The sequence below is a fragment of the Vicugna pacos genome, chromosome 3 (assembly GCF_048564905.1).
Source record: "Vicugna pacos chromosome 3, VicPac4, whole genome shotgun sequence".
Classification (NCBI taxonomy): Eukaryota; Metazoa; Chordata; class Mammalia; order Artiodactyla; family Camelidae; genus Vicugna; species Vicugna pacos.
In genome coordinates this window covers 4,578,069-4,689,042 of record NC_132989.1, presented here as the reverse complement: position 1 = coordinate 4,689,042, position 110,974 = coordinate 4,578,069, and the positions used below count along the sequence as shown (strand labels likewise).

The 110,974-nt window shown below is 51.8% G+C and overlaps 6 protein-coding genes and 1 long non-coding RNA gene across 7 annotated transcripts; 3 read left to right on the top strand and 4 right to left on the bottom strand.

Annotated features, from left to right (window-relative positions):
• Positions 1-10,982: 10,982 nt before the first annotated feature.
• LOC140690851 (2-oxoglutarate and iron-dependent oxygenase JMJD4-like) lies at positions 10,983-16,403 on the bottom strand. The gene is made up of 6 exons (XM_072952934.1): positions 15,851-16,403; positions 15,397-15,562; positions 13,205-13,330; positions 12,594-12,861; positions 11,879-12,025; positions 10,983-11,443 (listed from the first exon to the last, which is right to left on the bottom strand). Exons 1-6 carry the CDS (start codon positions 16,113-16,115, stop codon positions 11,141-11,143), a joined length of 1,275 nt encoding a protein of 424 aa, XP_072809035.1. The 5' UTR covers positions 16,116-16,403; the 3' UTR covers positions 10,983-11,140.
• A 188-nt stretch (positions 16,404-16,591) lies between these two features.
• Positions 16,592-55,160, top strand: LOC140690855 (synaptosomal-associated protein 47-like). Its single transcript, XM_072952955.1, has 4 exons — positions 16,592-16,741; positions 27,779-28,323; positions 45,474-45,964; positions 54,933-55,160. Exons 2-4 carry the CDS (start codon positions 27,824-27,826, stop codon positions 55,001-55,003), a joined length of 1,062 nt encoding a protein of 353 aa, XP_072809056.1. The 5' UTR covers positions 16,592-16,741; positions 27,779-27,823; the 3' UTR covers positions 55,004-55,160.
• LOC140690846 (uncharacterized) lies at positions 48,908-53,145 on the bottom strand. The gene is made up of 3 exons (XM_072952919.1): positions 51,332-53,145; positions 50,646-50,931; positions 48,908-50,340 (listed from the first exon to the last, which is right to left on the bottom strand). The coding sequence occupies exons 1-3, from the start codon at positions 51,464-51,466 to the stop codon at positions 48,935-48,937; spliced, it is 1,827 nt and encodes a 608-aa protein (XP_072809020.1). The 5' UTR covers positions 51,467-53,145; the 3' UTR covers positions 48,908-48,934.
• Positions 55,161-63,248: 8,088 nt separating the features above from the next.
• On the top strand, positions 63,249-76,169 carry LOC140690875 (adenylate cyclase type 1-like). Its single transcript, XM_072953022.1, has 5 exons — positions 63,249-63,354; positions 67,140-67,318; positions 74,375-74,490; positions 75,447-75,593; positions 75,853-76,169. The coding sequence occupies exons 2-5, from the start codon at positions 67,312-67,314 to the stop codon at positions 76,000-76,002; spliced, it is 420 nt and encodes a 139-aa protein (XP_072809123.1). The 5' UTR covers positions 63,249-63,354; positions 67,140-67,311; the 3' UTR covers positions 76,003-76,169.
• Positions 76,170-76,240: 71 nt separating this feature from the next.
• LOC140690880 (uncharacterized) lies at positions 76,241-80,804 on the bottom strand. The gene is made up of 3 exons (XR_012066224.1): positions 80,593-80,804; positions 80,047-80,352; positions 76,241-76,395 (listed from the first exon to the last, which is right to left on the bottom strand). It is a non-coding gene; the product is annotated as an uncharacterized lncRNA (long non-coding RNA).
• Positions 80,805-81,239: 435 nt separating this feature from the next.
• LOC116279810 (L-amino-acid oxidase-like) lies at positions 81,240-88,070 on the bottom strand. The gene is made up of 6 exons (XM_072952925.1): positions 87,826-88,070; positions 87,477-87,589; positions 85,623-85,824; positions 85,149-85,217; positions 83,526-83,659; positions 81,240-82,315 (listed from the first exon to the last, which is right to left on the bottom strand). Exons 1-6 carry the CDS (start codon positions 88,051-88,053, stop codon positions 81,484-81,486), a joined length of 1,578 nt encoding a protein of 525 aa, XP_072809026.1. The 5' UTR covers positions 88,054-88,070; the 3' UTR covers positions 81,240-81,483.
• Positions 88,071-89,707: 1,637 nt separating this feature from the next.
• LOC116279809 (adenylate cyclase type 1-like) lies at positions 89,708-107,214 on the top strand. The gene is made up of 7 exons (XM_072952963.1): positions 89,708-90,161; positions 91,144-91,226; positions 91,859-91,977; positions 94,271-94,397; positions 105,420-105,535; positions 106,492-106,638; positions 106,898-107,214. Exons 4-7 carry the CDS (start codon positions 94,328-94,330, stop codon positions 107,045-107,047), a joined length of 483 nt encoding a protein of 160 aa, XP_072809064.1. The 5' UTR covers positions 89,708-90,161; positions 91,144-91,226; positions 91,859-91,977; positions 94,271-94,327; the 3' UTR covers positions 107,048-107,214.
• Positions 107,215-110,974: the final 3,760 nt, after the last annotated feature.

The following is a 110,974-nucleotide window of genomic DNA, read 5'->3' as shown; positions in this document are numbered from 1 at the left end:
TTGGCATCAGGCCTCAGGCTGCTGGGTTGACCTGCAATTCATCTTGGGTGTCCTGTGTGTCTTGGACTTGGCCTTGGCACTGAGCTACCAGGTCGACAAGTTGTCACCAGCATCTCAGGCTTCCTGAACTTGGTCTTGGACACTATACTGCTGGATCAACCAGCTGTCCATCCCAAGTGTCCTGGACTTGGCCTCTAGTACCAGACTGCACTTGACCAGCTGTATGTCGTGGGCCTCCCAGATTTAATCTAGAGTACTGGGGTGCTGGGTTATCCAGTTCTTTGTGCCAGGTGTTCTAGACTTGGCCTTGGGTGCTAAATTGCTGGGTCTACTAGCTGTTTTCCCCAGGCCTGCTAGACTTGGACTTGGGCACTTGTATTATGGCTAGAAGAACTATTCGTCCTGAGCATCCTAGACTTGGCCTTGGTCACCAGATTGCTGGGCTGACCAGCCGTCTCTCCAGGATAGTCCAGACTTGGCCTTTTGTGCCAGGCTGCCATGTCAACTAGCTGTCCCAGGCATCCTGGACTTGACCTCTAGAGCCAATGTGCCACGAGACAGACCTTCCCAGAAATCCTGGACTTGGCCTCAGGAATTAGGCTGCCAGGTTGACTTGCTTTCTGATGTGATCACCCTAGATTTGGCCTGTAGCCAAATCTAGCCAAATCTGGATTGGCTGCCAGGTCAGTCACCTATCTTTCTAAGGTGTCCCAGCCTTGGCCTTGGCCCTGGGCTGCCTGGTCAACCAGCTGTCTGTCTCAGGCTTGGCTTCTGAATTGAGCTGCCTTGTAGACCAGTGGTTTGTCCTGGGCTTGCCATATTTGGCATCATTCAAATATGACAAGCATCCTTTAGGCCAAACCAGCTGCCATCCCACGTGTCCTGAACTTGCCTCAGGTACCAGGCTGCTGAATAAAACAACTGTTCATCCCAGGCAATCTGGATATCTTGGACTTGGCCCTGGGCATGGGGCTGCCAATCAACCAGATGTGTGTCCTGCACATTCAAAACTCTCCTTGGGCACCTGGCTGTTAAGTAGACCATTTTTCTGTCCCAGGTGTCATGAATTGGTATCAGGCATTAGGATGACAGGTGGATCAACTATTCATTCAGGGAATTTAGGACTTGGACTCAGGCACTGGGCTACTAGGTTTGCCAGTCATCTGTTCTGAGGGTCCCTGCTTTGGCATTGGCACCAGGCTGCTGAGTCAATAAGCTGTTTTCCCCAGGTGTCTCATGGATCCCAAACTTGACCAGGATGCCAGGCTGCCATGTTGACCAGCCATTTGTTCTAGGTGTTTCAGACTTCGTCTTGGGCCCCAGGCTGCTAGTTCAGCTAGCTGTCCGTATGGGGAATCCAAATTTGCCTTTGGGTACCAAGAGGCTAGCTCAACCAGCTGTTTGTCTGGGCATCTCAACTCAGCCTCAGGTGCCAGGCTGCTGGGATGACCAGTTACCTGTTCTGGGAGTCCCTGGTGTGCCAGATTTTGTCTTGGGTGCTGAGCTGTTAGGTAGAATTGGTCTCCCACACGAGGTTGCTGGTTCAACCAACTGCTCATCTCAGGCATTGTAAACTTGACCTCGGGTGTTGGGTTGCCAGGGTGAATACGTGTCCATTTGGGCATCCAGGAATTGGCCTTGGGCACTAGGATACTGGGCTGTCTAGCTGTCTGTCATGGGCATCTCAAACTTGGCCTCTGGATTCAGGCTGTCATGTCAACCAGTATTTTATTTCAGGTGTGCCACACTTGGTCTGGAGCTCTGAACTACCAAGTCAACCAGTTGTCCATCCTGGGCCTTCTGAACTTTACCTCAGGTGCAGGCCACAGGGCCTACCAGCTGTTTATTCTGTGTAACCCTGACTTGGCCACAGTTCCCAGGCTGCCAAATAGACTGGCTGTTCATCCTGAGCTTCCTGGGCGTCCCAGACTTGTCCTTGGACTTCAGACAATTATGTCAACCAGCTGTCCACCCAGAGGATCGCAGTCTCATCCTAGGGTTGCACGCTGCTCGGTCAATCGTTGTTTGTACGTTTTCCCGGACTTGGCCTTGAGTACTATGCTGCTGGGTTGACTAATTATCCATCCTGGGCATCCCAAGCACCCAGGACTTGGCCTTGGGTTATAGGTTTCCTGGTGACCAGCAGTCTGATTTGGGCTCCTGAGCATCCAAGATTTGGCCTCAGGCACTGGGCTGCCAAGTCAGTCAGTTGTTTGTTTGGGGTTTCTTGGGCATTCTGGACTTGGCCTTGGGTGCTGGAGTCTACTGGGTCAACCAGCTGTTCATCAGAATGTTCTAGTCTTGGCCTCAGCACTGGGCTACCAGATTGACCAGCTGTCTGTCCCAGGCATCCCAAACATCCTGAACATATCATTGATCACTGGGCTGTCCAGTCATTTGTGGGGGGGCATCCCAGGTTTGTTTTGACGGCCAGACTGCTGCACAGACCAGCTGTTCATCCCAGGTATCCCATGCATCAAAAGTTGGTCTTTGGCACCAGGCTGCAAGGTTCATAAGATGTCCATCCCAGGAATCACAAACTTGGCCTCGGGTGCTGGGCTACTGGGTTCATTAGCTAGCTGTCCATCCAGGGCATCCCAGATTGGCCTCAGGCACTGGGTTGCTGAGAGACCAACTGTTCATCCCAGCTGTCCTGGACATAGCCCTTGGTGATGGGCTGTCAGGTCAAGCAGTCGTCTGTCTCAGGCATTCCCAGTGTCAGCCTTAGTTCCAAGCTCCTGGATGATCAGGTTTTTATCTTGGGCACCCTGGACATTCCACACTTGGCCTCAGGTGACAGGCTGCTGGGTTGACCAGCTGTTTGTCTCAGGGATCTCGGACTTGGCCTCAGGGCCTGTACTGCCTGGTGACAGCTGTCAATCCTGGGTGTTTTGTGCATCAGGCCCTCAATGGCTGGGTTAACTAACTGTGCATCCTGGGCATTCTGAATGTCCTGGTGTTGGCCTTGAGTGTCAGGCTGCTGGGTCAACCACCAATCTGTCTTGAGTATCCCTTGCATCTCCAAAGTGTCCTCAAGCACTGGGCAGCCAGGTTGACTAGCTGTCCATCCTAGGCACCCAGGTTTGCCTTGGGCATCAGGCTTCTGTCCCAGAAGCAATTGTTGGACCAGCAGTTCTAACTAGTTGACTCAGATTTATTTCAGCACTGGGCTGCCAGTGCGACCAGTTGTCTGCTCAGGGCGTCCCAGACTTGGTCTCTGGCCCCAGATTACTGAATCAAAGAGCTCTCTGTCTGGGGCATTCCAAATGTGGTTTTGGGCACCAGGCTGCTGGGTCAAATAGCTGTCTGTCCCACATGTCCCAGTTTTGGCCTCAGTGCAAGGCTGTTGGGAAAAGCTGTTCATTCCTGCCATCCCATGTGTCCTGAACTTTCCCTCAGGCACCAGGCTGCCGGGCCAGCCACCTGTCTGTCCTGGGCATCCTGGGTATCCCGGGCTTGACATTGGGTGCTGTGCTGTCAAGCTGACTAGCTCTTCATATAAGGGGTCTTGTGCATCCCAAATTTTGCCTCACATGACAAGCTGCTGGTCAACTAGCTGTCCATCCTGTGTTCTGAACTTGGCCTTGAGAGCCTAGCTGCCAGGCCAACCATTTGTCAATCCCAGGCATCCTGAACTTCGCCTAGGATGCGTACCTGCTGGGTTGACTGGCTGGCTGTCCAAGGCAGCAGTTACATTCCCTTAGGCTCTGGGCTGCCATTTCTATTAAAGAAATGTGTGGACAGAGAGGGATGGAGGGAAGAGAAACAGAGACAGAGATAGATTGAGAGACAGAGAAATTGAGACATTAAGAGACGGGGGGTTGGGTACACAGGAGCGAGTGAACGAGATGGAAACCACAGACTTCTTATAACTGCATCTGGGAAGTGATATCCATCACTTTTGCAGTACTTGCTGTTAGAAGCAAGTTGTTAAGTCTAGTGCCACTCAGGTGGGCCATATCTGTCTGGGGAGAGGGGTGAAGGGGTCAGAGAAGGCTTCCCCAAGGAGGGGTCATGTGACCTGAAAGCCAGGAGTGGAGGTCTGTGATGGTGCCAGTGCTGCTGGGCAGCGGTTCTCGCTGACTGCTCGCTCAGGCCCCATGTCACAGCTGCTCACGGGGCAGTGGCTGGGCCTAGCACAGCGAGTTTGGTGGCCTGAAAGGCTGGGGCTGCGGGAGTGGGGGCAGAGTCCGTGCGTTGCCTGGAAGGGGGTGCTTGGGTGATTCTCCTCTCAACATCCATGCTTCCTCTTGTCCGTGCTGAAAGCTGGCAGGGTCTGTTGGGACCCAGGGGATCCCAAACCCCTGAATGGAACAGGGGACAGAAGTGGGCTCTGGGAAAGGGCAGACCCTTCCAGCTGAGCTGGTGGCCTTTGCAGAGGCGAGCTGGGAGTCAGGCCCTGATCCTGAAGGTAGACAGTAGCCCTCCAGGTCCCATCTTGGCTCTCCTCAAGAGTAACTTGCTAGGCTAGGGAGGGGTGTGTGAGGCAGGGAAGGAAAGTGGGCATCTGTTTCCGTTTCCTGCCTCAGGAGGAGGGCTCTCCCTCCTCAATGGAAGGGCTGGACCTCCCAGCGTGGACTGTTTGGGGTAAGGGGTTTGTGTGGGTGCTGCTTCGGAGACCTCTGCCTGGGGGTTCCTCTAACTCTGCTGCCCTCCTGCCTTCCCCCAGTGCCTTATCATCAATCCTGGGCCCCAGTCTGGACTAGTCACCAGAGGGTTTCTGTCAGCTCCCATACTTCTCTTCCCAAGAGGCTGATGGACTACGCACAGTTCAACACGCCTCACTTGGATCTGGAGCACCACGCAGTTGGAGCTCTGGAGCCCAGAGTCCAAGCCAGAGGGTCAGGAGGGCTGGGAGGGGCTGCTGTCAAGAGGGATGCTGCTGGGCCACAGAGACGAGCAGAGAGCAGTCCCAGCTCACTCCTCCGGTGCACTTCAGCTTGTAAACCCTTCCTGGGATGTGGACCTTGGCCTTGAGCTTCCCTTAACAGCAATTGGGGTCTTTTACATTTTTGCAGTGGCACTGATAGGTAGCCGTGTTGTTAGACAGCTCCAGGGGCAGTTGCAATGCCCGCTCTAGGGCAGGTCAGCTGCACGGCCAGTGCTCGCACCCACTCCAGCACCAGTGCCCAAGCCGAAGCCACTTCTGGTTCTGCTTCCAGTGCAACTTCCAGATTTGGGGGCAGTACCTGCCCCAGAGTTCCAGTCAGCTCTAGCTCAGCTCTGTGCTCACATCACATCAGCTCCAGCACCAGCTCCAGAGCTAGAACCAGCTCAAGGGCCATCTGGCTCCAGAGCTACAGCCACATCCCAAGCCAGCACCAGCTCCCAGCACAGAGCAAGCTCCAGGGCCAACTCCAGAGCTGGCCCAGCTCCAGTACAAATCCTAAAACTAAATGCTAGCTCCACACCACCTCCAGTGTTACAGCCGGCCTCATTGCCAGGTCCAGAAAAGAGCCAAGGGCAGCTCCGGTAACAATTTCCCTTCAGAGTCACATCTGAGGCCAGCCAGCTCCAGGACCAGCTCTAGAACTCCCTCTGGAGCTAGTGCCGTCTCTAGCATCTTTGCCAGAGCTGGAGGGAGCACCACCTGCAGGGCTGGATCCAGGGCCAGATCCAGAACTAGAAGCAACTTCAGCACCCGCTCTCGTACCAGCCCCCCCGAGTTAGAGCTAGCACTGGTAACACCGCCAGGGCTGCTTCCGGAGTCGGGGCCACCACCGCCCCTGAGCTCTAGATGGCTCCACCACCAGCTCTGGCACCAGCTCCAGGACAGGGACTGCTGTATTATCAACTCCTGTGTCTGCTGCGGCAACTGCTCTAGCATCAGCTGCAGATCTAGAACCATCTCCCAAGGTAATTACAGGCGTAGGATCCACACTAAGTTCTGAGCCATAGCAGCTCCAGCTCTAGCGCTAAGTCATGAGCCAGAGTGCACACCAGCGTCAACTTCTGCCCCAGCTCAGAACCGGAGCCAGCTCCGGCATGAGCTGGAGTTACGGCCAGTGTCAGTTCCAGAACTGGAACCAGCTGAAGCGCCGACTCCAGCCCCAGCACCAGCCCCAGAGCTAGAGCTACTGCACGCTTTACACCCGGAACCGATTCGGAGAGCAGAGACACAGCCATCCCAGAGCTAGAGACCTCTTGGAGCCCTGCGCCAGGTCCGTGACCAGCGACAGCAGCAGCTCCACCATCAGATCCAGCTGCACCTCGAGCTCAAGCTGCTTCAGTGCCAGCCGCAGCTGGAGCCCCCCAGCACCTGCTTCTGAGCCAGAGCCGACTTCAGCACCGGTCCTCACATCATGTCCAGATCCAGACCCAGCTCCAGTTCCAGGGTCAGAGCCAGCGCGTCATGTGAGGTAGAGCCAGCTCTGGTATCTCTGTTATGTTCTTCTCTAACGTTTATTTTTTAGGTTTACTTTGCTCTTTTTCACAAAGGGTACCTTCTAACTAACTCCTAGCAATAGCCAGCCTCAGGAGCCCCCTCTCCGTGGTGAGTGGCCCGGGCTCGCCAGGCACCTCGCTCCCAACCTGCCAGCCCAGACCACCTCCGGGCTTGGCTCACTGACCCTCCCTTCTGGCCGGGCACGATTCCTGACAGTGGACAGGCTGCCCCGGACTCCTGTGGACCACTTTGCTGCCTTAGATGCCTTCTGCTCTCTGGGACCCAGAAGACTAGCTAACCTTAGCTCAGGAGCACTGCCAGTGGTCGTACTGCCCTGCCTGCTGCCAGGTGCTGCCCCCGTACACTTCCTTCATTCCTTCACAGGTGCTGGTCGTCGCCATCTGGGCCCACAGGCAGCCTAGGGCACCCACTCAGCCACTGGGTCTGACAGCGGCAGCTCCCTTATGTCGTAACAGCACCTGCCCGTGACCCTCCTAGGGGTCCTGGCCCTGTCTCCTACCGCTCCAGCCTTTCTCAGGCTAGATGGGATCTCAGAGACGCCATGCTCAAGGCCAGCTGCGAGTCAGAGTCTTACCTACCTCCCACCCTGCACTGCCCCCCCCGTAAAGGCGAGGCCCCCCCACATACCTTGCTCTTCACCAGGTGAGGAGGGGCAGCCGGGTCCCACTGAGGTTACCTGGTGGCACCGTAAGTGCCAGGCATCAAGGACTTCGTGAGACCACAGGAGGTGGGGCCAGTGGGAAGGGGAGATTTCAGAGGAGGTGAGAGGGTGATCGATTTTTTGGATACAAGGTTAAAAAAAAGTTTACTATTATTGTAAACAGCAAAACTTGCACTTGAATGTTATATCAAAATCCCACTTTCGCTACAGCCTGGGAGATGCGGTTTTGTGTTCTTTCATTTCTTGTGTTTAAAATGAGATGGACACGCTCAGTCCTCATTCAGTGTCTTGCAGGGTCATTAGTTTATTGTGTGCAGAAGTGAGAAAGGCCAGCCTTCTCTGAAGGACGTGCCCACGTCCACCTTCCACAGAAACTTTTATTTCAGTGTCATTAAGCTGGACGAGGAGCTGAGGCAGCCCCTCAGAACCCAGGGGATTCGGAGGTTGAAGGCACTTGCACAGGCACAGCAACAGCTGCTGAAATTTGAGCATCTTTAAAAGTGACCCTTGCCCGGGCTGTTTCCCGCCCCCAGACAATGGCTGCCTTTCTACACTTCAGAGGAAGAGCAGCTTTCTACTTCTCCTGCTGAGGTGTCCTTTGACCACCAGTTGGGAAAACTGCAGCTCAAACTCTGCAATTCCACAAGCCCAAGTCGGGGAAATGCATACAAGACAAAAACACACAACGCGGAAAGGAACAAGCCAGAGTAAGGTTACTGGCAACCAGGCTGAGGGCAGACAGGGCTTTCCATCATCGTCCCCCTTCTCCCAAGGTCAGCACTTAGCCTGAACTTGAATACTCCTCTGACCTCAGAATTCCTTTTCCTGTTTGTTTTTTTTTTTTAAATCGAGGGGAAAGATCTGTGATGCAGAGTTTAGGGCTACAGCCAGGTGTCATTCTGTAAGTGTCCCTGCTGCCTGTGTACAGGGATTTCCCGAATCCCTGCCATGCCCTGTGCAATCATTTTAACCCAGACATGCCCTAGATGCCGCCTGTCCCCCGTCGGGTACACCCTGGCCACCCCCCTCTGGCTGGGTGGGGCCCGGTGAACGTCCTTTGGTTACGTCACAGGGATGTAAATCCTTCCCGCAGGGAGGGGAAAGATGCAGCCTGATGGACGGGGAGGGGGTGTACTGCCAGGACCAGCGATACGTGGGCAGCACAGACACGTCTCTCCCCATCAGACACCCAGGTGGGAAACACACACTGCCCTGAGCTCACCCAAGCGCCCTCCTGGGGCTTCTCCCAGGACTGAAAGCTAAAGGGTTAACACCAGGCACAGCAGGAGGTCCCAGGACCTTACACAGCCTTCAGTCTGCACCCTGTCAGAATACACAGCCTGTAAGAGCAAGAGATAGACAAATGGTGGGGCAACTCTGAGTTACCCTTTCCTCCTCAATGGCTATAGGTGTCACTCAGACACACAGCAAGGCTCACCTCTGCCAGGCCCCAAGTGATTGTGCAAGGATGTTGTTGAATGCAAGTGGGTGTGCAAGAAGCAGACACAGAAAAGAGCAAAATGGAGCAAATGATTGTTGAACCACACAGAGAGATTGTAATGGAGTTGATTATTTTTTTTTCTATTTGCTTTAGTTTTATTTATTTTTTTATCATAACATTTTGTGTATATTTCCCTGTGCTATACATTGTAATCTTGTTTATCTATTCTACAATTTTGAAATCCCAGTCTATCCCTTCCCACCCTCTACCCCCCGTAACCACAAGTCTGTATTCTCTGTCCATGAGTCTATTTCTGTCCTGTATTTATGCTTTGTTTTTGTTTGTTTGTTTGTTTTTGTTTTTTAGATTCCACATATGAGCGATCTCATATGGTATTTTTCTTTCTCTTTCTGGCTTACTTCACTTAGAATGACATTCTCTAGGAGCATCCATGTTGGGTTATTGATGGCTTAGTGGAATTTGGATTCTGCAGAATTAATGTGCAAGGAAAGATTGATAAATCAGCACAAACGGGCAAAGAGTGGTTGTTTTGCAGCAAGTGTGCAAGCATTGACTCTCAAATGGTACACAGTGGGATGCAGGAGAAGCCAGAAGGAGCAGAATAGTGAAGAATGGTTGATAACCTGGCCTCAGTGAGTGTTCAAAGTGCCTCTTGCAGTGAGTGTGCAACAAGACATTGCTGAATAGCACACAGTGGGTTGTGAGAATAGAAAGCCTGATGGCGAGCATGGGAGAAGCAATTGTTAAATGCTGCAGGAGTGTGCTGGAGCGAAATCAGGGTGCACACGCATTAGACTTGTTGTTGAACTGCACATGGAGTGTGTAAACAGTGACTCTGAATGGCAAATAGGTGTGCAAAGTGTGAGGTCAACTGGAAATGCCAGACACTGGCTTTTGAACTACACAGCGCGTGTGCAGGCAGACGTCGCTGAACGTCAGAGCGGGCCTGTGGGAAGTGGGCACTGGCTGAAGCAGACGGACCACTGACTCTGCAGGGGGCAACCGCAATGTTCCATCTGATGTGCCTGTGTGGCCAGGCCATGGTGCCAGGTTGTTTGGCTAAATGCCAGTCTGGACGTTGCTGTGAAGGCATCTTTTATATGTGACTGATATTTAATTCAGCACAGTGTGGGTGGGCCTCATCCAGTAAGTTGAAGGTCTTAAGAGCAAGGGACCTAGGTTCCCCAAAGAAGTGATTCTGCCTTCAGGCTGCAACCCAGAAACCCCACCTGAGTGTCCAGCCTTCAGCCTCAAGACTGCAATGTCTGCTCTGCCCTGGGTCTCCAGCCTGCCCTGCAGACTTCACACTCGTCATCCCCCGACACCTCTCTCCCTCTCTCTCTACATACACATATTCTATTGGTTCCATTTCTCTGGAGAACCCTGAAACTGTGATGACTGAGTAGCACATAGGTGTGCAAGACCTATGTGGAAACTGGATGGCCCACACAAGTGTGCAGAGTTTAAAAGCTAGAAGTCTGCAGTGATTGAGTTTTGTTTGGCACAGGGGTGAGAAGCAAGGTTTGGAAGTTGGATGGGGCAGAGTAAGTGCACAAATGACTCCTTGTTAAATGGTGAATAAGGGGTGTGCAAGGAGTAGATGCTGGATGGCGCAGAACAGGTGTACGAGGTGTGGAAGAGGCCCAGGTTCCAGCCGGCCTTTCGGGTCCCACCTGGCCTGCGGGACGGGACCAAGACCCTCTCCCTCACTGCGCACGCAGCTTCAAGGGCGGGCTTGGGTCTCCAGAGGGGGAAGGTGGTGCTGCAGAGAGCGCGAGGGCGATGAGCTCACTGGTGCTTTGTCTTGCTTACTTGCTGCCAACAAGGCCCAGATGGCAGTGTGAATGTGTGAATGATGTACCTGTGACACCTGGGGGGCCTGCACGCTGGACAGCGCGTGAGATCTGCCTAGAGCCCTGGCCAAGAGACATCTCTGGCTCAGGATCCTGTCGGGGAGGAGGGAGGCACTGGCCAGTGGAGGGAGGGCGGGCTCTATGTAAATACTGTCTAGTGTTGGATAGAGACACAGGCCTTGGGTCCTGGGGCTGCCCTGGGCCCGAGTGTCTCCCCCCACCCTGGGGGGCTTGCTCTAGTGGGACTTAGGCAGGGATGCGGTAATAGGGCATCCCTGTAATGGGGGCCCTGCGAGACAAGCCAGCTGCCCTGCAGTGCTAAGGATGGGAGGCCTATCAGCTTGGGGGTGGGGAACCAAGAAAACCCAGCCACATGCCACCCCCGCTTTGAAATCCCCAGCACATTCCCAGCCTCCTCGCTGTGGGTCCAAGTGACCAACGCTTCCTCACCCACCCTCTCAATGGATCCAGAGTGCCCAGTCCTGGCTGGGCCTCACAAGGAACCTGGACCCTCTGGACCCTCTGGACAAGCATCAAGGTCCCAGGAATACCGACAAACAGGACATATTAGACCCCTAAAAGCAGACACTGTGCCTGAGACACTGAGGTGACAAGTTTTAGTGGAGAGGTGACATGTCCTGGGCCACACAGGACAGAGCTTTATTGCTAGAAGGGACTCTGGAGCAGGGTGAATGCCTTCCACACTGGTGCCTCCAGCATCCCTCATGACATGTTGCAGTCAGTTCTCACGACGGGCACTAAAGGGACACGGTGGCGGCCACGACTTCCTCCAGCTGCTGCAGGAGCTCCTCTGGCTGTGGTGAGAACGCGCTGGTATCCACTCTCTGGAAGTCAGGGTGGGCCACCACGCACTCCAGCACCTCAGCTATGCGGCCGATGTCAAAAGCGGCCTGCTGGGGGCCCAGCCCACAGCCCTTGCTACCCTCCACCTGGCCAGGGTCCACGCCCTCAGCCAGGAAGCGCAGCCTCCTTTCAGCGATGACCTTCAGGAAGTGATAAAAGTCCTCGAAATTGATGCCGGAGCACGACTTCATCATGACCTGGGTCAGAAAGAGCAGCCAGTGAGCCGCCACTCACGCAAGGCTCTGGGCAAGCTCTTGCCCACCTTGTACAGAATTTAGGCTATGAAGGGCCCTGGGCACGGCCTAGCCCTCAGGATGGAGGCAGACACCCAGGGGCCAGCCAGCCATCAAGCGCGTCTGAGTCCTAGAGTCTGGAAGGCCCAGTGACCTGCCTCGGTCCCAGACTCTCGCTCATAGAGGTAGGTCCGGTGGCCACCCCCCACCCTCCCAAAGACTGCAGCTCTGGCCCTAGGAGACCACACCCTCCCGTGGGACCGCAGGCTGTCCTGGGGGCTCCTCCTCACCCTCCCCCCGCTGAGGCCTTGGCCCTGGTGAGGCCCATACCCGTCCTCCCACTGTAGCCCCGGTGAGCCTCCCCGTGCGCCCTGCTCCTGCTCAGACCAGCCGTCCCACCTGGCAGTGGTGGTGCCAGTCGGGCATGGTGTCCCTCCACTCGATGATCTCCCGCTGCACCGCCCAGAGCTCCTGCTGCAGGAAGTGCCACATGTTGGCCAGGTTACAGCCGTTGACCCAGTTGTGGTTGATGGAGATGGTGTCCTCCTGGAAAGGGCAGGTGCAGGCTGTCCCCACAAGCCCACAGGGGGCACTGTCCCCTCCCTGTGTCCTGAGGTCCTCTCAGCCTTCCTTAGCTGGAAAGGGCTGTTGCCATCTCCCGATGGGTGCCAGAAGGGAAGAGGGAGCCGGGGCTGTGATCATCTGAATCCACAGTTAACCCAGAGTGGGGCTCCCCAGGGGCTGGGACAACCCCATGGCTTGCAGACCCCTTGCCCATTGCTGCCCAGGAAAGCAACACGGGAGGGAGGGAAAGAGGCTGGGGGCCCTCAGCAGTGCTGCGTCCAGGAGCCAGCGTGGCCACAGGCAGGACCAGCCTTGCCCGTGGTCTGCCGTGTCCCATATCTGGGCTCTCCCAGAGGAACAGCCTGCCCACTCTGGGGGACCAGGAGGGGTGGGCCCACCCTGCTCTCTGCAGGGAGGCATCTAGGAAGGCACTGAGGATGAGCAGGGCCACCTGGCAGGCCACGGGGCACAGCTGAGTGGGGAAGCCCTGTGGCCTGTCTCCCTGACCCCTCTGGACCACAGCATGTGGGGCAGGGAGGGCCCACCCTACCAGGTTGTGGACTTGGTGGTGCCACCCGCTGGGTACAAACACCATCTCGCCGGCCTCCTGTGTGACCTCCAGTGGTGGGTTACAGTGACCGAGCCTGGCGTGTAGGTGGCCATCTAGGAGTGTGGGGGAGGTCACATCGTAGGGCAGGCCACCGCGGCTATCCCGCAGGAATTCTTCTTGCCCCGGTGGGAAGAAGAACCACTTTTTCCTCCCGCAGATGTTGACAGACCAGCTGAAGGAGCGGAAAATGTCGGCGTGGAACAGCGACCTGCACAAGAGCTCCTGTTGGTGTCTCGTGGCTCAAATGTGGGCTGTGCGCCTTCTGAATTAGACAGGCCATGCTCCGAGGCCTCAGTGGTCCCCAGTTCTCAGACCCGGCCTGTGGGCCAGGTGGGAGGGCCAGACCTCCCCCACCCCAGAGCAGGTGCCTGGGCTCCTGCCACGGAGCAAAGAGGGTAAGTGGGCTTAGAAACGCCAGACCTGGCAGCCACCTCCATGACCTGGCTGACGGGAATCTGAGAGGCTCTGGCCGAGAACCGACACAGCAGCAGGAACAGGGGGGTGACGGGGGTCAGGGTGCAGGACGGCGGGGGGAGCAGACAGGCGGTTACCAGGTGCCGCCGGGCCCCATGTAGACGAAGCGGTAGTCATCCACGCCCAGGACGTCCCAGTACTCGTTGAGCCAGTCGGACGAGAAGTACACGGGCAGGGTGAACACGTCCTCCGCTGAGGAGTCCCTTCAGAAAGAGGCGTGAGGCTGCAGCCGAAGGCGCTGCCAGCCCACCTCCCAGCACCCAGGTCCTGAGGCCATGAGAGACCCTGAGAGGTTTGAAGTTATGTGAATGATGCTGACCTGCCTCTGGAGCCAGCGCCAACTGCCAGGCTGAGTGGGGGCCCCTCGGGCCATCCAGCCACAGTCTGGCCACCAGAGACCACAGTCCTAAGTGACCCCAGCCGAGCCGGGCCCAAAAGACTGAACCAGAGCTGTACACAGATGGCGCGGTTTTGGGGGTGCTGTGACACAGCCTAGCCAACACGCACAGGCAGTGACCCAGCCGTTCTGGGCCCCTCCCGGACGCGCTCCAGGCCTTCAGCCTCTGGTTCTAAATGCATCGTCTGCGTCATGCTGGTTTCCCGACTTTGGGGGCCTCCTCTACTTTTTCACCCACACCAGGGACCTTGACTCTGCCAAGTGGATTCACAGGCATGTACACCAAGGTCCTTTGTACCTCGTCTCTCAAGCTCTCACTCCCCGGTCCATCCCCACAACCCAACCAGTGGGCTCCCAAACAGAGAAGCATTCTAAGTTAGCTCAAGGAAGGGTACAACTCTGCCAACAGCACGGTCACACGTCACTCGCAGTCAGAGGCCGTGGCGGGGGAGCCTCAGCACCAAGTCACCCGCAGTTCCCTAAGACACCGTGCAGGCCCTCTGTTGCCACGTCTTTGTGCACTGACAGGTGCCTGCTCATCCTTCAAAACAAGGCTCAGATATCACCTCCCCTGTGGCCACCCCTGCCTGCCTGATCCAGACCTTTCTCTGCTCTTTTTATTTTAGGGCTGCCAAGGGAAATGCAGGGCACTCCATCAAGACTGACTTTCAAATAAACAACGAACGCGTTTCCAGGCTAAGCGTGCCCCCTGTGACATCTGGGACACTCCTGCACCTGAAAACCCCTCACGGCTTATCTGAGGCCCGAACTCACCGCACGTGAGCATCTGTGTCTCTGAGCTCATCTGCGTTCCTGGAACAAGCTCCTGAGCTCTAGGACCAGAGTCTGGCTGCATCTCACCCACCGTCTGTTGGACCCGCTCTCTCTGCCAAGCAAGCAGCCATGTGGCAGACAGCACCCAGGGCAAGCTTTGAGCAGGATGCTGGTGCCCCTCATGCACTCTCGGATTCATCTTGGGACTCACTAGGATCTAAGGTTTGTTTTTTCTTTTTTTGAGTCTTAGTTCCTGCTTGAGCAAAACAAGAATTCGACTGTTCACTCATTCATTATTGGAGCACCCACTCTGTGCCAGGTGGTGCCAGTAGGTGGGGGTCCGACCGTGATCCCCTCTCGGCTAGTGAAAAGCACGGCCCTGGCAAGGAAAAGGGATACAAAATTCTGAGGGCCACCTCAGAGTATGAGTGCCAGCAGAAGGCGTGGGGCTGCCCAAGGAAGGGAGAGGTTTCTCAAGCAGCGTCCTTCGAGCGCCCCAGGAGGAAGAAGTTTGTGGTCGACAGGGACAGACCTCAGAAGGCCCCGTTAAAATGTTGGCCTCGTTGCTTGTTAGCAATGGAGACTTTAAACGGGCAGGACACAGTCCTGCTGAAAAGATCTTTGGGGCTTCAGTGAGTCTAGCAGTAGGGTGCGGGACTTGAGCTGGGGCAGCTTGTCTGGAGACTGGCAGCAGCCAAGGTGGATGAGAACAAGCCTGACTTGGAGAAGCAGGTTGGGAGAGGGCAGGCTGATCCCAGGAGCATCTGAGAGGACAGGCAAAAGCTAGATGCTGCCAGTTAGATTTTTTAGATGAAGCTGACAAGGACAGCTATGGGCAAATGTGACCAAAAAAAAAAGGTAGCAAGCACAGCCCACCTGGGCCTCTGCCAGGCCCACACTCCTCACAGCAGCCAGCCCTGTCCAGGCATGGTGAAATGGCCGCTACGGGACAGAATGACACTTCCAACCATGCTGAAAAGAGCGGGTTTTATACGAATTAAATTCTTAGCTGGGGAAAAGACGAGCTCCCCTGTGTGCAGCCAGGACTCACTCAGGGCAGGAAAAGCAGTGCTGGGGCCAGTGCTCCAGGCCCTTTACCTGCATAGATGCCAGTCCTTGAGGTAGAGACAGCCCCGTGGAGAGGAGTAGTTCCCCTGAATGTACTCTTTCCAGTAGCTGATGTAGTCTCTGAGGGGCATGTGTTCTTTGGGGTTGGAGTTGTATTCTTGGACCCCACAGTTTGCAACAGGTACAACCAGGTGTCCTGAAAGGCAAGGGTCAGGCACAGACTTTTCTGAGAGTGCTCCAGCCTGTCCATCCTCCCTGACCCTGTCCGCCCTCCAACTCATTGGTGCACACGTCTCCAGATGAATTCTTCTGGGGACCGACTCATGCCCTGCCTCCCTCAAGCCTTCCGCGGCTTGCCTCATTAGCGCCCTCACAGTCTGACCCAAGGGAATTTAGCAGGGCGAGTGTCAAAGGACACCGGCTCTAGTCCCGTGTTTGCTAGTCCGTGATGTCGCTGCCCAGCCCAGGCACTTGCGCTCCTCACCGTAGTTCTGAAGCAGATAATCGAAGTTGGGCTTTCCGCCGGGCGTCACCCAGAGCCTCCTACTGCCCCAGTCCTCGGTGAAAGCGCTGGAGAAAACACAGGGCAAGTTGGGGAGCAGGTAGCCCTTGAAGAAGTCCGCGTAGGAGAAGGCGTCTGGCTTCTCGATGAAGTCCACGCGGTCCAGTTTGGGGCAGACCCTGCCGGGTAGGCGCCCCCGAAGCCCTCGGAAGTGGCTCTCGGCGAACACGCGCGTGTCCCTGTCCATCCCGAGCCAGGCCCCGCGTCTGTGGGGCGCGGATCGCGTAGGGTGGGGGCCTGCCGGGGGGTCGGGAGGGCTACTGGGAATGGGGCAAGGGTCGGGGGCGCTCGGAGGAGCTGCTGCGGACAAGGTGGGGGGCTGCCGGGCGGCCAGAGGAGCCGCCCCGGACCGGAGGGGCCGCCAGGGACGGAGCGGCGGCCACGGCCCGGCGGAGAGCGGGGGCCCATAATCCGGCTTCCGGATTCCCCCTTCTCTGCTCTTTAAACTGGGAGGTGAAAAAGGAAGTGCTTGCTAAAACTACTACCGGCGTAGACGCTCTGGGCATCCGCAGCTCGCCGCCCAGCGCCCGCGATCACGAAGAAGGCGAAGTACAGGCACCGGTAGTGCGCAGTCGTCCCGGCGCAGTCGGGGGGAACCAAGATTCCGCGGGCGCAGTTCCCGCCGGAGCCTAAACGCGGCGCGCCGGGCGCCGGCCGCCGGGCGCATGCTCACACAGGCAGCGGCCCTCAGCTGGCGCAGGCACTGAGGGGCTGCGGTGCCCTGGGCCCCACGCCGGGTCCGCCCCGCTCCAGAGGTTTTTGAACGGTGCGGGCCCCGAGTCTCGCTGTCTTCGCGCCTCCCCAGTGACTCAGGTAAGCGGTGTTCCTAGTCTGCAGCTGGGCCTGTGTCCCAAGCCCCTCCGCTGGTCCCTCAGCACAATTTCTCCCGCCGCTAATGCCTGCGTGAGAACCCCTCCTCTTTCCGGAGCTACAAGGACGCAGAAGGTGGTGGCATGTGGGCTGGGCTAACAAAGAGGCACAAGGGCCAAAGGAGCGGTCCTGGGAGGTGCCGGGGGTCTAAGGGGATGCTGAGGGCCTGGAGGGGATGCTGGGGGCTAAGGGGGATGCTGGGGGCCAGGAGAGGTTGGTGGGACCTGGAGGACATTCTGGGGGACTAGGGATGATTTGAAGTGCAGGTGTAGGGGACAGGGCTGGGGACATGAGGCTGTGCACACCAGCAGACCTGAAATGGGGCATCAGAGGGGGACTTGGGTGGGGGTGACATGCCAGGGTTTCAGCATGTTTGAGAAATAGATGTCCTTCCAACACAAACCTCCCCACATCAATATGGAAGGAAGAAAATAAGTCTGTTATTGTATGGGCAGATTACATGCATGTAAGGCATCTGCAGGAGAGTACGGAGGTGGGCAGAACTTCAGACATTTCACACACAGGAAGCAGAAGAAAGAAAAGGTATGACCCCCACCCCCCACCCCTGTCTCCTGTCTCCTTGAGGGTAAAAGAAATGCAGGAGCGACCCCTGCCTCAGTTCTGGAGGTGTGTGTTTGCATCTCTGAGTCAGCAGGTGGTGACTGTGCCTTGTAAAATCTGAACACTGAGTTTGTTCCATTCCTGACCAAAGGAGACACCCAAAGGGAAGGGGAGGGGCAACTCCCTCCTCTTTATTAAGCAGTGAAGATGTAATCTTGTTTATTTACCCTTATAGGTGTCATAAGGGAGATTCTGAGGAAATTGAGGCCCTGAGCTTTGGAGAGGAGCTTGGGAAGGGTATTTCCCAGGGGTGTGAAGCTTATGCAGCAGGACAACAGCGAGGACCAGAAGTGGGGAAAGGCAGAGGAGGGGAAGACTAGGAAGACAGTGAGTTTGGGAGAGTTTGGAGTCCAGGTAGAGGAGGGGGCTAAAAGTGAAAGCTGAGAACATGGGCTAGATAGGACAGGCGGTCGAGAGTTTGTGGCGAGCAGACCAGTGTGAGGGGTTGTGTGACTCTGTGCAGTATGCTCCCTTCCCAGTCTGGCTCCTTGTGCCTCATGTGGTCAGGCTGTGGAATTCTTCATTGGGCCAGTGTGGGGCAGAAAGTGAGAATGCTCTGGGAAGCTACAATAGAGAAAAAGAGTCACCTTTAATCCCATCAAGAGATGAGCACCTTTTCATTTCTTGATAGTTATCCTTCCAGGCACTTACTTGTTTTTCTATTTTTTAATTTAAAAAATTTAATTGAAGTGTAATCAGTTTACAATGTTGTGTCAATTTCTGGTGTACAGCACAATGCTTCAGTCATACAGGAACATACATATATATTCGTTTGCATATTCTTTTTCACCAGTCATTTATTTTTTTCTCTCTCTCTCCCTCTCTGCACCCACATAGACACAGGGTCTCTATGTTTTACATATATGCAAGTTTATGTATGTAAGCTTTTTCTGCTTTTAGCTTTTTAAAGAGGATTAACAATATATGGTCAGCTTCTTGCTGCTTGTTGACCAGGTAGGTGCTCCTTAACTATTTGGTTTAAGTTGTAAGTTGAGATCATGGAAGGCAAATAGGAAGAGTGTGGGAAGCAGAGTTTTCACAGTTGCCTAAGATTTGGGAACTATGGCTCAAAGTTTGCCTCATAGGGGAGATAGGAAAGTCAGGTAGTCATTGCCTCAGAGGAACCCCAGGATTTCAGCTCTTGAAACTGTGTGGTTGAGACTAAGTTTCATAAGGAAGGAGAGGCTTTAGGCCAGCAGGTCCACGCGCTCCCCAGGATTGTTGGGACAACTGACCCAGTAACTCCGAGTAGGAGAGGAAGTCTCCTTTCTTGAGCATTTGCCCTGGGCCAGGTATTTTGTATGGTGTTTGTCCTCGTTCACACAGTGGCCCTCTGATGTTGGCAGTGTTACCTCCACTGTGCACATGAGGCTTCAGCTTAAGTAGCATGATCAGAGTTGGGACTGGAACTCAGATCTGTATCCCTCCAAGGCCCCTAGACAGCAGCCCTGGCGTCACCTGGGAACTGTTGAGCAATGCACACTCCTGGGTCCCACCCAGACCTGAATCAGAACCTGGGGTGGGACATACCCCACAGAGGGCCAGAAAAGGGAAATGGTAGGAGAGGGGATTACAAGTCAGCACTTCGTTGGAAATGCAGTGGGAATAACAAAATTCTAGCTCTCTGCTCTGAAAGGTTAGAAAGACAGTGTGTACCATGTGAATAGGCCATGTGATTGCAACGGAACACCCCCAAACAGCACGTTTCAACCTCCCAGGTTGAGAGTGGGAGCCTCTGAGGAGCAGGAGGTGAAGGTAATGGAAAAGACTGGCCACTGGTGCCTGGAGACACTGCTCCCACTGTTCTGACTCTAAGCCTTCTTGTGGTCAGGAGTTACTGGAAGGTGTGTAAAATGTCGCTTGGTCTGTTTCTTTGGAAATTGACTTAAAATAGGGTGTTTATCTGATACTGCGTCTACTCCAGGGCACAGGTCTGATGGAAGTGCTAAGAGAGACCCATTATACTAACTGCCGTGTGTTAGGAGTTCAGTCCCTGGGACCACTTGTTTCTTTCCCGGGAGCGTCACTGTGTGGACCAGCCTCAGACACTCCTGGGGTGCCTTACCGTTACCTCCTCTCCCTAGCCGAGCTCTACCCACAGGGGCAGCACAAGTCTACGGGTCTTTTCACTGGGAGATGCGGGTTCCAGGTTACAGCACGTGGAGACCGAATAAGGCCTCCAGGAACTTAGCTTAGAACAGAGACCGAGGTCAGCACGTAGAAGGAAGAAAACTGTTCAGAGGGGACACGGTTGATGTTTTCATGTTATATGCGGTTCACTCAGCACATACTTACTGGGTTCCTGTGATGTGCTGGCATTGTGCACAAGGCACCCTCCTTGTGATGCTTGCCTTCTCCAGTGTGTCGCCGAGTTGGCACCATGTAAGCACAGTCACAGGCTCTGTGGAGTTAAGGGGAGTGCTGTGGTCGGAGAAGGGTCTGTTATGGGGGAGAGGATGCCACTGGAGCAGCGACCTGGGGAGCAAGATGGAGGTGGCCATTTAGTGTCCCAGGAGCAGCAGGGTGGGGAGCCTTGAGGCAGGAACAGAGGAGAGAGGAGGGGCTGGGTGGTGAGGCTGTAGTTGGTAAAGCCTGCATGGCTGGGGTGGGGACTTTGGATTTTACTCGAGGCACAAAGGGGAAGAAGAGTGGCATTTTCTAATTTTGCTTTATAACTGTCACATTGGCTGCTGGATGGACAGTGTGTGGTGGGGGCAGAATGAAACAAGCAGGCCAGTTGGGAGGCTGTCCAGGAGAGTAGTGACCCCTTTGCATAGTATTGTGGCTGCAGGGATGGGGAAGCAGAGGGCAGACGGGAGGTACAACTGCCAGGACTGGATGATGGCTCGTTGGGAGGGGTGAGGAAGGGGGATCCAGAAGTCACCTGGCAGTGCCTTCACTGAGCTGCAGGAGCAGACGGAGTGGCTTGCTAAGTTGGAAGTGCCCGTTGGATGGTCAGGCAGAGAGGCCCTGTCAGTACTCAAGTCCCAGAGAGTCTGGGCTGGAGGGGAAGGTTTGGGAGGCATCGGCCTGGAGGTGATACCAACGCCGTGAAACTGTGTTGACTCACTTGGGAGAAGAGTAGTCATTAAGACCAACGCCATTCTAGCAGTTAGCAGTCAGGTGGACGAGGAAGCACCAGCACAGGAGGCTGAAAACAGGCCCTTGTGGAGTGGGAGGCCAGGGGAGCATGGTATCCAGGAAGCCAGGATGTGACGTCTCTCAGGAGTGGGGCAGCTGTGCTGAAAGGAGGTTAGGGTAAACGTGGGCGTGGGATCTGGCTCCCTGGGGGCCGGGGCAGAGCAGTGTCAGTGCGCGGTGGGGACAGGAGTCTGTCTGGAGGGGGCAGTTCCTGGGTGGTGGTGGTGGGGCAGTCACAGGGGAGAGTTTAGAGCCTCTTGGAGGAGCAGTAAGTAGAGAGGACTGTGGGGATGTGGGGAGGGGCTTGTCCCTTTTAAGGTGGTCTTAGAGCACATGTGCAAACTGATGAGCTGATCCAGGACAGGGGCTGGTAAACCGTGGCCCACAGGCCAAGGCTGGCTGCCCCCTGCTTTATAAATGAAGTTTTAATGGAACAGCCACACCCCTTTATTTCCGTATTGTCTCTGGCTCCTTCTGCTCTGCCAAAGCAGCGGAGCAGTGTAACAGAGCCCACGTGGTCACAAAGCCTAAAATATTTACTACCTGGCCATTGTCAGAAAAAGCGTGCCCTCCCCTGGTGGCAGAAGGATGGACAGGTGGACGTTGCCGGAGAGGGAGGAGGTTGAGATCCAGGGTGCATGAGTCTGGCCTTTGAGGGAGCAGGGACACTGCTTCCTGCACACTGTACACGGGGACCAGAGGAAAGGCAAGCCCCCGGGGACAGGACAGGTGCAGTGTCTGAGTCCTCGGCTGAGGGACAGGCTGTGTGTGGGTGGGGTCCCTGCAGTGCACACGGCAGTGCTGTTCTCGCTCTGGCCTGCCCATGGAATCCTCGTTTATTCTGGTCTGTTGGGAGAGCTGCATGGAAATCCGTGGTAGGAACAGTTGTGGCCACAGGTGACCTGGGGTCATCGTGCCTTTTCCCTGGTGACTGTCACACCTGAGCGCTCTTCTCCTGTCTCTTGTCTGCGGCACTGGAATGAGAGGTGTTTTGTGCTTCTCTTAAATCTTTCCTCTTACTTTTCTCTCTTTTTGAATTTTTAGAATATTTCAGAGCTGATTTTGTCCTTAGATCTTTTAGTTAATTTATTGGTTAAACAGAGGCCCAGAAGATGGAGTAACTTTTCCACAGTCGCAAAGCATGTGGCACAGCTGGAGTTGGACTTCAGCGTGCTTCCTTGGATGCTGCAGTGCCGGACTCGGTGATTCTTTGAGGAGTGTGTGCGTAGTCTCACGCAGCGCTCAGGGAGCACCTCCCAGAATACAAACTCGGGAATGACTGCTCGGGCCAGGCAATTGTTAATATAAATTCAATTTCCAGGCTAAATCAGACTTTCGAAGTGTGGGGAGCAGAGGTAAATAAGATATGACCCCTCTTCGGTACTTCTGGGGTATTGGGGATGGTTTATGGCAAACGGGGAGCGGCCAAGTGGCGGGAGGAGGACCAGGGCCCAGCTGGTTTCAAGTGCCGACCGGGCCTGCGAGCACACTGTAGCGGCGGGGCCCGACGTACCTGCCTCCGACGTTTGTCTTGGACGTGGACACACTGGAACCCGTGGTTAAATTGATGGAGTGAGTTGGCCCCTAATGCTGAGAGTGGCGACTTTCTCTGTTACGTCTGAACGACTGCCGAGCGGCCTGACGGCCGAGCAGTGCTGGCGGGCTGGGCGAGCGGCTCACCCGGGGCCTCGCGGCTCGTGGGGGGCCGGCAGGCGCGTCGGTCGTAGCCCGCCGAGGGTGTGCCCGTCACTGCCCCGTCCTGTGAGCGGGCCGGGCAGCCACACGCTAGTCTGTCTGCCGTTGTGTTCAGTGTCCGGCTGAGTGTTCCCTGACTAGGGAGAAGGGTCCGATGAAGGCACCTCGGCCTTGCAGTTCCCTTTGTCTGGCGTGGGCTGTGGTTCCGGAGGAAGGCGCGCTCCCAGCTGCTCTGCCGCACGCGGTGAGCTTCCCCACGCTCCGGGGTGTGCCGGGGGGTGTGCGCAGAGATCTCACGGGCAGAGCCCCTCGAAAGGATGACGCCAGTCTTCTGTGCAGAGGTCAGGGGTTTTCAGCAGTGAGGAGATCTTCGTCAGCTTCCCAGTGACAAGGAGCGTGGGTCTCCTGGCTCCTTCACAGAGGCTGCTGAGCTGAGGGCACGAGGTTGTTTGTTTGCTCAGTGTGTTTTCAGTGTTGAGTTTCCCTTGGCCTGGCGTTCATCATGCTGGCTAAGAAGGCGGGTTCTTGAGTTCCTGTCTTCTTGGGCAGGTTTCGACCCCATAAGCCTCAGGCTCCTCTGTGACGCAGGGTGGTCATGTGAACCGATGCTTGAGAAGGTGGCCCCGGGCCTGAGAGGGGAAAGTCTCTGCTTCTTCCTGCCCCAGGCCTGTTACATCCTCCATGGAGGGGGCTTGCCTTCCGTGTCGTCTTCATCTGGAGCAGTCCTTTTTCCACCTTCTGTTTGTCCTTTTCAGTGTAAGAATATGCAATCTTGTTGCTTATCTTTAAGTGTGTGTGTTCTGTCTCCTTACCTCCATGCCCCTCTGGTGCCTGCATGATTTTGTAACTCCTTAAATATGTAGGTCCTAAGGCCATTACTTTGTCAGAATTGAAACTAATGCAAAACACTTGAAGATGCTAATACCCCTGTGAGAGTGTTGGCCAGGCTGTCGGTGGTCTTCTGCCACTGCTGCCGTGGCCGGGCTGTGTTCGCTCGCCTGTAAGTGTGGCGAGTTGGGTAGATGACCTCTGTGAGCCCTCCAGCCCTGACGTCTTTGTATTTATTACTTCCAAGTTCCATGTTTTGTTTTGCAATGATGACAAACTTCTCAGGCTTACTATGGCAGCTCTCTTTTAGGCTTGCCCAAATTTCAGGTGTTAGTAGCGAGCAGAGCTGGTACGCGGGGCTGGTTTGTAGCATGAGTGACAGGAGCTGCTTGGCGGGATGCGCACCTGGAAAGCTCAGGCCTGCCCTCACTTTTGTGATTAAGAGAAGTTCTAGGATGGACTTGAGGAATACTTCAGTCTTATTGCTGTAGGGGTTAAATTTATTTCTTTTGTTTTAGAATCAAGTTGGCTTTGCTTTTTTTTTTTTTTTAAGTTTTTCAGACTTCTTTAATTTTTAAATAAAAATGTACAGGTCAGATGTTTATCATATGAACCAATTATTTCAAACTGCAAAAATGCAGTCTTTGATATTTTCATTTCACCATTTTCATCTCCCCAACTCTTCATAAATTTCTTTGTGTGTTTTTATATGTCTATAGCTTATTAAATTAGGAAAATAGTAAGGCAGAAAAATTCTAAGATTTGGGAAAATGTAAACAGCTTGTTTCTTCCATGACACATGTGTTCCCCACAAGGGAACTTTGTAGTGCCGACATGCAAAAGATTCCATAACCAATCTGTCTGGGTCTGTCTGTCCTAGTCTTATTTTTAAAGATGAATGTTTTCTGTAGTCTGCCAAACAGCACAAAGACTGGATTCATTCAAGGACAAATTATTTAAAAGCATACTTTACATACTTCCTTTCAGGGGTAAGACTTTTGTTTGTTTGTTTTTTTCTGTTTTCTTTTTTGGTTGTTGTGTTGTATTCTATAGTGATTTCTGGGATAAAAACTACAAAAACAAATATGAATAGCATTTTTGTTTGTGTTTTTTTGTTTGTTTTGTTTTGGGTGTGGGTTTTTTTTTGTTAGGGGGAGAAGGTAATTAGATTTATTTAGTTTTTTTTTTTTTACATTTTTGATTCATAATCATTTTACAGTGTTGTGTAAGTTGGCTTTGCTTTAACCTTAATTTTGTTTACATTGGGCATGTTCTTCCTTGTCTTCTCTTTTTTCACTGTCATGTTTGTTTGTGTTTGTGGCCAGGTCCTTTCAACTCTGGTCAGACGGTGAATGAGATTAGATGGCAGGTTCTGGGCATGGCAATGCTCTAGGGGTCGTTAAAGGAACAGGATTGAGGAGACTGTAAGCTCCTCACATCCTGCTAGACCAGCTGGGTCGGTTCTGTGCAGGCTGTGTGCTGTTCGTGGTGCCTGCAGTAACACATGCAGCTTCTGGTAGGTGCCGGACACTCTCCTGAGCTCCTTTCAAATACCAGTTCAGTTAAGCTTCACACCCGCAGTGTGGGGTAGCAGGTACCATTGTCACCCTCACTTGCAGATCGGGAAGCGGAGGCAGAGGGGCAGGCAGCCGGGCTGTCACAGGTGAGCGGCAGCACCTGCCGCATCCCCACAAGAGGCGCACGTGCAGCCTTCCAGCGGCGCTGCTGCCCGAGGCGGTGATCGCAGGCGTTTCTGAAATTGTGCTCACTGCTCAGCTGAGATGCAGGTTTGGTATGTATCTCATGTGTAAGTTTATTATTAATTTTTAATACAATTTTATATTGTTAATAAATACTCAGTAAGTCTTTCATTGAAGTATTAATGCGAAAAATGAACAAATCATTAGAACAGAAAATGCACAAATCTTGAATTAACACAAAATGGGCACACCCAGAGCAAGAAATGGAACATTCCAGTTCCCCCGCAGGGCCTCCCTTCTCCCCAGTTAGAACCGCCATTCTGACTTCTTGTTCCTGAAATTTTCTTATACTTATTTTTAAAGTAAATTAAAGTTTGGGGAAAGTTTTCATAATTCCCTTAAGTCAAGTAGAAACATCCCCGGTGTTGTTCATTGATAGAGTGGGTTCTTGGAGTTTGCTTCCTAAACATTTAGTTTTAATAGGAATATTCTGGTATGAAGAATCCATGCCCAAGAGCAGGACGGTCTTTGTGGCGCATGTCACTGTCAGGAACCGTGGAGGGTCTGGGACTTATTGCAGCTGAAGAGTGAACCTGGCACAGCTTGGTAGCCGTGGCAGGAGACAGGAGCCCTTCGGTCAGAGAGAAAGGGCCTGTTACCATGGCCCCGCAGTGTCGTGTGTGCACCTGCTCCCCTTGCCCATCCCCGGTGGGTGCCGCACATAACTTGGGTTTGTATCACAGCTTGTGGGGGACTGCTAGCAGACCTGCCAGCCTCTTGCCTCCAAGGGGACCCCACCCTGTTATCCTGGTCAGGAAACATCTTTCAACCAAGAGGGGGACGCTGTCCACAGTTCCATGAAAGATAGTCTGGGACATAAGTTATGGAGAAACACCATGGAGAACTGCCTCCCAGTAATGTCTACACCTTGTTTCTGTATCATCTTGGCTTCGATGAATTTCCCCCAATCCATCAACTGCTCTGATTGATCTGGCCTGGACCAGGTCGGTGCGGTTTGTCTCCAACAGTGTTTAGTTAAGGCCACCACTGGTAGGACTCTAAGCGGCGGGCTGAGGCCAGCCTGCAGCATTGGCTTCAGCTGTGCTGAGGGTCTCAGCTGGGCAAACACCATAAACCGTGAGCGTCTGTTCTGTTCCTTTCAGTCACGAAGCGTTTCCTGAGTTAGGATTATGAGTAAAACCTGGTCATTGCCCTTTGCGAGCTTGCAGTCAAATAACAAGTGGTCATCCTGCCGCTGAGCAGGCACAGTTAGGAGACGCAAGGCCTACACAGCCCCAAGGCGGGGGGAGGCAGGGGGCCGCTGGGGGCCCTCGAACTCTGGAAGGAAGACCGTGGTGGCAGTGGGGGTGCTTTGGCGTCCCAGAGGCAGGGGACCAATTCGACTGCTGCTGTAGGCCAGCGAAGACTGCCTTACGCTTCCTGACCACGCCTCCAGCCCTGAGAGCTTCGGGGTTGTGTTTGCGTTCACTCCATAGTTGACGGGTGCTTCACCTAATCTCAGATCACTTTGTTTCTGTCTAGTTAGGGGTCTCAGTTCAGTGCAAGTTTTCAGGGGCGGGTGCTGCCTTTTTCTGCTGTCTGGCCTTGTGTTGCCTGAGGCAGTGCCCAGTACGGTAATGACACTGAGGACTCCGAGTCTTCAGAACACAGCTCAGTGAGGAAGTTTGTAGAATTCCGATGGACTCTGAGCTCCCTGAGGCAAGGACTGTGTCATTGTTGTTTCTTTTCTACCTGCAGCCCAGCCTGGCACGTGGGGGAGCGTGAAACCTGCTGGACAAACGCAGCCAATCCTTGTGCCCATTCTGTGAAAGCCCACACATGTCAATGTCTTTAGAGATAATATTTCTTCTATTTTTGTGAGTGAGGTCATGTCATAATTAACGTTTGTGAGAGAGAAGAGGGAGAGAGAAGGAGGGAGGGAGAGAAAGAAGGAAGGAAAAGAAAGGAAGGAATGCCTCATTGCGGGGGGCCCTCTGCTGGGACGGGCGCTGAACTTCAGGCGTCTCCAGGCCTAGTTCTGGCCACGCTGATGTCATGAGCTTCTGGACTGGCTCTGTGCAAGGCCCTCGCCCTTTCTTGGTCTTATATTTACTTGAACTAAGCGTTCTACAGGGTTGTTTCAAGCCTGTCAATCACGACTTTTTTGTTGTTGTTGTTCTAAACATTTTTTATTGAGTTGCAATCATTTTATAATGCTGTGTCAAATTCCAGTGTAGAGCACAATTTTTCAGTCATACATGAACATACATATATTCATTGTTACATCTTCTTCGCTGTGAGCGACCATAAGATCTTGTATGTATTTCCCTGTGCCAGGCAGTATAATCCTGTCCATCTATTCTACATTTTGAATCATTGCTTTTAAAAATGCGTTGATAAATGCAAACTGTAGATATAAATAGTACATCTCAATACATATAACTTTGTAAAAGTGTCTATAAAAATATGTACACATAATTATATAACTAGGCAGACTGTAAGATTAGTTGGGCTCACAAAAAGGGGGAAAAGTTTGTCTGTAGGATTATTTTCTCTATAACATACATAAATTTATAAAAATTTCAAGAGGAAAATGTTTAGAAACTTGCGTGTAGTGTGTAGTTGATGGGGGTCATCCCAGCCAGAATGGCTTTCCTGTGAAGAATTCTAGGGTGATGGGTTCCAGTGAATTCCTTCCTTCAGTCACGTCCGTCTTTGGACCCTGGTCCCAATGGGGGTGCTCTGGTGGGTGTGGGCCCCTGGGGACAAGCACAGATCTGGTCCTGGCCCTCGCCTCTGCTTGGTAAGGCAAGGTCTTCATCCCACCTGTCACAGGTGGTGTCGAGCCTTTGCCGGGCAGACCTGGCCACGTGCTGCAGTCTCTGGTGCTCAGAATCCCAGTCACACCCCTGCTGTCGGTGTCCAGGTTTCTCTAGTCCAGGTGTGATGACACGTTTAGCCTCGCTCACCCACTGATTTGTCCCCTCTCCTTCAGAGGCAGAGTGGCCTTGGCCAACGTGCGAACCAGCCCAGGAACCAGATGAGCAGAGACATCTGTGTCCACACCTGGCCATGCTCCTATTATTTAGAACTTGAGAAGCGATGGATCCCTGGAAAACTTTCATTAACTCCTCTCTCACTAAAATTTATGACTGATAAAACTGGAGAGATTCTTGTCAACTTTCCGCTTTCTAGTATAATTGAGATCAAGAAAGAGGCTTCTCATTTTATCTTCAGTTCTGTCACCATCCTGGAGAAGGACCACGTCAAGCACTGGTTCAGTTCCTTGCAGCCTAGTCGAAATGTTGTTTTCAGCATCATCGAGCATTTCTGGAGAGAGCTGCTGCTGTCCCAGCCGGGAGCTGCTGTCGAGGGGTCCTCCTCCCCCGCCACCAAGGGGAAGGAGCTGACTTGTCTGATGGCCTGTTCCCAGAAGCGTCTGGAAGACACAACCAGAGTCCTGCACCATCAGGGCGAGCAGCTCGACAGCGTAGCCAGAGGCCTGGACAAGATGGAGTCTGACCTGGGCGTGGCTGACAGGTAAGCCCTGTAACCCTGGCCCGACCCTTGGATGGCTGTGGTGTGATCTCTTCTCCGTCATCCCACGTTTACTGTGCGTTCAGCATTCTGACAATGCAGATTAGGCCCCTGTGGGGGACGCTGGCTTCGGGCAGGCTGCTCTGGGCGTACAGATAATGAGGGCCAGCGTTTACTGAGGGTACGGTGTGTGCTGAGCGCAGTTGTCAGTGTTAGTGAGGATTGCCTCATTTAGTCACCAGGCGAGCCAAGAAGAATGTGCTGTTCTTCACATCCTTTTACCCACGGGTACAGTGAGGCTGCGAGGTCAGGTAAGTTGTCCAAGGTCACGCACACTACGTTCGCTAGCATAGCTTACCTATTTCTTTTACACAGCTGTGGACGAGCAGGGTTTGAGCGGAAGCATTTTAGCCTCAGAAGTTGCTGTCTTCGGTGCTGCCCCAGCCACTCCCAAACCTTTAGTCTCGGGGACTGCCCCTCCCCGCTTGTAAAAGTTGACCCGGAGAGCTTTTGTTTACATGGGTTATATACACCAGTGTGTACCATACTGTTGTTAGCTGAAGTATGTTTGATTTACAGTCTTACGTTAGCTTCGGGTGTGCAGCAGAGTGATTCAGTTATACGTGCACATGTGTTCTCTCTCAGATTCTTTTCCATTACATTTTATTACAAGATACTGAATGTAGTTCCCTGTGCTGTACAGTAGCTCCTTGTACTTCATCTGTCTTATACATATTAGTGTGTATCTGTTAATTCCAGACTCCTGATTTGTCCCCCTTTGTTCCCCCTTGGTAACCATCAGTTTCTTCTCTATGTCAGTGAGTCTACTTCTATTTTGTAAGTAAGTTCATTTGTTTCATTTTTTTAGATTCCACATACAAGTTATATCATATGATATTTGTCTTTCTCTGACTGACTGACTTCACTTAGTATGACCATCTCTAGGTCTATCCATGTTGCTACATTTTTTAAAAATTGGAGTAGAGTCAGTTTACAATGTGTCAGTTTCTGGTGTACCACATAATGTTTTAGTCATACATATACAGACGTATATTCCTTTTCATATTCTTTTTTATTATAGGTTACTACAAGATGCTGAATATAGTCCCATGTGCTATGAAGTGTAAATTTGTTGTTTATCTATTTTATATATAGTAGTCAGTATCTGCAAATCTCAAACTCCCAATTTATCCCTTCCCACTCCCTTCCACCCCTGGTAACCATAAGTTTGTTTTCTATGTCTGTGAGTCTGTTTCTGTTTGTAAATAAGTTCATTTTTGTCTTTTTTTTTTTTTTTTTAGATTCCACGTGTAAGTAATGTCTTATGGTATTTTTCTTTCTCTTTCTGGCTTCACTTAGAATGACAATCTCCAGGTCCATCCATGTTACTGTAAATGGCATTATTTTATTCTTTCTTATGGCTGAGTAATATATACAATATTCCATTGTATGTATATATATAAACCACAACTTCTTTATCCAGTCTTCTGTCAGTGGACATTTAGGCTGTTTCCATGTCTTGGCTATTGTAAATAGTGCAGCTGTGAACATTGGGGTGCAGGTATCTTTTTGAATTAGAGTTCCCTTCTGATATATGCCCAGGAGTGGGATTGCTGGATCATATGGTAAATCATCTGCTGGATCACATGGTATTTTTAGTTTTTTGAGGAATCTCCATACTGTTTTCCATACTGGCTGCACCAAACTGCGTTCCCACCGACACTGTAGGAGAGTTCCCTTTTTCTCCATACCTTCTCCAGCATTTATTTGTAGACTCTCTGATAATGGCCATTCTGACCATTGTGAGATGACACATCAGTCAGGTTTTGATTTGCATTTCTCTAATTAGAACATCACTAAATGAGCATCTTTTCATGTGCCTGTTGTCCAGTTGGATGTCTTCTTTGGGGAAATGTCTGTTTAGGTCTAATGTCCATTTTTCGATTGGGTTGTTTTATTGATACTGAGCTGATTGAGCTGTTTGTATATTTTGGATATTAATGCCTTGTCAGTTGCATCATCTGCATGTATTTTCTACCATTCTGTAGGTAATCTTTTAATTTTGCTGTGGTTTCCATTGCTGTGCAAAAGATTTTAAATTTAATTAAATCCTTTTTGTTTGTTTGTTTGGTTTTTTTTTTTTTTGCTTTTGTTTTCATTACTCTAGGAGATGGGTCCAAAAAATATTGTTGCAATTTATGTCAAAGATTGTTCTGCCTATTTTTCTCCTCTAGGAGTTCTATAGTATCCAGTCTTACATTTAGGTCTTTAATCCAGTTTGAGTTTATTTTTGAATATGGTGTGAGGAAATGTTCTAATTTCACTTTTTTACATGTAGCTGCCCAGTTTTCCCAGCACCACTTATTGAAGAGATGGTTTTCTCCATTGTATATTCTTGCGCCCTTTGTCATAGACTGATTGACCAGAAGTACATGGGTTTATTTTGGGGCTTTCTGTCCTGTTCCATTGATCTGTGTGTTTGTTTTTGTAACAGTTCCATACTGTTTTGATTACTGTAGCTTGGTTGTATAGTCTGAAGTCAGGGAGTATGATTCCTCCAGCTCCGTTCTTTCCCAAGATTGTTGTGGGTACTCAATATCCAAATAAATATTTGGATATAAATATATATCCAAATAAATTCTGGATTTAAAATATTTTGTTCTAGTTCTGTGAACAATGCCATTGGTAATTTGATAGGAATTGTATTGAATTTGTAGAATGCCTTGAATTTTATGGTCATTTTTAACAATATTAATTCTTTCAATCCAAGGACATGGTGTATCTTCCTACCTGTGTCATCTTCAGTTTCTTTCATCACATCTTACAGGCTTTGGAGTGCAGGTCTTTTACCTCCCAAGGCAGGCTTATTCCTAGGTGTTTTATTCTTTTTGATGTGATGGTAAATGGGATTGTTTCCTCAATTTCTTTTTCTGATATTTGTTGTTAGTGCGTAGAAATGCAGCAGATTGCTGTATGTTGATTTTGTATCCTCCAACTTTACAGAACTCACTGGTGAGCTCTAGTGTTTTTTGTTGGCATCTTTAGGATTTTCTATGTGTAGTATTGTCATCTGCAAACAGGCAGTTTTAATTCTTTCTTCCCTATTTGGATTCTTTTCATTTGTTTCTATTCTCTGATTGCTGTGGCTAGGACGTCCAAAACTGCTTTAAAGAAGAGGAGTGAGAGTGGGCCTCCCTGTCTTGTTCCTGATCTTAGTAGCTTTTTGCTACTAAGTATGATATTAGCTGAGGGTTTGTCACATACGGCCTTTGTTATGTGGAGTTATGTTCCCTCTGTGCCCACTTTCTGCTGAGTTTTTATCATAAATGGATGTTGAATTTTATCAAAAGCTTTTTCTGCATCTATTGAGATGATAATATGGCTTTTAGTCTTCAATTTGTGAATTCACATGGAGTGATTTGTGGATATTGAAAAATCCTTGCATCCCTGGGGTAAATCGTGTATGACCCTTTTAATGTATTGTTGGAGTTGGTTTGCTAGTATCTTGTTGAGGATTTTTGCATCTACGTTCAGTGATATTGGCCTGTAGTTTGTGTGTGTGTGTGTGTGTGTGATGTCCCTGCCTGGTTTTGGTATCAGGTGATGGTGGCTCATAGAATGAGTTCAGAAGTGTTCCTTCCTCTGCATTTTTGGAAATAGTTTCAGAAGAATAGGTGTTAACTCTTCCCCACATGTTTGGTAGAGTTCCCTTGGGAAGCCGCCTGGTCCTGGACTTCTGTTTGTTGGGAGGTTTTAAATTACTGATTCAGTTTCGGTGCTGGTGATTGGTCTATTCATATTTTCTATTTCTTCCCGGTTCAGTCTTGGGAGATTGTAGCTTTCAGAGAATTTTTTCTATTTTTCTATTGGATTTTTAGTTCCATTTCATTTATTCTGATCTTTATGATTTCTTTCTTTTGCTGACTTGGAGTTTTGTTTCTTCTTTTTGCTTTAGGTGTAAGGTTAGGTGGTTTACTTGAGATTCTATTTGTTTGTTTACTGAGGTAAGCTTGTATCAGTACAAACTTCCCTCTTGGAACTGCTTTTCCTGCACCTCACAGGTCTGGATCACCATGCTTTCATTTTTATTTGTCTCTAGGTGTTTTTTGATTTCCTCTTTGATTTCTTCAGTGATCCATTGGTTGTTAAGTAGCACATTGTGTAACCTCCATGTTTTTGTGTTTTCTGCCCTTTTTTTCTTGTAATTGATTTCTAGTCTCATAGCGCTGTGGTCCAAAAAGATGTCTGATATGATTTCAATTTTCTTAAATTTACAGAGCCTCTACTAGTATGTGGTATGTCCTGGAGAATGTTGCACGTGCACTTGAGAAGAGTAGGTATTCTGCTGCTCTCTGATGGAATGCTCTGTAAATATCAATTAAGTGTACTTGGTCTAATGTGTTATTTAAGGGCTGTGTTTCCTTGTTGATTTTCTATCTGGATGATCTGCCCATTGATGTAACTGGGCTGTTAAAGCTGCTGTTTTACTGTCAATTTCCCCTTTTGTGTTTGTTAATATTTGTCTTATATATTGAGGTGTCCTGTGTTAGGTGCATATTTATTTACAATTGTTCTATCTTCTTGGATTGATCCCTTGATCATTATGTAGTGTCCTTTGTCTTTTGGAACAGCATTTTAAAGTCTCTTTTGTCTGATGTAGGTATTGCTACTCCAGCTTTCTTTTGATTTCCATTTGCGTGGAATATACCTTTTTCCATCACCTCTTTCAGTTTGTGCGTGTCTCTAGACGTGAAGTGAGTCTCCTGCAGGCAGTGTATGTACAGGTCTTAGTTTTGTATCCAGTCAGCTGGTCTGTGTTCTTTGGATGGTGATGTAGCTTGTTTACATTTAAGGTGATTATTGATGTGTCTGTTCTTACTGCCATTTTGTGAATTGTTTTGGATATTTTTGTAGGTCTTTTTCCCCTCCTTTATTCTTTTGTCGTCTTGTGATTTGATAACTATCTTTAGTGTAATTTTGGATTTGTGTGTGTGTGTATATCTATTGCAGATTTGTGGTTCGCAGTTACCGTAAGGCTTTGCTTAGCAGTCTCTCCATGTACGTGATTGTTTTAAGTTGCTGATCTCTTAATTTCAAATGTATTTTAAGTACCCTGCATGTGTACTCTCCTCCCCTGATGATTACTGCCTTTATATTTTATTTGAAGCCATATCGTGGTGGGCTGACAAGGGGCACAGGTGGGGAGCAGGAGGAGGAGTGTGAGCAGCAGGAGGAGGAGTGTGAGCAGCAGGAGGAGGAGTGTGAGCAGCAGAAGATCCAGCTGAGAAGGAGCCAGCCGTGGTTATTGTTTTACATCTAATTGTTCTGTGTATCCCTTAACTGCTTATTGTGGATACAGGTGATGTTACTACTCCTGTGTTTTAACCGCCCTGCGTCTTTTTGTGGATGTTTACCTGCCTTTACTGTGTGCCTGCCTTTACCGGTGAGCTGTTTCATTTCGTAATTTTCTTGTTTATAGTTGTGGCCTTTTCTCTTTTGCCTACAGAAGTTCCTTTAACATTGTTGTAAAGCTGGCTTCATGGTGCTGGATTCTTTTCGCTTTTGCTTGTGATGAAGCTTATGATTTTCCATGAAATCTGAATGAGCGCGGTGCTGTGGGAGTGTTCTCGGGTACAGGTTTTACCCCTTTGTCACTTTCAGTCTGTTGCGCCACTCCCTTCGGCCTGCAGAGTTTCTGCTGAGAAGTCAGCTGATAGCCTTGCGGGAGTCCCTTGCATGTTACTGGTTGCTTTCCCCTTGCTGCTTTTAGTATTCTGTCTTTATTTCTAATTTTTGCGGTTTCGATTACGTGTCTTGGTGTGTTCTCCTTTGGGTTAATCCTGTGAGGACTCTTTGCGCTTCCTGGACTTGGGTACCTGTTTCCTTTCCCAGGTTTAGGGAAGTTTTCAGCTATTATCTCTTTGAATGTTTTTTCAGGCCCTTTCCTGTCTGTCGTCTACTTCTGGGACCCCTATAATGCAAGTATTAGTGTGATGCCATCCCAGAGGTCTCTTAAACTGTCCTCATCTCTTTTTATTCTTTGTTCTGAGGTAGTGATTTCCACTACTCTGTCTTCCAGCTCCCTGATCCATTCTTTTGTGTTATTTAGTCCACTACGGATTCCTTCTAGTGTAGTTTTCATTGGCATTATTCTTCGTCTCTGTTTGGTTGTGTTTATATTTTCTGACTCTTTGTTAAAGATGTAAAACTTCTCGCTCTGTGCATCCATTCTTTTCCTGAGTTCTTTGATCATCTTTGCAATCGTTACTCTGAACTTCTCAGATAGATTGCCTATCTCTGCTTCACTCAGTTTTTCTTCTTGGGTTTTATCCTGTTCCTTTGTCTGGAACATAGTCCCCTGCTGCCTCATTTTGTCTGTGTTACTATTTGTATTTTTGTGCATGTGGCAGGTTAGTTACACTTCTCGATCTTGGAGACGTGGCCCTCTGTAAGAGACGTCCTGTGCATCCAGCAGTGCACTCCCCTCTCACCACCCAAGATACATGCTCTAGGGCTTCCCCTAAGGGGGCTGCATGTGTCCTTCTGTTGCGGCAGGCTGACGCTACAGGTTGTCTGGTAGGCCTGGTTGGCCCTCGTCTGGTTGGTTGCGGGCCCCGCCTTTGTGCGGATGGTGCTGGCTGCTGTTCAGCAGGGCCCGTGCGCGTGGTGGCTGGCTGCAGAACCCTGGGGGTCCTGGGGCTAGTGATGGCGCACTGGTGGGCAGAGTCAGGGTCCTGAGGAATCTGAGGCTGTTGCCCGCCCACTGGCAGCTGAAGCCACATCCTGGGCTTAGTGTTGCACTACTGGCAGGCAGAGCTGGTTGCTGGATTCCGGCTGCAGGGCCCAGGGATCCTGGAACTCATTTCCCATTGTTGGCAGGGGGAGGGGGTCTGGTTCCTGACACAGTTTGTTTGGGGTCCGGGGTGTCTTGAAGATTGCATTGTTTTGCTAGTAGGCAGGGCCAGAGCCCAGCTGGCCCCAGGGCAGGGTCTGGCCTGTGTTTGTGGGCTCCTTCCATAGGCTTTGGGATTGTTGTTTTCCTATTTCACACTGCTGGGTGAAGCCTGGTCCTGGACCTCTGGTGGGTAGGGCCCTATCTAGAGGATCAGGAAGTCTGCTGATGGGTGGGGCTGTGTTCCCACCCACTGTGTTGTTTGGCCCAAGGCTTCACTACAGGCTGCTGGGTGGGGCGAGGTCTTGGTGCTAATGATCCAGTGAAGATAGGAAAGCTCATGTAGGTGAACACTCCTGGAATGTCTACCACCACCTTTTATGTCCCCTGGGTGAGCTGCAACCATTCTCTACATCTCCAGGAGACCCTCCAAAACCAGGAGGCAGGCCTGGACCAGGTTCCTATGAAATCAGTGCCTCTGCCCTTGGAACTGGCACGTGTGAAATTCTGTGTACACTTCCCAAGGGAATGAAATCTCTATTTTCCCCCAGTCCCGTGGAGCTCCTGGAGTTAAGCCCCACTGGCTTTCAAAAACAGATGTCCTGGGTCTCCTCCTCCTCCTAATGCCAGAAGCCTGGGCTGGGGAGCCTGACGTGGGGCTTAGAACTCTCAATTCTATGGGAAGGCCTCTGCGATGTAATTATCTTTCAGCTTGTGGGCTGCCCACCCGGTGGGGTATGGGGCCCAATTATATCACCAGCACCCACCTCCTACCATCCCACTGTGGCTCCCTCTGTGTTTCCAGTTGAAGAAGATCTTTTTTGCTAGGTTCCAGTCTTTTTTTTTTTTTTTAATTGTTGTTCAGTGGTGGTTTTGTTGTAGTCACGAGGAGAGGCAAGCAGGGGGTCCTGCTACTCTGCCATCTTGACGGGAAAGCTCAGTGTCTCACTGAACTTTAAAACTGTCCCATCTTTGAGCATGTTGTGACATTTTTAATCCAATAATATATAGCAAGGAGCAATGTCTAAGATTGTAAACCTTAAATTACACAATATCATGAGTTCCTTGACAGCTTATGTGACTCTTAGTTACATCTTTAAATATAACCATGTTGGGGGAATGTTCTGCAGACAGATTCCAGGTGGAGCCCACGTTACAGAGCAGCAGAAAGGGAAGGCAGAGAAAGAGCAAGTCTCGTCAACAAGGTCAGCCTCCAGGGAATGTGTGTACAGCAGCCTCTTGGGAGGAAGTTCCCAGCCCTGGTTGCCCACAGCTCATTCAACAGCCGTGCGATTCTCCAGTCAGACCTTTACCACTTCACATTCTGTGGTAAAATAAGGACTACACAGTGAATTTTTAGAAAACAGAATTTATTTACATAATAATAAAATTCTGAGTTATACACGTCCTACTTTTTGGTATTATGTACGTCAACCAAGAAAGGGGGCGTAGCTAAAATAAGCAAAAGAATTTATTTGGTGTCTTGGAATTGCAACTCAGGGAGCACAGATTCAGGTAGCAACCTAAACTTTGTCCCACTGAGGGGTTAAAGTCAGAGGTTTTCATTAGCAAGAAGAGGAGAGTTTAGAATCATCACCTCAGTTTTTTGTCTAAAATTATGGTTAGAAGATACAGTCACAGTTTACAGTTCATTGGGTGTCTGAGCGCTTTGCATAGGTTACCAGGAAATCTATTGTTAGGGTGTCCAGATTTTATCTTAAAAATGTGAACGCAGCAATCGTGTGTCTTGCCATCTGCCTTAGCCCAGTTCAAGAGTTAAGTTTAGTTCCTGCTTTATCAGCACAAGATGGAGTTTGAATCCAAAAATGGAACCTGTTCAGTTAAGTACACAGGTCACACATGGCTCTTTTTAAATGAAATGAAGACAAGCTGGTGACCCAGGTTTGATCACTGGAGTTTGCTGGGGAAATAATTGATTTGACTGTGTTTTCATTGGGATCTACGAGTAAGTAGTATTGTCTCAATCTTTATATGTTGGAAAATACCTTTATTTTACACTCTGAATGATAATGTCACTCTTCACAATTGAACCAAATTTAGCTCAGCATTTTGAAGATGTTTTTCTGTTGTCCTTTTTTTCACTCCAATGTGTCTGTGTAGATTTTTTAGAACAGCTTTCTAGTTTACGTACCAAAAAATTCACTTGTTTTATGTGCACAGTTGCTGATTTTTAGTAAATTTACAGTTGGACAAACATCATAATCAATTTTAGGACCTTTTCATCACCCCCTAAGGTTGCTTCAAGCCCGTCTGCCGTCACTCTCTGTTCTCACCCTAGCCCAGGTCACCACCCATCTCCTCTCTTTCTGTATTGTTTAGGTTTGTCTTTTCTGGAGAATTAATGTGTGCCTGGCTTCTTTCACCTAGCGTTGTTGTTTTTGAGGTTCATCCCTGTTGGAGGATCAAGTACATTCCTGTATATTTCTGAACAAGAACTCTGCTGTATGGGTCTGTCACATTCTGTTCACCCACTGACCGGTTTTGATGGACACATTGTTTTTACTTTGCGGTTACCATGAGGAGTGCTCCTGTGGACGCTCATGTACAGGTGTCTGTGTGGACATATATTTTCATTTTCCTTGAGAGGGAGATTGCTGGGTCTCTGTTTAACATGCTGAGAAACTGAGATTGTTTTCTGAAGTAGCTGCACCACTTTGCACTCCTGCCGTGATGGGTGAGGGCTCCGCTTTCTCCGCGTGCTCACCAGTGCTTGTTACAGCCCGTCTTTCTCACTGGAACCATCCTAGTGGGTGTGAAGTGGCATCTCACTGTGGCAGTCATTTTCACTTCCTGATGATAATGAGCACCTTCTCCTGTGTTTTTTGTTCATACGTATTTTTATTTCCAAATCCTTTGACCATTTTTTATGGTTAAAGGTTAAATTGTTATTACGGAGTTTTAAGAGTTCGTCATGTATTCTGGATACAAGTCTCTTTATCATATACCTGATTTGCAAATATTTTCTCCCGTTCTGTGGATTGTCATTTCACTTTCTTGCTTGTGTTCTTTGAAGTATGAAAATTTTGAATTTTGATGAAGTCTAATGTATCTTTTGTTATTGCTTCTCTTTTGGTGTTACATCTAAGAATCCATTGCCTAGTCCAAGGTTACAAAGGTTTACTCTTGTGCTTTTTTCTAAGAATTCTATTGTTTTGGCTATTATATTTAGGCCTGTGGTTCCTTTTGTGTTCGCTTCTGTGAATGATATGTGAAATGGGTCCAAATTCTTTTTTGGGATGCGGATATCCAGTTCCATCAGCAACATTTGTTGGAAAGACTTGTTTCCCCATTGAATTGTCTTGTCACCCTTGTTGAAAACCAGTTGCCTGTAAATGTCAAGGCTTGTTTCTGAACTCTGAATTCTATTTCAGTGATCCATATGTGTCACCTTATGCCAGTACCACACCATCTTTATTTCTATAGCTTTGTAGTACATTTTGCAATCAAGTAGTAGAAATCCACAGACTTTGTTCTTTCTCAAGATTGTTTTGGCTCTTCTGGGTTCCTTGCATTTTCATATGAATTTTAGTATCAACTAGCCAATTTCTGCACAGTGGCCAGCTGGGATTTTGATAGAAATTGGATTGAAGCTGTAGATCATTTTGGGAGAGTTTTGCCTTCTTAACCATGCAGCAACATGGATGGACCTAGAGATTGTCATTCTAAGTGAAGTAAGCCACAAAGAGAAAGAAAAATACCATATGATACCACTCATATGGCTAATCTTAAAAAAAAAAAGACACTATAAACTCATCTACAAAACAGAAACAGACTCGCAGACATAGTAAACAATCTTATGGTTATGGGGAAAAAGGAGTGGGAAAGGGTAAATTTGGGAGGTTGAGATTTGCAAATGTTAGCCACTATATATAAAAATAGATTTTAAAAAGTTTCTTCTGTGTAGCACAGGGAACTATGTTCAATATATTGTAATAACCTTTAATGAGAAAGAATATGAAAACTGATGTATGTGCATGACTAGGACACTGTGCTGTGCACCAGAAAATGACACATTGTAACTGACTACTTCAATAAAAAATTTTAAAAATACATGGTTTCTTCATTGGTCACTTTAGGTATTACATTATATAAACATAATTTGTCACTTTTTACTGTTGTTAACGTTTTACCAGTTTGAGTTGAGTATAAAAGCTCTACCTATCTTTGTGTCTCTTCACCTGATTTATATAAATTATATTAAGATAACACAGTCATCTTAACTTCATACATTCTTTGAGAACACATCAAGGTTGTACTTTTTTATTTCAAGCATCATACATATTTTAGCAAGTCCAAGAAAAGAGGGCAAGTCTATTTTATTTCCCTGTATTTACTTTTCCGTTTTTCTACTCTCCTTCCTGATATTCTGGGATTCCTGTCCTCATCAGTCCCTTTTTTGAGGCATTTTTTAAAGGCAGACCTGCTGGCAGCAAATTCTCTGTAGTTTCCTTTCCTCTGAGGATAGCTTGATTTCCTCTTCATTCCTGGAGGATAGTTTTACTGGATAAAGCATTTTGAATGGACAGCTCTTTTCTTGCAGCACTGGAAAAACATTATATACCTTCCTTCTGCCTGCATGGTTTCTGATGAAATATCCACTGTCATTTGAATTATTTTTCTTACGTAAATAAGGTTTCCTGTCTCTCTTGCTGCTGTCAGGGTTTTTCCTTTGTCTAATGTATCTTTACGTTAATTTCTTTGGTTTTATCCTGTGTGGGTCTATTCTTTTTTTTTTTTTTTAATCTAAGGGTTTATGCATTTTTGCCTGATTTGGGAAATCACCAGCCATTATTTCTTTGAACACTTTTTCAGTTCCATATTCTTTTCATCTCCTCCTGGAATGCTGATGATATAAATGTTAGATCTTTCATTTTAATCACTCAGACACTAAACTCTTTTTTTTTAAATTTTCTCTCTGTTGTTCAATTTGGATAATTTCTATCCTTTGATCTTTAATTTCACTGATTCTTTTATCTGTCAAGCTATGCTGCATGCAGTTTATCTTGTCCAGACTTTTTCTTTTTTTAATATTACTGTATTTCTCAGTGCTTTAAGTCCCGTGTGGTACTACTTTTGTGTCTTCTGTTTCTTTCCTGTGACTTCCTGTCTTTCCATTTGTTTCCAGCATGTTCATAATTGTCGAGGTATCTTTATGATGGCCCCTTTAGAATCCTCGTCAAGGTATTCTATCAATTTCTTCCTGGTTTTGGCATCTGTTGCTTGTCTTTTTTTACTCATGTTCAAATTTTTCTGGTTCTTGGTCTGGTGGTGAATTTTCATTGTATCCTGGACATTTGGGGTATTATCTTAAAGGAAACTCTGGACATTATCTTTTATTTTAGCAGGTCTTCCCCTGACATAGTGCTCTTGGGAATTAGAAGCTAATTGTTTTTCCTGTCACGTGGGAATGAGAATCCAGATTGTCCACCTGGCCCTCATTTATGCCTTGAGTTGGGAAAGATATTTGCTACTACTGACTAGGGGTGGAATTTCAGGCTTCCCCATCTGCCTCTGCCAACACTGCCCTAACTGGGAGGATGAGAACTGTCTTGTCACCATCCCCTCTTGGCCTCTACTGTCTTGTAAGATTTCCCTTATACTGCTGGCCCCTCGCATGGCCTCCTCTGACACCACGCTAGTTGAGAGACGTTCCCCTCAGCACAGCTAGATGTGGGTGGGCATCTAGGCCATTCACATGGCCTTCTCTGACTCTGCCCCAGTTAGGGGGAAGGACATAGCCTGAGAGCAGCTTGGTGAGTGTCCATGTTGAGGCTCCTCTGTGGTGTTTGCTGATGAAGGCAGTAGTGAGTTGCACTTCTCTGGGGGGAGTTTGGCTGGAGTAGAGCTGTTATTGACTGAAAGTTCTCTCTCAGCAGGTTTCCCCTTGTCTATAGGGTAGAGAGAGCAGGCTTTCTTTTATGTATTTATTTTTGTCTGCTTATCTGGGATTCTGGCTTCTTCAGGACTCAATCCCAGATATGATAAACAGAAAAAGAATGCACTTCTTCAAAGAAGAGAAGTAAGAGCAGGCATCCTTGTCTTGTTCCCGATCCTAGAGGAGATGCACTCAGCTTTTCACTGCCGAGTGCGATGTTGGCTGTAGGTTTGTCTTACGTGGTCTTTATTACGTTAAGGTATGTTCCCTCGATACCCACTTTGTTGAGTGTTTTTATCGTAAATAGATGATGGATTTTGTCAAAAGCTTTTTCTGCATCTGTTGAGATGCTCGTACAAGTTTTGGTCTTTGATTTGTTAATGTGGTGCAGCACAGTGACTGGTTTGTGGATATCAAGCCATCTTGCATCCCTGGGTAAATCCCAGCTGATTACAGAGTTTGGTCCTTTCAGTGTGTTGTTAAGTTTGCTCTGAATGTATCTTGTGGAGGATTTTTACATCTCTGTTCCTCAGTGATACTGGCCTGTAGTTTTCTTGTTTTGAAGCATCTGTTTGGTTTGTATCAAGTGATGCTGGGCTTGTAGAATGAGGTGGGAAGCATTCTTTCCTTTTTAACGTTTTGAATACTTTGAGAAGGATGGGCCTTAACTCTTCTTTAAATGTTCTGTAGAATTTACCTCTGAAGCCGTCTGGTCCTGGACTTTTGTTTGTTGGGAGTTTTTTTTGGTTTTTGTTTGTTTATTTTTAATGATTCAGTTTCATTAGTGGTAATTGATCTGGTTATATTTTGTATTTCTTCCTGACTCAGTCTTGGAAGAGTGTATGTTTCTAGGAATTTATCCATTTCTTCTGGATTGTCCATCTTATTGGCATATGATTTTTTGTAGTAATCTCCCATGATTCTGTGCATTTCTGTGGTCTCAATTGTAACCTCCCCTTTTTCATTTCTGTTTTTATCTATTTGGGTCCTCTCCTTTTTTTCTTGATGAGTCTGGCTAAAGGTTTATCAATTTTATCTTTTCAAAGAACCAGCTCTTAGTTTCATTGACCTTTTCTATTGTGTGTTTTTTTGTTGTTGTCTCTGTTTCATTAATTTCCACTCTGATCTTTATGACTTCTTTCCTTCTAACTTTGGGTTTTGTTTGTTCTTCATTTTCTCCTTCCTTCAAGTGTAAAGTTAGGTTATTCTCTTGAGCTTTTTCTTGTTTCCTGAAGTGGCCTGTATCTCTATAAATTTCCCTCCTAGCACTGCTTTTGCTGCATCCTATAGATTTTGGGTTGTTGTGTTTTTGTTTCCTTTTGTCTCCAAGCATTTTTTAATTTCTTCTTTAATTTCTCCTGTAACCCATTGGTTTTCAGTAGCGTTCTGTTTGGTCTCTATGTGCTTGTGTTTTTTGCAGTTTTTTTTTTCTTATACTTGATTTCTAGTCTCACAGTGTTGTGGTATAAGACTAGAGGTATCTTAAACTGCCCTTGCTTTTTTAAAATTTCTTTTTTTTTCTGTTCAGCTTGGGTGACTTCAGCTACTCTGTCTTCCAGATCTCTGATCTGTTCCTCTGTATCATCTGTTCTACTGTTGGTTCCTCCTAGTATATTTTCAAATTTCACTTACTGAATTCTTCATCTCTGTTTGGTTCTTCTTTATATTTTCTAAATCTTTTTAAACTCCTTGCTATGATCATTCATTCTTTCCCTGAGTTTGCTGAACTTCTTTGTGATCATTACCTTGAACTCTTTAGGAGATTGCTTATGTCCACTTCACTGAGTTCTTTTCCTGGAATTTTATCTTTCCCTTCGTTTGGAATATATTCCTCTCTTGCCTCCTTTTGCCTAATTCTCTGTGTTTATTTCTATGAATTAAGTAGATCGGTTATGTTTTCTGATCTTGTAGAACTAGGTTTGTGTGGGAGACATTGGGGCCCAGCAGCACACCCCGCTCTGGTCACCTGAGTTACATAATCTAGGGGTGCCCCCCTCATCATGTGAGCGGGTTCTTGTGTCATGGCCGGGCCAGCTGCTGTGGGTGTGCAGGCAGGAAGGGCTGGTCTTTGTCCAGTTAGCTGCTGCCAAGCCTTTCCTTATGCAGAGCCTGCTGGCCACTCATGGGCAAGTCTGGGTCCTAGAGCTGCTGACTGAGTGGCCCCAGGGGTTCCTAGGGCTTGTCTCAGCCTGCTGGTGGGTAACCCACTCACTGTGCAGTTGGCTTTGGGCCTGGGGGGTCCTGGGACTGTTGGCTGTAGGTGCCGGCAAGTCCCAGGGCTGGTGCTGGCTTGCTAGTGTGTGGAGCAAGGGCCTTGGAACTCCTGGGGCTGATGTCGGCCTGCCTGTGGGCAGGGCCAGTCCCAGTGTGGCTGGCTGTAGGACCTGGGGTCCCAGGGCTGGCCCCAGTCTATTGGTGAGCAGTGCCAGGTCCTTGTGTGGCTGGCTACAGGGCCATGGGTCTGCGGGTGGCAGGCAGAGTTGTTTCCCCATGGGACTGGCTGCTCCATACAGGGTGCCCAGGGACTTCTGCCAGCCTGCTGGTGGACAGGGCCTGGTCCCGGTGCAGATAGTCTTGACTCCAGAACGGCCCTTGCCAGCACCAGTGCCCTCCAGGGTGGGAGAACAGGCTCCCATCAATGGCTTCCACCCGTACCTGTGTCCCCAGGGGGAGTTCTGCTGGCCTCCCACCTCTGTGTCAGGCTTATCCAAGTTCAAAAAGTGGGTCTGACCTAGGCTCCTTTCAAATTACTCCCTCTGTGCTGGGTCTGGGAGCATCTGAGATTTTGCTTGTGTTGTTTAAGGGCAGACTTTCTGCTTGCTACAGCCCTCCAGTTCTCTGTTTCACAAATTCCACTGGCCTTCAATGTCAGACATTATAGGGGCTCACCTTCCAGTGTAGTACCCCTGGGCTTGGGATCCTGGTGTGGGGTCTGGGCCCCTCACTCCTTGGGAAGAACTTTTGCAATTGTGATCATCCTCCCGTTTGTAAGTTGCCTACCTGGAGATTTGGGCCATAAAATATACTGCACCTCTGCTCCTCCTACCCATCTCATTGTAGTTCCTTCTTAATATCTTTAGTTGTGGAAAATCGCCTCTGCTAGTCTTCAGTTCCTTCTCAGCAGGATAGTTGCTCTGTAAATAGTTGTGATTTTGGTGTGCCCGTGGGAGGAGGTGTGCTCAGGGTCTCACTACTCTGCCATCTTGTCCACTCTTTAATACTCTTTGTTGTTATTGTTTGTGTTCTGAATACACTTAAAAAGAGTGTACATTCACCATTTGGATGATGTTTTCTGTAAATATCAGTCAGGTTGAGTTGGTTAAATAGGGTTGTTTAAAATTTCTATATTCGTTGTAATTTTATCTTCTGATGTATGAATCATGGAGAGAAATTTGTTAAAATCTACAATGATGATTATCTGTTTTTTTTAGTTTTGCCGGTTTTTGCTAATGAATTTTGGAGTTCTGTTATTGGATACATACGTATTTACTATCAGTAAATTTTCTTTTAGATTGACCCTGTTATTATTAAGCATTGTCCCTCTTTGTCCCCAGTAACGCCCCATGTCTTAATGTTTACTTTTCACATATCTTTTCTCCAATTCCCTTCCTTTCAGTGTATCTGTGTCTTTGTATTTCACATTGTTTCTTGTAAACAGGATATAGCTGTGTCTTGCTTCTTTACCCAGACTCACAATCTGCCTTTTAATTAGAGAATTTAGACCACTTACATTTAGTTTGACTAATATGGTTGAGACAATTCCACCTTGTTGTTTCTTGTTTTCTGTTTATTCCCTTTGATCTTTACTCCTTTGCTTTTCCTTTCCTGCTTCTACTTTTTCCTCTTTCATTGGCTTTTTAGATAGTATTTCTTGATGCTATTAGGGGTTAGAGTTGTGCTGTCCAATATGGTAGCCACTAGCCACATTAAAATTAAGTTTGAAACTCAGTCCATCATTGCAGCAGCTGCATTTCAGGTGCTCAGCAGCCACATGTCCCCATTACTGTATTAGGCAATACAAATTACTGCAGAAAGTGCTATTAGACAGTTCTGTAGAGACTAAGACCAAGATTTATTTTGGCCAGAGAAAAGAGCAACATTGTAGTCAGAAGCTGTGTGTTTCAGTTGTGTGTCTGCAGTTTGGATTAGCTGTGTATCTACAGGCAAAAGATCCCACTGCTCTTGGCCTTAGTTTTCTTCTCTAAAGCACAGGGATGATAATTTCTGCTCTTTCTGAGGTGGAAAAGAGTGTTTGTGAAAAAGAAAACTAGAAAATGGTAACATTCTTTATAAAAGTCAAAGCAATTTTCAAAAAAATAAATAACAACTGATTGACTAGTTTCTATGTTTCGTTTGCTTTTTTAGGTTGCTGACAGAGCTGGAATCTCCTTCTTGGTGGCCCTTTAGCTCCAGGCTTTGGAAGGTGCCATCAGAAACAAAACCCAGCGCGGGCGCCTCCGTGGCTAGTTCCAAAGCTTTTGGAAAAGAAGGGATAGTGATCAGAATTCCTGCTGTTATTTCCCAAAGAACAGAATCTCGGGTTAAACCAGGAAAGTTCACCGTCCTTGTTTCTGGGTTGGAAATCCACGACTCAGACTCCTTGCTCATGCACAGGTTTGAAAGAGAACATGTAGATGACATCAAGGTTCACACACCTTATGAAGTCAGCATCCGCCAACGGTTCATTGGGAAGCCAGACATAGCTTATCGTCTGATATCTGCCAAGATGCCAGAGGTTATCCCCGTTTTGGAAGTGCAGTTCAGTAAGAAGATCGAGTTGTTAGAGGATGCCTGTATGTTCGGAAGCACTGCAGCCGCTTCCCCAGCAGAGAAGGGCTACTCAGTCTTCCTTGCAGGTGAGTGATCATCAGAGCAGCCTGTGTGCAAGGCCGCTCAGTTCACAGCCACGCTCGGCGGCCCATGATCTGTACCCAGCGTGATGTGTCACGTGGAGCGGCTGCTGGCTTCAGCTCACTAGCACCCGCCCACTTGCTTGTAAAGAGAAATAACTTCAGACTGTTTTCCTTAGTACTTGCCCTGTGAATCTCAAATCACTCAGGCTTATTATACACTTGAGATCTGTGTGCGTTCCCAAATAAGTCAGAAATGGTTTGGGTGACTTTCAGAACAAAGGAAGGCTCCAGGTTAGGTGTTTTTACCCCTTTCCTCTGTTTGATTTGAGCACCAGCACTTTAGGGTCTTAACTTGCATCATCCCTGCCTACTCTGGTGTGTCTCCAATCCCTCCACCCCGACCCCACATCACTCTTGGTTTTCTTGGCATTTAATCGAGGTCTTCCCAGCCCACCATCCAGATGTGCATTTGGGTCCTGAGATTTGTGGAAACTATGCAGCATCGTGTTTGTAGCATCCACAAGATGCCGTGAAACCCTTGCTTTTCCTGGCAAATGTGACTTTCAGGTCCTCTTACAGGTCTCTGTGAGACATGGAGGGTACAGCTGAGTATGGCCCTGGGAGTGAGTGTGGGTGGCAGGGTGTGTGGACACGTCCCCAGGTCTCAGCTTCCTCCTGAGCATGAGGTAAATTGGTGTTATCTGACTTCTTAGGTTTGTCATTCTGGTAGATGTTAAGTGACATCTTGGTGGTATTTTTATTATCAGTTTTGATTGATTGTGAGATGGGGCATCGGATGCCTTTTATCTGCTTTTTGGTCCCAGGCCACAGGTTTTGCTCTGTGGGTTGCCTGTTCTGGTTTTGTTTTGGGGGGTTTTGTTGCTTTGGTTTTTTTACTTGTTTGTTTTTTGTGTTTTATTTGTCCTATTGGGCTGTCTTTTTCTTTTTCCTGATTTGCAGGAGTTCATTATTCGTTCTAGGTATTTATCCCTTTTGACTTGAGAGGCTACCGGTACTTCTCGCAGACTGCCAGCTCCGTTACAGAAATCTCTCATTTTGCTGCAGTCAAGTCCACCGTTCTTCCCCTTAAGTTTACTTTTTGAGCCCTGCTTAGGAAATCCCCAAGTTATAAAGTACCTGCTGTTCCCTAATACTAGCGCCACAGGTGACGTTACTTCTGTGTTACAGTGATGTTTCTAACAAGTGTTAGCCTTTTCTTACTAACTTTGATGCTAGAGTCTGTTTAATGTAAGAAATGTGTTTATTACTATTCTGGTTTCTTTCTTTGTTCCTCTTAAGTGATTGATTTCAATTCCAATATGTAACCTGTTTCTCTAACACATGAATATGTTAATGTTACTGTAGATGGCTTCAAGTTTCAAAAAGAAATATACTTGATAATAGATCTGGTCCCTTAAGTTACAAAATATTGCAAATGTTAATGTACAAATTTATAAACTTACTTTCCTGGCATTTCCACATTTTTCTTTGGCTCGCCATTTAAGGCAGGACTCAGAGGCTGGTGTATAAAAGGGACAAGAAGGGAGGACTGTACCAGCCAACATGAGACCCTGAGCAGAAGGACCCTTCAGGAAAGGCCATCTGCAAGCCTAGCCCGGGCAGCCGCTCTGATACCCCAGGTCTCTGAGTTCCCCTTGTGGCTGATTTTCTCTAAGAGGGGCCTTAGCAGGTCCTGGCTGGTGGTACCAGATGCAGAGCACCATGGGCCATTGCTTTTGCTGTTGCTGTTGGAGAATCCGTCTGTGCCAGGCGTGGCACCAGGTGCCCATAGTCCTGAAAACAAAGCTAAATACAATAAAACCCGCAGCCCTGGGTTGTGGAACTCTGCCACCTCCATGGGTTCTGCATCAGGCATGATGGTTTCAGCGAGAGAACACGGCCCAGAGTGTTACAGGTGAGATGGCAATTCTTCACTTGGTTTAGCAAGGTGTTTTCACATTCTTACTTGAAATGTTAAGACTATATTGACCTCTTTGCAAGTTACCAACTGGATAGAAGAAGGTCAGACACCAGATGGTCCCAAGGTCCCTCTGACTCAGTGACATTGTGAACTGCTATAAGTAACAGCCAGAGACCCTTCAAGCTTCCACTTCAAAAGGATAAGCCTGCACCTTATGTTCAGTCATTGACTCCCGACAGCGTAGGCTGCCTTCTCCCAGCTGACGCCCCCTTTGGTGGATATGTACAAAAATGATGTCAGCCAAACCAGAGCTTGGGCTCCAGTGACATACCTTATATGCATGATATTTACATACTTTACATGCATTTCAGTAAACTCATGAGTGTCCCGTTTCCTAAACTCCAGCTGTTAGAAGTGAAAACTTGCAACATAAAACGTTGGAACTGAAAGTTGACTCACACCTCCTCCTACATAAAACTGTGCTGGTCAGGAGTTGGTGAGGAAAACTATGATGCAGTAAGTGTAGTTCCTTCCCTAAAATCACTTGTGACTTCATCGATGAGGTAATATATAGAGAAGTCAAAAAGCCAGCGTTAACACGTGAGTGCTGTGATCAGCTCTGTGGGGATTGTCTCAGGCTGAGCTCCCCCAGAAGCAGATCCTAAGACAGAGACGCGTGTGCAAGCCTGTTTGGGGTATGTTCTTAGGAAGTTCCTGGGGGGAGGTAAAGTGAAAAGTGGAAAATGCTATTTTAAGTGAAAACAAAAGAATTCACCAGCCCCCACTTAAACCATGTGGGCAGGCACAAAACGCCACCCTTCCTATGGTTTCACTCATGGGGAACACCCATGAGAGGTAAAGACCCCTAGACAGGAAGAGGACTCGGGGTTGTCAGGGGCTGGGGAAGGAAGGGAGTGTGCACTTTGGATCCAGGGTATTATTATGAGGAAAGAAATAGCGTAAAACTACATGGTAGTGATGGTCGCACAGCATGTGAATGCACTTAATTTTCCTGAGTTGCACAATTTAAAAGGGAAAAAATCTGTAATTTATTAAAGGAAATAGGAAGCGGAAAAATAAAGGATGCCAACCATGGGGTGAAACAAACAAAGTAAAGTAAAGAAAAACAAAACAAAAAGAACTTCAGGGGTAGTGAAGTCAACTTCAGGTGGGGGAGGGGATTCATGGTGGTATTTTGGAGAAGGTGTAGGAGGGGGCAGAGGGGGTTCAGCCCTAGGGGGTGATGATGCCAGAACTGCTTCTCCAATGCCCAGCGGTGCAGGTGCAGGTGCAGGTGCAGGTGCAGGAGCGGCAGGCTCTTCAGGAGCGGCAAGATCATCTGGAGTGGCAGGCTCTTCAGGATCAGCTAGATCAGCAGGTGCAGCAGGCTTCTCAGGAGTGGCAAAATCAGCAGGCTCTTCAGGAGCGGCCGGCTCTTCAGGAGCGGCTAGATCAGCGGGAGCGGCAGGCTGTTCAGGAGCAGCAGGCTCATCAGGAGCGGCTAATTCAGCAGGAGTAGCGGGCTGTTCAGGAGCGGCAGGCTCATCAGGAGTGGCAAGATCAGCAGGACCAGCAGGCTCTTCAGGAGCGGCAGGCTGTTCAGGAGTGGCTAGATCAGCAAGAGCGGCAGGCTCTTCAGGATCGGCTAGATCAGGAGGACCAGCAGGCTCTTCAGAAGCGGCTAGATCAGGAGGACCAGCAGGCTCTTCAGGAGTGGCAGGCTGTTCAGGAGCGGCAGGCTCTTCAGGAGCGGCTAGATCAGCAGGACCAGCAGGCTCTTCAGGAGCGGCAGGCACTTCAGGAGCAGCAGGCTCTTCAGGAGCGGCAGGCTCTTCAGGAGTGGCAGGCTCTTCATGAGCAGCAAGCTGTTCAGGAGCGGCAGGATGTTCAGGAGCAGCAGGCTCTTCAAGAGTGGCAAGATCAGCAGGACCAGCAGGCTCTTCAGGAGCGGCTAGATCAGCAGGACCAGCAGGCTCTTCAGGAGCGGCAGGCACTTCAGGAGCAGCAGGCTCTTCAGGAGCGGCAGGCTCTTCAGGAGTGGCAGGCTCTTCATGAGCAGCAAGCTGTTCAGGAGCGGCAGGATGTTCAGGAGCAGCAGGCTCTTCAAGAGTGGCAAGATCAGCAGGACCAGCAGGCTCTTCAGGAGCGGCTAGATCAGCAGGACCAGCAGGCTCTTCAGGAGCGGCAGGCTCTTCAGGAGTGGCAAGATCAGCAGGAGCAGCAGGCTCTTCAGGAGTGGCTACATCAGCAAGAGCAGCAGGCTCTTCAAGAGCGGAAAGATCAGCAGGCTCTTCAGAAGCGGCAAGCCCTTCAGGAGCGACTAGATCAGCAGGAGCTGCAGGATCTTCAGGCTCAGCAGGAGCAGCAGGAGGGAGCTTGTGGTCTCCTGCTGGATCCTGGTGGTCCTGTTTTTGTTCTGTGCTGTCTTCCCCTGCCTCTGCCTGCTCTGGGCCTGTAACTGTTGGACGTGGAGAGAGCTTTAATTCTAGTGGTTGTGCTCAGGTTTGAGAAAGGAAAATGATACCCACATGCCTCCCTTTCTATGTGCCTTTTCAAGGACAGAAACCTTCCCAGAGCTTTGCAGACAGCTCCCACCGAGCAAGTGCCCATAGGATGTGTTCTGTGACTGAATTCTTCCAGACAGGTGGTTTGAGGCCAGTCTTTGCTCTGGTCCCAACAGCAGCCTTTGGGGACGCCTCCCTGTGTGGCCCAGCTCTCCGCCCTCCCTCACCTACACACCCCCACCAGCCCCGCCCTTCTCACCTTTGGGCTCTGCTTCGGGGGGCTCCTGGTCCTCTTCCTGAATCCCTGGGAGGTGGGCATGGTGCTCCAGGTCAGAGCCGGGGGTGCTGAGCTGCCCCTCAGCCCTGGGCAAAATCCTGGGGAGAGACCTGGGTGGTGTCTGGGCAGTAGGCCGTGGTGGTGGGGAGCCCTTCTTACCCAGACTCTTCTGGAGCCTGTGCTGGCTTTCCACAGTGTGGCACACCAGCCCCTCACTTGGGGAGGTGGCATGAGTGTCCTGGTTCCCCGGATCCTGCGGTGTCTGGCTCTGCAATGACAGTGACCGGCAGCCGGCCCAGCCCTGAGGTCTCAGAGCCCTGCCCGGCCAGGACCACTCCTGCTTCTGCCCCACTCGACCCTCTGCTGCCAGATCAGACTGGCACCTTGGTCATCTCAGCCACCCGGGAGGCAAAAGACACACCCAGAGGGCATGGGCGCCACCTCGGGCAGCAGGGCCCTGCCCCGGTTCTCCACATCCCAGCCAGCCTGCTTGGACCGAGGTTGTGAACGTGATCAGCCCCCCAGGCCTCTGACCCTTCCTCAGCCTGCTCTTGCTTGAGGCAGGACCCCCCCCCAACATGACTGCCCCCCCTCCACCAGTCAGGAAGGGGCCGTTTGGTCACCCGGGTGGGATCTGTGCGGGCCTGCCCTGGGCCTCCCTGTGTTACCTTTCGGTCTGTCTGGCCAAAAGGCCAGAGGCGCCTGGGGTGAGACCCGACCCACTGTCGGCACTGTTGGCAAAGGCCGTTGCTGCGGGATTTCCGTGGGCCGCGACCTCGGGATCTTGGGACACAACAAAACATGTCTGAGCTGAGCTGAGTTCACCAGCCAAGTCAGTTGAGAAGGGTTCTTCTCTACAGAGCAGGTGCCTGGTGACCTGGGTTCCAAGTTCTGTTGGGCTCTGTTGCCAGGGAAGTGAGGTCACTTCCTGGTGTCCCCTTCCCCAAGCTTCCTCCTTACACAAAGCTCCCCAAGGGCCTCTCTGGGCTGCCGATGGCTCACTTCCCACCCCATGCCATGTCCACACAGTGACACCAACTCGGCCCCTCCTATAGCCCTGGGGAGGCCTGGATGCAGCCAGGGCCACAGCTCTGAGGACACAGCTGGGTTCAGACCTGGCTCCCCCACCAGCAGTGCTGTCACCCTGGACAAGCCACCTGCCTCTCAGGGTCTCCCCAATCCCCCATCGGCCCAGTGGGGATCATTCTGGACCCTGCTTCCTAGGAAAGCCATCCTGTCTCTAGAACCACTAACACCTACTGCACCTGTCACCTCTGCGGGCTGGCATCACAGGGAGCTCATGCACAGACTTAGCAAAGGAAGGGCCCCACAGAGGGCTGGTGGGGAGCAGGGCATACCCCACACAGGCCGGGGTCTGCCCTGGGCTCTGGGGAGAGTCACCCTCCTTGCCGCCTGCTTCCCAGCTTCCCAGCTCGGCAGGTTGAAATTAAACACAACTCTGACATCGTCCGTTCCGGCATGCGACCTCCAAGGTCATTCTGTCGTGTCAGATTCAGGCCCAGTGCCCCATCTCGGCCTCGGGTGCGCTGCCCCACAGTGGCTCCCTGCTTTTTTGCCCTCTGGTCACACGTCCTTGTGTGATTCCCACACTCTCCCCTGCAGGGTGGATGGACACTGGGACCGGGTTCTGACATGTAGACTGACTTGAGACAATGTGCGTCAGTTCCACTCATTCCCAGCTCCAGTGTTCCTTCTCTCTCTGTCTCTCAGTGCCTCTCTCTTTGTCTCTCTCTCTCCCTCTGCCTCTGTGTTTCAGCCTGTCTCTTTCCTGTATGCGTATGTGCATACGATTATGTGTATATGTATGTATTTTTATGTGTGTATTTTTAGGGCCCAGGGCAGGTACTTCTGAAAATGCCTTGATGACATATTATTTTGAATTCATGTTACTGAAGAAAACACATCTTTGAAAGCTGTGCAAGCACTTTGGTGGGATCAGCTCTAAGGACCAGCACTGCTGGGGAAGGGATGCACCTGTGGCCCTTTGAAGTGTCCTGCTCACTGTTCCCCCAGAGAGGAGTGTATTTTCACTCTTCCCTCCAGGGGATCTGCTGGGGCCTCTGCCTCTTCACGTTGTCACCAGGGCTGGTTGTCACCAGGCTAAAGACCCACAGTGTGTCTGTCTGCCTGTGTCCTCACCCGAGAGGCCAAGCACCTCTAACACACACTGGCCACCTGCACTGCTTCTTGTTGGAACTGCCTGTGTGTGTTCTGTGTCTTTTCAGAACACTGGGTTTCGAGAGGTGTTTAGACCACATGGGTGTGACACCTTTCTCTGACCTTGCGTCAAGAGGAATGCTTTTTCAGGTTGTGGTTTGTCTTTTGAGCTGTCTTTTCTGGTCTTTGTTTTTTGGTTTTGTTTGGTTTTATTTTGCCACAGGAAGAGTTAAGCATCTTCCTTTGGTTCTGGTTTCACACTTAGAACAACAGTGCCTACCCCGAGATTATGCACAGTTACTAAAAGGGCTTCATTTAGTATATCTCATCTTTAATCCATCTGGAGCTTCCTTTCAAAATACAAAATGCTAGTTCACGTAAAAACAAAAAGATTTACCTGTCCTAACTTAAGAGACGTGGGCAGACACAAAAAGCCACCTTTTATATGATGTCATTGATAGGGAACCTCCAGGATAGGTAAAGACAGAGAGAGCAAGGGGATGAGGGCTTGTCACAGGCTAGGGGAGGGAGGATGTGGAGTGTGCTTCGGATACAAGGTTTTACTCTGAGGAAGGAAGGAGTCTGAACCCAGACAGGGGTGCTGATCCCACAGCATTGCGAGTGCACTTAATGCTCCTGAACTGCACAGTTTAAAGTGGGAAAAGGCTAAACTTAATTCTTGCAAACTTAAACCATAAAAATAGATGATACGTAATAGAAAAGAACAAATCTGACTCCATACTAGATCTCTTCCTGTGGCTTTAACCCTGTGCCCTGTTACCTAGGCTTAGTCTTGTCTGTCTCATAAACAGGAGAGCCTGTTCTCAAGGCTCTGATCTTTAAGCACATTAACACTTTTGCACTGATATAAAAACAACAAGTTGCAGAATAGAAAATAACTTGTTTTGTTAGAGGTTGTACAGGGGCACCATGACTTGACCCACGTGGACAGTTATAGACCAAGAACACAGTCGACTAATGTCCTGGAGAACCCTCTTCCCCAAGTCAGACTTCAGGCTCCTTTTCTACTAAAAAGGGGAGGGGCTGTGGTTGGTTGATGCAAACTTCTTGGTGCAGGAATTCTTTGTTTTTGGAATCCTTTGCAGCTGTCCCTGTGGGTCAGGTTATGGTGCCCCTGTAAATCCTCCAACAAAACAAAGGTTATTCCCTATTCTGCAACTTGTTATCTGTATAGGAGTGCAAAAGTGTTCATATCCTTAAAGGTCAGAGCCCTGAGAATAGGCTGTGCTGTATATTTCAGGCTAAAGGCAACATTGTTTTACAAAAGCTGCAGGGCTAGTGAGACTAAGCCTAGAAAACAGGGCACAGGGTAGAAGGAAAAGGAACAGATTTAATAGGGAGTCAGATTTGTTTTTTCCTACTACAGTGCCTTTTGGTGAGAGGTAAGAGGTGGTTTCCAGGTGGGTCCTCCTCTGCCCAGGCTGGGGTTCGGGCAGGAGGCCTGCCAGGTTCACCATGACTGTGGACCTGATCTCCCACAGAGAAAGTAACCATTATCGGTGATTAAAATGACCTGTCAAAGTCCCTTCAATTGCTTGTAAACTATATGTCGGGGGCAGAGGCGGACAGGGGACTTCTCATTGGCCCGTCAACAGTCTCCCCAATGCAAGGGACCAGCGTTGTGGTGGGTTCCAAGGTGGCCTGGCCAGCACAGCTGCCTGCTTGGCTCTCTAGCCTTGGGCTCCTAACAAGGACACTTTCAAACCTCCTGTCCTTTTCCCCACTGCCCCGGCGCGAATGAATGCAGTCCCTGCACCCACCTGGGCTGAGCGCAGGCCAAGCACATAGCCCGACTCACACAGCCCACTGCCTGCTGTCCATCCCCGGGCTCAGCCGCACCCTCACACCCCCACAGGTCCCTGTGTCTCCGCTCTCAGGGTCCGGATCACCATCCGGGCCATCAAACACCCAAGGCCCACAGGCCAGTGGCAGGCAGCCTGGGACCACCCTGACCCCCAGGCTCAGATGAGGCGCAGGGCGTGGAGGTTAGAGTGCCTGAGCTGGAATTGGAACTGCTTCCTGCCTGGCCTGCTGCGCCCTGTAGCCTCAGACTGTGCTGTGCCTCACTAGGTCAGATCCCCGCTGGTGGCAGTCACCATGGTGACCAGAGCCCGGACTTCCTCTCCCCACCCGCGTGGTAAGGGGTGAGGGTGTCAGCTCCAGGTAGGGGTGCCCTCTGAGTGAGGGGGATCCCGCGGTGAAGGAGGACAGGCTGAGGGGTGAAGGGGAACGCATCAGGATGTGGGGGGGGTCCTTCGGTGAGGCATGAGGAGTGTGCTTGGGGTGTGAGGGCCACAGGTGAGTACTAGCAGGGTGGCGTGTGGGGGTGCAGTCTGAGACTGGGGGTGACGGGGCAAGCAAGGGGAGTGGGGCTGGGGTGTGTGGCCTGGCCCAGGGCCGGTGCTGGTTCTGTTTGAGTGCCAGGACCTAGTCGGTGACGGGTGGGGTCGCTGGGGATGGAGACCCGGCGGGGCGGGCAGAGGGGTGGGCGCGCTCTACCGCCCTACCGCCAGGCCCCGCCCGGCCCGGGTGGCAGAGAACCGGACAGCGGGAGCCCCACCCCGAGCTTCCGCGCTGCGGGCGGGAGGAGGCGCGGACGCGCAGATGCCGGACCCCGCCTGGCGCGTGTGGAAGCCGGACGGGAGCTGGGCCCCCCTGGACCTGCTCCCGAGGAGGAACGCGGCTTGGGGTCTGGGCCGCCGCTTGCCATCGCCTCCGCTGCCGTCGCCGGGCAGGTAAGGGGGCGCTGGTGGGGGCGCGCAGGTCGGGGAGCCGGGTGAGGCCTGGGCTGCGCAGCTGGGGAGGCGCACAGGGAGGGGGGCGTGGGGAGAGGTCCTGGCCGCGCGTCCCGTCATGACCCTGAGGCGGGTGCGAGGTCGCCGCCATGGTTCGTGGTGCCTTCCCCCAGTTAGTAGCCCCTGAACCCCGTTTCTTTGCTGCCCCTTGTACCCGGGTTTGGGTAAGCGGGTGCAGCCCCGGGAGGTGGGAGGGCGCCGGACGGCCCTGGAGCACTTCCCACCAGCCCTCAGGTCATGGCCTGCCTGCGGGAGGCGGGTGCGGGGCCGCCAGGGTGCGGGGCCAGCGGTATTCGCGGCAGCAGCAGGGAGAGGGGTCTGCTCCTGGGAGCTGTCGAGTTGCTCCCATCTACCCCACGGCCTGTCCTGGGGGCTGTCTCTAAAGCCCCAGGTTTGCAGGACCCAGGTTACAGGTCAGTCTGCTTTTGGGAGGAGGGCGCGGTGCGGTGAGTGGAGGGACAGCGGTAGCGACAGCGGGAAGCAAATCCCCGCGCTCACACAGGGCAGCCCCAGTCCCGCCATCGCCGCCTCCATCCCCTGCCAGCACAGCTCCCGCCTCCCAGGAGCAGGCTGATCTGTAAACTGAGTCCCACGGACCCGGGGGTAGCAGAGGCCGAGGCCAGGACAGACTGCAGGGGAGTTTGAAGCAAATCCATAGACTCGCATGGGCAGATCCCTAAACCCGCGGTTGCTTCTGCTGCCTGCGACCACACCGGGCCCGCCTCCCGGGAGCGGGCTGACCTGGGGACGTGCCTGGGACAGTAGAGGCTGCCTCCAGGCCATGCCGCGGGGAAGATGGGGACAAATCAACCGGTTCGCCAAGGGCAGCGCCCCTCTCCCCGCCAGTGCCCCAAGTTCATGGGACACTTCCAGGTCAGTTGGCTCTGGAAGGCAGGTGCGGTGCGGTTAGAGGGCGGCAGGGGGCAGGTGGACTTGCTCCCATCTGCCCGGGGCCTGTCGTGGGGGCGGCCTCTGCTGCCCCAGGTTCACAGGAAGCATGTGTTCATGTCAGCCTGCTACTGGGAGGAGGGTGCAGTGTGGTCAGAGGGCAGCGTTAGCAGCAGGAAAGGACTTTAGGAGGACCCGGCTCTAGCCCAGGGTAACTCACTCTCCTTTTTTCTTCTCTTGCTTCCTCAGTTGGTGGCTGTAGCAACTTTTCCAGTATAGGTTAGTAACAGATTTTGAACATAGATTTCTGTGCTATACAGAAGAAACTTAAAAAAAATTATTGTCTATTTAGTGGCTAACATTTGTAAGTCTTAAACTCCCACATTTATCCCTTCCCACTCTCTTTCCCTGGTAACCATAAGATTGTTAACCAAGTCTGCGAACCTGTTTGTTTTGTAGATGAGTTCATAGTGTCATCTTTTTTTTGATTGCACATATGAGTCATATCATTTGGTATTTTTCTCTTTCTGGCTCACTTCACTAAGAATGACGATCTCTAGGTCCATCCTTATTGCTGCAAATAGCATTCTTTTAACCTTTTAAATGGCAGAGTAGTATTCCATTGTATAAATATACTACATCAGCTTCATCCAGCCACCTGTTTCTTCATTTAGGTTGCTTCCACGTTGGTTGCTTTTGGCTATTATATATAGTGGTGCTATGAATAGTGGGGTGCAGGTACCTTTTTGTATTGGGGTTTCCTCTGAATATATACCCAGAAGTGGGATTGCTGGATCATAAGGTAAGTCTGTTGTTAGTTTTTTGAGGAAATTCCATACTGTTTTCCATAATGGCTTCACCAAAGTACATTCCCACCAGCAGTGTAAGAGAGTTCCCTTTTCTCCACACCCTCTCCAGCATTGATCATTCGTGAACTTTGAAGTGACGGCCATTCTGACTGGTGTTTTGTAGTTTTGATTTCCATTTCTCTGATAATTAGTGTCAGTGAGCATTTTCACATGTGCCTATTGGCCATTTGTAGTCTTCACTGTAGAATTGCCTCTTTAGGTCTTCTGCGCATTTTTGGATTGGGTTGTTTTGTTTTCTTAAGTCATATGAGCTGCTTATATATTCTGGAGATCAAGCTTTGGTCGGTTTCATCTTTTGCAAAAATGTCCTCCCATCCCGTAGGTTGTCATTTTGTTTTGCTTATGGTTTCCTTTGCTGTGCAGAAGCTTTTAAGTTTCATTAGGTCCCATTTGTTTATTCTTGCTATTATTTCTATTGCTTGGGTAGACTGGCCTAGGAGATTTTTGAGATGTATGTGAGATAATGCTTTGCCTAGATTTCCTTCTAGGAGGTTTATTGTATCTTGTCTTATGTTTAAGTCTTTGATCCATTTTGAGTTTATTTCGTGTATGGTGTAAGGGAGTGTTCTAGCTTCACTGGTTAATTTTTGTTTAAATGTTTGGTAGAATTCTCTGCTGAAATCATCTCAGCCTGGAGATTACTTTTTCATGAATTTAAAAATTATGAATTAAATTTCATTAGCAATAATAGGGCTATTCTAATGATCTGTCCTGTTGGGTGAGTTGCGGTAGTTTGTGTGTTTCAAGGGGTAGGTCACTGATCTGAGCTGTCAGATTTCCATGTGTGCTGTTGTTCGTGGTGTCTATCATCCTCTTCATGTCTGCAGGATTGGTGGTAAAATCACATTTCTTTCCTGAACTTGTTAGTGTCTTTCTCTCCTTTTCTTTGTCACGCTTGCTAGAGATTTATTGATTTTATGAATATTGTCAAAGAACCAGGTTCATTGCTGTGTGCTGGACACCGTCCACTGCTCACATGTGGGGCCCAGAAACCCTCCACACGGTGCCAGCACTCAGGTGCTGTGACCCCACTTACAGACATGAGGGCCCCAGTACTGACGCTGAGGTAACTCACCTGGGGTCTCACCGCCAGCAGGTGGTAGAGCCACAGTTGCATCTCAGATCCCCACAGCAGGCCCCCCAGACTCTGCAGTGGGCGAGGATCCAGAAGGAGGGACCATAAGAGTTCTTTTCTTTGATAAGTGGAGAGTTTGACAGCATTCCTTCTTTTCTTCCCATGATCAGCAGCGGAAGGTGTTGAGAACAACTTCAGAAAAGCTCAGAAACTGCTCATTTTTCTCTACAAATGTTGTCTACCTCACCCCTGGGACATGCGTCAGCAGGTACAACGGCACCTTCTGGAAGCCCGCCAGATGGAGCTCGAGATGGCCGACCTGCATGTCTCCACCCTGAAGTACAAGCAGGCTGAGTGAGAGAGGTGGGTGCCGGGGTTGGGAGGGGTCAGAGGTGGTGGGAGTCTGAGGCCCTGGGACATCCTGTGAGCGTGGGTGCCGCCATTCTCAGCACTGCAGTGGTTCTGGGCATCCCCGCGCCCTGGGGAAGAGCCTGGTGTGTCTGGGAAGCCAGGGCCCCTGACGGGGTTTGTGTCTTGTACCACCAGCTTCAGGGCGAGCATTTCACCAGCGCCTTCGCTCTGGCCCTGATTCTGGCTGCCTTGTTTGGCCTTGCCCATCTGCTAATAACCTCGCAGTAAGTGTTATTCTGGGTCCGTCCGTCAGAGGTCGCCAAGCGTCCTTCGCTTTTCAGGTTCAGGTTGGACTCCCGCAGTCACAGTCCCGTGGTGCCCCCGCCTCAGGGGGCAGCTTGAGCCGCACACCAGTTCCCCGTTTCCCGGAGGAGCTGGCCATGCGAGCCTGCTGGCCGGGGCGGGGCTGCTCCTTCTGAGCTGTTGATTTTAAATATACTCAGTTCTGCGACCCCTCCATCCTCAGAACACGCACCACGGGCGTCATGACAGCCGCTGCGAGAGGGAACAGACCAAACGGGCACCCTGGTTTCCAGGTGCTTGCTGACAAATGTTCAGAAACGTTAAAATAAGAAAAAGTCAGCTCTGGAAAGGGACACAAATACAATAACTTTAATAACATTTAACCATTATAACCCAAAATTGAGTTTGACATTTTTTGTTCTTTATAAAAAAAACCCCAGAAAAACTCCACATTTCCTCCAGATATACCACTTTCTTCACACTTGATCTCAGCCAAAAGGCCGAGAAATGATTGTACCACTTTCTTAATGAACCTTCCGAGTGGAGTCAATTCAAAACACATGGAAGCCACCCCCACCCCCAGACACTGCACACACTGGCCACCTGGATGGCCCTACCTGGGGATCCAACTTTTTCTAGAAAAGCCCCCTCCAGATGAGGCCCAGGAAGAGGGCAGTGCGCAGCAGCCAGGTCTGTGCAGCCCTCGGCCTTCCTGCATGAGGAGAGTGTCTCTCAGGCACTCCCAGGGCTAGAGGGACCCTGGGGTGGCGGGGAAGTGAGGGCGGACACAGGAGGGGCTCCTCTCCTAGAAGAGGACCAGCACGGGCAGCTCCCCAGACACCCCTGCTGCTTCCCTGGGGCTGGGACCCGGGTGGGGCAGGGGAGGAAGGGCGGGGCCCCTGGCATCCTCTGGGCACACCTCACCTGGCCCAGCCTGCAGGGACTGTGTGTCATCTGTCCTAGGGGTGTGACCATCCTGCTCCTCCTGGAGTTCTACATCTGCTTCCTGGTGTCCTGTGTCTGTACCTGCACGTCAGCTGGTCCAGGTACGTGTGTGTGTGTGTGTGTCCTGTACCTGCTCATCACCTGGTCCAGGTGCATGTGTGTATGTGCCTTGCATCTGCCTATCACCTGGACAGGTAGGTGCGTGGCCTTTGCCTGCCCTCTTGGCAGGACAGGTGGAGGCAGTTTGTCCTCACCTTCCTGGCAGGTGAAAAGAGTCATCCATGGGGCACAAGCTCCTAAGGCCCCATCCTGTGTGGGGTGCTGTTTGGAGTTCTGGGAGCGCGCCCCGACGGGTGGATGTGGATGGTGACTGAATAAATGAGCAGAAGGGGTGATGCCGTTCTCCCCAAAAGGAGGGTCCTGTGCCCTGTTGGGTGTTCATGTCGTAGACGGCGGCCTCCACACTCTCCAGGACTCTTCCGTGGCTTAGGAGCCAGGGTTGAGCTCGTGGCCCCATGCTGCCCAGGCCTGGGAGAGGGCTCTGTCCTTGTCCTGCACACCGTCCACATGTCCTGAACCTTCTTTTTCAAACGTCCCATTTCCCCACTAGACCCCCGTTCGTCACTTCTGACAGACTCAGTGTTATCTTTGTGAAGTTGTTGAAAGCAAGTACTTCTTGGGAAGATTGAATCTAGGTTTATTTATTTAAATTCTTTGTTATTCATAGGTACCCTCTTGATTGAAGTTGAGGAAAAAATGCTGTTTGAATAAACAGCCACAGGACAGCTCTTTGATTTCACAGACGGGGTGGCTTCTGGCTCGGTCAGCTGCAGTTTCCCACTTCAGGTAAGATGGCTCTACTCGCCTACTGCCAGATGAAACCATGGCCAATAGACGCTGGTTCCTAAGTCCTGTCACCCTTGTCCCCAGTGCTGGGAACCCGTGTGCCCGGTGGACAAACGGTTCTCCCGGTGGAGGGGGCCCGGGCTCCGCCAGCCCCTTTCTTTCTGAATGCCCACTCTCCCCTCCTCGCCCTCCCTCGGCCCGAGCGTTTTTCTCAGTGTGGGGTTTTGACCCAGCACTGCAGCGGGTCCCGCTCCCGGCTGCCGGGCAGGAAGCAGCTGGGGCGGAGCGCACGGTCCTGACGGCAGGCGGCGTGTGTTCAGGGGCCGACCCATGTGCTCACACGCTGCCCTCCCCAGGCCCTGGACGTGATAGCTGGGCTTTGAGTTCACCGGGCCTTGTGCAGAAGACTGGGGCCAGGCGACAGGAGGTGACTGTGGGGCCAGGCATGGATGGCAGGATCTGGCTGGGGAGGATGGGGACTGGCAGGTGGGACAGAGCTGCCCAGCAGAGGCCCAGCACATACCGAGGAAGGGAGGGGTGACGGCACGGCTGGGCATGTGGCTGGGTTGGGGTCCATTGCAGCCGTGTATCCCCGAGAAAGCCTGGGAGTCAACAGAGGGCTTTTCTCTGTGACGTGGAAGTGGCCACAGCCAGGGCATCGAGGCCGGTGTGGCAGCTCTGGGACCACCTGGGACCTTCGCCCACCCAGCTGGCTGTCGTCACTAGGGGCTGCCAGCTTCAGGGCCTTCGTGTCTCTGTCTGTGAAAGGGATGGGAATTGGAGCTGATACTCATCACGTACTAGGAGCAGGGCCTGGGACAACATAGGCACAACTAAACATTCTTAGAACAAGAGGAGAAGCTGGTGAAGCAAAGGGGTGGGATCCCTGTCGGTCCTGGAAGCCAGGATGCCGTGACCAGAGGAGGCGCTCTGCAGGGCGGGGGGTGGAAGGCGGGCGAGCAGGCGGCTGGAGCGTCGGTGGTGAGGGCTGGAAAGGGGCAGAGCTGCACCATCCAGGCATGCAGTCGTGAGGACGTGAGGCTGGGCAGCCTGCTGAGGGTGTTACTGCAGCAGTGCTGGCCTTGGGTGGGGATGTGCTGGGACCAGGGCTGAGCCAGTGGGGTAGAGGGAGGAGGAGCGGAGAGGAGGGCGCCAGAGGGGTGCACACTGGACCGGTCAGTAGGCATCTGCAGGTTTGGATGTGCTCTGCTGTGTGGGGCTCCAGGCCTCCCTGGGTCTTGTGGACACGGGTGTGATGTGACTCGGAAGGAGGCCAGGTGTGCAACACCCCCTCATCCTTCCCACCCAGGCCCAGTGCTCATGCTCATGTTGCAGCCTCATTTTTCTGTCCACTGTCCCAGCAACCCCTTGGTGGTATTCTGAGCAAAGGCAGAGGGGATCCTTCAGGAGGGTGAGAGTCCTGACTTGGCCTTCCTTCCCTGTGTTTACAAGTCCACACTCAATTCCCCTAGACGCACGACAGGCCAGGAAATCGGGACACGCAGTGTCGGGTAAAGAACGGTGACTTTATTTAGAAAGCCAGCTGACCGAGAAGATGGCAGGCTAATGTCCTGGAGAGCCACCTTCTCCGAGTGAGAATTCAGGCTCCTTTTACACTAAAAAGGAGAGGGGTTGTAGGTGGTTGGTGCAAACTTCTTGGTGCAGAAATACTTTGTTTTTGCAGTTGTGGGTCAGCTCATGGAGCCCCTGTAAAACCTCTAAGAAAACAAATGTTACTTTCTATTCTGCAACTTGTTGTGTGTAAAGGAAAGCAAAAGAGTTCATATCCTTAAGGCCGACAGCCTTGAGAACAGGCTCTCCTGTCAATTTCAGGCTGAAGTCAACATTGTTTCACAAAAGGGGCAGAGCAGGTAAGACAGCCTGGAAAACAGCACAGGGTTAAAGGAAAAAGAACAGATCTTATATGCAGTCAGATGTGTTCTTTTCTATTACACCTGCTGCCCCAGCAGGGCTGGCCTCAGGGAGGAAGGGTGCCCCCAAAAGCCGCCTGCAGGGGGTGGGGAAGGCAGGGAGGGGGTTTGCCGGCTGGTGAGATAAACTAGACATGGCCGATGAATGGACAGTTACTGCAAAGTTGGAAAACCTCTGGGTTTTCCCTCTTTAGGGAGGGAGAGGGAGGCTCAGCAGAGGTCCTTGAGCTTCCCCAAGAGAAGTGGTTCTCAGCCCAGGTCAGTTGCAGGCGCCTCTGGGGTTGTCACACCTGAGGGGCCCTCTGTGGATGGGTCCTGTGTTCTTGGCACTGACATGGATTTTCCTCCTCCTATTCTGCAAGGGGCGGCAGTGGCTCTGGGGGCAGCTTCCAGCCGATCACGGCCATCCTGCTGTCCTCATGCGCACTGGCCCTGCACGCCCGGCAGCTGGACGTCAGGCTGCGGCTGGAGTACGTCTCGGCCTCGCAGGTAAGAGGAGCCCCGCTGCTTCACTGGGGGTCGGCAAGGGGGTCCCTCGGGAGAGGTGTCGGGTGGGGGCTCCTGGCTAGACGCCACAGCCGTGTGAGCGGCACCGTCGGGGTGAAGGAGGCCGGTGCCAGGTACAGGGAGAAGGACCACAGGAAAGAAGGAAGGGGCACAGCTGATGGGCCGCGTCTGGCGGTCAGAGTTTAGCTCTTTCACCAGCAGCGAGCTTCTGTCCCCAAAGGCGCTCTGGCAGAGGGGTGACGGCACAGAGGGGCTCATCCTCCCTGGGCTGGACGTGACGGCAGGTCCCTTCAGGGTCTTGGGAAACTCTTGAAGATGCCAAATCTAGCATGGCTCAGCCCAGATTCAGGAGGTCAGCCGTTGGGCCAGGAACTGATATTTTTAAAGTGCATGCTGGGAAATTCTGACACAAGAGTCCTGAGGGAGATGGAGAGGGGCAGCCCTGTGCGCTGTCCTGGCCCTGGGCCCTGGTAGGCGGGTGATGACCGCCAGAGGAGGGCCCCTGCTCACGCCCTGTAGCCAGCACACAGGCGTGCAGGGCCTACCTAGGGCCACTTCCGGGCCTCACCCAGGGCACACATGCTGTGGTGTGTCTGGGTGTCCCCTTGTTACCCACTCCATGTCCACTGGCCACCTGCTCCATGTCCCCTTGTTGCCCATTCTGCGTCCCCAGCTCGGAACTGAGGCCTTCTGGTTCTCTGGTCTAGGGTTCGAACTCCATCTGTGCAACTTGCAAACTTTTTGACTCAGGACAGATTGCCTCCACTTGGTCTCCTTGTCTAAAAATGGCAAGGAGGGCACGCAGCACAATGGGGGCTGCCAGAGAGTCTCCTTGTTTTGACACATGAAGAAGCAGCTCGGTGTCTGAGGCATTTCATTCCATTTAGTCTTCACGGCAGCCCTGCCTGGGACATGGGGTTACAGATGGGAAACAGACAAGGACGTGATGTGCCCAGGGCCAGAGCCAAAATGGTTGTCTTGGGGGGGATCCCAGCGGGTTTGAGGTGGGTGATAGCGTCCTCATACCAGGGACCACGTACAGCCTAGAGGGCACAGGGAGGAGCCGGTGACTGGGTACACAGCTGGCTAGGTGCACCCCACTGTCACCCCACACTCTTCCAGCAGTGGGACAGGCTCAGACCCAGCTGCTGGGGGCCCAGGCTCTTCCGCTGCTGCCTGCCCGCATCCTTGCTTCAGGAAGATGCATGAAGCTGGTCAATGTGACATCCATGTTCCCGGGGCAGAATACGCAGAGGGGCGGGCTGGTTGTGGGCCTGAGGTTAGGTGGTCCTCATCCCGAATCGCACAGCTCCGCTTAGGGTCTGTGTGACTCTCCTCTCTGGTCCGTATTCAGCTGGGGCGATGACCCTAATTCCATGTAGGTGTGTGGGTCAGGTTCTGCAGAGAAGCTGCCAGTCAGATACAGAGAGAAGAGCGAGTTTATTACAGAGATCGGCCCCTGAGATTACGGAGGCAGGGAGGTCCCACCGCCTGCTGTCCGCAGTGAGAGGACAGGGATGATGGGACGCAGTTTGAGTCCAGAGGTCCAAGGACCAGAGCGCTGCTGTCCGAGGGCAGGGGAAGCTGGACATCCCAGCTCAGGCAGAGAGCGAATTCACCTTCCTCTGCCTTTTCCTTCTATTCAGGCCCCAGGGGATTGTGTGACGCCCACCCACATTGGAGAGGGCAGCCTCTTCCCGCAGTGTAACCTCTCCTTACGCACCTGTGTGGGCACACAGTGACGTCCGCCAGCCCTCTGGGCACCCCGTGGCCCAGTGAGTTGACACATACCATTAGCCCCTACAGTGAGGAATAATTGTAATTCCCTTCCCAACGTGCTTGGCCGTGGGCCTGGCACCCAAGTAGGTGCTTAGCACAGCTGACCACCCTGCAGACACTACATTATTGATGTCTGACAGTCCCTTGGTCCCACTGGGACCTCAGAACAGCCACTGCTGGGATGTTCTTGCCGTGGGAGAGGGCAAGGTGGGGCAGAGAAGTGTGCCACCTGTGGTGGGGACGGAAGGCAGTGGCCACATCAATGAACACGACAGTTTACCCTCTATTTTAGTAAACCTGTAAAAGACAGGCGCTGGCTAAGCAGATTTCTTTTTTTTTAATTAAAAAAATTGGAGTATATAGTTAGTTACAATGTATTAATTTTTCATACATGACATCAAGTCCCAGCCATGCATATATATATATATATTCATATATTCTTTCCCATTAAAGATTATTACAAGATACTGAACACTGTTCCCTGTGCTAAGTGGATTTCTGTCTGCACATCAGGGCAGGTTTCCTATCGAGGTTCATCAGGAATTACTTCCTTACTCTGGGTAAACAGCAGAAAGAAAATGTGTGTTTGTGTTCACGTGTGTGTGTGTGTGTGCATCTGTCTCTGCACGTGCAGACTCGGTAGGTGGAGAAAACAGCTCACTTACCCTTTCTGTGTAGCAGCTTTACTGAAACGTAATTCACAGTGGATCCCAGAAAATCCGCCCACTCACGTAAAGTGTGTAATTCAGTGGTTTTCAGTACATGCATGGGGTTGTGCAGCCATCACCACGGTCAATTTTAGTATATTTTTCACATCCTCCCAAAAACTTCATGCCCACGAGTAGTCATTCCCCGTTTCTAGCTTCCCCCCAGCCCTTAGTCACCACTAATCTGCTTCCTGTCCCTGAGGTCTTGCCTGTTTTATTCTTTAGCCTGGAGTTAAGTTAGTACCCATTCTGCACAGACTGACTCCCCGTGCGTGGCCAGTGGGAGCCCCAAGCCAGGCCTTGGCAGAGAGACCCCTGATTCTGAGGGGCCTATGGCCCGGCACTGTCCTCCCTTCATACCTGGATTCTGCTGAGATCTGAGCGCCTTGGCTCCCTCTCCGCAGGCAGGGAGGCCCAGGGGGTGTCTGAGCCGTGTGGGGCGCAGGCAGGGCCTCTGGGGAGAGCGTGCAGGCGAGAACACCTGATCCTGCCTCACCACCTCAAGGTGCCCGGGCCGCTGCCTTCATCAGTGCCAGAGCCAGACCACAGCCCTGTGAGCATGTCCACACGGTGCTCAGCCAGGGTCCTGGGGAGAGCCTGTGCTTCCCTGGGCCTGTTGGAGGCTGAGACGTGACCGAGGGTGGGTGAGGGGCTGCTGTTGAGGAAAGAGGACATGGTGTATGGCAGGATGGGGAGCTTGGCAGAGACCCAGGTGGTAGGGGCAGCAGGGAGACCACTGAGGAGTCAGAGCCTTCCTTCTCTGGGCAGGGTTGGCTGCCAGCCTGGGGCCAGGATGGCAGGATCCCATCCCTGTCTGTGGAAGGCGGCCTAGCAGTGGAGCATGATGGGGCAGAGGGCAGGGGGCAGGGCTTCCACCGTCACGGGAGCCACCAGGAGGGCGCCTTAGAACTGTCCTGTGGAGCCTGGGCATGGTTGGCCTCTGGGTGAGGGGGCTGCGGTGGAGGTGACAGTGGCCTCAGGCACGTATCACTCAGGCTGGGCAGAGGACAGAGGGCAGAGGGCATGCTCCAGACGGGTGAGGTCAAGGGAGCTGATGAGCATCTGAAAGGTGCAGGGAATGTAGGCTGATCTCAGGCTGTGTATGACATGGGGCACCACGTGGAGGGTTCTCATCCCAGATCTCGGGGGCAGGGGGGCAGTCCACAACTGGGGACACAGTGGGCCACCAGGCAGGATTCACGACCTTCGGCTGAGGGACACGGCAGCCTGCAGTGACCAGGCTGGGAGGGACCCGGCCACGCCCTTCTCTCCCCCTCCCAGCTCCTGCTGGTGCTGCTCACTGGCTGAGCCTCACCAGAAGCAGGCGGCAAGGGAACCCGTAGGCAGCGTCCTCCGGGTGGGCCCTGGATCACAGCCGATCCCAGTGGAAGAGGCCAGCACACACCGGTCAGTTCCTGGAAGGGGAGTTTGGCCACTGCAGTTTGCCAAAGCCATGCCAGGTAAGGGAGGACAGTCTCTCTGGTGGACTGTGCCTCGAACTTGGTTTTGTCTGGCTCTGGCTGGCTGTCCGGGGTGACCAGGCCAGCTGGTCCCTGGGTTGCATCTACCCCGGGCCTTCTGGTTTAAGATCTTCCCGTTACGAGTAGCTACTCAGCTAGAGAAGAACACACTCAGGATGAACCGGGAAGAGCTGGACCCGTCTCGATGGTGTGAGATGGGCTTTCTGACTTGTTGACTAGGTGCCTGCTTTGTATCTCATGCTCAGAGAGTGGGACTAAGGCCCCGGCTCTTGGCTCCCCCAGCCTGGGACACCACTTCCCCCAAGAGCAGGCATTTTTCTCTCATCTGGGCTGACAAGGGCTGCTCTTGGCATCGGTGTCCCTTTAAGTCTGACTAAGTGCAGTGGCTGACCCTGCCCTGGGACCTTTTGCCAGCGGTACCCATTGGACACCCAGCTTCACCGTGAAGTGAGCTTTCCTGGGAGTGCAGGGCCAGAGAGACCCCCTTGTCACGGGAAGGGCTGCCGACGCTGAACACACTGACCTATTTTTCCAAGGATGTATAACAAGAAACTCCTCCCTTTCCTGTAAACACTGCGAAACGAGAACATTTCAAAACTGGGCCCATTTTCCTCCCCGGATATTTAAGCACGGCAGGCAAGCATCAGCGTGCCTCAGACTACCGCAGAATTTCCAGACCAGAGACTCAGTGGGTTATTTACTGAGAGCTGGCTGGTCCTGCAGACCTAAGTGAACATGGGCTCTTCCCTCCTAATGACTTCCTCAACCTCTTCATCTGTAACTCTCGAAATGCTGTTTGCTCCAGTGATTTTTTTCTTTGAACTCAGTGCATAATAATGATGGCCATTACAATTGATTGTAGCAGGGCAGTTTCTTTCTCTACCGATGAACACTTGTTCCGAAGGGAATTCCTAGTTGTGCAGCTGCCATTCTCGGCACTCGGAGGGAGGGCCGGCATGGACGTGGAGTTCCCGGTGGTTGGGCCGAGCTGAGGCCTGCCGCGTGTCTTCCTCCAGTCACTCCCCTTCCCAAGCCTCCTTTCTGCACACACGTGCCAGTGAAGTAGTCCTCAGGGTTGCAGGAAGTGCACGCTACACAGCCCACGACCCTGCTTTCACATCCGAAGTGCCGTGTGTGGTGTTCATCCTGTTGTCTGTTCCCAGGCCTGGGGTCTCCCCTGGGGTGCTGGGGTGAGTGCATCTCCACAGACATCCCTCCCTGGGGACGATGCTTCCGGCTTGAATCACAGCTGTGTGCCACAGCACGGTGCCAGGGAAATGCCCACAGACCAGAACGTCAGTGAATGTCCCCCTCTCAAGGGAAACCAGATGCGTCACCCTGCCGGGAAGTGCGCGCACAGCCTGTGGCAGCTCTCTCTGCACCCACGTGCCGGGTGTTGTCCCCCCCCCCCCCACCGACCCCGGCTCCATCCAGCAGATGCTTATGGAGCATCTGGGCCACACTGGGCCCTGGGCGGGACACCATGTGGTGGGATGTAACCCTGCCCCAAGTGCCCAGAGGCTGGTAAAGGAGTAACTGTGTCAGCCCCAGATGATTCCAGAACAGTGATAGTGCCCACGGCCTGGCCCAGCCCTGAGGTCGGTGAGATCAGCCTGTAGAGATAATGCCTGATGGAGTCGTGGAGATTTGGGAGGAGTTAGCCAGGGAGAGGTTCTATCGCTGCTGGATGGAGTTTTATAAATGCCAGTTACATCAGGCTGGCTGATCGCTGCCTTCAGGTCTTCTCTGCCCTTGCTGACTTGCTCTCTTCATTTTATCAATTTCTGAGAGAATGGTGTTGGAGTCTCCAACTGCAGCTGTGGATGGGACTTCTTGCAGTTCTGTCAGGCTTTGCTTTGTGTTTGTTTTATCTGTTACTGGGTGCATATGCGTTTAGGTTATGTCCTCTTGATACATTGAAACTTTTGTTCCTCTTACTTAAAAAAGATTCTCTTTTCCCCAGGTAAGACATCTGAGTCTGCTGTCTCCTTTGTCTGATAGTAATACAGGGAATCTAATTCTCTTGTTATATCACTGTCCATCATTTTACTCTTAACGTTATTTGCATCCTTTTATTTAAAGGATTTCTTGTAAGCAACATACAATTGGATCTTGCCTTTTAATCCAGTTTCCAAATCTCTTCCTCTCAGTTGAGCTGTTCAAACCATTTACAATTAACGTGATTATTGATGTGGCTGGATTTTAATTTACCATGGTGCTGTTTTCTGTTTGTCTCATCTGTCCATCTGTTCATTTCTTTTTCCTCCTTTTCTGCCTATTTTCAGTTAATTAAATATTTTTGTTATTCCACTTAAATTTCTTTCTCTCTTTTCTTATTAGCTGTGACTATTATTTTAATGGGTCCTTATCATTCATTGTCTGTGTTCAGCTGGTATTGTACAACCTCATATATAGTGTAAGAACCTTAGCAAACAGTATATACTTTGTCTTCTCCCATCTTGTATGTTTGCCGTTCACGTCATCATAGATTTTATTTGTACATATGTTATAACTCCCAATATAATACTATTTTCATTATAAACATTAAATTCTATTTTAAAGCTACATTATAATAAGAAAGAGTATTTTGGGTTTACCCACATACTTATGATTTCTGGTGCTTTTTATTTCTCTGAGTGGATCCAAGCTTCTCTCTGGTGTCATCCTCCTTCTGCCTGAAGGACCTGCTTTAAAATGTCCCACAAATCTGTTGGTGATGAGTTCTTTCGGTTCTTGTGTGTCTGAAAAAGTCTCCATTTTGCCTTCATGGCTGAAAGATGCTTCTGCTGGGCTGAGAGTCTGCACTGGTGGTATTTTTTCTTTTCAGTACGTTAAAGGTGCTGTTCCACTGTCCTTTGTCTGGCATTGCTTTTAATGACAAATCTGCTGTCATCTTCATCTGTGTTCCTCTGACCCCACCTCCCCATATTTCACCTTCTTGACAGTGGGCTGAGGTTGCCCCTGGACACCTGTGCCCTGTGCAGCCTGAACAGCCTGGCCCACCCCGAATCTCCACGTGTGTCCCCTCTGCTGGGCAGCCGCTCTCTGTGGAGACCAGCACCATCCCTGATCACCTGTCCAGCTGATGCACGTCTGTGTCCGTGTACACGTCTGTCTCATGGTGCCTTGTCCTCAAGTGAGAATAAATGATGAAAGGGAGACAATGAGGACTGATTTGGCCCCAGAGTCAGAGACCAAATTCTTTTCACTTGGGGGCTGACGACCCTCTGTCCCTGCTGCTCTGTGTGCTGTGGAAAGGTCCTTTCCCTCTCTGTACTTCCCCAGGAGGAGATGGTTGTCAGAGCCTGGGTGCCCTCGAAGAGGGTGTGTGCACCCCAGAAGGCACAGGAGACAGCACAGTGGGGTTTTGGAAGAAGACATTCATGATGGTTGATTTATGTGTCGACCTGACTGGATCCTGAGGTGCCCGGTTATTTGGCTAAATGTTATCCTGGTGTGTCTGGGAGGGTATTTGCAGAAGAGATTTTCATTTTTTGCATTTGAATGTGGACTCAGTAGAGCAGAGTCCTAATGTGGGTGAGCCTCCTCCAATCCACTGAGGGAGACCTGAATAGGACAGAAAGGTGGAAGAAGGGAGAATTCTGGGCCCCCCCTTCCTGACGGCAAGATCTGGGATGTCGGTCTCTACCCTCAGCACTGCTGGTTCTCAGGCCTCCAGGCTGGACTGAGCTACACCACCAGGTCTCCTTGGCCTCCAGCTTGCAGACGGCAGGTGGGGGGACGTCTCAGCCTCCATCACCACGTGGGCCAGCCACCACCTATCAGCCTTTCCCTGTGCATCTCGGCCTGTCCTGCTGGTCTCTTGCTCTGGAGAACACTGCAACAGCATCAGAAGGTGTCTTCATAGTGTGCCTGAAAATCAAGAAACGTGCTTTCCTAATACTTGAAGAATGATCTGGCCAGGATGCTGTGACTCTGGCCAGATGTCACTTCTAGGACGGAGGCAGGCACATGACTGTCCAGGCAGAGCGAGGCTGCTGCCACCCTGACTGAGGTGTTCATTTCAGTGAGCTGTCCTGGAGTCCAGGTGCTGACCCGAGGGCTGCTGGCTTGGTTGGTTGGACTGAAAACTTGGCAGCACTTTGTGGGGCTCAGCGGCTCAGCAGTCACCTACATCAGTGTAGCAGACAGTTGTCGGGTTGTGCTGTTTTCTGTTCTGCTCTGTTCTGTTTACCAGCCTGGGAGCCCCTCTAAGATGCCACAAAGCTGTTGATAAGATGCACTTGGTGAATAATGTCAGACACGGAAGCTCGCATAATCTGTCGTTTAGAGTCAGAGGTCAGATTTGTGACAGGTGAGAAGGGAGATGCCCTTTGAAGGAGACCCTGCTGTAGAGAGAGTATTTTGAAAGTGTAGGTTGGCTGCGTCTCTGTCGTGTGACTTTGTCCGCAGGTAGAATGTATGTCGCCCCCAACAACTCCTTACCGACTTCCTGGCTGTTTGGAAAATCTTACAAAAGAGAATTTCAGTGGATTTTCAGCTTAGTTGTTAAAAATATAACAATACAATCTCTGCTTAGTTTGTAAGAAGATAGGCTTTTTATCAGTCACATTGCAACAAAAGCCTTTGACTCCTTGGAAGGAATAAAAAATAGATGATGATTTAGGGAGAGAGCTAGTCTGATAGTCCATACATCTACATAAATTGTAAATAAATTGAAATAAACTGAAAAAAATGTAAAAAATAATAAACATTTTAATAAAGAAATAAACTGAATTTAGAACCAAAGCTTTTTATTGCAACGTGATCCGCCAAGGTTTTTTTTTAAGTTGAATCATATTCAATTACATTGAAGTCATTAAAATATCACTACTATTAATATTTTGGAGAAAAAAATTTGTGCCACTAATAAAACTGTTACTTTAAAAATGTTTTCTTTCTCTTTATCTCATCCTTCAGTAAAACCATCTTGTGTGTCTTACCAGGGCACATGTGTTACAGGAAAATAATTACACGTCTTAGGAGAGGCCCCGGGTCCCTTCTGAGGCTTTGCTTCCCACACGGCTGTGTCCACGGATACTGACCTCAGACCCCGTGCCTGGCTGTGTCCTCCTGTCTGCAGAGCCCACGATCATCGGAGCCGGGTCCTGTGGCTCCTGGGTTCCTCCTCTTGCCCTCCCCTGCTGCCTGTCTGTGCGCTCTAAGGAGCAGGGTGAAAGTCATCCTGTATGAGCCTCCTTGGTGACCGATGACTCCCTGGCCCACCTGTGTTGTTTTCCCCAAAAACGCACTGGAGGAGCCTGGGGCTCCCAGTCAGGCCCTCTCACCCCGGCAGCTGCGGCCTGAGGCCCCCTCACGTCCACCTTTGGGGATCTCAGGTGCTTGCTCTTAACTGGTAGAATCATGAGACGAACTCCAGCAGCATGAAGCCGACCAGCTCAACTGCTGTTATGACAATAATGACATCAAAAATAGGTGACACTCCTCACATCTTAGGAGGTTTCACGCAGCCTCCTCACCCCTTGATACATAGGAATGGCGCCTCTATTAGTGGGCATCTTTCACCATTTTATGATGCGGAAACTGGAGCAGGTACACAGCCACAAGGTGGGACATAGACCAGGCTGTGCTGGCTGCCTCGTGTGGGTTTTGATGGCAGGGTCACAGGCCATCAACATGGCATCACACTGCAACCAAGAGCTTGCTGTCCCTGTAAGGCTGGTGCACACTTAGGAATGTCCTCCATACTGAACTCGGTTCATGGCTCCAGCCAAGTGCTAGATGTGGAAGCCAGGGAGGGCCACTGACAGCCAGCCCAGTGGCCCCATTCCTGAGGGCTGCGTCCGGCTCCAGGCTGCCTTCCGTGCTTCATCAGCAGTGCCTGTTGAGCTGACACGGCGGCCAGTGGGTGGGGCCGTGACTGTTGGTCGCGTTAGCCTCTGCCAGGCCCTGTAGCCAGGAGGCCAGCCGGCCGGGACTCAGGCCACACCTGCCGTCTGCTCTGCCTCATCCGCCTGGTTAGACCTGCCGGCTTTCATCCTCCGCTCCAGGAGTCGGTGCCTGGCTGAGCTCCTTTGGCCCCAGGTCTTCACTCCTGCCCTTCCAGGCCCCTGCAGCTTTCTGCTTGTCTTGGTGCCCCGAGAGATGGAGTCCTGCTGGAGGGGGAGAGAGTCCAGAGGACACGGGAGCTAACGGAGGGGCCACTGCTTGGCTTCCGGCATTCCCAGTGAGCCTGGCTGTGCTCTGGAGGTGCATCAGAGATGCTGGGGGCCCTGTGTGCCCTGGGAGTGGGCACGTGCCCCAGAAAGGGCTGCTTCCAGCATCTGGTCCCCAGAACGTGGCTGCAGTAGACCCTGGAAATGGGGGCTGGACCCTCGTTGTCTTTTGAAAGTTCCAACTGATCAGGGTGGTGATTTATCCAGAATTTTGTGGATTCTCTGGGCCCTACCATTGATCTATTCACTCTGCCTGGTGGGGGCATGGAGATGAGCCTGGTGTAGACCGTGGGTACATTTGGCAGTTAGTGTGGATAATTAGAAAGAAACGTGTTACAGGTGTAATGATTCAGAACTCTTGTTAAAGATGGTGAGGCAGGCGTTACTCAGGACCGTTGTATTAGGTGTAAGGACCACTGCAGTGGGGCCTTGCAGTGGGGGGAGACGAGGCTCAGCCCTAAATAAGCAATGGCAAGTGGGTGTTTACAGCCAAGGGCAGAGCTGGGGCAGTGGTTGCACAGTTACTAAGAGAGACAGCAGGGGTGAGGGGTTCTAAGCTGACCTAACAGGATTCAAGCTGAGGATGGGCCAAGGTGATCGGACATCACCTGGGGAGGGTGGGAGATGAGGAACCCCATCAGATGTCAGGGATGGGTGTCTGGTTAAATTGGCTCAGCAGGGTTCTTGCTCAAACTGGACAATGTGGAAAGGAAGACGGATGCCCCAAAGTCAGGGCCCAGTTGGACGAGAGTTCAGAGTCTGGTCCAGGAGAGAATCTTGTCAGGTGGCGTGTTGTCCAGTGAGTGAAGGAAGCTGGATGGGCAGGTGAATGGCTAATGGAGGATCCTGTCCTCTCCAGGCAGAGAGGAGTGGGACGACATGGAGAGGGTGAAACTGGACAACAAGAGGGTCCTCTTCAACCTCCCGCCGGCCTATGTCACCCAGCACTTCCTCATGTCCAGTCCCCAGAGCACGGTGAGCGTACAGCCCGCATGGCAGCTGCTTCCCGGGCCCTGAGACCCAGCAGGGTGCTCCTCCAAGCCGAGCTGGTCTCGTGGGGGCTGCAGGGCTGCAGCTGGAGATCCGACCCAGAGGGACCCTCCCCGCTGCCTAACATCGCAGAGGGTGGCCATTTCCAAGCCTTCAGCTGCACCAAGGATGGGAGGCCCCCTCTGCCCATCCCCAAAGGCAGGGCAGAGGCTGGGCCATCAGAGGCTTCTGGGACGTGGGCTTGACAGGTGCCCAGAACTACTGTGTCCTCCCCTTTGATCCTGGAAGACAGCGTAACAGTCACCAGCCCCACAAGGCAGGAGATCAGGCTTCAGGAAACCACAAGGGGGAAAGCACTGTTTCAAGGCCGGCTTGTCCTGAGTGGCACCCCCTCTCGGCTGAGTTTGTGTGGCTGGCCTGGCCCTGCCCGTCTGGCTGCAGGGCTGGTGGTTCATTCCCTCCTCTGTGCTCAGTGAGATCTGGGGCCATGACCTGGAGGTGAAGCTCCAAAACCAGCCCAGCAGCACAGCGCAGGGCTTAGAAAAGCTGACTCAAAAATAAAGAGGCTCAGGCTGGGTTTTAAGGTCCTATAGGCACAAACACCAAGGCTCAGCTGGACCAGCTCTGGCCTGAAGTAGCTCCAGGACTCATCTCTCATCCTGCTGGGCCTGGGGGTGTCCAGAGCGGTTCGTTTTCCCAGAGCAGTGCATACCTCCTGGGTGCCTCCCCCACCCAACAGGGGCCTGTGCCCTCAGCTGTGAGCTGGATGCCCTAGCGGAGGCCTGGATGCTCCGAGCCCCCTCCTTGTGTGGCGCGGGATCCCAACCCATCCTGGCCGCCCTGGTAGGGGCTCCGGGTGGGGCCTGTCCCCAGTACCAGCCCTGAATGCTGCTCTGGTTACTGCTTCGGGCTTGGTGGCTGACTTGACCTCTGACCCCCAGGTCCTCTACTGCCAGTCCTGTTCGCAGGTGGAGGTCACGCTCACCTCTATCCCCAAGTTCAACGACTTCTACATCCAGCTGGATGACAGCAACATGGGGGTGCAGTGTCTGCGCCCCCTGAATGAGACCATCGCTGACTTGGGTGAGGTAAGGGCCACCTCACTGCCCTGACTCTCTGGGGCCTGAGGGCACCCGGGTGCCCAGCCCCCAGCAGTTCGGAATTGTGTCCACCACTGTAGCGTGTTCTCTGTGGATGGCGGGGTGGGGGGGGAGCACATGCACTTTGTCTCCTTGGGAATCCCGGCCGACCTTGACAGTTGAGGAAGGGTCTTTGCCCAGGGTTGGGGAGGGTGGGTGCTGTGCCAGGAGGCGGGGTGCTGGCGCTTGTACTCTACCCATTCTGAAGGCCGCCCGCCGGCCGGAGCATCCTCCGAGGAGGGGACCCCAGTACCGCAGCGCCCCTGGCCTTCCCGACGAGCTGCTGTGTGGACAGGCGGGTTATGTGTATGCCTTACTCTACGTGAAGTCTGGAGATGGGTCCCAGCACCCTGCGTGAGGCAGCTATCAGAGAGGTGCTGTGGGATCCTACCGCCTGCCGCGTCTTCGCCCAGCCACCTGGCTGCTTGCCTAGGGTTGTAGGAGTGGCTGGACTCTGCTCCTAGCTGGGAGTGATTTCCTAAGGCATTCATAAGATTAATAAACAGCCCCTTTTCTTTTTTCTTATCAGGGTTTTTTTTTTTTTTTTAGAAATTATGTCTGTATTAATTCAGCTGTTTTCACTAGAACCAAACAACAACAGCTTCAGGAAGATAAAATGTTTATTTCTCTTTCACGAGGTCTCTGAACAGCTGGGCAGTCCAGGCGAATACGCTACTTCTGCCTCGCTCCACCTTACTGTAGGGCCGTGCCCTTCTCTGCATGACCAAAGCCAGCCGAGCACCTGCAGTCCCTGGGGTGGTGAGGAAGTGGACGGTGAGCACCTTCCTTTCTGAGGCTGACTAGAAGTTGCCCACCTCCCTTCTGCTCACATCGCACTTCCAGACCTCAGTCAGATGACTGTGTCTAGCTGTCTGTATCTCAGAGGCCAGCTGCCCAGCTAAAACTTGGAGCATAGTTACCAGAAGTATATGGGGGAGAGGATATGAGGAAACAATTAGTGTCTTTGCCACAGAATCATTACAGATGTGACGTTCTTTTGATCTAACCAGAATCCTGTAATACACGTCATTTCCTTAGCCTTTCAGGAAAAAGCCAGTTCCTTGGAAGATGTGCAGTCACCTCTCAGCACCCGCTAGGGATTGGTTCCAGGGATCCTCTCAGATACCAGCATCCTGGGGTGTTAAGGTCCCTTATGTAAAGTGGCGTAGTTGCATATAACCTGCCCACACCCTCCCCTGTACTTTCAATCGTCTCTAGATTACTTGTAATACCTAATGTAAGTGCTCGGTAAATAGCTGCACATGTGCAGTAAATTCAAGTTTTGCTTTTGGGAACCTTCTGGATTCCTCCCCCCCAATATTTTTTGATCTGAGGTTGGTTGAATCTGTGGATGTGGAACCCGCAGTGGATGCGGAGGGCAGACTGTACTTTCCAATCTTTTGGGGAAAACGCCCTGCCTGTGGGTCCTGTTGGTCTTTTCATGGGGCTTCCCACCTCCATATAATAGCAATGAGGAAGTTTGAGAGAGTGTGAGAAGTACTTAAATGTTCCCCAGAGATACAAAGTGAGCAAATGCTGTTGGAAAAATGGTGCCAGTAGATTTGCTCCAGTCGGGGTTGCCACAGTCCTTCAGTTTGTGAAAAACGGAGATGAAGCTCAGTAAGGCAAGGTCTGGCTACTAGTGAACCCTTTCTTTATTCTACCACACCCACAGCAGAGCAGTTAATAAACTTGTTCAGAACTTGTTCAGGATTACAAAGGTAGCAAGTCAGGGAGCATTGATTAGAATGAATTTATTTATATATTTATTTAGCTCCAGTCATCTTTTAATTTTTTTGAAAAATTCCTGACATTACAGAACTAAATTGAAATGTATTAATATTCCCTTCTTACATTTCCATGACAAACAAAAAAATTCATGAGCCAAAAAAAAAAAAAACCCCAAGGAGAAGCTTATAAAACTAGATATGAATCTCAGCATTAACAGCTGAACAGAGAAGGGAACTAAAACGCTTTAATTACAAAATCACAAGTGGATGATAAAGTGTGTAGAAACTGAAAATTTACAAACTATTTAAAACCTGGAATAGCTGACTGAGAAACTACACACATGGATCATGGGTGGGGGTGAACAGCAGAAAGGGATTATGGATGAACAGAATTTAGAGCTTTTTAACTAAAAGGCCATATGTTCCTTTTTTTTTTTTATTGAGTGATAGTCATTTTACAATGTTGTATCAAATTCTCATATAGAGCACAATTTTTCAGTTATACGCAAACGTATATATATTCATTGTCACATTGTTTTTCCTTTGTGAGCTACCACAAGATCTTGTGTATATTACCCTGTGCTATTCAGTATAATCTTTTTAGTCTCCTTTTTAAAATTTTTTACCACAAATTCCTTTTTTGTTTTTACCTTCTGCACTCTTCTGCTGCTCACTATGGGAGACTCATGTCTGCATAGGACCAAGCTCCCTTTTCTGCTGATCAGGTGTCTTTATCATGGTAGAAAGTAAAACGTGTGTATATTGCAAGCTGTGTATTTTGCTTGTAGTGCAGACACACATTTCCAAAATAACCAGAATTGTATATCATTTTAAAATGATAGTGTTAATTCTGGACAATTGGCAAATTGTCCATTTTTCTGTATTTTTTAAAGAGAGAAAACATAATCATGAGAATCACATCAATGAATGACCTGATTCAGATTTAGGTGTTTAGGTTCGTTTTGTTAGGTATTAGGGGATTCCTTGGGAGAATCACAAATCATAAATACTTCAGCTCGTCTGCTTACAAAGTGGAGAACGTGGGAACAGTATTTAGTAAGAATTCAATTTAGAAATTAGTGTCAGGGAGGGGCTTCCAGGTGGTGGAATAGAAGGACATGAGGGTCACCGTCTCCCACAAATATCAAAAGCACACCTGCATGTGGAACAGTTCTCACAGAATGCCTGCTGAGCTCTGACAGGAAGTGTGGTACAAGAGGGACTACAAGGAAAAATCTTCCCCAAACTGGGTAGGAGTTAAAAAAAGAAAAAGGAAACTGGGACAGGACCTCCTCTCCGGTGAAGGGAGCGGCCAGGGAGGAAAAGGACCGCCCCCCCAGAATCGCCCTACAGCAGGCAGGTCATCGGGGACAGAGGGAGCCTCAGAGCCTCGGAGGAGACAGCAGCTGCCGCTTGGCAGGCAGGACAGAGAGAAGTCGTCACAGAAGGTCCCTGTGACCCCTAACCCGAGGCGTAAACCAGCAGGAGTGGGCTGGGACGTGGTGCCGGCCCTCGGGCTTCAGAAAGTGGACCTGGGGAGAGAACTGGGGTTGACTGTGCAGAAGCAGCCTTTGGGGGGCTGGGAGTGTGCACAGAAGAGCCTGGGTCCACATCGGAGAGCTGCACTGCTGGCGAGCACGAGGGGGAGGGCTGGGAGCAAGCAGCCAGAGCAGCCTCCTCTCCCGCCAGCCCACAGGTGCTGCTGGGGCGCAGAGGGGCCCCAGTATCAAAGCGCTCTCGCAAAGGGAGATGCGCAGTGCTGCCCTTGCAGCCTTCTCCGTGAGCCCGCAGGTTGTGGCCCGATACTGAAAGCCCCATAGATAATGAGCTCTGAGCCCATGTGATGGGGGACCGGCAGCAGCGCAGAGGGTACTTCCCGGTGGACGTGCCCTGTGGGGGACAACCCAGCAGCTCCTCTCCCGGCAGAAGCACTTCATCCCGGCTGCGGGTTTGTCCACAGAGGATGCATGTTTAGATCATGAGGGTTGAGCCCTCATGAGTGTCATTCGTGCCCTTATAAAAGAGACCCCAGGTAGCTGCCTTGCCCCTGCCACCATGGGAGGACGCAGCAAGAAACTGGGCCCCCAGTAAATGGGCCCAAATCTGCAGAATCTGCTAGCACCTTAATCTTGGACTTCCTGGTCTCCAGAACTGTAGTAAACATATTTCTGTTGTTTATAAGCCACCCAGTTTATGGTTTTTTTTTTTATAGCAACTCTTAACAGAATAAGACAGACCCTAAGTTTGTCTCCCAAGTTCACCAAGGGCAGGACTCGGGTCTGTTCACCGGATTTCAGGGCCACTGTCAGAGTGGTTGTGTATTCCATGGGAGCTCCGTGTGCACAGTGAGATAGAGGGGGGTGGTGAGACCGGGGGAGCCAGCCCCTCTGGAGCTGGGCTGGAAATGAGGAAGGAGACAGAAACCACACCGTGGACGGAGGCGGTGAGGAGACTGGTCCGTCAGTATTGGGAGGGGCAATCACAGTGAGAACGTGAGCCTCCCTGCACGGTCCTGTTGGATGTGCTTGGAATGCAAGGCCCTGACTGCTCTTCGGGCTCTTTTCCAGAGTTGCGTTTTAGTGAGTGGCCTTGAGGGATGCGGTAACGTCTCGTCCCCTGCGCCCACCCCCCCACCCCCTCACCATCCCCAGACAGAAAGTAGCCTTGCTTACTGCTTCGCTGTACAGCTGCTAAGTTTTCTGAGTTCAGTGCTGCTCGGCTGCAACGCAGGCCCACTGCATGCGTGGTGTCCACCTGGGTCCCTCTGCGATGCCCCCACTGGGGCCTGGGGGCTTGGGGTGCTCTAGCTGCTTGCTGCGCCACGGGTCGTAAAGTCCTTTGTCACTGACCCATGAGTCTCGCGTCCTCTGCCAGCAGCCATGGAACTGTGGCAGGCTCACTTGTTAGCCTGCAAGTCGGATAAGGTCCCAGCTGGGGGGCGGATTCTTGGGGACCTTGTTCTGTCCCAGCCTCAGACTCTAAAGAGAATGACACTTTCTCAGCTTGCTCTGAAGGCACCTTTTTGTTTATGGTGACAAACTGTCCTTTCACCCCATGGCCACCTGTCCCCTTCCTGTAGCCCTCGGGTGATTACTCACATGCCCTCCCCCGCCACCAACCCCCCCCCCACACACACACCAAGAGATCCCTTAGGGACATAATTTAGGCCAGGTCTCTGCCAAATGATGGATCTCTTTGGACCTCATGCATCTGTCTACCTGAAAGTGCTCATCAGTATTGACTCCACCTGCCTGTCTCCTCACCCCTTGGGGCTGTCAGGCAAAGAAGATCCAGAAGGATGGACAAGAGATGGAGAGCAGCCTCTGCTGCTTTGATGCTGTGCATTCTGAGAATTTCTATTCATGCAAACATTCTACACATTCCTCGCTGAATGTCTGCAAAATGAATCATTAATCGTTTCAGGAATACACAAAAGAATAAGACAGAGAGAGCCGCTGAGTGACAGAAGAAGCAAGAAGGTTTTGATCCCTCTGGATCAGCATCTGTGCCCCCAGGCAAGTTGTTTAACTTCTTGGAGAATCAGGTTTCCTCATCTATAAAATGGAGGCATATTAGACTACGTGTATCAAGGGTTGCTTTCATAATGTGGAAAAGTATCAAGCGTGTTGCTGGCCACAGAGTTGCCTCCATCTAAAGACCTAAGTCCCCCACTTCTCTTAAAATTCGCAGTCATGGGAGGTGGAGGAGTGGAGATGAGGAGGTGGGGCAGGGCTAAACTCAGATTAAAGGAATAATAGAAGAGCCAAGGACCCCAGAAATCAAAGGCCTCCCTAACTCTCAGTCCTCAACTCTAGTAATTATCCAGATGCCACCCAGGATGTAAATAAAACACTTAGTGATGGTCTTAAACTTAATGAATGCTTTACTGTTCAATCACTGTATCCTGTGTTGTTGTTGAGACACTGCCAGTGAATCCAAGGACATGGGTGGCCAAGTATTAGAGGGACTCTGTCCCTTGGCCTTATGTGACACCTCTTGGTCTGGCTTCTTTGGGAAAAGGTAGAGATAAAGTAAAAGAGCAGATTTGGAGACTTCCTGGTGGACCGTGGTGACCAGAACTGCCCCCATTCCTGGGGCCGTGAGGTTGGCTATAGCTCCATTTTGGAGTGAGTTTCTTTTGGGTCACTTCGGCCCTTTGTCAAAGCCAAGCCCACAGCCTGTTGGATGCTCTGCGCGGCCCTGAGCCCCGATTTGATGGCCGTGTCAATCCAGCCATGGGGCAGGGCTGTGTGCTCACCGGCAAAGTGGACCCGCCCCTCTGGCTTGCAGAGCTCCTGGGCACAGTCCACATACTGGTAGGGAGTGAAGGCGGCGTAGCCGCCCATGGAGTGGGGGTCCTGGCTCCAGTGCTTGATGGCGGAGTAGGGGCACAGGGCCCGCAGCTCCTCTTTGGGGAGGTCATGGACTGCAGCCAGGTCGTCCAGGACGACATCGACTGCCTGGGCGAGGTCCATGGCATCAAAGAAAGAGGAGTCATCGTCCACAGTATAGGAGGCCAGGATGACCCCTGTGCCATTGGGGAAGACATGGCTGGGGTAGAAGATAAAGCGGGAAGGCCGGTCAGTGCTGGACTTGCCCCCAAAGATGCCTTCGCGCTCCCAGAAACGTTGCGTGCAGGCCAGGATCACTTTGGTGGCACTGCTGTAGTGAATGGATCGCAGCGCATCCTCCTTGCCTCGAGAGAGAGGGGGCTGGAAACGGAGGAGCCGGACAGCCTTGGCTGGGATGGCCACAATCACGTAATCAGCAGTCAGACGTGCCCTGGGTCGCAGGGGGTCAGGTGTTCGGTAGGTGATGTGGACTTGGTCTCCGAAGGACTCCACCAGCTCTGCAGGAGAGTGGAGCTGGACTGTCCCAGGCAAGAGGGCAGCATGCAGGGCCTGGGGGAGCTGGTCAAAGCCCCCAGTGATTTCATCTAACCTAAAGGTGAGCAGACAAGGAAGGGAAAAGGAAGCAGGTTGATGGACAAGGCCATGCAGAGGATGGCCGCTTGGCTGAGCTCTCTAATGGACCCACTCTGGCCTGTGTGCTAGGGAGACAGCCATTGGCAAAAGGAGGACATGCCAGGCAGGGCAGCTTTAACTCCAGGAAACTAGAGATAAGTGCCACTGGGGACTGACAGATGAGAAAAATGCATCCCCTCTGGGCAGGTACAGGCCCTTGCCAGAGCCCCAGGCTTGAAACATGGATCATGCCTGGCTGTCAGTCATAGCCCTCCTGCCTCCTCAAACAGCCACCTCCAGGCAGGACTCTGTGGGGCTGACAAAGAACCAGGGCTCTTAGAAGCTCTCAGTCCCTTCCATAATCCCAGCCTCAAGGCACGCAGCACCATCAAGTTTCCCAATCAGCCTGTCTTAAGACCTTCCTCTTCCTTCCATTCTCCCTTTAAGACAGTCCTTGGCTTGAGTTTTAATGGATGCACCCTGAAAAAATTCTGGGAGGAAGGGAGAAGATGCTGCTGGGAAAAAAAGAAGACTGGATGCGCAAATAACAGAGCCAAGCCCCCTGGGCCACTGAGGGCTTGCAGGGTCTGTTGCCCTCTTGTGAATCTCTGTAGCCTTTTTTTTTTTTTTTAGTTGGAGTCCTGTCACAGAACCCGAAGGGAGGGTAAATCTCAGTTTATTTTGTCTTTGCAGCCCCAGCCTGTCCTGAGAGCAGCCAGGGGCTTGGTGGCTGGGATCTGGAGTTAGCACCCCTGACACATCGTCCTGGGCTGAAAGACAGTGAGTGCCCCTGGTCACGACCCTCATCTGTGTAATGGGAGAGCAGGTGAGGCCCAGAGCAAAGCAGATCTGTAGCTTCCCGATGGACTGCCTCTTAGCCAGAGGTTCTCAAAGCGGGGCTCCCAGGCAGAAAGAGAAAAAGCTGCAGCGGCCCATGGACCATGTCAGAGATGCACGTTCTCAGCACCTGGCCCAGATCTACTGAACCAGGGGCTCAAGCTCGGGTCCAGTCATCCAATTTTAACAAGATTGAGACTCACTGGAATTTGGAAACCCCTGCTTTCCCCTCTTCCCCATTTCTTTTGGGATTTTCTACCTGATTTGTTGAATCTTTCTTCCTACCCCTGTCCTGGTTAGTGACTGGCTAACTCACGCCCGTTTCCCCAGTTCCCTGCCACACTTCCCACCGGGGCTCCTGGAAGGAGACAAGGTCACGCAGGGTCTCCAAGAAGGGCAGGTAGTAGCCAGCATCTGTATTCAGCAGGTCCCCGATCATCTGCACGGCCCCGAGGCTCAGGTTTCCCACCTTGATCAGGTATTCCTGCGCAGTGAGAGAAGGCAGGGGAGTTCGACTGTCAGGAGGCCAACGTGACAGAACCTTGCTTTGCAGCCAGAGACAGGGAGGAACAGAATTGGACAGAGTGGAATGGCAGGTGCACATTCAGTCAGGCCCCAGGCTGCCACGTGTCTGCCTGGTGTGCTGGGCTCTGACAGTCTCACAGCGCTCTCCTCAGCCCTGGTAACAGGCCACCCCCCCCCACATGCTGCTCAGTCCTTCACTTGTGTGGTCCTAAGAAGTAGCTTATTATCACTGTTTTACAGATGGGGAAACTGAGGCCCAGTCTTCTTGTCAACCTGCAAGTATGTTGGGCTCAGCCTGATAGGCCTGGGCCTTCACCTGGAGGAATCTGGGTACTGAATATTTTTTCTCATCCTGCCTTCATGCCCCAGCGTCATGCTGTGGTCCTGGCCAGCCTACAAGCAAGTGACCTGGAGGCTCTGCTTCCGGTGAGCCCACTGAGGACTGTGCCCCATGTTCACCCCTGCTCCCTCCTCCCAGGCAAGGCCAGAGCGCACACAACAGAACTGGCTAGAAGGGTTCACCTGTTAGGGTGGCGAACTGTCCAGCTTGCCCAGGGCCAAAGGGTGTCCATAGCCGAGTCAGTACCCTTGTCACCAGTGCAGGTGACACTGGCGGCTGGGCACTCAGGGGCAGGCCTGACAGGGACCACCAGGATGGCAGGGCATGGCTGACCTAGCCTCTACCTTGGCAAAATGCCTCTACCAAACATGCTTGGTGACGCCAGAGGCAAGACAGCAGGGCCCCACCATCCTAGGAAAAGCAAGATCAAAGAGTTCTTGGAGATACAGCGTAAGAACTGCTGTGTGACAGCCCAGAGAGGGCGGTAGCTTCCCTCCCTCTGTGAGTGGGGTGCCTGGACGGTGAGACAGCTGAGAGCCGTCCCAAGCTTGCCTTAGTCTCCAAGCCCTGTATCTCTCTCGCCACCTTCCCTCTTTCCCTTCCTCCTCCTCCCTCCCCCAACCTTTGACCTCCAGGAGTTTACATTCTAGCAGGGCATGCAGACTGTAAACAACTGAACTAGGAGGTGATGAGTGTTGTGGTGGAAACAGCGCAAAGGAAGGAAGAGGGGAGGGTGCCGGGCTAGAAAGGGAGGCACCTGAACTCAAAGGGGTTGGAGAAAGTGAGGGCCTAGCCTTGTGGATGCCTGCCAGAGGAGCCTCCCAGGCAGAGGAACAGCCGGTGCCAAAGCCTTGGCTGAGTGAGAAACAGCAGGAGGTCGAGGGAGTGGGCGAGGAGGGGCTCCCTCTCCCTCCCAGGCAGTGCTGTGCCCCTGGAGGATGTGGAGCAGCGTGAGTGCGCAGGCGCCCTCTGGCCGTCTGCCCGGGAGGGCGGGGCAGGGGTTCACAGGCTCCCCCTGCCACTAGCTGGGAAGGGGATGGCTGTGATTTCCATGGAGCGTGACAGGGTGGGCTGTGGGCAGCAGGAAGAGGGGGGTCCCGGGACTGACCTTGGTGGAGAAGGAGTCATATTTCTCCAGCACCTGGCTGCAGCTCTTGCTTTCCAGCTCCTCCACCATCTGGCATGGGGGAAGGATGGGTACTTGGTGAGAACTAAACACCCCATTCAGGGGCACTGGGCTATCCGGGGTCCAGCACCGCCCCCCAATGCTCCGGGGCTCCCTCACTCGCTTCTACTTGTGTGTGCCTCCCAGGCTGGCTTTACGCGCTCTCCCCTGGCTTCCAGGACGGTGTGCCACAAGTCTGAATGTCCCAAGAGTGGAAACTTAACTACTGGACAGAGGACAGGAGTGTAAAGATAGGGGCCAGAGCTGCCCCCTGTCACCCTGGGAGTTACAGAGGTGGGAGTCTACCTCCTCGTCCAGTGTTGGGGACATTTCTGATGGCCTGTGAGGCCACTGTGAAGGGCTGGAGAGCCTGTCCCCCGGGGCTGCTGCGTGGGGCTGGGTGGGGCCCGGGCTCACCTTCCTCAGTGATTCTTCGAAGAGCTGTTCTGCTGTCTTCCCCTCCTCATCTGCCCTGACTGGGTAGCCCAGCAGGCTGGGGTTGGCCTGCACGTCCCCCGTGCGCCTCCGCACCCCGTTGACCAGCACCCAAGTCTGGTTGTGGGAGGCATGGAACTCATTGAGCTTTAGCCCAAACTTCCTGATGAGCTCACGAGAGAGCCTGTGGGGGTGAATCAGAGAAAGCTCAGACAAGGAAGCCGTCAGCCCTCCTGCTCCAGGTGCTCTGCTCTTCGCTGCCCACAGACTCACTTCCTCCGAAGACGGAACTACAGCTTTCCCTGTCACTACAGGAGTGGCGACAGGGCCATGAAGGGAGGATTTGAGGCTATCATTCTTGTGGTCACGAAGGGGCAAAACCCACAAAGGGACCAGCAGGACCTCCCAGGCAGGGCCACTGCCTTCCTGCTTTTGTGCTTCTGTAAGATGGCTTGCTTCCAGGAAAATGAAACTTACCCCTGAAATTCCACTGCTTCCCAAAAGCCCACTCCTGATTGGTCCATTTTTAACACTGTGTCATTTGCTTGTGACACAAACTTAATTGAAACTTAAAACCTATAGAAGCCTGTGTAAACCTACAGACGGGGTCCAGAGCTTAGAGTGTTAACTCCTCTGGGCCCGCCGGCGTAATAAACCTGAGTTCTCCAGCCCTCTGAGTGTCACTTGGTCTCTCGATGAGATTCAGCTTTCTGTAACAGTCACACCACACCAGGCTGGTCCTCTGTTTTGGCCGAGATCTCTCACACTTTGCCCGAGACCTCTGGCCTCAAGGTCCTGGAGGTGTCGTGAAAAGCGCACTGGCAGGGGCCTCAGTGGAGGCCGTGCACATCCTCCTCAAGCCTCCAGGGAGCGTCCTCCACCACGCTGCGTGCTGCGTGAGGCAGGGCCCCCCTGCAGGACGGCCCTTCATAAGGGATCCTCGTGCCGGTCCCGGGTCCCGGGGCTTCCCCCAGACACCACAGCTCTCTCGGAGGACACTCATTACTCCCATCATTAGGAAAACCAGCAGGCCACTTGTGACTTTTCAAGGTGCTCCCATCAGAATTATCCTTTGGGGTCCTCCATGTGGGCTTTTAGGCAGGCAGGGGGGGTGGGTACCTTTATGCCCAGTAAGTAGATTACAACATTGAGGCTGAGAGAGGTCCTGGGGCAGGCCTGGAACCTCAACATGAGTTGGGGCAGATCCAGTCCTGCTGATTTGCAGGAAAGGACTCCCATGCATTTTTGTCCTTCTTGGTCTCTGCTAATTGTGTGTTCTCACTGTGTGTTCTTAGATTCTGTCTGATGTTCATTAATCACAGGGCCGAACCATCACCAAAGTGTTTGTGTCTCTCCTGCAAGTCAACTTTCCTACAGAGCTCTCCTTTCACCGTGCAGACGGGGCTGACCCAAGGCCATGCTCCCATCCACATACCAAGTCAGTACTTCCCCTGCCCTAACTCAGCCAGGGCCCGGTACCAGGCAACGAGAGATGACCCCTGCAGCCCAGAGCCCGCTGTCATCACTCAGACCAGCCAGTCCTAAGCTGTTTCTCCGTCCTGCCTGGCCTTTCCCTTAGAAACTCCAGTAAAGGCCATGGCCTGTGACTTCGCTTTGCTCCTGTCTTCTACCTCTTGACTATCCCGATGCATCCCCAGGGCCCTGTGTGGTGTGGTGTGTCCTTCTCTCTGGAAATGTAAATAAGAAATTCCCTCAGTGGCGTTAACCTCTCCATGGCTACTCATCACCTCCATGGACTAAAATCCCGAGGGTACCAATGAGACAGCTGCCCACACCCCAGCCTCCCCTCCTCACCCCCACTTCTCCCGACCATACCTGTGGCTGGCGGGTATCCTCATGGCGCCCAGTTCCACATACCACTGTGCTCCGGGCACTCTGTGGGTCTCTATTCTGCCACCCACACGTCCTGAGGCCTCCAGGACAGTCACCTAGAAAGACAGCTCTGTCTTGATCTCAACACAGCTGGCCACATCCCCTAGCTCCCACAGCCCTCCTGCCTCTTCCCCAGGCCTACCTGCTATCTGGTCATGCCACCCGGTCCTCGTGGCCCTTCTCCCTACACCGAGAGCCCTAGACCCAGCCCCCGTCCCAGTTCTCTGAGGCTGTCCGCTTGCATCTCTCCCAAGGCCCCCCATGCAGGACTCCCCCACACCCCATCACGTACCTGGTGGCCGGCGTCCTGCAGGGTCTTGGCAGCGGTGAGCCCGGCCATGCCTGCTCCAATCACTACTATGTGTTTCCTTTCCGCCGTCTGCCCCAGCCCGTCTTGGGCCAGCCGCACCAGCTCTTCATACTGGGGGTCCTCAAGGCACTTGACAAGCCGGCTGTTGAAGGCCTGGGTACACAGGCTCAGCACAGACAGGAGGGTGAGGGCCAGCCAGCCCGGGCACATGGCTGTGGAGATGGCAGGCAAATGGCTAGGGACCAAGAAGTCCTGCTGTTCTTAGCGCTTGCTCCGAGGAGTGGTTATATTGCTTGGCCTGTGACGCAACATGCCAGCACTGCCATACGCTTCCTTCCTTACTGGAGCATGCCTTAGTCACTGGGCGGCCAAGCCACCCCCAGAACCCCAGATGGGCAGCACTGCCCCCTCACAGCCTCCACTCGATGCAGCCCGGACCCCTGCTCACTGTGTCTGCCCTTGGCCAGCTGGACTACCGCCCAGGAGGCCAAGCCCTCGGCCCAATGAGGGACAGGTGAGCGGGACCTGTCTACCACATTGGGTGTCCCATGTCCCCGTTGGGGTTGACAGAATGTTTGTTGCAATGAGAAGCCCTAACTCACTGGCCGTGGAAGGATAGGGTGAGGATGGAGCAGGTAAAGGCATCATTAAATAATGTCGGCTGTTTCTGAGATGTGCGTGGCACAGTACCAGCTTCCTGAGCCCGGGACAGAGAGGGCCAGTTCGTTTGCCAGGGATGGTCGAGGCTCACTGAGGATGAAGAGTCCGCCCCACTGTGAGCCTGCATTTCCACGCCTGCCTGGGACAGGGTTCCGTTCCCTCTGTGTCATCCCTTCCCTCTACGACCCTAGGAAAGGTGCGTGTTTGTGATTGTCGCTTTCTTATTGCTGTCATTGTTGCCACCACTATCTGTGTTACCGGCTGAACTGTCTCTCCCCACCAAGTCGTGTATTGAAATCTTCACGCCCAATTGCTCAGAATGTGACTGTAATTTGGAGACAGGGCCTTTCATGAGGTGATGAAGTTAAAATAAGGCTGTTAGTGTGGGCCCTGTGCAGTCTGACTAGTGTCCTTATAAGAAGACATCCTGACACACAGAGACACACCAGGGATGTGTGCACAGAGGAAAGGCTGCATGGGGACACGAGAGAAGGCAGCCATATGAGGCCAAAGACAGAGGCCTCGGGGGAACCAGCCCTGCCGACACCTTGATCTTGGACTTCCAGCCTCCAGAGCTGTGAAAAATTCCCATTGCGTCAGCCACCCAGTCTGCAGTGTCTTGCTGTGGCAGCCTGAGCAGACTGATACACTTTGTCACCACCTTTCCCTCTGCGTCTTCCCCTATAATAGGGAGAAGGGAGGGTCTGATTCTGGCTCTCAGGTCAGACTCACCCCCACACACTTGAAAAAAAGTATGCATTCATTTTTAAAATTTTAATTTTTTTCCCTTTTTAAAAATTCTAGTATAGGCAGTGTACAATGTTGTGCCAATTTCTGGTCTACAGCATAGTGTTTTATTTTTCACATGAATCCACACAAGTAGTGCGTGGACGTGCTCTTGATTCCAGTCTCAGGATTTATGTTTGATTTGGGCCACCCTTGCCCCTGCGTTTATGGCCGTGACGGTTCAGTGGCATTATAGTAAAAGAAAACACAGAGGGCCAAATCGTTCATCCCCCCACCGCCTCACTCTCCCACCCTGTTCCACTCATCACCAACAACAGTTTTCTGTGATGCCTTCTCCTCTTGCACAGAGTAAGGTGTGAGGCAGTTGCTCAATCTTCTGTCTTCTCTGTTTTGGACCAGAAATCAATCCCTTTTGCACAGAGCCTGGCTCACAGTGGGCACTTGACATTCGTGGAATGCAGGAGTAGAGGAATGGACAGATGGACAGACAAATGGATGAAGAGATGGGTAGATGAATAAATAAATAAATGGATGGGTGGACAGAGGAAAGAAAGGATGCCTGGACAAATGAGTTGGGGCTGCCTACAACGCCTCCCTCCTGCCTCTGCACTGAGCTGCAGACTTCAGGCTTAGTGGCGGTACCCAGCCCGGACTCGGCCCTGCAGTCCGTCTGTCTGAAGGTGGACTCTATCGTCCTGTCTCACCCTTCCTGAAGGCCTCCTCAGCACTGCAGTGGTTCTGGGCATCCCCGCGCCCTGGGGAAGAGCCTGGTGTGTCTGGGAAGCCAGGGCCCCTGACGGGGTTTGTGTCTTGTACCACCAGCTTCAGGGCGAGCATTTCACCAGCGCCTTCGCTCTGGCCCTGATTCTGGCTGCCTTGTTTGGCCTTGCCCATCTGCTAATAACCTCGCAGTAAGTGTTATTCTGGGTCCGTCCGTCAGAGGTCGCCAAGCGTCCTTCGCTTTTCAGGTTCAGGTTGGACTCCCGCAGTCACAGTCCCGTGGTGCCCCCGCCTCAGGGGGCAGCTTGAGCCGCACACCAGTTCCCCGTTTCCCGGAGGAGCTGGCCATGCGAGCCTGCTGGCCGGGGCGGGGCTGCTCCTTCTGAGCTGTTGATTTTAAATATACTCAGTTCTGCGACCCCTCCATCCTCAGAACACGCACCACGGGCGTCATGACAGCCGTTGCGAGAGGGAACAGACCAAACGGGCACCCTGGTTTCCAGGTGCTTGCTGACAAATGTTCAGAAACGTTAAAATAAGATAAAGTCAGCTCTGGAAAGGGACACAAATACAATAACTTTAATAACATTTAACCATTATAACCCAAAATTGAGTTTGACATTTTTTGTTCTTTATAAAAAAAACCCCAGAAAAACTCCACATTTCCTCCAGATATACCACTTTCTTCACACTTGATCTCAGCCAAAAGGCCGAGAAATGATTGTACCACTTTCTTAATGAACCTTCCGAGTGGAGTCAATTCAAAACACATGGAAGCCACCCCCACCCCCAGACACTGCACACACTGGCCACCTGGATGGCCCTACCTGGGGATCCAACTTTTTCTAGAAAAGCCCCCTCCAGATGAGGCCCAGGAAGAGGGCAGTGCGCGGCAGCCAGGTCTGTGCAGCCCTCGGCCTTCCTGCATGAGGAGAGTGTCTCTCAGGCACTCCCAGGGCTAGAGGGACCCTGGGGTGGCGGGGAAGTGAGGGCGGACACAGGAGGGGCTCCTCTCCTAGAAGAGGACCAGCACGGGCAGCTCCCCAGACACCCCTGCTGCTTCCCTGGGGCTGGGACCCGGGTGGGGCAGGGGAGGAAGGGCGGGGCCCCTGGCATCCTCTGGGCACACCTCACCTGGCCCAGCCTGCAGGGACTGTGTGTCATCTGTCCTAGGGGTGTGACCATCCTGCTCCTCCTGGAGTTCTACATCTGCTTCCTGGTGTCCTGTGTCTGTACCTGCACGTCAGCTGGTCCAGGTACGTGTGTGTGTGTGTGTGTGTGTGTCCTGTACCTGCTCATCACCTGGTCCAGGTGCATGTGTGTATGTGCCTTGCATCTGCCTATCACCTGGACAGGTAGGTGCGTGGCCTTTGCCTGCCCTCTTGGCAGGACAGGTGGAGGCAGTTTGTCCTCACCTTCCTGGCAGGTGAAAAGAGTCATCCATGGGGCACAAGCTCCTAAGGCCCCATCCTGTGTGGGGTGCTGTTTGGAGTTCTGGGAGCGCGCCCCGACGGGTGGATGTGGATGGTGACTGAATGAATGAGCAGAAGGGGTGATGCCGTTCTCCCCAAAAGGAGGGTCCTGTGCCCTGTTGGGTGTTCATGTCGTAGACGGCGGCCTCCACACTCTCCAGGACTCTTCCTTGGCTTAGGAGCCAGGGTTGAGCTCGTGGCCCCATGCTGCCCAGGCCTGGGAGAGGGCTCTGTCCTTGTCCTGCACACCGTCCACATGTCCTGAACCTTCTTTTTCAAACGTCCCATTTCCCCACTAGACCCCTGTTCGTCACTTCTGACAGACTCAGTGTTATCTTTGTGAAGTTGTTGAAAGCAAGTACTTCTTGGGAAGATTGAATCTAGGTTTATTTATTTAAATTCTTTGTTATTCATAGGTACCCTCTTGATTGAAGTTGAGGAAAAAATGCTGTTTGAATAAACAGCCACAGGACAGCTCTTTGATTTCACAGACGGGGTGGCTTCTGGCTCGGTCAGCTGCAGTTTCCCACTTCAGGTAAGATGGCTCTACTCGCCTACTGCCAGATGAAACCATGGCCAATAGACGCTGGTTCCTAAGTCCTGTCACCCTTGCCCCCAGTGCTGGGAACCCGTGTGCCCGGTGGACAAACGGTTCTCCCGGTGGAGGGGGCCCGGGCTCCGCCAGCCCCTTTCTTTCTGAATGCCCACTCTCCCCTCCTCGCCCTCCCTCGGCCCGAGCGTTTTTCTCAGTGTGGGGTTTTGACCCAGCACTGCAGCGGGTCCCGCTCCCGGCTGCCGGGCAGGAAGCAGCTGGGGCGGAGCGCACGGTCCTGATGGCAGGCGGCGTGTGTTCAGGGGCCGACCCATGTGCTCACACGCTGCCCTCCCCAGGCCGTGGACGTGATAGCTGGGCTTTGAGTTCACCGGGCCTTGTGCAGAAGACTGGGGCCAGGCGACAGGAGGTGACTGTGGGGCCAGGCATGGATGGCAGGATCTGGCTGGGGAGGATGGGGACTGGCAGGTGGGACAGAGCTGCCCAGCAGAGGCCCAGCACATACCGAGGAAGGGAGGGGTGACGGCACGGCTGGGCATGTGGCTGGGTTGGGGTCCATTGCAGCCGTGTATCCCCGAGAAAGCCTGGGAGTCAACAGAGGGCTTTTCTCTGTGACGTGGAAGTGGCCACAGCCAGGGCATCGAGGCCGGTGTGGCAGCTCTGGGACCACCTGGGACCTTCGCCCACCCAGCTGGCTGTCGTCACTAGGGGCTGCCAGCTTCAGGGCCTTCGTGTCTCTGTCTGTGAAAGGGATGGGAATTGGAGCTGATACTCATCACGTACTAGGAGCAGGGCCTGGGACAACATAGGCGCAACTAAACATTCTTAGAACAAGAGGAGAAGCTGGTGAAGCAAAGGGGTGGGATCCCTGTCGGTCCTGGAGGCCAGGATGCCGTGACCAGAGGAGGCGCTCTGCAGGGCGGGGGGTGGAAGGCGGGCGAGCAGGCGGCTGGAGCGTCGGTGGTGAGGGCCGGAAAGGGGCAGAGCTGCACCATCCAGGCATGCAGTCGTGAGGACGTGAGGCTGGGCAGCCTGCTGAGGGTGTTACTGCAGCAGTGCTGGCCTTGGGTGGGGATGTGCTGGGACCAGGGCTGAGCCAGTGGGGTAGAGGGAGGAGGAGCGGAGAGGAGGGCGCCAGAGGGGTGCACACTGGACCGGTCAGTAGGCATCTGCAGGTTTGGATGTGCTCTGCTGTGTGGGGCTCCAGGCCTCCCTGGGTCTTGTGGACACGGGTGTGATGTGACTCGGAAGGAGGCCAGGTGTGCAACACCCCCTCATCCTTCCCACCCAGGCCCAGTGCTCATGCTCATGTTGCAGCCTCATTTTTCTGTCCACTGTCCCAGCAACCCCTTGGTGGTATTCTGAGCAAAGGCAGAGGGGATCCTTCAGGAGGGTGAGAATCCTGACTTGGCCTTCCTTCCCTGTGTTTACAAGTCCACACTCAATTCCCCTAGACGCACGACAGGCCAGGAAATCGGGACACGCAGTGTCGGGTAAAGAACGGTGACTTTATTTAGAAAGCCAGCTGACCGAGAAGATGGCAGGCTAATGTCCTGGAGAGCCACCTTCTCCGAGTGAGAATTCAGGCTCCTTTTACACTAAAAAGGAGAGGGGTTGTAGGTGGTTGGTGCAAACTTCTTGGTGCAGAAATACTTTGTTTTTGCAGTTGTGGGTCAGCTCATGGAGCCCCTGTAAAACCTCTAAGAAAACAAATGTTACTTTCTATTCTGCAACTTGTTGTGTGTAAAGGAAAGCAAAAGAGTTCATATCCTTAAGGCCGACAGCCTTGAGAACAGGCTCTCCTGTCAATTTCAGGCTGAAGTCAACATTGTTTCACAAAAGGGGCAGAGCAGGTAAGACAGCCTGGAAAACAGCACAGGGTTAAAGGAAAAAGAACAGATCTTATATGCAGTCAGATGTGTTCTTTTCTATTACACCTGCTGCCCCAGCAGGGCTGGCCTCAGGGAGGAAGGGTGCCCCCAAAAGCCGCCTGCAGGGGGTGGGGAAGGCAGGGAGGGGGTTTGCCGGCTGGTGAGATAAACTAGACATGGCCGATGAATGGACAGTTACTGCAAAGTTGGAAAACCTCTGGGTTTTCCCTCTTTAGGGAGGGAGAGGGAGGCTCAGCAGAGGTCCTTGAGCTTCCCCAAGAGAAGTGGTTCTCAGCCCAGGTCAGTTGCAGGCGCCTCTGGGGTTGTCACACCTGAGGGGCCCTCTGTGGATGGGTCCTGTGTTCTTGGCACTGACATGGATTTTCCTCCTCCTATTCTGCAAGGGGCGGCAGTGGCTCTGGGGGCAGCTTCCAGCCGATCACGGCCATCCTGCTGTCCTCATGCGCACTGGCCCTGCACGCCCGGCAGCTGGACGTCAGGCTGCGGCTGGAGTACGTCTCGGCCTCGCAGGTAAGAGGAGCCCCGCTGCTTCACTGGGGGTCGGCAAGGGGGTCCCTCGGGAGAGGTGTCGGGTGGGGGCTCCTGGCTAGACGCCACAGCCGTGTGAGCGGCACCGTCGGGGTGAAGGAGGCCGGTGCCAGGTACAGGGAGAAGGACCACAGGAAAGAAGGAAGGGGCACAGCTGATGGGCCGCGTCTGGCGGTCAGAGTTTAGCTCTTTCACCAGCAGCGAGCTTCTGTCCCCAAAGGCGCTCTGGCAGAGGGGTGACGGCACAGAGGGGCTCATCCTCCCTGGGCTGGACGTGACGGCAGGTCCCTTCAGGGTCTTGGGAAACTCTTGAAGATGCCAAATCTAGCATGGCTCAGCCCAGATTCAGGAGGTCAGCCGTTGGGCCAGGAACTGATATTTTTAAAGTGCATGCTGGGAAATTCTGACACAAGAGTCCTGAGGGAGATGGAGAGGGGCAGCCCTGTGCGCTGTCCTGGCCCTGGGCCCTGGTAGGCGGGTGATGACCGCCAGAGGAGGGCCCCTGCTCACGCCCTGTAGCCAGCACACAGGCGTGCAGGGCCTACCTAGGGCCACTTCCGGGCCTCACCCAGGGCACACATGCTGTGGTGTGTCTGGGTGTCCCCTTGTTACCCACTCCATGTCCACTGGCCACCTGCTCCATGTCCCCTTGTTGCCCATTCTGCGTCCCCAGCTCGGAACTGAGGCCTTCTGGTTCTCTGGTCTAGGGTTCGAACTCCATCTGTGCAACTTGCAAACTTTTTGACTCAGGACAGATTGCCTCCACTTGGTCTCCTTGTCTAAAAATGGCAAGGAGGGCACGCAGCACAATGGGGGCTGCCAGAGAGTCTCCTTGTTTTGACACATGAAGAAGCAGCTCGGTGTCTGAGGCATTTCATTCCATTTAGTCTTCACGGCAGCCCTGCCTGGGACATGGGGTTACAGATGGGAAACAGACAAGGACGTGATGTGCCCAGGGCCAGAGCCAAAATGGTTGTCTTGGGGGGGATCCCAGCGGGTTTGAGGTGGGTGATAGCGTCCTCATACCAGGGACCACGTACAGCCTAGAGGGCACAGGGAGGAGCCGGTGACTGGGTACACAGCTGGCTAGGTGCACCCCACTGTCACCCCACACTCTTCCAGCAGTGGGACAGGCTCAGACCCAGCTGCTGGGGGCCCAGGCTCTTCCGCTGCTGCCTGCCCGCATCCTTGCTTCAGGAAGATGCATGAAGCTGGTCAATGTGACATCCATGTTCCCGGGGCAGAATACGCAGAGGGGCGGGCTGGTTGTGGGCCTGAGGTTAGGTGGTCCTCATCCCGAATCGCACAGCTCCGCTTAGGGTCTGTGTGACTCTCCTCTCTGGTCCGTATTCAGCTGGGGCGATGACCCTAATTCCATGTAGGTGTGTGGGTCAGGTTCTGCAGAGAAGCTGCCAGTCAGATACAGAGAGAAGAGCGAGTTTATTACAGAGATCGGCCCCTGAGATTACGGAGGCAGGGAGGTCCCACCGCCTGCTGTCCGCAGTGAGAGGACAGGGATGATGGGACGCAGTTTGAGTCCAGAGGTCCAAGGACCAGAGCGCTGCTGTCCGAGGGCAGGGGAAGCTGGACATCCCAGCTCAGGCAGAGAGCGAATTCACCTTCCTCTGCCTTTTCCTTCTATTCAGGCCCCAGGGGATTGTGTGACGCCCACCCACATTGGAGAGGGCAGCCTCTTCCCGCAGTGTAACCTCTCCTTACGCACCTGTGTGGGCACACAGTGACGTCCGCCAGCCCTCTGGGCACCCCGTGGCCCAGTGAGTTGACACATACCATTAGCCCCTACAGTGAGGAATAATTGTAATTCCCTTCCCAACGTGCTTGGCCGTGGGCCTGGCACCCAAGTAGGTGCTTAGCACAGCTGACCACCCTGCAGACACTACATTATTGATGTCTGACAGTCCCTTGGTCCCACTGGGACCTCAGGACAGCCACTGCTGGGATGTTCTTGCCGTGGGAGAGGGGCAAGGTGGGGCAGAGAAGTGTGCCACCTGTGGTGGGGACGGAAGGCAGTGGCCACATCAATGAACACGACAGTTTACCCTCTATTTTAGTAAACCTGTAAAAGACAGGCGCTGGCTAAGCAGATTTCTTTTTTTTTAATTAAAAAAATTGGAGTATATAGTTAGTTACAATGTATTAATTTTTCATACATGACATCAAGTCCCAGCCATGCATATATATATATATATATTCATATATTCTTTCCCATTAAAGATTATTACAAGATACTGAACACTGTTCCCTGTGCTAAGTGGATTTCTGTCTGCACATCAGGGCAGGTTTCCTATCGAGGTTCATCAGGAATTACTTCCTTACTCTGGGTAAACAGCAGAAAGAAAATGTGTGTTTGTGTTCACGTGTGTGTGTGTGTGCATCTGTCTCTGCACGTGCAGACTCGGTAGGTGGAGAAAACAGCTCACTTACCCTTTCTGTGTAGCAGCTTTACTGAAACGTAATTCACAGTGGATCCCAGAAAATCCGCCCACTCACGTAAAGTGTGTAATTCAGTGGTTTTCAGTACATGCATGGGGTTGTGCAGCCATCACCACGGTCAATTTTAGTATATTTTTCACATCCTCCCAAAAACTTCATGCCCACGAGTAGTCATTCCCCGTTTCTAGCTTCCCCCCAGCCCTTAGTCACCACTAATCTGCTTCCTGTCCCTGAGGTCTTGCCTGTTTTATTCTTTAGCCTGGAGTTAAGTTAGTACCCATTCTGCACAGACTGACTCCCCGTGCGTGGCCAGTGGGAGCCCCAAGCCAGGCCTTGGCAGAGAGACCCCTGATTCTGAGGGGCCTATGGCCCGGCACTGTCCTCCCTTCATACCTGGATTCTGCTGAGATCTGAGCGCCTTGGCTCCCTCTCCGCAGGCAGGGAGGCCCAGGGGGTGTCTGAGCCGTGTGGGGCGCAGGCAGGGCCTCTGGGGAGAGCGTGCAGGCGAGAACACCTGATCCTGCCTCACCACCTCAAGGTGCCCGGGCCGCTGCCTTCATCAGTGCCAGAGCCAGACCACAGCCCTGTGAGCATGTCCACACGGTGCTCAGCCAGGGTCCTGGGGAGAGCCTGTGCTTCCCTGGGCCTGTTGGAGGCTGAGACGTGACCGAGGGTGGGTGAGGGGCTGCTGTTGAGGAAAGAGGACATGGTGTATGGCAGGATGGGGAGCTTGGCAGAGACCCAGGTGGTAGGGGCAGCAGGGAGACCACTGAGGAGTCAGAGCCTTCCTTCTCTGGGCAGGGTTGGCTGCCAGCCTGGGGCCAGGATGGCAGGATCCCATCCCTGTCTGTGGAAGGCGGCCTAGCAGTGGAGCATGATGGGGCAGAGGGCAGGGGGCAGGGCTTCCACCGTCACGGGAGCCACCAGGAGGGCGCCTTAGAACTGTCCTGTGGAGCCTGGGCATGGTTGGCCTCTGGGTGAGGGGGCTGCGGTGGAGGTGACAGTGGCCTCAGGCACGTATCACTCAGGCTGGGCAGAGGACAGAGGGCAGAGGGCATGCTCCAGACGGGTGAGGTCAAGGGAGCTGATGAGCATCTGAAAGGTGCAGGGAATGTAGGCTGATCTCAGGCTGTGTATGACATGGGGCACCACGTGGAGGGTTCTCATCCCAGATCTCGGGGGCAGGGGGGCAGTCCACAACTGGGGACACAGTGGGCCACCAGGCAGGATTCACGACCTTCGGCTGAGGGACACGGCAGCCTGCAGTGACCAGGCTGGGAGGGACCCGGCCACGCCCTTCTCTCCCCCTCCCAGCTCCTGCTGGTGCTGCTCACTGGCTGAGCCTCACCAGAAGCAGGCGGCAAGGGAACCCGTAGGCAGCGTCCTCCGGGTGGGCCCTGGATAACAGCCGATCCCAGTGGAAGAGGCCAGCACACACCGGTCAGTTCCTGGAAGGGGAGTTTGGCCACTGCAGTTTGCCAAAGCCATGCCAGGTAAGGGAGGACAGTCTCTTTGGTGGACTGTGCCTCGAACTTGGTTTTGTCTGGCTCTGGCTGGCTGTCCGGGGTGACCAGGCCAGCTGGCCCCTGGGTTGCATCTACCCCGGGCCTTCTGGTTTAAGATCTTCCCGTTACGAGTAGCTACTCAGCTAGAGAAGAACACACTCAGGATGAACCGGGAAGAGCTGGACCCGTCTCGAGGGTGTGAGATGGGCTTTCTGACTTGTTGACTAGGTGCCTGCTTTGTATCTCATGCTCAGAGAGTGGGACTAAGGCCCCGGCTCTTGGCTCCCCCAGCCTGGGACACCACTTCCCCCAAGAGCAGGCATTTTTCTCTCATCTGGGCTGACAAGGGCTGCTCTTGGCATCGGTGTCCCTTTAAGTCTGACTAAGTGCAGTGGCTGACCCTGCCCTGGGACCTTTTGCCAGCGGTACCCATTGGACACCCAGCTTCACCGTGAAGTGAGCTTTCCTGGGAGTGCAGGGCCAGAGAGACCCCCTTGTCACGGGAAGGGCTGCCGACGCTGAACACACTGACCTATTTTTCCAAGGATGTATAACAAGAAACTCCTCCCTTTCCTGTAAACACTGCGAAACGAGAACATTTCAAAACTGGGCCCATTTTCCTCCCCGGATATTTAAGCACGGCAGGCAAGCATCAGCGTGCCTCAGACTACCGCAGAATTTCCAGACCAGAGACTCAGTGGGTTATTTACTGAGAGCTGGCTGGTCCTGCAGACCTAAGTGAACATGGGCTCTTCCCTCCTAATGACTTCCTCAACCTCTTCATCTGTAACTCTCGAAATGCTGTTTGCTCCAGTGATTTTTTTCTTTGAACTCAGTGCATAATAATGATGGCCATTACAATTGATTGTAGCAGGGCAGTTTCTTTCTCTACCGATGAACACTTGTTCCGAAGGGAATTCCTAGTTGTGCAGCTGCCATTCTCGGCACTCGGAGGGAGGGCCGGCATGGACGTGGAGTTCCCGGTGGTTGGGCCGAGCTGAGGCCTGCCGCGTGTCTTCCTCCAGTCACTCCCCTTCTCAAGCCTCCTTTCTGCACACACGTGCCAGTGAAGTAGTCCTCAGGGTTGCAGGAAGTGCACGCTACACAGCCCACGACCCTGCTTTCACATCCGAAGTGCCGTGTGTGGTGTTCATCCTGTTGTCTGTTCCCGGGCCTGGGGTCTCCCCTGGGGTGCTGGGGTGAGTGCATCTCCACAGACATCCCTCCCTGGGGACGATGCTTCCGGCTTGAATCACAGCTGTGTGCCACAGCACGGTGCCAGGGAAATGCCCACAGACCAGAACGTCAGTGAATGTCCCCCTCTCAAGGGAAACCAGATGCGTCACCCTGCCGGGAAGTGCGCGCACAGCCTGTGGCAGCTCTCTCTGCACCCACGTGCCGGGTGTCGTCCCCCTCCCCACCGACCCCGGCTCCATCCAGCAGATGCTTATGGAGCATCTGGGCCACACTGGGCCCTGGGCGGGACACCATGTGGTGGGATGTAACCCTGCCCCAAGTGCCCAGAGGCTGGTAAAGGAGTAACTGTGTCAGCCCCAGATGATTCCAGAACAGTGATAGTGCCCACGGCCTGGCCCAGCCCCGAGGTCGGTGAGATCAGCCTGTAGAGATAATGCCTGATGGAGTTGTGGAGATTTGGGAGGAGTTAGCCAGGGAGAGGTTCTGTCGCTGCTGGATGGAGTTTTATAAATGCCAGTTACATCAGGCTGGCTGATCGCTGCCTTCAGGTCTTCTCTGCCCGTGCTGACTTGCTCTCTTCATTTTATCAATTTCTGAGAGAATGGTGTTGGAGTCTCCAACTGCAGCTGTGGATGGGACTTCTTGCAGTTCTGTCAGGCTTTGCTTTGTGTTTGTTTTATCTGTTACTGGGTGCATATGCGTTTAGGTTATGTCCTCTTGATACATTGAAACTTTTGTTCCTCTTACTTAAAAAAGATTCTCTTTTCCCCAGGTAAGACATCTGACTCTGCTGTCTCCTTTGTCTGATAGTAATACAGGGAATCTAATTCTCTTGTTATATCGCTGTCCATCATTTTACTGTTAACGTTATTTGCATCCTTTTATTTAAAGGATTTCTTGTAAGCAACATACAATTGGATCTTGCTTTTTAATCCAGTTTCCAAATCTCTTCCTCTCAGTTGAGCTGTTCAAACCATTTACAATTAACGTGATTATTGATGTGGCTGGATTTTAATTTACCATGGTGCTGTTTTCTGTTTGTCTCATCTGTCCATCTGTTCTTTGTTTTCTCTTTCCTCTTTTTCTGCCTATTTTCAGTTAATTAAATATTTTTGTTATTCCACTTAAATCTCTTTCTTTCTCTCTTATTAGCTGTGATTGTTTTATTATTTTAATGGATCCTTATCATTCATTGTCTGTGTTCAGCTGGTATTGTATAATCTCACATACAGTGTAAGAATCTTAGCAAACAGTATATACTTTGTCTTCTCCCATCTTGTATGTTTGCCGTTCACGTCATCATAGATTTTATTTGTACATATGTTATAGCCCCCAATATAATACTATTTTCATTATAAACATTAAATTCTATTTTAAAGCTACATTATAATAAGAAAGAGTATTTTGGGTTTACCCACATACTTATGATTTCTGGTGCTTTTTATTTCTCTGAGTGGATCCAAGCTTCTCTCTGGTGTCATCCTCCTTCTGCCTGAAGGACCTGCTTTAAAATGTCCCACAAATCTGTTGGTGATGAGTTCTTTCGGTTCTTGTGTGTCTGAAAAAGTCTCCATTTTGCCTTCATGGCTGAAAGATGCTTCTGCTGGGCTGAGAGTCTGCACTGGTGGTATTTTTTCTTTTCAGTACGTTAAAGGTGCTGTTCCACTGTCCTTTGTCTGGCATTGCTTTTAATGACAAATCTGCTGTCATCTTCATCTGTGTTCCTCTGACCCCACCTCCCCATATTTCACCTTCTTGACAGTGGGCTGAGGTTGCCCCTGGACACCTGTGCCCTGTGCAGCCTGAACAGCCTGGCCCACCCCGAATCTCCACGTGTGTCCCCTCTGCTGGGCAGCCGCTCTCTGTGGAGACCAGCACCATCCCTGATCACCTGTCCAGCTGATGCACGTCTGTGTCCGTGTACACGTCTGTCTCATGGTGCCTTGTCCTCAAGTGAGAATAAATGATGAAAGGGAGACAATGAGGACTGATTTGGCCCCAGAGTCAGAGACCAAATTCTTTTCACTTGGGGGCTGACGACCCTCTGTCCCTGCTGCTCTGTGTGCTGTGGAAAGGTCCTTTCCCTCTCTGTGCTTCCCCAGGAGGAGATGGTTGTCAGAGCCTGGGTGCCCTCGAAGAGGGTGTGTGCACCCCAGAAGGCACAGGAGACAGCACAGTGGGGTTTTGGAAGAAGACATTCATGATGGTTGATTTATGTGTCGACCTGACTGGATCCTGAGGTGCCCGGTTATTTGGCTAAATGTTATCCTGGTGTGTCTGGGAGGGTATTTGCAGAAGAGATTTTCATTTTTTGCATTTGAATGTGGACTCAGTAGAGCAGAGTCCTAATGTGGGTGAGCCTCCTCCAATCCACTGAGGGAGACCTGAATAGGACAGAAAGGTGGAAGAAGGGAGAATTCTGGGCCCCCCCTTCCTGACGGCAAGATCTGGGATGTCGGTCTCTACCCTCAGCACTGCTGGTTCTCAGGCCTCCAGGCTGGACTGAGCTACACCACCAGGTCTCCTTGGCCTCCAGCTTGCAGACGGCAGGTGGGGGGACGTCTCAGCCTCCATCACCACGTGGGCCAGCCACCACCTATCAGCCTTTCCCTGTGCATCTCGGCCTGCCCTGCTGGTCTCTTGCTCTGGAGAACACTGCAACAGCATCAGAAGGTGTCTTCATAGTGTGCCTGAAAATCAAGAAACGTGCTTTCCTAATACTTGAAGAATGATCTGGCCAGGATGCTGTGACTCTGGCCAGATGTCACTTCTAGGACGGAGGCAGGCACATGACTGTCCAGGCAGAGCGAGGCTGCTGCCACCCTGACTGAGGTGTTCATTTCAGTGAGCTGTCCTGGAGTCCAGGTGCTGACCCGAGGGCTGCTGGCTTGGTTGGTTGGACTGAAAACTTGGCAGCACTTTGTGGGGCTCAGCGGCTCAGCAGTCACCTACATCAGTGTAGCAGACAGTTGTCGGGTTGTGCTGTTTTCTGTTCTGCTCTGTTCTGTTTACCAGCCTGGGAGCCCCTCTAAGATGCCACAAAGCTGTTGATAAGATGCACTTGGTGAATAATGTCAGACACGGAAGCTCGCATAATCTGTCGTTTAGAGTCAGAGGTCAGATTTGTGACAGGTGAGAAGGGAGATGCCCTTTGAAGGAGACCCTGCTGTAGAGAGAGTATTTTGAAAGTGTAGGTTGGCTGCGTCTCTGTCGTGTGACTTTGTCCGCAGGTAGAATGTATGTCGCCCCCAACAACTCCTTACCGACTTCCTGGCTGTTTGGAAAATCTTACAAAAGAGAATTTCAGTGGATTTTCAGCTTAGTTGTTAAAAATATAACAATACAACCTCTGCTTAGTTCGTAAGAAGATAGGCTTTTTATCAGTCACATTGCAACAAAAGCCTTTGACTCCTTGGAAGGAATAAAAAATAGATGATGATTTAGGGAGAGAGCTAGTCTGATAGTCCATACATCTACATAAATTGTAAATAAATTGAAATAAACTGAAAAAAATGTAAAAAATAATAAACATTTTAATAAAGAAATAAACTGAATTTAGAACCAAAGCTTTTTATTGCAACGTGATCCGCCAAGATTTTTTTTTAAGTTGAATCATATTCAATTACATTGAAGTCATTAAAATATCACTACTATTAATATTTTGGAGAAAAAAATTTGTGCCACTAATAAAACTGTTACTTTAAAAATGTTTTCTTTCTCTTTATCTCATCCTTCAGTAAAACCATCTTGTGTGTCTTACCAGGGCACATGTGTTACAGGAAAATAATTACACGTCTTAGGAGAGGCCCCGGGTCCCTTCTGAGGCTTTGCTTCCCACACGGCTGTGTCCACGGATACTGACCTCAGACCCCGTGCCCGGGTGTGTCCTCCTGTCTGCAGAGCCCACGATCATCGGAGCCGGGTCCTGTGGCTCCTGGGTTCCTCCTCTTGCCCTCCCCTGCTGCCTGTCTGTGCGCTCTAAGGAGCAGGGTGAAAGTCATCCTGTATGAGCCTCCTTGGTGACCGATGACTCCCTGGCCCACCTGTGTTGTTTTCCCCAAAAACGCACTGGAGGAGCCTGAGGCTCCCAGTCAGGCCCTCTCACCCCGGCAGCTGCGGCCTGAGGCCCCCTCACGTCCACCTTTGGGGATCTCAGGTGCTTGCTCTTAACTGGTAGAATCATGAGACGAACTCCAGCAGCATGAAGCCGACCAGCTCAACTGCTGTTATGACAATAATGACATCAAAAATAGGTGACACTCCTCACATCTTAGGAGGTTTCACGCAGCCTCCTCACCCCTTGATACGTAGGAATGGCGCCTCTATGGGCATCTTTTACCATTTTATGATGTGGAAACTGGAGCAGGTACACAGCCACAAGGTGGGACATAGACCAGGCTGTGCTGGCTGCCTCGTGTGGGTTTTGATGGCAGGGTCACAGGCCATCAACATGGCATCACACTGCAACCAAGAGCTTGCTGTCTCTGTAAGGCTGGTGCACACTTAGGAATGTCCTCCATACTGAACTCGGTTCATGGCTCCAGCCAAGTGCTAGATGTGGAAGCCAGGGAGGGCCACTGACAGCCAGCCTAGTGGCCCCATTCCTGAGGGCTGCGTCCGGCACCAGGCTGCCTTCCGTGCTTCATCAGCAGTGCCTGTTGAGCTGACACGGCGGCCAGTGGGTGGGGCCGTGACTGTTGGTCGCGTTAGTCTCTGCCAGGCCCTGTAGCCAGGAGGCCAGCCGGCCGGGACTCAGGCCACACCTGCCGTCTGCTCTGCCTCATCCGCCTGGTTAGACCTGCCGGCTTTCATCCTCCGCTCCAGGAGTCGGTGCCTGGCTGCGCTCCTTTGGCCCCAGGTCTTCACTCCTGCCCTTCCAGGCCCCTGCAGCTTTCTGCTTGTCTTGGTGCCCCGAGAGATGGAGTCCTGCTGGAGGGGGAGAGAGTCCAGAGGACACGGGAGCTAACGGAGGGGCCACTGCTTGGCTTCCGGCATTCCCAGTGAGCCTGGCTGTGCTCTGGAGGTGCATCAGAGATGCTGGGGGCCCTGTGTGCCCTGGGAGTGGGCACGTGCCCCAGAAAGGGCTGCTTCCAGCATCTGGTCCCCAGAACGTGGCTGCAGTAGACCCTGGAAATGGGGGCTGGACCCTCGTTGTCTTTTGAAAGTTCCAACTGATCAGGGTGGTGATTTATCCAGAATTTTGTGGATTCTCTGGGCCCTACCATTGATCTATTCACTCTGCCTGGTGGGGGCATGGAGATGAGCCTGGTGTAGACCGTGGGTACATTTGGCAGTTAGTGTGGATAATTAGAAAGAAACGTGTTACAGGTGTAATGATTCAGAACTCTTGTTAAAGATGGTGAGGCAGGCGTTACTCAGGACCGTTGTATTAGGTGTAAGGACCACTGCAGTGGGGCCTTGCAGTGGGGGGAGACGAGGCTCAGCCCTAAATAAGCAATGGCAAGTGGGTGTTTACAGCCAAGGGCAGAGCTGGGGCAGTGGTTGCACAGTTACTAAGAGAGACAGCAGGGGTGAGGGGTTCTAAGCTGACCTAACAGGATTCAAGCTGAGGATGGGCCAAGGTGATCGGACATCACCTGGGGAGGGTGGGAGATGAGGAACCCCATCAGATGTCAGGGATGGGTGTCTGGTTAAATTGGCTCAGCAGGGTTCTTGCTCAAACTGGACAATGTGGAAAGGAAGACGGATGCCCCAAAGTCAGGGCCCAGTTGGACGAGAGTTCAGAGTCTGGTCCAGGAGAGAATCTTGTCAGGTGGCGTGTTGTCCAGTGAGTGAAGGAAGCTGGATGGGCAGGTGAATGGCTAATGGAGGATCCTGTCCTCTCCAGGCAGAGAGGAGTGGGACGACATGGAGAGGGTGAAACTGGACAACAAGAGGGTCCTCTTCAACCTCCCGCCGGCCTATGTCACCCAGCACTTCCTCATGTCCAGTCCCCAGAGCACGGTGAGCGTACAGCCCGCATGGCAGCTGCTTCCCGGGCCCTGAGACCCAGCAGGGTGCTCCTCCAAGCCGAGCTGGTCTCGTGGGGGCTGCAGGGCTGCAGCTGGAGATCCGACCCAGAGGGACCCTCCCCGCTGCCTAACATCGCAGAGGGTGGCCATTTCCAAGCCTTCAGCTGCACCAAGGATGGGAGGCCCCCTCTGCCCATCCCCAAAGGCAGGGCAGAGGCTGGGCCATCAGAGGCTTCTGGGACGTGGGCTTGACAGGTGCCCAGAACTACTGTGTCCTCCCCTTTGATCCTGGAAGACAGCGTAACAGTCACCAGCCCCACAAGGCAGGAGATCAGGCTTCAGGAAACCACAAGGGGGAAAGCACTGTTTCAAGGCCGGCTTGTCCTGAGTGGCACCCCCTCTCGGCTGAGTTTGTGTGGCTGGCCTGGCCCTGCCCGTCTGGCTGCAGGGCTGGTGGTTCATTCCCTCCTCTGTGCTCAGTGAGATCTGGGGCCATGACCTGGAGGTGAAGCTCCAAAACCAGCCCAGCAGCACAGCGCAGGGCTTAGAAAAGCTGACTCAAAAATAAAGAGGCTCAGGCTGGGTTTTAAGGTCCTATAGGCACAAACACCAAGGCTCAGCTGGACCAGCTCTGGCCTGAAGTAGCTCCAGGACTCATCTCTCATCCTGCTGGGCCTGGGGGTGTCCAGAGCGGTTCGTTTTCCCAGAGCAGTGCATACCTCCTGGGTGCCTCCCCCACCCAACAGGGGCCTGTGCCCTCAGCTGTGAGCTGGATGCCCTAGCGGAGGCCTGGATGCTCCGAGCCCCCTCCTTGTGTGGCGCGGGATCCCAGCCCATCCTGGCCGCCCTGGTAGGGGCTCCGGGTGGGGCCTGTCCCCAGTACCAGCCCTGAATGCTGCTCTGGTTACTGCTTCGGGCTTGGTGGCTGACTTGACCTCTGACCCCCAGGTCCTCTACTGCCAGTCCTGTTCGCAGGTGGAGGTCACGCTCACCTCTATCCCCAAGTTCAACGACTTCTACATCCAGCTGGATGACAGCAACATGGGGGTGCAGTGTCTGCGCCCCCTGAATGAGACCATCGCTGACTTGGGTGAGGTAAGGGCCACCTCACTGCCCTGACTCTCTGGGGCCTGAGGGCACCCGGGTGCCCAGCCCCCAGCAGTTCGGAATTGTGTCCACCACTGTAGCGTGTTCTCTGTGGATGGCGGGGTGGGGGGGGAGCACATGCACTTTGTCTCCTTGGGAATCCCGGCCGACCTTGACAGTTGAGGAAGGGTCTTTGCCCAGGGTTGGGGAGGGTGGGTGCTGTGCCAGGAGGCGGGGTGCTGGCGCTTGTACTCTACCCATTCTGAAGGCCGCCCGCCGGCCGGAGCATCCTCCGAGGAGGGGACCCCAGTACCGCAGCGCCCCTGGCCTTCCCGACGAGCTGCTGTGTGGACAGGCGGGTTATGTGTATGCCTTACTCTACGTGAAGTCTGGAGATGGGTCCCAGCACCCTGCGTGAGGCAGCTATCAGAGAGGTGCTGTGGGATCCTACCGCCTGCCGCGTCTTCGCCCAGCCACCTGGCTGCTTGCCTAGGGTTGTAGGAGTGGCTGGACTCTGCTCCTAGCTGGGAGTGATTTCCTAAGGCATTCATAAGATTAATAAACAGCCCCTTTTCTTTTTTCTTATCAGGGGTTTTTTTTTTTTTTTAGAAATTATGTCTGTATTAATTCAGCTGTTTTCACTAGAACCAAACAACAACAGCTTCAGGAAGATAAAATGTTTATTTCTCTTTCACGAGGTCTCTGAACAGCTGGGCAGTCCAGGCGAATACGCTACTTCTGCCTCGCTCCACCTTACTGTAGGGCCGTGCCCTTCTCTGCATGACCAAAGCCAGCCGAGCACCTGCAGTCCCTGGGGTGGTGAGGAAGTGGACGGTGAGCACCTTCCTTTCTGAGGCTGACTAGAAGTTGCCCACCTCCCTTCTGCTCACATCGCACTTCCAGACCTCAGTCAGATGACTGTGTCTAGCTGTCTGTATCTCAGAGGCCAGCTGCCCAGCTAAAACTTGGAGCATAGTTACCAGAAGTATATGGGGGAGAGGATATGAGGAAACAATTAGTGTCTTTGCCACAGAATCATTACAGATGTGACGTTCTTTTGATCTAACCAGAATCCTGTAATACACGTCATTTCCTTAGCCTTTCAGGAAAAAGCCAGTTCCTTGGAAGATGTGCAGTCACCTCTCAGCACCCGCTAGGGATTGGTTCCAGGGATCCTCTCAGATACCAGCATCCTGGGGTGTTAAGGTCCCTTATGTAAAGTGGCGTAGTTGCATATAACCTGCCCACACCCTCCCCTGTACTTTCAATCGTCTCTAGATTACTTGTAATACCTAATGTAAGTGCTCGGTAAATAGCTGCACATGTGCAGTAAATTCAAGTTTTGCTTTTGGGAACCTTCTGGATTCCTCCCCCCCAATATTTTTTGATCTGAGGTTGGTTGAATCTGTGGATGTGGAACCCGCAGTGGATGCGGAGGGCAGACTGTACTTTCCAATCTTTTGGGGAAAACGCCCTGCCTGTGGGTCCTGTTGGTCTTTTCATGGGGCTTCCCACCTCCATATAATAGCAATGAGGAAGTTTGAGAGAGTGTGAGAAGTACTTAAATGTTCCCCAGAGATACAAAGTGAGCAAATGCTGTTGGAAAAATGGTGCCAGTAGATTTGCTCCAGTCGGGGTTGCCACAGTCCTTCAGTTTGTGAAAAACGGAGATGAAGCTCAGTAAGGCAAGGTCTGGCTACTAGTGAACCCTTTCTTTATTCTACCACACCCACAGCAGAGCAGTTAATAAACTTGTTCAGAACTTGTTCAGGATTACAAAGGTAGCAAGTCAGGGAGCATTGATTAGAATGAATTTATTTATATATTTATTTAGCTCCAGTCATCTTTTAATTTTTTTGAAAAATTCCTGACATTACAGAACTAAATTGAAATGTATTAATATTCCCTTCTTACATTTCCATGACAAACAAAAAAATTCATGAGCCAAAAAAAAAAAAAACCCAAGGAGAAGCTTATAAAACTAGATATGAATCTCAGCATTAACAGCTGAACAGAGTAGGGAACTAAAACGCTTTAATTACAAAATCACAAGTGGATGATAAAGTGTGTAGAAACTGAAAATTTACAAACTATTTAAAACCTGGAATAGCTGACTGTTGAGAAACTACACACATGGATTATGGGTGGGGATGAACAGCAGAAAGGGATTATGGATGAACAGAATTTAGAGCTTTTTAACTAAAAGGCCACATATTCCTTTTTTTTTTATTGAGTGATAGTCATTTTACAATGTTGTATCAAATTCTCATGTAGAGCACAATTTTTCAGTTATACGCAAACGTATATATATTCATTGTCACATTGTTTTTCCTTTGTGAGCTACCACAAGATCTTGTATATATTACCCTGTGCTATTCAGTATAATCTTTTTAATCTCCTTTTTAAAATTTTTTACCACAAGTTCCTTTTTTGTTTTTACCTTCTGCACTCTTCTGCTGCTCACTATGGGAGACTCATGTCTGCATAGGACCAAGCTCCCTTTTCTGCTGATCAGGTGTCTTTATCATGGTAGAAAGTAAAACGTGTGTATATTGCAAGCTGTGTATTTTGCTTGTAGTGCAGACACACATTTCCAAAATAACCAGAATTGTATATCATTTTAAAATGATAGTGTTAATTCTGGACAATTGGCAAATTGTCCATTTTTCTGTATTTTTTAAAGAGAGAAAACATAATCATGAGAATCACATCAATGAATGACCTGATTCAGATTTAGGTGTTTAGGTTCGTTTTGTTAGGTATTAGGGGATTCCTTGGGAGAATCACAAATCATAAATACTTCAGCTCGTCTGCTTACAAAGTGGAGAACGTGGGAACAGTATTTAGTAAGAATTCAATTTAGAAATTAGTGTCAGGGAGGGGCTTCCAGGTGGTGGAATAGAAGGACATGAGGGTCACCGTCTCCCACAAATATCAAAAGCGCACCTGCATGTGGAACAGTTCTCACAGAATGCCTGCTGAGCTCTGACAGGAAGTGTGGTACAAGAGGGACTACAAGGAAAAATCTTCCCCAAACTGGGTAGGAGTTAAAAAAAGAAAAAGGAAACTGGGACAGGACCTCCTCTCCGGTGAAGGGAGCGGCCAGGGAGGAAAAGGACCGCCCCCCCCAGAATCGCCCTACAGCAGGCAGCTCATCGGGGACAGAGGGAGCCTCAGAGCCTCGGAGGAGACAGCAGCAGCCACTTGGCAGGCAGGACAGAGAGAAGTCGTCACAGAAGGTCCCTGTGACCCCTAACCTGAGGCGTAAGGCAGCAGGAGTGGGCTGGGACGGGGTGCCGGGGCTCGGGCTTCAGAAAGTGGACCTGGGGAGAGAACTGGGGTTGACTGTGCAGAAGCAGCCTTTGGGGGGCTGGGAGTGTGCACAGAAGAGCCTGGGTCCACCTTGGAGAGCTGCACTGCTGGCGAGCACGAGGGGGAGGGCTGGGAGCAAGCAGCCAGAGCAGCCTCCTCTCCCGCCAGCCCACAGGTGCTGCTGGGGCGCAGAGGGGCCCCAGTATCAAAGCGCTCTCGCAAAGGGAGATGCGCAGTGCTGCCCTTGCAGCCTTCTCCGTGAGCCCGCAGGTTGTGGCCCGATACTGAAAGCCCCATAGATAATGAGCTCTGAGCCCATGTGATGGGGGACCGGCAGCAGCACAGAGGGTACTTCCCGGTGGACATGCCCTGTGGGGGACAACCCAGCAGCTCCTCTCCCGGCAGAAGCACTTCATCCCGGCTGCGGGTTTGTCCACAGAGGATGCATGTTTAGATCATGAGGGTTGAGCCCTCATGAGTGTCATTCGTGCCCTTATAAAAGAGACCCCAGGTAGCTGCCTTGCCCCTGCCACCATGGGAGGACGCAGCAAGAAACTGGGCCCCCAGTAAATGGGCCCAAATCTGCAGAATCTGCTAGCACCTTAATCTTGGACTTCCTGGTCTCCAGAACTGTAGTAAACATATTTCTGTTGTTTATAAGCCACCCAGTTTATGGTTATTTTTGTTATAGCAACTCTTACAGAATAAGACAGTCCCTAAGTTTGTCTCCAAGTTCACCAAGGGCAGGACTCGGGTCTGTTCACCGGATTTCAGGGCCACTGTCAGAGTGGTTGTGTATTCCATGGGAGCTCCGTGTGCACAGTGAGATAGAGGGGGTTGGTGAGACCGGGGGAGCCAGCCCCTCTGGAGCTGGGCTGGAAATGAGGAACAAGACAGAAACCACACCATGGACGGAGGCGGTGAGGAGACTGGTCCGTCAGTATTGGGAGGGGCGATCACAGTGAGAACGTGAGCCTCTCTGCACGGTCCTGTTGGATGTGCTTGGAATGCAAGGCCCTGACTGCTCTTCGGG

Excerpts from the sequence above, each read along its gene's own strand:
- LOC116279810 (XM_072952925.1), bottom strand. The coding sequence starts at position 88,053 with ATGTGCCCGGGCTGGCTGGCCCTCACCCTCCTGTCTGTGCTGAGCCTG. Across the intron at positions 85,825-87,476 it reads AGGATACCCGCCAGCCACAG|GCTCTCTCGTGAGCTCATCA; the intron begins GTATGGTCGGGA and ends TCACCCCCACAG. Across the intron at positions 83,660-85,148 it reads ATGACTCCTTCTCCACCAAG|GAATACCTGATCAAGGTGGG; the intron begins GTCAGTCCCGGG and ends CTCACTGCGCAG.
- LOC116279809 (XM_072952963.1), top strand. The coding sequence starts at position 94,328 with ATGCGCACTGGCCCTGCACGCCCGGCAGCTGGACGTCAGGCTGCGGCT. Across the intron at positions 105,536-106,491 it reads TGTCCAGTCCCCAGAGCACG|GTCCTCTACTGCCAGTCCTG; the intron begins GTGAGCGTACAG and ends TCTGACCCCCAG. Across the intron at positions 106,639-106,897 it reads CCATCGCTGACTTGGGTGAG|GCCGCCCGCCGGCCGGAGCA; the intron begins GTAAGGGCCACC and ends CCCATTCTGAAG.
- LOC140690875 (XM_072953022.1), top strand. Across the intron at positions 74,491-75,446 it reads TGTCCAGTCCCCAGAGCACG|GTCCTCTACTGCCAGTCCTG; the intron begins GTGAGCGTACAG and ends TCTGACCCCCAG. Across the intron at positions 75,594-75,852 it reads CCATCGCTGACTTGGGTGAG|GCCGCCCGCCGGCCGGAGCA; the intron begins GTAAGGGCCACC and ends CCCATTCTGAAG.
- LOC140690855 (XM_072952955.1), top strand. The coding sequence starts at position 27,824 with ATGAGCAGAGACATCTGTGTCCACACCTGGCCATGCTCCTATTATTTA. Across the intron at positions 28,324-45,473 it reads GACCTGGGCGTGGCTGACAG|GTTGCTGACAGAGCTGGAAT; the intron begins GTAAGCCCTGTA and ends TTGCTTTTTTAG. Across the intron at positions 45,965-54,932 it reads CTACTCAGTCTTCCTTGCAG|GTCAGATCCCCGCTGGTGGC; the intron begins GTGAGTGATCAT and ends GTGCCTCACTAG.
- LOC140690851 (XM_072952934.1), bottom strand. The coding sequence starts at position 16,115 with ATGGACAGGGACACGCGCGTGTTCGCCGAGAGCCACTTCCGAGGGCTT. Across the intron at positions 15,563-15,850 it reads TTATCTGCTTCAGAACTACG|GACACCTGGTTGTACCTGTT; the intron begins GTGAGGAGCGCA and ends CTTGCCTTTCAG. Across the intron at positions 12,862-13,204 it reads ATGGGGCCCGGCGGCACCTG|GTCGCTGTTCCACGCCGACA; the intron begins GTAACCGCCTGT and ends GCTCTTGTGCAG.
- LOC140690846 (XM_072952919.1), bottom strand. The coding sequence starts at position 51,466 with ATGTTTTGTTGTGTCCCAAGATCCCGAGGTCGCGGCCCACGGAAATCC. Across the intron at positions 50,932-51,331 it reads TTGGCCAGACAGACCGAAAG|AGCCAGACACCGCAGGATCC; the intron begins GTAACACAGGGA and ends CTGTCATTGCAG. Across the intron at positions 50,341-50,645 it reads CCCCGAAGCAGAGCCCAAAG|TTACAGGCCCAGAGCAGGCA; the intron begins GTGAGAAGGGCG and ends CACGTCCAACAG.